The sequence below is a fragment of the Hyla sarda genome, chromosome 2 (assembly GCF_029499605.1).
Source record: "Hyla sarda isolate aHylSar1 chromosome 2, aHylSar1.hap1, whole genome shotgun sequence".
In the NCBI taxonomy this organism is placed as follows: Eukaryota; Metazoa; Chordata; class Amphibia; order Anura; family Hylidae; genus Hyla; species Hyla sarda.
This window is the reverse complement of record NC_079190.1, coordinates 200,169,948-200,314,126: the sequence shown is the minus strand read 5'-3', so window position 1 is coordinate 200,314,126 and position 144,179 is coordinate 200,169,948. Positions and strand designations below refer to the sequence as shown.

At 42.7% G+C, this 144,179-nt stretch overlaps 1 protein-coding gene across 2 annotated transcripts; it reads left to right on the top strand.

Moving 5' to 3' along the window:
- The first annotated feature begins 30,686 nt into the window (after positions 1 to 30,686).
- TAB3 (TGF-beta activated kinase 1 (MAP3K7) binding protein 3) lies at positions 30,687 to 142,286 on the top strand. Of its 2 annotated transcripts, none has more exons than XM_056556146.1 (8): positions 30,687 to 30,964; positions 81,724 to 81,841; positions 99,880 to 101,269; positions 126,188 to 126,348; positions 127,276 to 127,369; positions 135,984 to 136,073; positions 138,754 to 138,861; positions 139,507 to 142,286. In XM_056556146.1, the coding sequence occupies exons 2-8, from the start codon at positions 81,812 to 81,814 to the stop codon at positions 139,644 to 139,646; spliced, it is 2,013 nt and encodes a 670-aa protein (XP_056412121.1). In that variant the 5' UTR covers positions 30,687 to 30,964; positions 81,724 to 81,811; the 3' UTR covers positions 139,647 to 142,286. The 2 variants fall into 2 exon arrangements, with proteins under 2 accessions (XP_056412121.1, XP_056412120.1); XM_056556145.1 differs by having other exon boundaries at positions 81,724 to 81,910.
- The last annotated feature ends 1,893 nt before the right edge of the window (positions 142,287 to 144,179 follow it).

Here is a 144,179-nt window from a genome sequence, read left to right as displayed (position 1 = left end):
CAGCATGCCCGTACAGTCAGGGATGCTGGGCGTGTAGTTCTGCAATATCTTGTCCTTCAGATGTTGCCCAACTACAACTCCCAGCATGCCTGGACAGTCTGGGCATGCTAGGAGTTGTAGTTATGCAACAACTGGGGAAGGACAGTGGTCTCCAAACTGTAGCCCTCCAGATGTTGCAAAACTACAACTCCAAGCATGCCCAGACTGTCCAGGCATGCTGGGAATTGTAGTTCTGCAACATCTGAAGGGCCAGATATTGCAGAACTACACGCCCAGCATCCCTGACTGTCTGGGCATGCTGGGAGTTGTAGTTTTGCAACATCTGGAGGGCTACAGTTTGGAGACCACCATATAGTGGTCTCCAAACTTTGCCACTTCAGATGTTGCAAAACTACAACTCCCAGCATGCCCAGACAGTCAGTGCATGCTGGGAGTTGTAGTTTTACAACATCTGGAGGACCACAGTTTAGAGACCACTACACAGTGGTCTCCAAACTTTGACCCTCCAGATGTTGCAAAACTACAACTCCCAGCATGCCCAGACAGCCTTTGGCTGTGTGGGCATGCTGGGAGTTGTAGTTTTGCTGCTTTTAGAAGGCCACAGTGAAGATCACTTATCGCGATCTTCACTGCAGCCTTCTCCGCCGCACTTTCCGGCAGCCGCTCTTCCGCCTGCCGCCGCTGCTCCGGGATGCCGCCGCCTCCGCAGGTCCGGGTAAGCCGGGCCATGACCCCCCACTCGCCGCTCGTGTTCCCCCCGCTCTGTACCGACTTCGATTGGTGGGCAGAGAGGGGGGTAATTAACTCTAACCCCCCGCCCCCCTCCTGCCATTGGTGGTCAGCCTGACCGACCAATGGCAGGGAATAGGAGGGGGTGGCACCTCGCTCCTATGCTTTAGGCTGGTCGGAGCTGTCTCTGACAGCTCCGATCATGCTTATTTTCCAGGAGATCGGGTCACCAGTGACCCGATTTGCCCGGATCGTGGCAAATCGCAGGTCTGAATTGACCTGCGATCGCCGATATGGGGGGATCTCAGGACCCCCCTAGGCATTGCCACAGGATGCCTGCTGATAGATATCAGCAGGCATCCCGGTCCGATCACCGCCCGGCGAGCGGCAGTGATCGGAAATGCCGAGGGCGTATGGATACGCCCTCCTTCCTTAAGTGACGGGACGCGAGGGCGTATGCATACGCCCTTCGTCCTCAAGGAGTTAAGGGGTTAAACATTTTTTATAAAAAAGATACAGTAGTGATGGAAAAAATTGTATTTAATGAAATGTATCTTTTTTTATAACAAATGTTTTATTAATTTTTAAACAGGGATCAATTTATGTGGGTGGCCAGGGCAATAAAAATGTAGCTGACGATAATAAAAATGTAGTGTGTATATGTGTGTGTGTGTGTGTGTGTGTTTTTCACTTTTTTTCCAACATTTTTTAGGTAGGACTACTACTCTCAGCATGGAACACACTGTTCCATGATGGGAGTAGTAGTATATGTACTAATTGACAGATCAGGTCCTTACGATCCTTCTGTATAATTTATAGATGCGGCTGCTGCTCTTCTTTGTATATTAGGGATGCACCGATATATCGGCGGCCGATACATATCGGCTGAAAATAGCTATTTTGGGGAAATGCCGAAACAACAAAAAATTTGCCGATAATGACCCACCTCCCCTGCCCGCCCACAGCACAAGTTACAAACACTGCAAGTGCCAGAGGCGTAGCGTGGGGGGTGCAGGGGGGGCCGGCCGCACCGGGCGCAACATCTGGGGGGGGGGGGGGCAGAGCATATAAAAACTAATACTGTATACTAAAAACCAGGGGGCCTCCAGCTGTTGTGGAACTACAACTCCCAGCATGCCCGGACCGGCAAAGTCTGTCCGGGCATGCTGGAAGTTATAGTTTCACAACAGCTGGAGGCCCCCTGGTTTTTAGTATACAGTATTAGTTTTTATATGCTCTGGCCGGACCCCACCTGCAGCCACACACGGGAGCCGGCCCGGGCACAAAAAAAGAAGTATTCCTATCCCGGACATACCTGTGTCCCGAAAAATCTTTTCGGGACATAAGGATGTCCGCCGGTCATTCACCATTCCCCGGCGTCCTCCTGCGATCCTCCTTCGCTTCTCCGCCTCTATGGTTGTACGCATGGGACGTCACTGACGTCCTGTGCGTACAACCATAGAGACACAGGAGGACCGCAGGATCATCGCAGGAGAACACACGCTGGCCGGGGCCTGGTAAGTGACCGGCGGCGCATCATCTTCTTCAGTGTTCCGGTCACCGCTCCTCCGGTCCCGTCACCTACTGCTATGGTCCATAGGCCATAGCAGTAGATGTGACCCCGGGCCGGAGGAGCGGTGACCGGATCACTGTGAGGGCAGCAGAACAAACATACAGCCGGCAGCCATACACTATATATGGCTGGAATCTGTATGTCTGTGGGGTGGGGGGAAGCTGCCTACTATTGTGGGGGAACTGCTGACCTAATGTGGGGGGAGCTGCTTAATATTGTTGGGGGGGGAGCTGCCTACAAATGTGGGGGGAGCTGCCTAATATTGTAGGGGGGAGCTGCCTAATATTGTGGGGGAACTGCCTACTATTGTGGGGGGGAGCTGCCTACAAATGTGAAGGGAGCTACCTAATATTGTTGGGGGGAGCTGCCTAATATTGTGGGGGAACTGCCTACTATTGTGGGGGAACTGCTGACCTAATGTGGGGGGGTGCTGCCTACAAATGTGGGGGGAGCTGCCTAATATTGTGGGGAACCTGCCTACTATTTATTTATTCTTTCTCAATTTAGTTTTTATTGGTTTTGAACAATGACGATTACAGAGAATGATCACAACAATAAAGGTGTGATGATATAACAATGACTGCCTTAAGGCACGAACAGACAAACAATAACTAGAAAGAACTTTGGTTGTGTAGCCAAAGAAAACCACCCTATTAGGAGGGAATGTAGGGTAGTAATAGGGTGGGAGGGGGAAGGAGGGAAGAAAGAGAATAGGGGGAGAGGAGAAGAGAGAGGCAAGGTAGGAAAGAAAGAGTGATAGAGGGAAAGGGGGAAAGGAGGGGAAGGGGGAGGGGAATTGGATTTAGGGCCTACTGTCGGCCCTTTTCTGGGCCGGCCGAGGCACCGAGAGTCCAAGTCATCAAACATCACAGGAACGTATGCCAGCCAGGTAACAGCTTATAACAACAGGCACATATGATCATAAGTACAGGGAAAATAAGAGGAAATATCAAAGACGATGTAGTGAGACCTAGGGTCTAGCGGCCTAATATAATCAGGCGCCTCCAGACTTAGATACAAAGGACAGCCAAGGACCCCAGATCTCACAGAAGGAACCATAGGCTCTCTCAGATCTACTTGCTAACTCTTCAAAACGGCACACCTGGTGGACCTTGGACTCCCATTTAAAAACAGAGGGTGGGCTGGAGTTAAGCCACTTTAGCGGAATTAAGGATTTGGCGGCCAACAAGAGGTGCGCTAATAATTTGTGCTTATGAGGCTGGAAGGTTAATGTCGGCCTACCAAGAAGCACCATATCAGGCTGTAGTTTGAAGGAGATGGAAAGTAGACTACTGATTTTGGATTCTATCTCACTCCAATAGGGCGAAATAGCCGGGCAGGTCCACCAGATATGTGTATGGGTCCCCGTATGGGCATTGCACCTCCAACACATCTTGGAAGGAGCTAAGCCATGTGCATAGAGAAACTCTGGGGTTTTATACCATCTAGATAGGAGTTTAAAATGCATTTCTTTCAATCTGACGCATCTAGAGTACCCGTGGGAGTATTTAAATATGTAATTTTTCTCGTCCGTGGATAATACTAAATTCAGTTCTTTCTCCCAGGAGATCAAATAACCGGGAATAGAGGAGCTGTCCAGGGAGGAACAGAATTTTTTGGCATAGGAGAGTTTATGTAAACCTCTCGGGGGGGACATCAAGTCTACCTCAAAGCCCGTCAAGGGTCTCAGGGGCCCCACTTTACACCAAAATTCCTTGCAACAGATGTGAAGGTGGGACAGCTGGAGAAAGGACAGCTTTTGCATGGGGAACATGGAGGATAACTCTTCCGTGGTTGGGACCCTTCCGTCCGTGAAGACTTGTGCAATAGTGCAGTTCCTCAATTCGGCCCATAGAGAGCTATACGTGGGGGATATGCGGTCTAGAACAGCAGGGATGAGGACAGCAGGTAGTAAAGGAAAAACTGGAGGAGAGAGAGTAGGAGCGAGAGAAGACCACACGGAGAAGAGACCCAAGAAAAGGAGTGAGGGGTGAGAGTGAGAGAAATTACGTCTCCCTGGAATCCAAAGGGAACCTGCCTACTATTGTGGGGGAAATGCTGACCTAATGTGGGGGAACTGCCTACTATTGTGGGGGAACTGCTACTATTGTGGGGGAGCTGCCTACTATTGTTGGGGAGCTGCCTATTAATGTGGGTGAGCTGCCTACTATTGTGGGGGAGCTGCCTACTATTGTTGGGGAGTTGCCTATTAATGTGGGGGAGCTGCCTACTATTGTGAGGGAGCTGCCTACTATTGTGGGGGAGCTGCCTATTAATGTGGGGGAACTCCCGACCTAATGTGGGGGAGCTGGCAATCTAATGTGGGGGAATCTAATCTAATGAGCGGAGCGCTGCATTTTACCAGAAGACGGTGAGAAGTCATTTTCGGTTTCGGCCTGACATTTTTATTTTATTTCGGTTTCGTTTCGGTTCAGAAATTTCCATTTCGGTGCACCTCTAATATATATGTATACGGCAGTGCAGGGGACCATAGAAGAGCGGCTGGCCACATCTATACATTATACATTATACTGTCCTTAACTGCAAGTACTACTACTCATAACATGGAGCACACTCTGCTCCATGCTGGGAGCTGTAGTACCCGCATTAATAGACAGATCGCAACAGGTGTCAGAAGTTACACTTGCTGCAATCTGTGTATTAATGCAGATACTGCAGCTCCCAGCATGGAGCAGAGTGTGCTCCATGTTGTGAGTAGTAGTACTTGCAGTTAAGGACAGATCACAGCAAGTGTAACTCTTGACACCCGTTGCGATCGACCTTTCTATTGCAGAGATGCAGAGCGGCTTTCTCCTGCGCTCCACATCTCTGCACTATACTCCGGCCAGTGATGTGAATAGAACATCGCTGATTCATATTTCCCTCTGAAAGTGGTGATTGGCTGCAACCATCCGGTCAATCACCACTCTGGGCAGGAAATATGATGTGATGTTCTATTCACTTCACTGACCGGAGTATAGAGCAGAGATGCAAGCGCTGTATAGAGCCGCTCCACATCTCTGCTATATTATGGACGATCACAACGGGTGTCCGCAGTGACACCAGGGGCGATCTTTCTATAAGTACAGGTACTACTACTCCCATCATGGAACAGTCTGTTCCATGCTGGGAGTAGTAGTACTACCTAAAAAATGTAAAAAAAAAAAAAGTGAAAAACAAACACACACTATTAAAAATTAATAAAAATTTTGTTAAAAAAAATAAACATTTCGTAAAATACTTTTTTTTCCATCCCTACTGCATCCTTTTTTTTTTTTTTTTTTTTTTTGGTACCCAACAAATTTTGAAAAAAAAAAAAAAGCCAAAGGGGCCAAAAAAGGAACATTTCACACAAAGGTAAAAACGCCAGAAAAAACGGCAAAACACAGGGGAAAACAGTGGCAGTTTTCCTGGCGTTTTTAAGCCCCAAAAGTGGAATTCTAGCCTACCTCTGAAGCATTTCATAATTTCTATGGCTCAGTCTGTGCCTCCCCTAAAAGCATGTGATTTAATAATAAGTCCATGTCATGCTCAAAATCCAACAGAAAAACACCTTCACATGCTTTTGTATGAAATCAAAGTTGTACTAAGGTACAATGGAAACTACAGCGACCTCTATTGCAGTCCTATTACTGATTTGAACAAAACATCTGTATTACTACTGTGCGCATGATCTCTAATACCTAGATTTGTGATTTGTAGAGTTAGCTCTTGCATTCTTGTAACTCCACAGAACTCTGAATTCATGAAGGGAGAGCATCTCTGAATATTGTCCCAAAAGAAGATTTAGGTGGGGAACTTGACCAATGGTTCCAATGACAGACTTCTTTAACCCCTTAAGGACTGAGCCCTTTTTCACCTTAACCCCTTAAGGACCGGGGTTTTTCTGTTTTTGCATTTTCGTTTTTTGCTCCTTGCCTTTAAAAAATCAAACCTCTTTCAATTTTGCACCTAAAAATCCATATGATGGCTTATTTTTTGCGCCACCAATTCTACTTTGTAAAGACATCAGTCATTTTGCCCAAAAATCTATGGTGAAACGGGAAAAAAAATAATTGAAAAAAAACGCTGTTTTGTAACTTTTGGGGGCTTCGGTTTCTACGTAGTACATTTTTCTGTAAAAATGACACGTGATATTTATTCTGTAGGTCCATACGATTAAAATAATACCCTACTTATATAGGTTTGATTTTGTCGGACTTCTGGAAAAAATCATAACTACATGCAAGAAAATTAATATGTTTAAAATTGTCATCTTCTGACCCCTATAACTTTTTTATTTTTCCGTGTATGGGGCGGTATGAGGGCTCATTTTTTGCGCCGTGATCTGAAGTTTTTAACGGTACTATTTTTGCATTGATAGGACTTATTGATCGCTTTTTATTCATTTTTAAATGATATAAAAAGTGACCAAAAATGCACTATTTTGGACTTTGGAATATTTTTGCGCGCACGCCATTGACCGAGCGGTTTAATTAATGATATATTTTTATAATTCGGACATTTCCGCACGCGGTGATACCATATATATTTTTATTTACACTGTGTTTTTTTATTGGAAAAGGGGGGTGATTCAAACTTTTAATAGGGGAGGAGTTAAATGATCTTTATTCACTTTTTTTTGCAGTGTTATAGGTCCCATAGGGACCTATAACACTGCACACACTGATCTCCTATGCTGATCACTGGTTTCTCATAAGAAACCAGTGATCAACGATTCTGCCACATGACTGCTCATGCCTGGATCTCAGGCACTGAGCAGTCATTCGGCGATCGGACAGCGAGGAGGCAGGAAGGGGCCCTCCCGCTGTCCTGTCAGCTGTTCGGGATGCCGCGATTAGCCACGGCTATCCCGAACAGCCCGACTGAGCTAGCCGGGAACTTTCACTTTCACTTTTAGCCGCACGGCTCAGCTCTGAGCGCGCGGTTAAAGGGTTAATAGCGCGCACTTCACTATGACGCCGGGCCCGCCGTGATATGACGCGGGGTTACTGTGTAACCCCGCGTTATATCAGAAGAGCAGGACCAAGGACGTACCGGTACGTCCTTGGTCCTTAAGGGGTTAAGGACTCAGCCCTTTTTTTTGCCATTCTGACTACTGTCACTTTATACATTAATAACTCTGGAATGCTTTTACTATTTATTCTGATTCCAAGAAAGTTTTTTTTGTGACATATTCTACTTTAACATAGTGGTAAATTTTCGTCGTTGCCTGCATCCTTTCTTGGTGAAAAATCATAACATTTCATGAAAATCTTAACCTTGAAATTCTCTGCTTGTAGGGAAAATGGATATTCCAAATAAATTATGTATTGATTCACATATACAATATGTCTATTTTATGTTAACATCATAAAGTTCACATGTTTTTACTTTTGGAAGACATTAGAAGGCTTCAATGTTCAACAGCAATTTTCCAATTTTTCACGAAAATGTCAAAATCTGAACTTTTCAGGGACCAGTTCAGTCTGAAGTAGATTTGAGGGACTTTCATGTTAGAAATACCCCATAAATTACCCCATTATAAAAACTGCACCCCTCAAAGTGTTCAAAATGACATTCAGAAAGTTTGATAACCCTTTAGGTGTTTCACAGGAATAGCAGCAAAGTGAAGGAGAAAATTCAAAATCTAAATTTTTTACACTCTCATGTTCTTGTAGAGCCATTTTTTTTATTTTTACAAGGGGTAAAAGGAGAGAAATCCCCCCAAAATTTGTAACCACATTTCTCTCGAGTAAGGAAATACCTCATAGGTGGATCAAAAGTGCTCCATGGGTGCACTAGAGGGCTCAGAAGGGAAGGAGCCACAATAGGATTTTGGAGAGTGAATTTTGCTGAAATGGTTTTCGGGGGGCATGAAGCCCCTATGGTACCAGAATAGCAAAAAAAAAAATATGGCATACTATTTTGGAAACTACACCCCTCAAGGAACGGAAAAAGGGGTACAGTGAGCCTTAACACACCACAGGTGTTTGACGACTTTTCGTTAAAGTCGGATATGTACATTTTTTTTCACTAAAATGCAGTTTTTTCCTCAAATTTCAAATTTTACAAGGGGAAATAGGAGAAAATGCCCCCAAAATTTGTAAACCTATTTCTTCTGAGTATGGAAATACCCCATGTGTGGACGTCAAGTACAGTACGGGCGCACTACAATGCTCAGAAGAGAAGGAGCAACATTTGGCTTTTGGAAAGCAAATTTATCAGAAATGATTTTTTGAGGGCATGTTGCATTCAGGAAGCCCCTATTGTGCCAGAACAGAAAAAAAAACACATGGCACACTATTTTGGAAACTACACCCCTCGAGGAACGTAACATGGTGTTTGACGACTTTTCGTTAATTTTTTTTCAATAAAATGCATTTTTTTCCCCAAATTTTACATTTTTACAAGGGGTAATAGGAGAAAATGCCTCTCAAAATTTGCAATTCAATTTCTTCTGTGTATGGAAATACTCCATGTGTGGACATCAAGTGCTCTGCGGGCGCAATACAATGCTCAGAAGAGAAGGAGCACCATTGGGCTTTTGGAGAGGGAATTTGTTTGTGGGGCCATGAGCATTTACAAAGCCCCCCGTGGTACCAGAACAGTTGACCCCCCCCCCCCCACATGTGACCCCATTTTGGAAACTACACCCCTCACAGAATTTAATAAGGGGTGCAGTGAGCATTTACACCCCACTGGCATTTGACATATCTTTGGAACAGTGGGCTGTGCAAATGAAAAATTAAATTTTTCATTTTCATGGACCTCGTTCCAAAAATCTGTCAGACACCTGTGGGGTGTAAATGCTCACTACACCCCTCATGGAATGTAATAAGGGGTACAGTTTCCAAAACAAGGTCACATGTGGGGGGGGGGGGTCCATTGTTCTGGCACTATAGGGGCTTTGTGAACATACATGGCCTTCAATTCCGGACAAGTTCTCTCTCCAAAAGCTCAATAGCGCTCATTCTCTTCTGAGCATTGTAGTGCACCCGCAGAGCACTTTACATCCACATATGGGGTATGTTCTTACTCAGAATAAATGAGGTTACAAATTATGTCTGGCTTTTTTTCCTATCTTCCCTTGTGAAAATGAAAAATGTAGGGTAACACCAGCATTTTAGAAAAAAATTTTTTTTTCATTTTCACATCCAAATTTAACCAAAATGTGGCAAACATCTGTGGGGTGTTAAGGCTCACTATGCCCCTTGTTATGTTCCGTGAGGGGTGTAGTTTCCAAAGTTGGGTCACAGGTGGTTATTTATTTTTTTGCATTAATGTCAGAACCACTGTAAAATCAGCCACCCCTGTGCAAATCACCAATTTAGGCCTCAAATGTACATAGTGCGCTCTCACTCCTGAGCCTTGTGAGCCTGCAGAGCATTTTATGCCCCACATATGGGGTATTTCCGTACTTAGGAGAAATTGCGTCTTTCCTTTTACCTCTTGTGAAAATAAAAAGTATGGGGCAACACCAGCATGTTAGTGTAATTTTTTTACACTAACAGGCTGGTGTAGACCCCAACTTTTCCTTTTCATAAGGGGTAAAAGGAGAGAAAAAAAATTTGTAGAGCAATTTCTCCCGAGTATGGAAATACTCCATATGTGGCCCTAAACTGTTTCCTTGAAATACGACAGGGCTCCTAAGTGAGAGAGTGCCATGCGCATTTGAGGACTAAATTAGGGATTACATAGGGGTGGACATAGGGGTATTCTACGTCAGTTATTCCCAAACATGGTGCCTTCAGCTGTTGCTCAACTCCCAGCATGCCTGGACAGTCAGTGGCTGTCCGAAAATGCTAGTAGTTGTTGTTTTGCAACAGCTGGAGGCTCTGTTTTGGAAACACTGCCGTAAGATACATTTTTTATTTTTATTGGTGTGGACAGTGTAAGGGGCATATATGTAGTGTTTTACCCTTTATTTTGTGTTAGTGTAGTGTAGTGTTTTTAGGGTACATTCACACTGGGTTTACGGTGAGACTCCCGCTAGGAGTTTTAGCTGCGGCGGAAAATTTGCCGCAGCTCAAACTTGAAGCAGGAAACTCACTGTAAACCCGCCCATGTGAATGTATGGGGGGGGGGGGGGGACAAACCTCGAGCTGTTGCAAAACTACAACTCCCAGCATGCACTGACAGACTGTGCATGCTGGGAGTTGTAATTTTGCAACAGCTGGAGGTACACTGGTTGGAAAACCTTCAGCTAGGTTCTGTTACCTAACTCAGTATTTTCCAACTAGTGTGCCTCCAGCTGTTGCAAAACTACAACTCCCAGTATGTACTGATCACCGAAGGGCATACTGGGAGATGTAGTTATACAAAAGCTAGATGTATAAAACTACTACTCCCAGCATGGCGAGGCAGCCATTTGCTGTTCGTGCATGTTGGGAGTTGTAGTTTTGCAAGATTTAGAGGGCTATGGTTTAAAAACCACCGCACAGTGATCGCAAAACTGTGGCCCTCCAGATGTTGCAAAACTACAAATCCCAGCATGCCCAGACAGCAAAGATCTAGAGGGACACAGTTTAGAGATCACTGCACAGTGATCTCCAAACTGTAGCACTCCAGCTGTTGCAAAACTACAAATCCCAGCATGCCCCAACAGCAAACAGCTGTCTGGACATGCTGGGAGTTGTAGTTTTGCAACATCAGGGGGGCTACAGTTTAGAGACCACCGGCTTCCGTAGGATCGCCGCACCAGGGAGCCGCACGTCATCGCCGCCCGCAGCTGATAAGTCGGTCACCGCCGGTTCCCCCATTCTGCCCGGACTACAGTGGGTGGGCAGTGCGGGGGAACTGACCTTTTACCCCCCCCCCCCGAACTGCTTCTGACCGACCAATAGCAGGGATAGGAGGGGTGGCACCCCTGCCACCTCACTCCCTTTCAGGGGGCTCGCGGGTGTCTTGGACAGCCCCGATCCCCCTTATTTTCCGAGTCACCGGAGACCCGTATGACCCGGAATTGCCGCAGATTCAATTCAGACCGGTGATTTGCGGTGATCGCCGACATGGGGGGGTCTCAGGACCCCCCCCCTCCCTTGGTGATTTGCCAGGATGCCTGCTGAATGATTTCAGTAGGCATCCCAGTCCGGTCCCGACCGGCTAGTGGCGGGGACCGAAATTCCCATGGGCATACCTGTACGCCCTCAGTTAACCCCTTAAGGACATAAGGCGTATAGGTACGCCCTGACGTTCAGGTACTTAAGGACACAGGGCGTACTTGTACGGCTGTGGGAATTTCGGTCCAAGCCGTGCCCCGTGCATGTCCTGACAACCCCCATGTTGGCTATCGCCGCAAATCGCCAGTCAATTCAGACCAGCGATTTGCGGCGATTCCGGGTCAATCGGGTCTCAGGCGACCCAGAAAAAAGGGTGAATGGGGCTGTCTGAGACAGTTCCATTCACCCTTACCCAGCAGGAGTGAGGTGGCATGGGTGCCACCTCACCTGCTGGGCAGTGATCGGGGTGGCGATCAGGGTTGGAGGGGGGTCACTTACCTCTCCCTGGTTCGGCAGGGGTGACAGGAGCAACAGGAGCGGTGGCAGGAGCGGTGGCGGTCCCAGCAGCAGGATACAGCAGGAGGTGAGGCCTGTTCACCTCCTGCTGTTGCTTAGCATGCGAGTGTAAAAAACGAAGATTTAGAATTTTCTCCTTCACCTTGCTGCTATTCCTGTGAAACATCTAAAGGGTTAACACACTTTCTGTCATCTGTCATTTTGAATTCTTTGGGGGTGCAGTTTTTATAGTGGGGTCATTTATGGGGTATTTCTAATATGAAGACTCCCTCAAATTCACTTCAAAACTGAACTGGTCCCTGAAAAATTCAGATTTTGAAAATTTAGTGAAAAATTGCTGCTGAACTTTGAAGCCCATCAGAGGAGTCTTCCAAAAGTAAAAACATGTCAAGTTAGTCAGGTATTTCCAATTCTGGTGCAAATTCGGGCGCAGACGGAATTTCAGGCGCACAACCCAACAATACATGTCGGGTTTACAACAGTAAATCAGGGCCAATATGTTGCAAGTCAGCTGATCACAGGGGGCTTGGCTGCTTTTTGTCTTGTCTAACAATCCAGTAGTTTGATGACTTGTGTGGTGTATCTGTATGTCCTGCAGTGCCAGCGTTAAATGCGTTCCCTGCGGTCACATCATCTCAGCACAGTCTGCAGATAGAGGGGACTCATTCAACACTGGCATGGCAGGACAGACACACTATACATGACATCAGGGGACTGGCTTGTTAGGCTAGGCGAGAAACAGCTAGGCCCCTTGTGATTACCTGACTTGCCTCACATTGTCTTGAACCACACAGAAAGCCGGGAAAGGCACGGGATGATACTATTTTATAGTGCAAAAGAATGCTGAACTTCCCAGGGCATGAAAAATACAAAAAAATACCCGACAGGTAACAAAAGCAAATTTAAAACATACATAACTGTTACGCCGAGCGCTCCGGGTCCCCGCTCCTCCCCGGAGCGCTCGCTTCACTCCCTCCGCTGCAGCGCTCCGGTCACGTCCTCTGACCCGGGGCGCTGCGATCCTGCTGCCAGCCGGGATGCGATTCGCGATGCGGGTAGCGCCCGCTCGCGATGCGCACCCCGGCTCCCCTACCTGACTCGCTCCCCGTCTGTTCTGTCCCGGCGCGCGCGGCCCCGCTCCCTAGGGCGCGCGCGCGCCGGGTCTCTGCGATTTAAAGGGCCACTGCGCCGCTGATTGGCGCAGTGGTTCCAATTAGGGTTTTCACCTGTGCACTTCCCTATATTACCTCACTTCCCTTGCACTCCCTTGCCGGATCTTGTTGCCTTAGTGCCAGTGAAAGCGTTCCTTGTGTGTTCCTTGCCTGTGTTTCCAGACCTTCTGCCGTTGCCCCTGACTACGATCCTTGCTGCCTGCCCCGACCTTCTGCTACGTCCGACCTTGCTTCTGCCTACTCCCTTGTACCGCGCCTATCTTCAGCAGCCAGAGAGGTGAGCCGTTGCTAGTGGATACGACCTGGTCACTACCGCCGCAGCAAGACCATCCCGCTTTGCGGCGGGCTCTGGTGAAAACCAGTAGTGGCTTAGAACCGGTCCACTAGCACGGTCCACGCCAATCCCTCTCTGGCACAGAGGGTCCACTACCTGCCAGCCGGCATCGTGACAGTAGATCCGGCCATGGATCCCGCTGAAGTTCCTCTGCCAGTTGTCGCTGACCTCACCACGGTGGTCGCCCAGCAGTCACAACAGATAGCGCAACAAGGCCAACAGCTGTCTCAACTGACCGTTATGCTACAACAGTTGCTACCACAGCTTCAGCAGTCATCTCCTCCGCCAGCTCCTGCACCTCCTCCGCAGCGAGTGGCCGCTCCTGGGATACGCTTATCCTTGCCGGATAAATTTGATGGGGACTCTAAGTTTTGCCGTGGCTTTCTTTCCCAATGTTCCCTGCATCTGGAGATGATGTCGGACCTGTTTCCCACTGAAAGGTCTAAGGTGGCTTTCGTAGTCAGTCTCCTGTCCGGAAAAGCCCTGTCATGGGCCACACCGCTCTGGGACCGCAATGACCCCGTCACTGCCTCTGTACACTCCTTCTTCTCGGAAATCCGAAGTGTCTTTGAGGAACCTGCCCGAGCCTCTTCTGCTGAGACTGCCCTGTTGAACCTGGTCCAGGGTAATTCTTCCGTTGGCGAGTATGCCGTACAATTCCGTACACTTGCTTCAGAATTGTCCTGGAATAATGAGGCCCTCTGCGCGACCTTCAAAAAAGGCCTATCCAGCAACATTAAAGATGTTCTGGCCGCACGAGAAATTCCTGCTAATCTACATGAACTTATTCACCTAGCCACTCGCATTGACATGCGTTTTTCTGAAAGGCGTCAGGAACTCCGCCAAGATATGGACTCTGTTCGCACGAGGCGTTTCGTCTCCTCGGCTCCTCTCTCCTCTGGTCCCCTGCAATCTGTTCCTGTGCCTCCCGCCGTGGAGGCTATGCAGGTCGACCGGTCTCGCCTGACACCTCAAGAGAGGACACGACGCCGTATGGAGAACCTCTGCCTGTACTGTGCTAGTACCAAACACTTCCTGAGGGATTGTCCTATCCGTCCTCCCCGCCTGGAAAAACGTACGCTGACTCCGCACAAAGGTGAGACAGTCCTTGATGTCTACTCTGCTTCTCCACGTCTTACTGTGCCTGTGCGGATGTCTGCCTCTGCCTTCTCCTTCTCTACAGTGGCCTTCTTGGACTCTGGATCTGCAGGAAATTTTATTTTGGCCTCTCTCGTCAACAGGTTCAACATCCCAGTGACCAGTCTCGCCAGACCCCTCTACATCAATTGTGTAAATAATGAAAGATTGGACTGTACCATACGTTTCCGCACGGAGCCCCTTCTTATGAGCATCGGATCTCATCATGAGAGGATTGAACTTTTGGTCCTCCCCAATTGCACCTCGGAGATTCTCCTTGGACTTCCCTGGCTTCAACTTCATTCCCCAACCCTGGATTGGTCCACTGGGGAGATCAAGAGTTGGGGGTCCTCTTGTTCCAAGAACTGTCTAAAACCGGTTCCCAGTAACCCTTGCCGTAACTCTGTGGTTCCTCCAGTAACCGGTCTCCCTAAGGCCTATATGGACTTCGCGGATGTTTTCTGCAAAAAACAAGCTGAGACTCTACCTCCTCACAGGCCTTATGATTGCCCTATCGACCTCCTCCCGGGTACTACTCCACCCCGGGGCAGAATTTATCCTCTCTCTGCCCCAGAGACTCTTGCCATGTCCGAATACGTCCAGGAGAATCTAAAAAAGGGCTTTATCCGTAAATCCTCCTCTCCTGCCGGAGCCGGATTTTTCTTTGTGTCCAAAAAAGATGGCTCCCTACGTCCTTGCATTGACTACCGCGGTCTTAATAAAATCACGGTTAAGAACCGCTACCCCTTACCCCTCATCTCTGAACTCTTTGATCGCCTCCAAGGTGCCCACATCTTCACTAAATTGGACTTAAGAGGCGCCTATAACCTCATCCGCATCAGAGAGGGGGACGAGTGGAAAACGGCATTTAACACCAGAGATGGACACTTTGAGTATCTGGTCATGCCCTTTGGACTGTGCAATGCCCCTGCCGTCTTCCAAGACTTTGTCAATGAAATTTTTCGTGATCTGTTATACTCCTGTGTTGTGGTATATCTGGACGATATCCTAATTTTTTCTGCCAATCTAGAAGAACACCGCCAGCATGTCCGTATGGTTCTTCAGAGACTTCGTGACAACCAACTCTATGCCAAAATTGAGAAATGTCTGTTTGAATGCCTATCTCTTCCTTTTCTAGGATATTTGGTCTCTGGCCAGGGACTACAGATGGATCCAGACAAACTCTCTGCCGTCTTAAATTGGCCACGCCCCTCCGGACTCCGTGCTATCCAACGCTTTTTGGGGTTCGCCAATTATTACAGGCAATTTATTCCACATTTTTCTACCATTGTGGCTCCTATCGTGGCTTTAACCAAGAAAAATGCTGATCCCAAGTCCTGGCCTCCTCAAGCAGAAGACTCCTTTAAACGACTCAAGTCTGCCTTTTCTTCGGCTCCCGTGCTCTCCAGACCTGACCCTTCCAAACCCTTCCTATTGGAGGTTGATGCCTCCTCAGTAGGAGCTGGAGCTGTTCTTCTACAAAAAAATCCTTCCGGGCATGCTGTCACTTGTGGTTTTTTCTCTAGGACCTTCTCTCCAGCGGAGAGGAACTACTCCATCGGGGATCGAGAGCTTCTAGCCATTAAATTAGCACTTGAGGAATGGAGGCATCTGCTGGAGGGATCAAGATTTCCTGTTATTATCTACACCGACCACAAGAACCTCTCCTACCTCCAGTCGGCCCAACGGCTAAATCCTCGCCAGGCCCGGTGGTCTCTGTTCTTTGCCCGATTTAATTTTGAGATTCACTTTCGTCCTGCCGATAAGAACATTAGGGCCGATGCTCTCTCTCGTTCCTCGGATGCCTCAGAAGTTGATCTCCCTCCGCAACACATCATTCCACCTGACTGCCTGATCTCCACTTCTCCTGCCTCCATCAGGCAGACTCCTCCAGGAAAGACCTTTGTTTCTCCACGCCAACGCCTCGGAATCCTCAAATGGGGTCACTCCTCCCATCTCGCAGGTCATGCGGGCATCAAGAAATCTGTGCAACTCATCTCCCGCTTCTATTGGTGGCCGACTCTGGAGACGGATGTTGGGGACTTTGTGCGAGCCTGCACTATCTGTGCCCGGGATAAGACTCCTCGCCAGAAGCCCGCTGGTTTTCTTCATCCTCTGCCTGTCCCCGAACAGCCTTGGTCTCTGATTGGTATGGATTTTATTACTGATTTACCCCCTTCCCGTGGCAACACCGTTATTTGGGTGGTCGTTGATCGATTCTCCAAAATGGCACATTTCATCCCTCTTCCTGGTCTTCCTTCTGCGCCTCAGTTGGCTAAACAATTTTTTGTACACATTTTTCGTCTTCACGGGTTGCCTACGCAGATTGTCTCGGATAGAGGGGTCCAATTCGTGTCTAAATTCTGGAGGGCTCTCTGTAAACAACTCAAGATTAAATTAAATTTTTCCTCTGCATATCATCCCCAGTCCAATGGACAAGTAGAAAGAATTAACCAGATCCTGGGTGATTATTTGCGACATTTTGTTTCCTCCCGCCAGGATGACTGGGCAGATCTCCTTCCATGGGCCGAATTTTCGTATAACTTCAGGGTCTCTGAATCTTCCTCCAAATCCCCATTTTTCGTGGTGTACGGCCGTCACCCTCTTCCCCCCCTCCCTACCCCCTTGCCCTCTGGTCTGCCCGCTGTGGATGAAATTTCTCGTGACCTTTCCATTATATGGAGAGAGACCCAAAATTCTCTCTTACAGGCTTCTTCACGCATGAAGAGGTTCGCGGATAAGAAAAGAAGAGCTCCCCCCGTTTTTTCCCCTGGAGACAAGGTATGGCTCTCCGCTAAATATGTCCGCTTCCGTGTCCCTAGCTACAAGTTGGGACCACGCTATCTTGGTCCTTTCAAAATTTTGTGTCAAATTAATCCTGTCTCTTATAAACTTCTTCTTCCTCCTTCTCTTCGTATCCCTAATGCCTTTCACGTCTCTCTTCTCAAACCACTCATCCTCAACCGTTTTTCTCCCAAATCTGTTCCTCCCACTCCTGTTTCCGGCTCCTCGGACGTCTTCTCGGTCAAGGAAATTTTGGCTGCCAAAAAGGTCAGAGGGAAAAATTTTTTTTTAGTAGACTGGGAGGGTTGTGGTCCTGAAGAGAGATCCTGGGAACCTGAGGACAACATCCTTGACAAAAGTCTGCTCCTCAGGTTCTCAGGCTCCAAGAAGAGGGGGAGACCCAAGGGGGGGGGTACTGTTACGCCGAGCGCTCCGGGTCCCCGCTCCTCCCCGGAGCGCTCGCTTCACTCCCTCCGCTGCAGCGCTCCGGTCACGTCCTCTGACCCGGGGCGCTGCGATCCTGCTGCCAGCCGGGATGCGATTCGCGATGCGGGTAGCGCCCGCTCGCGATGCGCACCCCGGCTCCCCTACCTGACTCGCTCCCCGTCTGTTCTGTCCCGGCGCGCGCGGCCCCGCTCCCTAGGGCGCGCGCGCGCCGGGTCTCTGCGATTTAAAGGGCCACTGCGCCGCTGATTGGCGCAGTGGTTCCAATTAGGGTTTTCACCTGTGCACTTCCCTATATTACCTCACTTCCCTTGCACTCCCTTGCCGGATCTTGTTGCCTTAGTGCCAGTGAAAGCGTTCCTTGTGTGTTCCTTGCCTGTGTTTCCAGACCTTCTGCCGTTGCCCCTGACTACGATCCTTGCTGCCTGCCCCGACCTTCTGCTACGTCCGACCTTGCTTCTGCCTACTCCCTTGTACCGCGCCTATCTTCAGCAGCCAGAGAGGTGAGCCGTTGCTAGTGGATACGACCTGGTCACTACCGCCGCAGCAAGACCATCCCGCTTTGCGGCGGGCTCTGGTGAAAACCAGTAGTGGCTTAGAACCGGTCCACTAGCACGGTCCACGCCAATCCCTCTCTGGCACAGAGGGTCCACTACCTGCCAGCCGGCATCGTGACAATAACTTGGCATCACATCCCTTTAAAGGGGTACTCCGGAAGGAAACATTTTTTTTTAATTTTCGTGCGGTAATAACTCAATTATTAATTATGGTCATAAAAAGTATTAATTATGAAAAATTAAAAATTATGAAATTTATAAAAATTATGACCTGGTGAATTGTAGACACAGCTAATCAATACAATTCACATCTGAGTCCGACTATTTCCTCAGATATCAACAAGTTATTTTTATGACGGGATGACATTAACGCTTAAAGTGTACCTGTCAAGAAAAAAGCGATATGTTACTCAGGACCCAATCCTGATCATGTGCATATAATTTTTATGTGTCTCGGACCTATATATCCAGAGATATAAGCATTTATCTGCTGGTGAGTTACGTTTTCATTGTGCAGGCTGGAGGGGGCGTGTCAGTCTGTCTCCCTCACAGGAGCAAGCCTGTGCAGTCAGCCAATCAGTACTCTCTACTCTGTAACCCTTTCCTCTCTGGTTTTATGCTGTGTCATGTTACACAGAGAAAGATACTTGGAGCATGCCTGCAGTAATCAGAAGACATTATGGTGAATTCATAACAGGAAAACATTTATAAATATAAGAATAGATCTTTATAAAATTAGTGCAAGGATTTTATAGATAAAAGTACAGCATTTTTATGAATACATGTTCAATCCGTTTTATCTTCTCCTAGTAAAGCTGGATGCTAATCAGCATAGCATGTCACTATGTGTGTCATTCCTCTTTCACAGACTCCGTAATGTCTGATCAACTTCTTTGTCATTCAGGAGTCCGAGAAAGCTTTGACTATTTCAGCATGCTGGGAGTTGTAGTTAAGTAACAACTGAAGCTGCAATGTTTGTAAATAACTGTGTTAGAGCAGTGTTGCCTCCAGCTGTTGTAAAACTACAGCTCCCAGCATGTCCACACATCCTTTATCTGTAGTTTTGCATACACTCAATAGAAATCTCCTATACTGGATACCGGTATGCTTTACGGCCGGTATCCAGTATGCTGTAAAATCTAGACTAGTCTGTCTGGCTAAAAGACAGGCGACCCCTAGTGGCGGCTATTTTGAGCTTGAATTTCAGGTGAAAATAAAAAAAAATTTTAGCAGGTGTATATTGTGAAATGTCATATTATAATGAGTCCTGCAATATATGAAAAGTTTTTAACAATGACAGTGCCTCTTTAAGGATGTAGTATTTGCAATATACAATAATACACAGGTATTATAAAGAATGTAGATTTATTGGTTATAAGATTATAAACATAAATGAGTAATAAACACAATGATATATGCAAATTAATATCAATTAGATATTAGTAAACATTACAAGATTGTTAATTGACTACATATAGTAGAACAATACATGCGAGTAGTTAGTAACTTGTTACAATAAACAAAAGCTACCAGGTTAGAATATCATTTAAGAAAAAGGTTACATATCACTCTATTCAGAGGAACCTCATGATATTAAGGTGGGCAATATCTAATCATTAGACATCAATATGGAATGCTAAATTCCCTCCCGCCCCCTTCTAACCACTACAAATCACATGACTCCAAGAATGGGGAAATCCATCTAACATAAAAATATGGTAGAATTATGATATACTTCCCCCCCCCCCATTCTGGACTATATTCTATACATGACTTTGGTAAGACATTAAAGGGGTACTCCGGTGAAAACCTTTTTTCTTTTAAATCAACTGGTGCCAGAAAGTTAAACAGATTTGTAAATTACTTCTTTTAAAAAATCTTAATCCTTCCTCTACTTATTAGCTGCTGAATGATACAGAGGAAATTCTTTTCTTTTTGGAATTCTCTCTGATGACATCACGAACACAGTGCTCTTTGCTGACGTCAGTATACTAATAACTCTTTATTTATTGTTGTCCTTAGTGGGATTTGAACCCAAGGCCCCAGCACTGCAGGGCAGCAGTGCTAACCACTGAGCCATCATGCTGCCCTTAGCATACATCTGCTATGCAGCAGAGAGCACTGTGCTCGTGATGTCATCAGTGTTCCAAAAAGAAAGAAATTTCCTCTGTAGCATTCAGCAGCTAATAAGTACTGGAAGGATTAAGATTTTTAATAGAAGTAATTTACAAATATGTTTAACTTTCTGGCACCAGTTGATTTAAAAGAAAAAAGGTTTTCACCGGAGTACCCCTTTAAGACAATTAAATAGCAATGATATATGATATTGCTCTATATTTTAGGAGGAAGAACTTGAAACAAGTTTCCTGTGTGGGAAATATACTTATAACACTTAAATTGGCGAGTAGGAATTCTATCAATATGTATAAGAAATTATTTAATGTTTTGATAGATTATGAGTCTTGATTCTTCTGCAGGTAGAATGAAGTCCCACAATATCCTAAAACTATAATCTCAATATCGAGATAATTAATTAATTTTATTGAATTAATTTATTCGCCAATCTAAATGATATAATCCCATCCACATTTTCCCAATTAGTCTTAATTAAATGGAATACCATTTTTGTATCTCTTACCAAAGCTTTGTATGAACCTTACTTCTGCTCATCATCAGGGACAGCCATTGGGTCGGTACCGTGGCTTCCATCTTGTGGACCTCCTTCAGTGGAAGACCTCTTTGTCTTTGTCTGTCCTTTTAAGCCTACAGTCTACAGTTCAGATCAGTCTCCAGTTCCCAGTTAGAGCAGTTCAGACTTCAGTATCAGACTTCAGTATATACCTAAACTGGAATTCCCCAATGAATGTAGGTTGGGCGTGTACATATGGTAATGACTATGACATCACTATATTACCCAGAATGCTTTGAGCATATCACCCATAATGCCTTTCCTGTCAGTGTAATGTCAACTACCCATCCACTAGGGGTTGCTATTGCATAAGCAATTAGCATCATTACCATTAAGGGTTAACTTGTCAATAATCGGTCTTAAACCAACATTCCACACTTTGACGAATGGAACAATAATTAACAAACAGGGATTACTTTTGATATCTATAAATAATCAAACCCTGGATTCACATAGACATAGAGTCTCCAATTAGACATCCTAATTTATTGAAAGATAAAAATCATGGAGGTCTCCAACACAGATGTGTGCATGTCTAGAGAATATAACTAGACCCCTTATCAGTCTTTTGTCTAAACACCATAAATAAACTAAGAAGACATCTCTACTCCTCGACTGGCATTTATACAGAGAAGGACTTTAGAATTATTGTGGTCTTATTTAGAACATACACAAAATGGCCAACATCATTCTCTTATGCTATGAGACATATTAAACATAGTGATTCATTTTTGGGGTATCCAAAATGCATGACAAAATCAACTGGTGCCACAAAGTTAAAAAGATTTGTAAATTATTTCTATAAAAAAAAAAATCTTAATCCTTCCAGTACTTATCAGCTGCTTTTCTTTTCTGTCTGACCACAGTACTCTCTCCTGACACCTCTGTCCATGTCAGGAACTGTCCAGAGCAGGATAAGTTTTCTATGGGGATTTGCTTGTACTCCCTGTAGTTCCTGACATGGACAGAGGTGTCAGCAGAGAGCACTGTGGTCAGACCAAAAAGAAATTTAAAAAGAAAAGAACTTCCTCTGTAGTATACAGCAGCTGATAAGTACTGGAAGGATTAACATTTTTAAATAGAAGCAATTGAAAAATCTGTTTAACTTTCTAGCACTAGTTGATAAAAAATTTTTTTTCCACCAGACTACTACTTTAACCTCTTAAGGACCCAGGGCGTACGGGGACGTCCCCGCACCCTGGGCCTTAAGGACCCAGGACGTCCCCGTACGTCCTGGCGTTTTCCGGTCTCTGCCGCGCGCCGGGCAGAGATCGGAACTGGATGCCTGCTGAAATCCTTCAGCAGGCATCCAGGGCAAACGCCGAGGGGGGCCATGTAGGGAAATCGCCCTTGCGATCTGCGGCGATACCGGGCTGATTGGGTCTATGGGACCCGACCACCCGGTAATTTCGCATGATCCCGGCTGTCACAGACAGCCAGGACCATGCTAACGTATAGGAGCGAGGTGGCAAGCCTGCCACTTCCTCCTATACCCTGCGATCTGTCGGTTAGTTAACCGACCAATCGCAGGAGGGGGGGCGGTTACTTCCTCCCGTCCTGCCCGGCCCCTGAAAGTCCGGAGAGGACGGGAGGAAGACCGGAGGACGCGGCGGGGGACGGGGGAGTGCTGGGGACCGGCCCCGGTACTTACCTCGTCCCTGAAGACCCGGATCCCGGCGAGGAAGATGGCGGCGGCGGCGACAGGTGAGTAGATCTTCCGCCGCGGTCGGGCCCTTTACAGCAATGCACGTCGCCGTAAAGCGACATGCATTGCTGTAATAGGACCCTGTAAACTACAACTCCCAGCATGCCCAGACAGCCCTTGGCGTCTGGGCATGCTGGGAGTTGCAGTTTTGCAACATCTGGAGGTCCACAGTTTTTGGACCACTGTGCCCTTCCAGATGTTGCAAAACTACACATCCTCAGCATGCCCTTTCTGTCCAGGCATGCTGGGAGTTGTAGTGCTGTAACATCTGGCCCTTCAGATGTTGCAGAACTACAACTCCCAGCATGCCTGGACAGTTTTGGCATACTGGGGGTTGTAGTTTTGCAACATCTGGAAGGGCACAGATTGGGAACCACTGTATTAGTGGTCTGCAAACTGTAGTCCTCCAGATGTTGCAAAACTACAACTCCAAGCATGCTGGGAGTTGTAGTTCGGCAACATCTGGCTCTAAAGATATTGCCGAACTACTACTCCCAGCATGCATGAGAATGTTTGGGAGTTGTGGTTTTGCAACAGCTGGAGGCACACTGGTTGGGAAACATTGTTTCCTAACTCAGTGTTTCCCAACCCGTGTGCCTCCAGCTGTTGCAAAACCACAACTCCCAAACATTCTCAGGCATGCTGGGAGTAGTAGTTTTGCAACAGCTGGAGGTCCCCCCCCTGTGAATGTACAGGGTACATGCACATGGGCAGGGGGCTTACAGTGAGTATCGGGCTGCAAGTTTGCAATGCAGCAAATTTTGCACGGCAGCTCAAACTCGCTGTAATCCCCCGCCCGTGTGACTGTACCCTAAAAACACTACACTAACACAAAATAAAATAAAAAGTAAAAAAAACTACATATACACATACCCCTACACAGCACCCCTCCCTCCCCAATAAAAATGAAAAACGCCTGGTACGCCACTCTTTCCAAAATGGAGCCTCCAGCTGTTGCAAAACAACTCCCAGTATTGCCGGACAGCCGTTGACTGTCCAGGCATGCTGGGAGTTTTGCAACAGCTGGAGGCACCCTGTTTGGGAATCACTGGCGTAGAATATCCCTATGTCCACCCCTATGCAAATCCCTAATTCAGGCCTCAAATGCACATGGCGCTCTCACTTTGGAGCCCTGTCGTATTTCAAGGCAACAGTTTAGGGCCACATATGGGGTATCGCCGTACTCGGGAGAAATTGACTAACAAATCTTGGGGGTCTTTTTCTCCTTTCACCCCTTATGAAAAGGGGAAGTTGGGGTCTACACCAGCATGTTAGTGTAAAAAAAATAAACTTTTTACACTAACATGCTGGTGTTGCCCTATACTTTTCATTTTGACAAGAGGTAAAGGGGAAAAAAGCCCCCCAAAATTTGTAACGCAATTTCTCCCGAGTACGGAGATACCTCATATGTGGGCGCAAACTGCTCTGGGGGCGCACAACAAGGCCCAGAAGGGAGAGTGCACCATGTACATTTGAGGTGATTTGCACAGGGGTGGCTGATTGTTACAGCGGTTTTGACAAACGCAAAAAAAACAAAACCCCACATGTGACCCCATTACGGAAACTACACCCCTCACGGAATGTAATGAGGGGTGCAGTGAGAATTTACACCCCACAGGTGTCTGACAGATCTTTGGAAGAGTGGGCTGTGCAAATTAAAAATGTTGTACAGCCCACTGTTCCAAAGATATGACAGACACCAGTGGGGGGTAAATGCTCACTTTACGCCTTCTTACGTTCCTCAAGGGGTCTAGTTTCCAAAATGGTATGCCATGGGGGGGTTATTTTGCTGTCCTGGCACCATATGGGCTTCCTAAATGCGACATGCCCCCCGAGCAAAATTTGCTCTCAAAAAGCCAAATATGACTCCTCTTCTGAGCATTGTAGTTCGCCCGTAGTGCACTTCAGGTCAACTTATGGGGTACCTCCATAATCAGAAGAGATGGTGTTACAAATTTTGGGGGGTATTTTCTGCTATTAACCCTTGCAAAAATGTGAAATTTGGGGGGGAAACACACCTTTTAGTGAAATTTTATTTTTTTACATATGCAAAAGTTGTGAAACACCTGTCGGGTATTAAGGCTCACTTTATTCCTTGTTACGTACCTCAAGGGGTCTAGTTTCCAAAATGGTATGCCATGTGGGGGATTTTTGCTGTCCTGGCACCATAGGGGCTTCCTAAATGCGACATGCCCCCGAGCAAAATTTGCTCTCAAAAAGCCAAATATGACTCCTTCTCTTCTGAGCATTGTAGTTCACCCATAGTACACCTCAGGTCAACTTATGGGGTACCGTCATACTCAGAAGAGATGGGGTTACAATGTTTGGGGGGTATTTTCTGCTATTAACCCTTGCAAAAATGTGAAATTTGGGGGGGAAACACACATTTTAGTGAAATTTTATTTTTATTTTTTTACATATGCAAAAGTCGTGAAACACCTGTGGGGTATTAAGGCTCACTTTATTCCTTGTTATGTACCTCAAGGGGTCTAGTTTCCAAAATGGTATGCCATGTGGGGGATTTTTGCTGTTCTGGCACCATAGGGGCTTCCTAAATGCAACATGCCCCCCAAAAACCATTTAAAAAAAACGTACTCTCCAAAATCCCCTCGTCGCTCCTTCGCTTCTGAGCCCTCTACTGCGCCCGCCGAACACTTTACATAGACATATGAGGTATGTGCTTACTCGAGAGAAATTGGGCTACAAATATAAGTATACATTTTCTCCTTTAACCCCTTGTAAAAATTCAAAAATTGGGTCTACAAGAACATGCGAGTGTAAAAAATGGAGATTGTGAATTTTCTCCTTCACTTTGCTGCTATTCCTGTGAAACACCTAAAGGGTTAAAACGCGGACTGAATGTCATTTTGAATACTTTGGGGGTGCAGTTTTTATAATGGGGTCATTTGTGGGGTATTTCTAATATGAAGACCCTTCAAATCCACTTCAAGCCTGAACTGGTCCATGAAAAATTGTGAGTTTGGAAATTTTGTGAAAAATTGGAAAATTGCTGCTGAACTTTGAAGACCTCTGGTGTCTTCCAAAAGTAAAAACACGTCAATTTTATGATGCAAACATAAAATAGACATATTGTATATGTGAATAAAAAATTATTTGGAATATCCATTTTCCTTACAAGCAGAGAGCTTCAAAGTTAGAAAAATGCTAAATTTTCAAATTTTTCATAAAATTTTGGGATTTTTCACCAAGAAAGGATGCAGGATACCACAAAATTTCACCACTATGTTAAAGTAGAATATGTCACGAAAAAACAATCTCGGAATCAGAATGATAACTAAAAGCATCCCAGAGTTATTAATGTTTAAAGTGACAGTGGTCAGATGTGCAAAAAATGGCCGGGTCCTGAGGTGTAAAATGGCTGGATCCTTAAAGGGTTAAAGGACTATAACAGGTTTTTGGTACTTTTAGGAGCCTTAAAATATAACTAAGCATCATATGCCAAGCTAGAATCTCTCTCAAAAGGCAGAGTTACCTATCTTGTCAGCTTTTTCATGGTTCTTGCCCCTCTTCAGTACAAAGAAAGGTGCAGGCTGGCTAGGTGAGAGGCCATTGACGTGGGACTGAGGGGTAATGTGTCTCCTTGAGGAGACCACCAAATTGCATATGGAACCTTGAAATTCCCCATGGAAAAAAAAAGTATGCAAAAGTAGGTCTCCCCCAGTTCTGGTAAATCTGGAAATTGGTCATTAGGAATAGGTTTTGATAATCCCCTGAAACTTTAATGGTACTTGTTGCAATATCTCAAGTGGCAGGATATGTTTAACCCCTTCAGGACCTAGCCAATTTCCATTTTTGGGTTTTCGTTTTATCCTTCTCACCTTTTGGGTGAAAAAATGCTGTCTTGTCCCTAGAGCTCTGAGGCTCTATAACCCCCCCCCCCCCCCCGCTAACACCGCAGGATGATTGACAAACCAAAAGCCTGTACAAAAGCCCTGCCGGTCCTGCCCTCACTTCCTGTATTTTGTCCCTCCACAGAGACACACAGGCAATAGCTCCATAGACAGCATTTTTGTTCACCCAAAAATATACCCATTTTTTAACCAATGTATCTTACAAATTTACATATAATGGTATCATATAAAAAGTTTTGCAAATGACAGGCACACTTTAAAAATGATAAAAAGGAAGTGATTTAAACTTTTATTAGGAAAGGGGTTAATGCACATTTTTTTTTTTTTTTTATACAATTTAAAAAAAAAAATTTGGTCCCCAAACTTTAGATTGCACACACTGTTCAATGCACAGCATTGATCAGTGTTATCGGTGCTCCATTGATCCAGGCTGCTATGAATTCCGGAGCATCAGAGCACCAATCTGACGGCAAGTCACAATTACCACATTTAGATGCCGCCACCTTAGTCTTCTTCTTCCTGGCCATGGTCAGCGCTTCATGGAGCTGGTCAGCAAATCGCAGGCAGAAGCAATGTCCCGTCTCAGCTAGCTATAGGCTGAACAACAGTGTAATGCATTGAGTCAAAGCATTGGTCCGTGGGAATTAATGCATCACACTGCCACTCAGCTTATCGCTGGATAAGGCGGGACCTCACTGCGGCCAGCTGATCGGCTCCGTGACGCGCTGACCACGGCCGGACAAATAAGAAGATGGTGGAAGAGGAGCGAAGTGAGATACCGAGACACCATTTTGCGCAGCTCTGCTGTGGTGGGAAAAGCTCTACCACATACACTTTTTCTAGACGCTTGTGAGGGAGGGAAGTAGACCCTTTCCCGGGTCCTGAATTTGGCAGGTTAGGTGTTTTTACTTAAAGGGGTATTCAAGGAAAAAACTTTTTTTTATATATCAACTGCCTCCAGAAAGTTACACAGATTTGTAAATTACTTCCATAAAAAAACTTAATCCTTTCAGTACTTATGAGCTTCTGAAGTTAAGGTTGTTCTTTTCTGTCTAAATCCTCTCTGATGACACCTGTCTCGGGAAACGCCCAGTTTAGAAGCAAATCCCCATAGCAAACCTCTTCTAAACTGGGCGTTTCCCGAGACAGGTGTCATCAGAGAGGATTTAGACAGAAAAGAACAACCTTAACTTCAGAAGCTCATAAGTACTGAAAGGATTAAGATTTTTTAATAGAAGTAATTAACAAATCTGTTTAACTTTCTGGAGCCAGTTGATATATATAAAAAAAGTTTTTTCCTGGAATACCCTTTTAATTTCACAGAGCTGCTGGGACATTTTTACTTGCATTTTAGACGCAACAATTGAAAATGATTGCGGTGTCTAAGGGGTTAAAGCCAGGCATCCCATTGATCGGTGATGTCTGGCATTAGAGATGGGTCCACCAGGACCACCCAGCTGTGACCTCAGCTCCTGAGCACGTGTCATAGAAGGGGAGTGGGACGCTGTTGTCTACAAGGGGTTAAAGGTTTGAATTGTGAAAGGTAGAAATTATTCTCACGCCTACTGGTAGGTAGTGTAGCTTTGCGCCTAAAAAAGTAGCTTTGCGCACAAAATAGCGACTTTTGACAAAAGTCGCAAATGATAAATACGTGACTACTGCATGGTCAAAAAGAAAAGGTTCTACGGGTAGGCAAAAAGAGTGAAACTGTCTATATCAAAAGACGCATAAAAGTCACTAAATATGCTGCTTGCGCCTGAACTGCGCCAAAACATAGACAAAATAATGCTATAAAAGCAATGATAAATCTCCCCCGTGCATGACTGTAGTCAGATAACCCAAGAACTCCTGACCGTATAAGGGCCAATCACACCATGGAAATCCCACTCTGAATTATTCCGAGCAGTATTCCGCTTGCAGCAGCCTCCTATTGTTTTCAATGGGATTCTGCTGCCTGCTCTGAGCACACTACGGAAATTGTGCAGCGGAAATTCCAGATTCCACCAAAATAATGAATACTGCCCAGAAATGCATTTCCATCAATAAGGACGGCACTTAACCTCTTCAGGACGCAGAACGTTAATGTAAACCCTGCGCCCGGTGTTGGAAGCACGCTAAGGAGCTGAGTGCACTTCATAACTGGTGGATTCTGGCTGCACGACCCACAGGTAATACGTACATAACCGATCAGGCCAGTGTCCAGCATTAACCCTTTAGACGCCAAGTTCAAAGTTGATCGCAGCTCCTAAATGTGAGAAAAGGCATTGTCGGATCAGGGAGCAAATCAGGACCAACATGACAAAATAGCAGGGTCCCGATCAGCTACGAGGAAGGGCGTAAGGTCCCTAACCTGCCTCTGTCCCATCCGGTCTGATCGGTGATCCAATAGTGCAGGCAGCCTCAGCAGTGCCCATAACACTGATTAGTGCTGTGCTATAAAATAGCATTGTTCAGTGTATGCATTCAAAGGATTTCATGTAATAGTCCCCTATGAGGAATAAAAAAGTAAAAAAAAGTTTGCATAACCCGCTAGAGATGAGCGAATTTACAGTAAATTCGATTCGTCACGAACTTCTCAGCTCGGCAGTTGATGCCTTATCCTGCTAAAATTAGTTCAGCTTTCAGGTGCTCCCGTGGGCTGGAAAAGGTGGATACAGTCCTAGAAGACTCTTTCCTAGAAATGTATCCACCTTTTCCAGCTCACCGGAGCACCTGAAGGCTGAACTCATTTACGCAGGAAAAGTCATCAACTGCCGAGCCGAGAAGTTCGTGACGAATCGAATTTACTGTAAGTTCGCTCATCTCTATAACCCCCCCCAAAATAAATAAATAAATGTAAACAAATATAAACCAACATATGCGGTATTGATGCGTGTGCTATATCAATTGGGTATTGTTGTAATAGAATGGACCTACAGAATAAAGATTGTGTGTCATTTTTACTGAACAGAGCACAGCATACAAACGGAAGCCTCCAAAATGTTTTTTTTTTTTCTCAGTTTTTAACCCATAATTTTTCTTTTATTTCAGCATAGATTTGGTGGTAAAATGATTGACGTCATTACAAAGTACAACTGGTGGCACAAAATCACAAGCCCTCGTATGGGTCTGTAGGTGGAAAATTGAAGAGTTATGGCTATTAGGCCAGGAGGAAAAAAAATTAAGTGCAAAACTAAAAAATCCCTGCGAGATTAGCGCCAATTCCTGCTGTACATTGAATTTCTTTGGGCAGAAATCCATAGTGTGCACGGGCCTGTAGACCTTTACTAGGCACTGAGGGCCAAGGGGGAAGCAGTTGTCAGTTGGCTTGTTTTGCCCATTTGTTTACATACAGGAGAGGGACGCTTTGTGGGGGAGATTTATCAAAACCTGTGCAGAGGGAAAACTTGCCCACTTGCCCATTTCAACCAATCAGCTTGCTGTTTTCATGTTCATGAAGGCCTGTGAAAAATGAAAGAAGCGCTCTGATTGGTTGCTATGGGCAACTGGACTTTTCCTCTGCACAGGTTTTGATAAATCTCCCCCCGTGTCGCTATAAGGTCTTCTGAAGTTCATATTATCATTAGGACAGTGTTTCCCAAACAGGGTGCCTCCAGCTGTTGAAAAACTACAACTCCCAGCATGCCCTGACAGCCAACAGCAGGTGACACCCAGGTTAGGAAACCCTGTTTACACTTTATTACAAACCTACAAAAGGTATGTTATAGATCAGCGTTTCCCAACTAGGGTGCCTCCAGCTGTTGAAAAACTACAACTCCCAGCATGCCCGGACAGCCTTCGGCTGTCCGGGCATGCTGGGGGTTGAAGTTTTTCAACAGCTGGAGGCACCCTGGTTGGGAAACGCTGTTATAGTTTAATAGCTTCTTAGGGGTTCACCCCAGGACTTCTCAGGAGAGAGTCCAGAGTGCGAGTGTCCTGCTTAGAGAGTCCCAGGGCAAGTGTGTTGTGTAGAGTCCTATGCCCGTCCATTGCTGTGGCCCCCTGGTGCGGTATGGGTCCTCTCTGTCAGGGCGGTAATGCAGTAGGCCTCTCACCAGCTATAGAGTCTATAGGAATGGCATGGCGCTGAGCGAACCTCCCGAGGCTGCACATAGTAACACGTCCACCACGCCCTCCTCAACTAGGTGACACAACACCAGGGAGTTCCCGCGATAACTCACGTGATTGTCGCTCACATCCCTCCTTCCAGCCGCTCATCGTTACGTCACGACACCGGATCCAGGAAGTGAGCTGGACCCAGTGCAGCGGCTCGGCAGCTTGTCAGTGCGCTGGCTTCTGCTGTCACTGGCGGCCGCTGCTCCGGCCTGGTGACGTCACCGCCCGCTCAGCTGGGCCTAGAGCAGCCTTAGCCGGAGGATAAGCTAGAGGATAAGCCGGGGTGCAGCCACTCCCTGCCATGGAGCTGTGACAGGGGCACCCCCTACCACCTGGACGGGGCTATGGGATATGAATGAGCACAGCTGTTTTGCAGGTAGAGTCAGTGTTGTGTTTGTCAGCTGCTGTCCGGCCAGTGACGTGCGGGAGGGGTCATGGTGACAGGAGGCTGTTTGTACAGTGGTGTGTGCTACAGGGGGAGATGTCACATATGTACAACTGTATAGTACTATACCACTGTAAGAGCTGTCACATATGTACAACTGTATAGTACTATACCATTGTAAGAGCTGTCACATATGTACAACTGTATAGTACTATACCACTGTAAGAACTGTCACATATGTACAACTGTATAGTACTATACCATTGTAAGAGCTGTCACATATGTACAACTGTATAGTACTATACCACTGTAATAGCTGTCACATATGTACAACTGTATAGTACTGTACCACTGTAAGAGCTGTCACATATGTACAACTGTATAGTACTATATCATTGTAAGAGCTGTCACATATGTACAACTGTATAGTACTATACCATTGTAAGAGCTGTCACATATGTACAACTGTATAGTACTATACCACTGTAATAGCTGTCACATATGTACAACTGTATAGTACTGTACCACTGTAAGACCTGTCACATGTATACAACTATACAGCACTATACCACTGTAAGAGCTATCACATGTGTGTCACTTTATGGCACTATACCACTGTTAGAGCTGTTACATATGTACAGATATATATATATATATATAGCACTATACACTGTAAGAGCTGTCACGTGGACAACTGTATAGCACTATACCACGGTAAGAGCTGTCATGTGTGCGTACAACTGTATAGCACTTTACCACTGTAAAAGCTGTCACATATGTATGCAACTTAATAGCACTATACCACGGTAAGAGCTGCCACATATGTATGTAACTATATAGCAATATACCTCGGTAAGAGCTGTCATATGTACAACTGTATAGCACTATACCACTGTAAAAGCTGTCACATATATATGTGCAACTGTAAAGCATTATACCACTGTAAGAGCTGTCACGTGTGCAACTGTATACGGTATCTCACATAAGTGACTACAACCCTCACATTTTTGTACATTTTTGTAGCTCTTATAATGGTATAGGGCTATATAGCTGCAGACAGGTGACAGCACTTAATGTTGTGTACCCTCAAAATAACTCACACAGTCATTAAAGGGGTACTCCGATGGGGAAAAAAAATTTTCAAATCAAAAAGTTAAACAGATTTGTAAATGGCTTTTCTATTTAAAAATCTTTAGCCTTCCAGTACTTATCAGCTGCTGTATACTACAGAGAAAGTTGTGTAGTTCTTTCCAGTCTGACCACAGTGCTCTCTGCTGCCATCTTGGTCTGTGTCAGGAACTGTCCAGAGTAGAAGCATGGCCCATAGCAAACCTCTCCTGCTCTGGACAGTTACTGACACAGACAGAGATGTCATCAGAGAGCACTGTGGCCAAACTGGAAAGAACTACTTAACTTCCTCTGTAGTATACAGCAGCTGATAAGTGCTGGAGGGCTTAAGATTTTTAAGTAGAAGTAATTTACAAATCTGTTTATCTTTCTGGCACCAGTTTATTTGAAAACCGGAGTACCCCTTCAATGTCTAAACCTTGGCAACAAAAGTCAGTACATCTCTAAGTAAAAATGTCCAAAGCTAGCTCAATTAGTCATTTTCCATGATAGTGTAAATGGGGATCAGGTGTCTTAAATTTGGTGTTATCACTCTTACACTCTCTAATACTGGTCACTGGAATTTAAACATTGCGCCTTATGGCAAAGAACTCTCTGAGGATGTGAAAAAAAAATTAGTGTTGCTCTACATAAACTCTACATTAAGATGGCCTAGGCCAGGAATAGGCAACCTTCAGCACTGCAGATGTTTGGGACTACATCTCCCTTGATGCTTTGGCAGCATTCTGACTGTAAGAGCATCATGGGAGATATAGTCCAAAACATCTGCAGTGCCAAATGTTGCCTATGCCTGGCCTAGGCTATTAGAAGGTTGCCAAGACCCTGAAACTGACCTGCAGCACAGTGGGCAAGGCCATACGGCAGTTTCACAGAACAGGTTCCACTCTGAACAGGCCTCACTGTAGTAGACCAATGAAGTTGAGTGCACATGCCCAGTGTTAACATCCAGAGGTTGTCTGTGGAAAATAGACATATGTGTGCTGCAAAGGTTGAAGGTGGGGTGGATCAGCCTGTCAGTGCTGAGACCATATGCTGCACACTTTATCAAATTGATCTTCATGATCTGCAAGGTGGCCTCTTCTTAAAGGAAAACAGTCACCCTGATCACCCACACTAAACCCAATATACTGGGTTATAGTGTGGGTGATCAGGAATCCATAGAGTGGTCACTTACTATAAACGGTGCCGTGCTTCCCGAAATATTGGCTGGCTAATTCAGGGAGTCGTGTGCAGGAGGCGGGGCCCTGCCAGCTGGGTGCTCTGGCTCTGGAAATATTGGCTGGCGAAGTTGTGAATTTAGGGAGTATTGCGCACCACTGCTTCTTTCTGTCTGCTCAATCAATCGTCCTCTTAGTTAGCATATTCATATTCTGCGACTCCACGTCTTAGTGACGTGAGTCACATGTCACTTGAGCGCATGTGCCAGCGGTTTGCATACAGCTCTCATGTCCTGAGCTCTGACTGCTGAAAGCAGTCATGTGAGAGCTGTAGAGCTGCCGGCGCATGTGCTCTACTGACTCACGTGACATGTGACTCGCGTCACTAGGACTTGCAGTCGCACAATATGAATATGCTAACTAAGGGGATGGTTGATTGAGAAGACAGAAAGAAGCAGTGGTGTGCAATACTCCCTGAATTCAGAACTTCGCCAGCCAATATTTCGGGAACCACAGCACCGATTTATAGTAAGTGACCCTCTTTGGATTTCTGGTCACCCACACTATAACCCAGTTTATTGGCCTTAGTGTGGGTGATCAGGGTGACAGTTTTCCTTTAAAGGAAAGCTTTCAGCCTGATCAGCCAGTCCAAATCCAAAATACTGGGTATACAGTGGGTAACCAGGAGTCCAACAAGGGGTTACTTACTTAATTTCGTCCAGTAGGTCCTGAGTTATGGGCTGCCGAAATCCTGCTGCTCAATTTACTGAATAGCGCACAGGAGACGGGGCCTTGCTGGCTGGCTGCCCCTGCCTTCGTCCATCAACTCCTAATGCTGCCCACGTAATTAGCATATTCATTTCTGGCGACTCCACGTCCTAGTAATGTGAGTCGCCGGTCATGTGAGCGCTGCGCTCTGTCGGTAGAGCACATGCGCTATAGTAATACATACAGCTCTCACGTTCTGATGACTTGAGAACTGTGACTTCTGCAAGCAATCTGCAGAACAGCAGTGCGCATGCGCCACTTCCAGTGAATATGCTAATTACGAGGGCGGCATTTTGAGCTGATGGACGGAGGCAGGGGCAGGCAATCAGCAAGGCTTGAGCGAATTGAGCAGCAGGAATGCGGCGGCTCATAACGCAGGACTTACTTGACGAAATTAAGTGGCCCCTCGTTGGACTCCAGGTCACCCACTCTATAACCCAGTGTTTAGGGTTTATAGTAGGTGATCGGGCTGACAGTTTTCCTTTTAAGATGATGCACAAGAAAGCCTGCAACCAGCTTGCTTAAGACAAGCAGACTAAGGATATGGATTATTGGAACAGTGTCCTTTGGTCCGATGAAACCAAGAAGGGGTCAAGCATATGTATACCAACTACCAGGTGAAGAGTATAGAGAGAAGTGTGTCAAGCATGGTGGTGGGAGAGTCATGGTCTGGGCCTGCATGCGTGCTGAATGAATTACTGTGACATAGTGAAACACAGCATGATTCCCTCTCTTGCAGGGCAGTAGTCTAACATGATAATGACCCCAAACACACCTCCAAGGTGACCATGGCCTTAATAAAGAATCTGGGAGTAAAGGTGATTGACTGGCCAATTATGTCTCCAGACCTAAACCCTATTGAGCATCTGTGGGGCATCCTCAAATGGAAAGTGGGGGAGTGCAAGGTCTCTAACATCCACCAGCTCTGTGATGTCGTCATGGATCAGCGGAAGAGGACCCCAGTGACAACTTGTGAAGCTCTGGGGAACTCCATGCCCAAGAGGCTTAAAGCAGTGCAGGAAAATAAGTTTCCGCACACTTTGGGCTCATATTGGACATTTCCACTTAGGGGTATACTCACTCTTGTTGCCAAGGTTTAGACATTAATGGCTGTGTGTTTAGTTATGAGGCGACACAACAAACATTGTTATACAGTCTGTGCGCTCACTACCTCTCATTAACTCGATAAATGTTATAATCCTCCCAGTTCACTGCCCCCATCATGATAAATCACCCCCTGCCTTTATTTTTATTATTTTTTTTTAGTTTTCTACCTTGATATTGCTCTGAATTTTCTGCTCAGTCTCAGTTAAATTCAGACTGGGAAGGGGCGTTACCCAGCAGGCTGTGACATCATCTGAAGCCATACACCCCCCTCAGCACTCCAGACTGCATTTCCTGTTTTGGGACTTCTGCAAGTCCAAAGTCTGTGCAAAAGATGGAGGGAAATGTGCTCTGGACAAGTAGGGAGACACATAGTGGCACCTTTTTTAAACACAAAGTATATTAGAAAGATTTTTAATTTACCAAGGAGTACAATAGCAAAAATTAGTTTTAATGAGAGTGCCCATTTAAATTGCAGTGTCATTTCTATAGTGTTGTCACATGAAAATATATAATATATTTACAAAAATATGAGTTGGGAGATACTATAGCACTATTCCACTGTAATACAGCGCTATGGCAGAGCCGGAGATTGCCGAAGGCAGCGCTCCGGCTCTGCCATAGAGTTATATTTAGGGGTCGTGTCAGCCACCGCTTTGTGCGGTGGTCAAAGCGCTCTCTTCCCGCGGGCTGCTGGGGCCCTGTACAGGAGATCGCGGGGGGCCCCATCGGTCAGACCCCCTGTGATCTAAAACTTATCCCCTATCCTAAGGATATGTTTTTCAGCACTGGACTACTGCTTTAATTAATTCCGTTGGATGGATTTCATTGGAAGAAAGTAGAGATGAGCGAAGTTACAGTGATTTGATTTGTCACAAACTTCTTGGCTCGGCAGTTGCTGACTTTAGCCTGCATAAATGAGTTCAGCTTTCAGGTGCTCTGGTGGGCTGGAAAAGTTGGATACAGTCCTAGGAGAGAGTCTCCAGCCCACCGGAGCACCTGAAAGCTGAACTAATTCATGCTAAAGGCTAAAGGCAGCAACTGCCGAGCCGAGACGTTCGTGTCGAATCGAATCACTGTAACTTCGTTCATCTCTACTACTCACCTCTCTGGGTCTCTGTGCTCTCCCTGATCTACTGATGGTGGTCAGAACCTGCTGTACTGGCAGAGCAGGGAGAGCACGTCATCAGGTTTAGTTAACAGAGGCATTGGGGTGGCCATGAGCCAAGCTGGACTGGGGGAGGTTAATAGTTTCTCTTACACATGCAGCCCCTGTAGTTAGGTTTTTAATTAATTTGTAATACCTCTTTAAGTTGACTGAACAATAACAGGAGGACAGATTTAATGGGGGTATTATAATTTAAGCAACAAATTTTATTGTTTGAAATTAAAAAGTTATTTAATTTTCTAATATTTTGTATTGATTCCTCAAGTGTGTTAGGATCTCTGCTTACGGTGAATTCCGCTAGAAAATTGAACATGTTTAATCTTTGGGCTGACTCATGTTCAGAAGATCTGCTACGGAACTTCTGTAGTGTGAACTGAGCAGCACAATCCTCCCATTGAGATGAATGAGAGTCTGCTGCAAACAGAATCTGCGTGGTATTTCCTCATGGAAATTCTGTGCAGAAATAGTGTAGTGTAAACATGCCCTTACAGATATAGTACAGTTATCAGAGCCTTGCACCTGTGTGTCTATCACATGACCAGAATAATAAACAGTACCCATGTTCCTATTTAAAGGGGTACTCCGGTGGTCAATGTGTTTTTCCGTTTTTGACTTACCCTATTTGTTTTGTATCATTTCTATTCTTGTTGTTTAGGCTACTCCATTTCCGTTCTTTGTTGTCTTTTTATCCCCCACTTTGTTTTCCTATCTTTGCTTCCATTTCCTGTTTCTTGCTGTGCTGAAAACTACAAATCCCAGCATGCCACATGCCTTGCTGGTTTGGGGCAGTTCCTTTTTTTTGTTTTTGTTTGTTTGTTCTGCCCTTTACCCACCCTACTATTTTCCCGGGTCGGCCCCCTTATACACAGCACACTAATATAATCAGCCCTGGTTGTGATACACTGGCATACACACACAAAAGGGACTACAACTCCCAGCATGTGTCATTCAGGAGTCTTCAGTCTGTGGTATAACACCAGCATGCTGCCTCTGTAGTCTCCTGGGGGTTCTAGTTCACCACACCTCTATAGGGCATACACCAGTGTTTCCCAATCAGGGTACCTCCAGGTGTTGCAAAACTACTACTACCAGCATGCCCGGACAGCCAAAAGCTGTCTGGGCATGCTGGGAGTTGTAGTTTTGATACCAGCTGAAGACACTCTGGTTGGGAAACAATTCACTTTGTTTGTAATATACTGAATAGGCTAGGCCAGGGTTTCCCAATCGGTGTGGCTCCAGCTCTTGCAAAACTACAACTCCCAGCATGCCCAAAGGCTGTCAGGGAATGCTGGGAGTTGTAGTTTTACAACAGCTGGAGGCACACTGGTTTGGAAACACTGGTGTAACATGATGTGTATGCTGAATAGGCTAGGACAGTGTTTCCCAACCAGTGTGCCTCCAGCTGTTGCAAAACTACTACTCCCAGCATGCCCAAAGTCTGTCCAGGCATGCTGGGAGTTGTAGTTTTGATACAGCTGGAGGCAGACTGGTTTGTAAACACTAGCATACACACACATAACAGGGACTACAACTCCCAGCATGTGTCATTCAGGAGTCCCCCCCCCCCCACACATAGAAATCATCCCCAGTCTGAGATTTATTCCCCTGCAGTCTATACATCCCCAGCCCGTGCACCTTGTTATCCCTTCACATAACACTTCCTCCCCTTCACATACATCTTCTCTGTCTTCTTTCAGTGCAGACCTTCGTCCTCACAAGACAGAGCAGGGGGAGGGGGAGATGAGGAGCTGTGTAGGAGCTTCTTGCTCTCATGCACACCTGTGACCACCTGGAGGGGGCGATGAGGGGGCGTGGTCTATCTCTGTCACACAGTTCTGAAAGAACAGAGAAAAAAAACAAAAAACATGACATCTTGTCCACAGCCTAATCCTAACCTGTGGACAACAGTAAGATATCCAACACAGAACTACAGAACTTCCTGGCCCACAAACAAGTAAGAAAAAAAAAAAAACACATGCTACACAAACATATAATACATGTCAATTGCAAAAAACCTGAACATTAAAAGAAGATGCAATATAGCCAAAAATCTTAACCACCGGAGTACCCCTTTAAGGCAGAGATCTTAAAGGACATCTGCAGTGATATAACACTTCTCCCCTATCCACAGGATGGAGGATAAGTCTTTAATCGCGAGGGGTCTGACTGCTGGGGCCACGGCTCCGACGCGGCTGTTCCGTGCAGGAGGCATGCCAGCCGCAACATAACGCCGCTGCCGACACGCCTCTCCATACAGTTCTCCGGGAGAGGTGGGAATGCAACCTTCGTGCCTCTCCCATAGCGCTGTATGGGGAGGGGGCGTACACTACACTACTCGCATTAGCCGCTCTCACACAGCTGCAATGCCGGGGCCTGTTTGGGAGATTGTGGGGGGTCGCAGCGGTCAGACACCCCCCCCCCCCCCTGCGATCAAACGCTTATCTCCTATCTCCTGTGGATAGGGGATAAGTGATATATCACTGCAGATGTCCTTTAACAACAATAAGGATTTGTTATGTTCATAAAAAATATGATTGTACCTTTTTTACATTTCAGGTTTGAGTATTATTTTTATTTTAATCTAAACCACCTTATTGTCTTTGGTTAGGATTCCTGCTTCTGTGCAGTCTATGGCTGCTCCTGGATTAGCCCTACAATGTATCTAGGATTTTTCAGAGAGAAGACCTTGCTGCTCAGCTGTGTTTCTATGAAGAGTTAGCTGATACACTTAGACAGATCCTGCAGGCTTCTAAATGCTTGGAAGCAAGGGATCATTGCACATGGTGGTGACTTGTGACTTGCTTCCATTAGAGACAGACTGACAGGCCTTGATGAATTGCTGTTATTTTGAGGAGGCATAAATGTGTGCTTCTTGGTATTTTGGGTTCTTCAGTGTGTACTGTGGCTGCTGGATGGTATTCAGAGAGCGAGGTTGAATCCGGTAGGGGCCATTGTTATTTGCTGTTCTTGCATGATTTATTCTAGACATTTAGGATGCTGGGGTCAGTTTCACTCAACTGTGCAAATGTAGATTTATTAGTCTGACTCATTTCTAATTATATTGCTACCCTCCAAAACCAGGAGGAGTGCCACACAAATGGTTACTCCAGGTTTCATGTGCCTGGTACATAAGCCGTTACTGGTCACTTATAATACTGTGTATCTCTATCGGTACAAGTAGTTTTTGTCAGTAGCAAGAGGTTGTGTATGTCAGATGTAGTGTACATATGGGTTTTGTGAAAGCCTCATCTGTGCAGGAATGTAAGTTTTGCACCTTAACACTTCCCTTGCTTCACTTTAAAAATGGGTGGTGCAGGTGTTTGGGTTAGGGTGGGAAGGGTTACCATTTTGAGGGGATTTTACGGTTTGTGTCTTTTACTCTATTCTGTTGACATGTACCGATCTCTTTGTCGATTATGTGATGTTTTCACTGGTCTCGGGAAGTGTCGCTATTCACGGGTGCATATCCCTGTCTTTATTTCTTATTATGTTTGGAAAACACTTAAGAAAAAAACAATTAAATAAAATAATCAGAAATTAGCTTGTAGCTGGCATAGATTTCAATGTTGCATGCGGTGATGGCTATTTTTTGCAATTGGCCATTTGTAATATTTTACAGTCAATTTTTTTACATTTGCAGATTTTTTTTTTTTATTTCGGCCAAAAATTAAAAAACAAAAAAATAAATAAGAACATATACTTACCTACTTTGCTCTCTCAATGTTTCCCCTGTGAAGTCTTGAGGTCCCTTCTTATTGCTTTGGCTACTACTTCCAATACAGACTTATCTCTGCAGTTGCGGCCTGCTTATCCAATAACAGGCTGAAGCAGTGTCTTGGCTCAGTTGGTGATTGGCTGAGTGGGCCATCACTGCAGAGACGAGTCCGTATAGGATGTAGCAAAGGACTGGAAGACTACATAGGGGGATCCCCAAGGGATTGAGATGAGTATGTATGTATTCTTTTGAATTGTTGTAGAGCCTTCAGCAACATCTAAAAGGTCTCTGTGTAGCACAAGCTTAGAGCAATGCTTGCATAGGGTTTCCAGGCAGGAACCTTTGAACAACATTGCAAGATAACTAACTATACATTAAACATACTGCTATCAAATGAAGCTGTTTATTTAACCCTTTATTTCTGAATGAAGTAGGTTTTCAAAAGCTCCAAATTCCAGGCCAAAAAAGGATAGGTCCGAGCAACAATTCATAAAGACAAATGTTTTCGCTCACAAAGTGGATTTATTACCCTCGTGTTTAGGAATAGGTAACTAAAAATCTTTTACCTGTACACCAAAGATGTAAAAGAAATTTACCAGGGATCTCATTTTGATCCCTGGATTACGCCATCAAAATAAGATTGATGAGGGTCTGACACTATCTGGCGTGTATTAACATGCCTGTGATCAGTGTTATCGGCGCTTGACTGCTCCTGCCTGGATCTCGGGCACGGAGCAGTCATTCGTCGATCGGACACCGAGGAGGCAGGTAAGGGCCCTCCCGGTGTCCTGTAAGCTGTTCGGGACGCCGCAATTTCACCGCGGCGGTCCCGAACAGCCCGACTGACTAGCCGGTATAGTTTCACTTTAGAAGCGGCGGCCAGCTTTGACCGCCGCTTCTAAAGGGTTAATACCGCACATTGCTGCGATCGGCGATGTGTGATATTAGCCGCGGGTCCCGGCCGTTGATGAGCGCCGGGACCGACGCGATGTGATGCGGGGTCGCAGCTTGTCCCCGCTTCATATCTCGGGAGCCGGCACAGGATGTAAATATACGTCCTGCGTCGTTAAGGGGTTAACGTAGAGCTGGGCGGTATGACCAAAAATGTGTATCACGGTATTTTTGTAAATTATGGCGGTTCCATGGTACTTAATGGTATTTACCCCCCCCCCCCCCAGCCCCCCAATCATCATGTGACCCATGGGAGCTGCTTTTCTCCCCCTCGGTTTAACAGCCAAGTGCTGCGCTGTCACCCACATTGGGGGACTAATCAGATGTGACACACGAGCGCTGCTTCTCTCCCCCCCCCCCCCAAATAATTATCAGCCGCTGCGCTGTACTGTACTATCCTGAGCCCGGGCTGCAGAAATGAACAAAATAAACTTTAACAAACCTTCTTCCTACATTCCCTCGTTGCTCTGGAACTGGCCTCACGGTCCCTCCGCTTCTCTTTCTGCTTCCTGGGGATGGGAACTTCACAGAGCCATCAGCCTATCACCGGCCGGAGGATTAGTTGCCCGATGTGGGGACAGCGTGCTGCGGCTGATAATTCATTAATTCAAAGGGGGGGAGGGTATAAGAAAAATTCATATAGTGCAGGAAAAAAAATTTGGTATTCGGTATGAACCGGTATACCACCCAGCACTACCTTAACAATATAAAATGGGATAATGTCCTCAAAAACAAGAATACTGACACTAAATGGGAGACTTTTAAACATATCTTAAATTCTCACTGTAAGATGTACAGTCATGGCCGTAAATGTTGGCACCCCTGAAATTGAGAGTTTCTCACAGAAAAGGATTGCAGTAACACATGTTTTGCTGTACACATTTATTTCCTTTGTGTGTATTGGAACTAAACCAAAAAAGGAAGGGGAAAAAAAGCAAATTGGACATAATGTCACACCAAACTCCAAAAATGGGCTGGAAAAAATTATTGCCGCAAAAATAAATACAGAAAGACTCATTGCCAAAGAGAGTAAAACTAACCCCAAAATGTTCTTTAACTATATAAATAGCAAAAAGGTCGAAAATGAAAGTGTGGGCCCCTTAAAAAATTATGAGGAAGAAATTATAAACGTGGATCAGGAAAAAGCAAATATATTAAACAAATTCTTCTCCACTGTATTCACCGAGGAAAATGAAATGCCAGGTGAAATACAGTGTGATAAGGTAAAATCCCCAGTAGAGGTCACCTGTCTAACCCAGGAAGAAGTACAGTGCCACCTAAAAAAAAAAAAAAAAAAAAACAGACAAATCACCAGGTCTGGATGGCATTCACCCCCGTGTTCTAAAGGAATTAAGTAATGTTATTGACAGACCCCTAATTTTAATATTCCGGTACTCTATAGCAACAGGGACTGTTCCCCTGGACTGGCGCATAGCAAATGTGGTACCAATATTTAAAAAGGGGTCAAAAGGTGACCCCGGGAATTATAGACCTGTTAGTTTAACCTCTGTTGTATGTAAATTGTTTGAGGGTTTTCTAAGAAATGCTATTTTGGAATATCTTGATACAAATAAATGTATGACTCCATATCAGCATGGCTTTATGAGGGATCGGTCCTGTCAAACTAACCTGATCAGCTTCTATGAGGAGGTGAGCTCCAGACTGGACCAGGGGGAATCTCTGGATGTCATATATTTGGATTTTTCCAAAACATTTGATACAGTGCCACATAAAAGGTTGGTGCATAAAATGAGAAGGATCGGGCTGGGGCACAATGTGGGTAAGTAACTGGCTCAGTGATAGGAAACAGAGGGTGGTTATTAATGGTACTTATTCTTATTGGGTGACTGTTACTAGTGGGGTACCACAGGGGTCTGTCTTGGGTCCTATTCTGTTTAATATATTTATTAATGACCTTGTAGAGGGAGAGGGGTTGAATAGTAAAGTAACAATCTTTGCAGATGATACTAAACTCTGTAAAGCAGTAAACACAATAGAGGACAGTGCACTGTTACAACTGGATCTGGATAGGTTAGAGGTTTGGGCTGGGAAGTGGCAAATGAGGTTCAACACTGATAAATGTAAGGTAATGCACATGGGGAGGAAAAATCCGGACTTAGGAGTCTTAGTTAAAAGTAAATTTAGCTGTAGTGACCAGTGTCGGGCAGCTGCTGCCAAGGATAATAAAATCATGGGGTGCATCAATAGGGGCATAGATGCCCAATACAAGGAAATAATTCTGCTGCTGTACAAATCACTAGTCAGACCACACATAGAATACTGTGTACAGTACTGGGCACCAGTGTACAAGAAATATATAGTGGAGTTGGAGAGGGTTCAAAGACGGGCAACCAGGGTAATACAGGGAATGGGAGGACTACAGTACCCAGAAAGATTATCAGTATTAGGGTTATTTAGTTTAGAAAAAAGACGACTTAGGGGAGACTTAATAATTATGTATAAATATATTAGGGGACCGTACAGATAATCTCTCCCATGATCTACTTATACCCAGGACTGTATCAATAACAAGGTGGCATCCTCTACGTCTAGAGGAAAGAAGGTTTCTACACCAGCACAGGCGGGGGTTCTTTACTGTAAGAGCAGTGAGACTGGTATTCTCTCCCGGAGGAGGTGGTCATGGTGAACTCTGTAAAAGAGTTCAAAAAGGGGCTGGATGCATTTTTGGAGAATAATATCGCCGGTTATGTATACTAGAGTTAAAGGGACAGAACGTTGATCCAGGAATTTATTCTGACTGCCATATTTGCAGTCGGGAAGGAATTTTTAACTCTACTATGAGGGTTTTTTGCCTTCCTCTGGATCAACTCACTAGGGACTAGGGCTGCACGATATATCGCAAAATCAATCAAATCGCGATTTTTGCTTTTTGCGATATAGCGGGGGGCCAGCCAGAGCAGGTAAAAACTAATTTAAATACTAAAAGTTAGTGTTTCCCAACCAGGGGGCCTCCAGTTGTTGCAAAACTACAACTCTTAGCATGCTCGGACCGGCAAAGGCTGTCTGGGCATGCTGGGAGTAGTAGTTTCACAACAGCTGGAGGCACCCTGCTCGAAAACAATGAGCTAAGGGTGCAGGGAGAAAAATAAAAAAAAACTTCTGCTCACCTAGTCCCGGTCCCTGCAGATTCGTCCCCGTGTGCTCCGGAGTTTCCTTTCTTCTTAGTACAGGCAGTAGGACCTTTCCCTTTTCTGCCAATCACTGGCTGCAGTGGTGCCACTTGTCAACCCAGTGATTTGGCTGATGGGGAAAGGTTTGTACTGTATTTAAAAATAAAATAAAATAAATGTAATCAGCTGACTTCATTACCTATCAGATCTCTTCTGGCTGCTCACAAACCCCTCCCCATGCAGCTCCATCTGTATACTGCTGATCTCTCTATGGGAGCAGGATATATAGTAGTTGTACACCTACCCTTAGGCTGTGTTAACACATTGCTTTTCTACTGATATGTTACTAAAGGAAATGGCACTATTTTACTGCAACTGCACAAATCACTGTAAAATGCATAGTTTTTACATCAATTTAAAAAAATTATAATACAGCCAAAACGCGGTAAAAACACTACAAAAATGCACTAAAAGGGCAACATAGCCTGGAGAATTTTCATTAGACACATTAAGATTATTCTTTAATAATATATTAATGGAGTCATCATCAGTCTGTATCAATCTATCTTGCTTTATATCAACAATTCAGGCTGGTGGTCGTGGGGATGAAGGTGTAATGGTGTGGGGGACATTTTCTTAGAAAAACCTCCAAACCCCAGTCACCAAGGTGACGGGGTAAAAAACCCCTTATTGAAAATTCCCTCCCTAACTGTAAATATAAAACTTCACTTTTATTTCACTATTATTAAAAAAGTCCCCTGTAGTGAATAAAATTAGCAGGCTATTCCCTCAACTAGTGTAACTTCTCCTATCTGGAGTTCACAGTAATATGTACTTGACAGTGGCTGCAGACCACTGTCGATTGGGGAAAGTGCTGCAAATAAAATGTAATCAATCTGTTTCCCCTACATGTTTCGTGGTATGACCCACGTCCTCAGGGGTTAAGAGACAAATGGCCATTTGTCTCTTAAAATGCATAGTTTTTACATCAATTTAAAAAAATTATAATACAGCCAAAACGCGGTAAAAACACTACAAAAATGCACTAAAAGGGCAACATAGCCTGGAGAATTTTCATTAGACACATTAAGATTATTCTTTAATAATGGCCATTTGTCTCTTAACCCCTGAGGACGTGGGTCATACCACGAAACATGTAGGGGAAACAGATTGATTACATTTTATTTGCAGCACTTTCCCCAATCGACAGTGGTCTGCAGCCACTGTCAAGTACATATTACTGTGAACTCCAGATAGGAGAAGTTACACTAGTTGAGGGAATAGCCTGCTAATTTTATTCACTACAGGGGACTTTTTTAATAATAGTAAAATAAAAGTGAAGTTTTATATTTACAGTTAGGGAGGGAATTTTCAATAAGGGTTTTTTACCCCGTCACCTTGGTGACTGAGGTTTGGAGGTTTTTCTTGGTTTATTTAACCCCTTTTCCCGCCCTGGGCATTAAAGTTTTTGTTGGGGACATTTTCTTGACACACTTTGGGCCCCAATTGAGCATCTTTTATATGCGACAGCCTACTTTTAGTATTGTCCATCCCTTTGTGATCACAGTGTACCCATCTTCTGATGGCTACTTCCAGCAAAATAATGCCCCATGTCACAAAGATCACATCATCTCATACATGACATTAAAGGGGTTCTCTACCTCTAGACATCTAATCCCCTATCCAAAGGATAAGGAATAAGTTATGTCTGATCACAGGGGGTCCCGCCACTGGATACCCCGCAATCTCTCCTTCAGCACCCCCTGTCATCTGGTGCATGGAGCGAGCTTCATTCCGTGCCTGATGACTGGCGATGCAGGGGGCCCGGTGTGACGTCACGAAGGTCCGGGCCACCGCACCCCCCTCCATTAGACTTGCATTAAGGGGACGGGGCGTGAAGTCACAAGGGGGCGGGGTCGTGATGTCACGATTCTCCGGCCCCTGCATCGCCAGTCATCAGGCACGGAGCGAAGCTCGCTCCTTGCACCAGATGACAGGGGGTGCTGCAGGAGAGATCGCAGGGGGTTCCCAGCAGCAGGACCCCCGCGATCAGACATCTTATCCCCTTTCCTTTGGATAGGGGATAAGATATCTAGGGGCGGAGTACCCCTTTAAGCTCACTGTACTCCAATGGCTTCCACAGTTACCAGATCTCAATCCAATAGAGCACCTTTGGGATGTGGTGGATGAAGTCAGTGAGTGTTTTTGAATTTTGCGTAAAAATTTGTCACTATATATATTTGACCATCAGATCAAAATATAGGCCCTCATTTACTTAGAAAATCGGGTTGTAAGTCTATGTTGCTTTCTTACCTGACTGCTTTTTTCCCCCTGGTATTTATTATTATGTCGCATCCTGTTTGTCGCACGTGGGTTTTGTTGGTTTTGGAATCCACAACAATTCAACAAATTCGGGTTGGAAACCTTTATAAATACGTCGGAAAGCTCAGAGATGTTGGGTTACGCCCCTTTTTCGGGTTTGGGAGAATCCACATCGGGTCCGTCGGGAAAAAATGTTGCATCGTGTCGCAGACTGGCGCATGATGTCTGCGACATGTCGCAGACAAAGATGCGCAAAAAAAAACCGACAAAACAAGTCGGGTTTAGAATAGTAAATGAGGGCCATAATCTATAGTGAGAGGAGCTATGACAGTTGTAAAGAAAACATTATACGTAGGTGTCAACCCAGGTAACAGTGTGGGATGTATGGATCTCATCTCATCTTCTCCAAGGCATCTGTGCAACTGTTTTTTATGAAAAGTCTGGGATTGTACCAGCTTTAATTTTTAATAAATACATAAACTGACTAAAAGTCAGTATCACAGTGGTTATGGTACGTGGGAATGTACACGAAGGGTACGTTCACACGAGCAGATGTTTTGTGAGTGTTCTGATTACTAAATGCTGTGATCCTTCGTGTTCAAGACAGGTAAATGTCCAATATCAGAATGGTCTCCAAAGCCGATCATTGATGGTTGGTGTCAGCTGCAGATAGCAGCCAGAACCTGCAGTGTCAGTGGTCCCTCAACATACGGTGGTAATCCGTTCCAAACGGACCATTGTTTGTTGAAACCATCGTATGTTGAGGGATCCGTGCCATGTAAAGTATAGGACAGTGGTCTACAACCTGCGGACCTCCAGATGTTGCAAAATTACAACACACAGCATGCCCGGACAGCCAACGGCTGTCCGGGCATGCTGAGTGTTGTAGTTTTGCAACATCTGGAGGTCCGCAGGTTGTAGACCACTGTTAGAGGAAGTTGTACTCACCTGTCCCCGCCGCTCCGGACTATCACAGCTCTTCACCGCTGCACAGGATGTCGCCATCCATCGCTGTCGCCGCGTCCCCGAGGTGTCCCTGACGCTCCGGTAAGGCCTCTGCTTCCCCGGCATCCGCGCTCTCCGACGCTCCTATTGGATGACGGGACGGCGTGCGCAGCGACGTGATGACGTTGATGGAGAGCGCCCTGAAGCAGTCAGCGCTGCCGGATAGCCGTTTATGCGATGGCCCCGACATACAAAAGCATCGTATGTTGATGCTGCCTTCAATATGCTATGGCCTCCGAGAGGCCTTCGCATGTTGAAATTATTGTATGTCGGGGCCATCGTAGGTCGAGGGGTCACTGTATATTACTGGTTTAGCTTTAGTAGGCTTTGGGGAAACCTGATGTTTCTGGCTCAGAATTACAATGTCTTGATACATAATAAAGCAGATTTTGCCCTGTTTATGCTTGACCTGTGAGGAAATTAGACATTTATGGTCTGATTCTGCTGATTCTTTGCGGGATTGGACGACCACCTTATATGAATCACCCCTACTGGTGAGGAATGTCAGAGAAGAGAAGGATCGGGCATGTTCCGTTATAACTGCCCAATCCTTTTGTTTTCCGATAGATAGCCAGTTGTTTATTGGGGGGGGGGGGAATCAGTGGCATAGCTGTAAGCTCACAGCTATCTTCTGTGTATGGCTACTGTTTGTTGAGCATATAAGTGTGCATCCCTGCTCTGTATTATCTTTTTTTTTTTGTGCCAATTTCTTCAAGTCTGACAAGTGTCTCATGGGTCAGGGAGTACAGTAGGAGTTGAGTTTCAGATGTTCACATTTATGTTTTCTTGAAAATAGTACATATTTGTATGTAGCCTTCAGAGATTATTTTACATTCAGAACAGATTTTATGAAAGCACTTCCTGGATTTGCTGCTCGATAAAACAATGGCTGGAAGGGCGTGTATTGATACTGTTGCTTTAGTTTCACAGAAATAGCATATGGCTAAACGTGGTTGTAGGGGTTTTGTGTGGGAGGGCTTGTTTGTGTACAAACGGAGGGATGAACTTCATAGTTCAGCACTTTGATCTCCTATTGTGTCCCGTTGTAATGTGGATGATCATATCTTTAATATGATTTTAAGATGCAAGACTGGTTTTAAGTGTTAACTCTGATCTGGAAATACCTGGGCTTATATGTTAGGGAATTGTATTGTCAGTTGTATTGTAGTTTTCTAAAATGTTTTAGCAGAATTGAGAGCAGGAGCCTTCCGAATCTGCAGAAGGGTAGCTTTGTGAAAATATCATTCCCTGTGGTTTCCCTTAGAGTTTATCAGCAAACTAAAGCTTGTATAAACAGCTGTCTATAGAATCTCTGTGGATGCCAGGCTACTGAATGGTGATGGGCTTGAAGGTTTAATTTCCCCCAGGCTTCTCGTCTGTAACGTTGGATCACTCCTACTAGCAAAAGAATTGCAAGTGAATTTGTTAGGGGACTATATCCTAATATACAAAGCTTTGCAAATCCAAACTGGATGTTCTGTATTTTTCTATTACACACTAATTCTTGGTATACATAGCGATGCAAGTATTAGAAATGCTGAGGCATGGGAAATCATCTTTTATTATTACTTAGCACAATCAGGGCCGTAAATGTTGGCACCCCTGAAATTTTTCAAGAAAATTAAGTATTTCTCACAGAAAAGGATTGCAGTAACACACGTTTTACTATACTCCTGTTTATTCCCTTTGTGTGTATTGGAAATAAACTATAAAAAGGGGGGGGGGGGGGGGGGGAGCAAATTGGACATTATGTCACACCAAACTCCAAAAATGTGCTGGAAAGAATTATTGGCACCCTTAACTTAAAGGGGTTATCCAGAAAAACCTTTTTATTTTATTTTTTATATATCAACTGGCTTCAGAAAGTTAAACAGATTTGTAAATTACTTCTATTAAAAAATCTTAATCCTTTCAGCACTTTGTTGCCATCCATTTCTGGGTGATTTTTGACGTATGTTTGGGGTCATTGTCCTGCTGGAATACCCATGATCTCGGATGCAAACCCAGCTTTCTGACACTGGGCTGTACAGTATAACCCAAAGTCAGTTGGTAATCCTCAGATTTCATGATGCCTTGCGCACATTCAAGGCACCCAGTGCCAGAGGCAGCAAAACAACCCCAAAACATAATTGAACCCTCACCATATTTCACTGTAGGTACTGTGTTCTTTTCTTTGTAGGCCTCATTCCATTTTCTGTAAACAGTAGAATGATGTGCTTTACCAAAAACCTCTATCTTGGTCTCATCGGTCCACAAGACATTTTCCCAGAAGGATTTTGGCTTACTCAAGTTCATTTTGGCAAAATGTAGTCTTGCATTTTTATGTCTCTGTGTCAGCAGTGGGGTCCTCCTGGGTCTCCTGCCATAGCGTTTCATTTCATTGAAATGTTGACGGATAGTTTGCGCTGACACTGATGCTCCCTGAGCCTGCAGGACCGCTTGAATATCTTTGGAACTTGTTTGGGGCTGCTTATTCACCATCCGGATTATCCTACGTTGACACCTTACATCAATTTTTCTCTTCCGTCCATGCCCAGAGAGATTAGCTGCAGTGCCATGGGTTGCAAACTTCTTGATAATGCACTGTGGACAAAGGTAAATCTAGATCTCCAGAGATGGACTTGTAACCTTGAGATGGTTGATATTTTCCCACAATTTTGGTTCTCAAGTCCTCAGACAGTACTCTTCTCCTCTTTCTGTTGTCCATGCTTAGTGTAGCACACACAGACACACAATGCAAAGACTAAGTGAACTTCTCTCCTTTTTATCTGCTTTCAGGTGTGATTTTTATCTTGCCCACACCTGTTACTTGCCCCAGGGGAGTTTAAAGGAGCATCACATGCTTGAAACAATCTTATTTTTCCACAATTTTGAAAGTGTGCCAATCATTTTGTCCAGGCCATTTTTGGAGTTTGGTGACTTTATGTCCAATTAGCTTTTTCCCCTCCCTTTTTTTGGTTTAGTTCCAATACACAAAAAGGGAATAAACATGTGTATAGCAAAACATGTCTTACTGCAGTCCTTTTCTGTGAGAAATACTTCATTTTCTTGAAATGTTTCAGGGGTGCCAACATTTACGGCCATGACTGTATGCATAACCTATATGTTACACACATGCTTACTGAGGAAGAGCAAATGACCTAATACGCTGCATCTGACCTGCACATAGAATTGACAGTTATTTTGTTTTTTTTTGCTTGCAAACTTAAAAGGGTACTCTGGCTCTAATACATCTTATCCCCTTTCCAAAGGATAGGGGATAAGATGTCTGATCGTGGGGGTCCCGCCGCTGGGGACCTCTGCAATCTGTCATCCAGCACTCGCCTTTGCGAGCTCTCCGCAGCTCCGAGTGTGCAGCGTGACGACCACGGGGCCGGAGTATCGTGATGTCACTGAGTACCCCTTTAACTTTGCAGAGCAAGACCTGGAAAATAGCTTTGAATCCCCATTTTACCATCTTGCCCATTCATAAGGTAGTGATGTTTCCACAGCGGTGGCTGACAAAATACAATGTGAAAGGAACTGGAAGCAGGCAGCACCATACATTGTGTAGTGCCTCCATTTACCTTGTAATGGGGGTGCAGCAGCTCTGGCAAATGGCTGATTGGCATGGTATCAACACCCCACAGATTGATGACCTGTCCTAAAGATAGGCCATCAATAATAAAGTCCCAGGACACCCATGTAACACTACCAAGCAGTATAAATAGTAGTAAGGCTGGAATTCCACTGAGGATTTTTTAGCAGAAATGCTGTAAAAAAGCGCCCATTTTGCCGCACAGTGTTTTTTCTGCAAAAAAAATTCCGCATCCAGATGTTAGCTGCAAGTCAATGGTAAACTGCAAAATGCCAGATCCACTTGGTTTTTCAGTTTGGCGTTTTTTTTTAAATCCTTTTGGCATTTTTCAGCAACTTTGGGCTCAGAGGCTGGTTTTTCAAAACGCCCAACAAAAACCTAGTTGGCCGTTTTTTGTCCATACATTGTGGCATTTTCCAGAAGTGACACTTGCTTCGATCTGTCTATTAATGCAGGTACTACAGCTCCCAGCATGGAGCAGTGAAGGACAGATCACAGCGGGTATCACTCCTGACACCCGCTGTGATTGTCCTTTCTATTGCAGCGATGCTGAGCGGCTTTCTCCTGCGCACCGCATTTCTTCTCTGTACTCTGGCCAGCCAGTGATGTGAATAGAACATCGCTCAACATCGCTGCAACCATCCGGCCAATTACCACTCTGGGCAGAAAATATTAATGAATGATGTTCTATTCACATCACTGGCCGGCCAGAGTATAATGCAGAGGTGCAAGCGCTGTATAGAGCCGCTCCGCATCTCTGCTATATTATGGACGATCGCATCTGGTGTCAGGAGTAACACCCGGAACGATCTGTCCATTAGTACAGGTACTACTACTACTCCCATCATGAAACAGCGTGTTGCATGCTGGGAGTAGTAGTACTACCTAAAAAAAAGAGGGGGGAAAAGTGAAACACATACACACTTTGTTAAAAATTAAAATTTTGTTATAAATTTTTTTTTTTATTTCGTTAGATACATTTTTTTTTTCATCCCTACTGCATCCTTTTTGGTACCCAACAAATTTGGAAAAAAAAAAGCCAAAGGGGCCAAAAATGGCAAATTCCACACAAAGGTAAAAATGCCAGAAAAAACGCCAAAACGCAGGGAAAAACAGTGACATTTTTTCTGGCATTTTTAAGCCTAAAAAAATGCAGTGCAAATACCTCAGTTGAATCCTAACCTAATACTGCTGTTTTTCTCAACTGCATATGAGACAGGCACTGAGGTTTGTTCGGTACTGTAGGGATCCAGATGGATGTCCTGATGTAGATATGATCATTCTGCAGAAGTATATCCTCTTGTATACACAGAGATGAGCATCTGACCAACAAGCATTTTTCTACCCACATAAACTTTAGAATAAGCCATTATATGAGTATTTGCTTGAGGCAGTGATCGGCTGATCAAACACATCTTTCCGATCCTTTAGCATTTGTTTCCTATGAGTGAATGAGAACACTTTAGATTCATCCAGAGGCTGTTAGCCTATGCATAGCTTGTCCTGCTTTGAGCTGACCAGTGGATACAATTAGAGATGAGCGAATCTTTGAAAAATTTGATTCGGCCAAAATTTCCCAATTTTTTTTTCCAGTCAGAATTTATTTGCAGCGAATCGCTATTAAAAACATCTATTTCTGGCATACAAAGATCCTCAATAGGGGTGTACAACACTTTGCCTTTATGTAAAACGCATAGGGTGTGTGCTGGGTTAGTGAAATAATACTGTTATTCAGTATGACGTGCAGATTCTTTTAGAAATGTCCTTCATGTCATGAGAGTGTAGTGACAAGAGTTACCTTCCATTCTGAACTTCTTACCTGGCTTTTATGTTTAGCAATTATTTATTTAAATTATATTAAATATTATTTAAAAATTTACAAATCACTTTTCATAAATTATAAAATGTCTTTAAACAAAGTCTGCTAACTACAAGGCTCTTATAACAGCGATCTTATAAGTGGTAAACATTGTTACATGATGTGCATTACAGACAGAGCTGTAACTAGCTCTTTTTGCTCCTGAGGTGAGAACAGAAAATTGGGGGGTGACAGAGGTGTATAGGAGTGAAAGAAGGGTGAGGGTGCACTACCTGAAGCTGAGTAGGCCTCTGTCAGCGCTGCCCCTGCTCCTTCCCTCCATCCACATCATTCTGCAGAGGGACCAGGGAGAATCCAGAGTTGCTCCACAGGAGAGGGAGGATACACGAGGATTGGAGCTGCAGCATCACCCGTCCCGGCACTGCACACAGACTTCCCTCCCACCTTTAAAATCTAAAAATATTTCCCACCAGAGTGTCCTGGCACCCTGGTTGGGAATCAGTGCCTCAGTGTAATGTTTGCTGGACCCCCCTTGTGCCCCCTTGCAACAGCGCACCTGAGGCGATCGCCTCATCAGAGCTACAGCCCTGATTACAGAACATACAAGTGCAAAAAACACAAACTTCAAAAAAGTTACTAAAATCTGTGTGATAAAAGTGCTATAAAAAATGAGGTAGTATTATGTGACAAGGTCATCAAGGGTGGATTTAAAAGGGGGGCAGTTTAAGTTGTAGAAATTTCTACAACAGTCCGTTCCATAAACCTGAGTGAGGGGAACTCTGAAGACAATGCGCTCCAGTACGCTTAAAACAGTATTTGTCTACAACACCAGCCAGTGTGTACTTTTGGCTTGCCTTTCACAGTATGTAGGCCCTTAAAAGGTTACTCCAGTGGAAAACTTTTTTTGTTTTTTGTTTTTAAATCAACTGGTAGCAGAAAGTTAAAAACATTTGTAAATGACTAAAAAATCTTAACCCTTCCAGTACTTATTGGCTGCTGTATACTACAGAGGAAGTTCTTTTCTTCCTGAATTTCCTTTCTGTCTGACCACAGTGCTCTCTGCTGACACATCTGTCCATGTCAGGAACTGTCCAGAGTAGGAGCAAATCCCCATAGAAAACCTCTCCTGCTCTGGACAGTTCCTGAAATGAACAGAGGTGTCAGCAGAGAGCACTGTGGTCAGACAGAAAGGAAATTCAAAAAGAAAAGAACTTCATGTGGAGCATACAGCAGCTGATAAGTACTAGAAGGATTAAGATTTTTTAATAGAAGTAACTTTCTGGCACCAGAAATACCCCTTTTAAGACTTAAACAGGAACAAAATAATACACCATTTAGATGTACGTATGTAGTATGCACTTATTAGGGGAGGACAATGCGCTCCAGTACGCTTAAAAAAGTATTTGTGTACAACACCAGCAGTACACACCAGTGTGTACTACACTGCACTCAATCTCTCTCAATCTCACTCCCTTCCCTATTACTGCTTCTAGGCTGGATTTGGGCTTGAGGTGAATCGCTGCTGGAAAAATGCTTTTCTGTGCAACACACACTGCTGTCTGTCCCTCTCTCTCTCTCTGCAATAAAAGACTGAAGTGACTGGCCGCAATATGGCTGCCAATTATATAGGGCTGGCTGGCTGCTGATAGGCTGCATGTGATTCAGGGTTATTACACCTACCATTGTTCTCGCCTTCCCAGGCTTCTTTGCCCCATGTCCTCACATGTGGATCCGCCATTTTAGATTCCCTAGAGCCTGGACCGCACTAAATGGAGTTTAATGAAGCGATTCGCAGTGATATTCATTAGTTGTAAATCTTTTTTTTTTCCTGACATTCGAAACAAATTCAGATTCATCAGATTCTATTCGCTCATCCCTAGATACGGTTGTATCCAGTCTAGACAACAGTGACTATTCAGGACTGATGCATTGTGGCAAACAATAAGCCTTGTGCTTCTGCTGCCCATGTGTTTACCTCAGTAAGAGTATTGCCTAGACAGGATACAGTTGTTAAAATAAGTACATTGTTGAACTTTTTATTAAAAGTGCTTATGCTTTTTTAAGTTAAACTGTAAAAGCCTTTTAAAGTGTCCTTGTCATTTAACAAAACTTTTCAAATATCACAGACATGTCAAAAGTTACAATTGGTTGGGCTCAGACCCTCACCAATTGTTAGAACCCTAGTGTGCACTTTACTCCCCAAGGTCACTGCAGTCTTTATCCAGTTGAATTACCGTATTTTTGGCCGTATAAGACGCACTTTTTCTTCCCCAAAACTGAGGGGGAAAAGTTGGTGCGTCTTATTCGGCGAATACACACACCTATCGCTGCGGTCCCTGCGGTCATCAATGGCCGGGACCCGCGGCTAATACAGGACATCACCGATCGCAGTGAAGCCCTGTATTAACCCTTCAGATGCGGGGATCAAAGCTGACCGCCGCGTATGAAGGGAAAGTGACACTAACCCGGCTGCTCAGTCGGGCTGTTTGGGACCGCCGCGGTGAAATTGCAGCGTCCCGAACAGCTTACAGGACACCGGGAGGGACCTTACCTGCCTTCTCGGTGTCTGCTCCTTGCCGGGATCCCCTTCATGGCCGGCGCTCCCCTTCGACGTCATCTCGTCGTCGCGCACGCCGTCCCGTCATCCAATAGGAGCCGCGTGCGTAGCGACGTGATGACTGCGACGGAGAGCGTGGATCCCGGGGAAGAAGACGTCTGGAGCGTGGGGGACACCACGGGGACAGCGATGGAGCGACATCCAGGGCAGCGGTGACGGGTCCGAAGTGGCGGGGACACGTGAGTACTACCTCCTATCCAGTGGTCTTCAACCTGCGGACCTTCAGATGTTGCAAAACTACAACTCCCAGCATGCCCGGACAGCCAACGGCTGTCCAGGCATGCTGGGAGTTGTAGTTTTGCAACATCTGGAGGTCCGCAGGTTGAAGATCACTGTTGGGTTCAGAATCTTTTTTGTTTTTGTTTTAGATTTTGCACCTTTAAAATTGGGTGCGTCTTATATGCTGGTGCGTCCTATAGAGCGAAAAATACGGTAGATGAGCTCCATAGACATAAACTTTTGGTAAAGGACAGACACTTTCAAAATGATAAAATAATATCATTGTTATAGACCAGTAATTTCCGACAAGGGTCACTTTGAAACCTACCCAAGGATATCCTGAAAATAGCAGCAGAAAAAGCTCTCCTTTTACAGCTGTAGAGGGCTACCTTTGTTTAGGCCAAGCAGTCAACAAATCTTGGACAAGATATAAGATAGGTTGTTATTATTGTTATTATTATTATTATTATTATTAAAGCGAAAATAGAAGATAGTCAGCTACTCCTTTCCTTGCGCCCGGCAGTCTCCTCAGAAATATGTTACGTGACAATCGGGAACTGGTAGTTCGGTCAGCTGACAAAGGGGGTTCTGTGATATGCATGAATAGATCGCTTTATTGCCAGCTGAACCAAACCCTCTTAGATGACACCAGTACATATTGTCGTCTAAAGTCTGATCCTACAGTGATGTTCACTAAGAATCTGACTCAACTTCTAAATACAGGACTACAGATGGGGGTTATTACTCAAAAGCAATATGATTACATGCTAGTAGCTAATCCTATTACCCCGATCTTCCACTCACTCCCAAAGGTTCACAAGGGCCGATTCCCGCCACCTATGAGACCCATCGTGGCGGACATCGTCTCTTTAAATGAACACTTGTGTGAGTGGGTGGACTCTATTCTTCAGCCTCTAGTACCGTTGTGCCCTAGTTATATTAAGGACAGCCAACATTTACTATCCATTGTGGACCAAATAAAATGGAAGAATTCCTATTCCTGGCTCACAATGGATATTGAATCTTTATATTCATCATTGCCACATGCCTTGTCAGTACAAGCTGTTTCGGATGTCATGGATCTGTTTTCCATTTACAGTTCCGAATTAAAATCTTTCACATTGGAGGCATTACATTACATCTTATCACATAATTTTTTTATGTTTGAAGACCAATTTTTCCTACAAAAAACAGGAGCTTCAATGGGGGCAAAATCTTCCCCATCTGCAGCTAATCTTTATGTTTTTTGGTGGGAACTCCAATACATTTTTTGTGAGGAAAATCCCTTTTTTTCAGACATTGTGTGGTACGGCCGCTTTGTGGATGACGTGATCATCATATGGTCGTCCACACAGGACCGTGCACACAAGTTTATTGATTATGTCAACAACAATTTTCACAATTTGTTTTTCACTTTTTCCTGGCATGAAACAAAGGTTCCGTTTTTGGATATCTTTTTCTGCGGAAAACAATACTGTGCATACATGCACATACAGAAAACCCCTTGCCGGCAATACTTTGCTGCGGGCAGAATCATGCCACCCTCAACATACCATAAAATCTGTTCCCGTAGGTGAATTTACTAGAGCAAAACGTAACTGTTCTTCTACCCATTCATTCAACTTGGAATCCACTTTGGTTACTTCAAGATTAAAGGATAGAGGTTATCCATGGTGGACTATAGATCGGGCTCGATCTATAGTCAGTGGTAAAGAAAGGAATTCCTTGCTGGTACCCAAAACGCAACGTGTGAATGCACCTGTTAGTGCATCCAAAGTTTGCTTTGTTACCACTTATAGCAACGAATACCATCAAATTCTAAAAATCATAAAAAAATATCTTCCCATTTTAGACCAGGATCCAACTTTAGCTAAAATTCTTAAAAACGGATGCAATTTTTCTTCTAGGAAAGCACCCACACTGGGTGGCATGCTATCTCCTAGCATGTTACCCAGTGTGCGTCCACGAGCCGATAATTGGCTCAAAGTAAAGGTTTTTTTTCCTTGTGGCAACTCAAGATGTGTTGTTTGCAGATATGCCGAAAAGTGTAAATTCACACCTGGACTTTCTGCTCAACACAGTTTGCCCATAAAATCCTTTATAAACTGCCAAACTACTTTTGTGGTATATAGGATTTGTTGCAAAATCTGCAAACTTTCCTATATAGGAAGCACCAAACGTCCGCTTAAAATCAGGATTCAGGAGCACATTAGAGGCATTTTAAATCCCCATCATGTTAATCTATCCAGTGTTTCAAAACACTTTCGTGACGAACACAACCGTGACACATCCCACTTTTTATTCCATGGTATAGAACTGGTTCATAAGCAGAAACGAGGTGGTGATAGGGTTAAAACCCTTCGCAACAGAGAAATCTTTTGGATATACAATTTACGCAGTTACCAGCCGTATGGTCTAAATTTTAGATCTGATATTATTCTGCATTACGATTAATCCTACACCTCTTCTCTGCAATATTATACCAATTCTATATATTACCTCTAAATATGCATTATTTTATTATGTTAGCATATAGAACTTTTTGATGTAATATGCAACATAACATATTTGTACTTGTGCATTTGTGCATTTTTGTAACATTTTCTTGTTAAGCTTGTTTGATGTTTTCACAACGTTCGAGCTATTTAGGGTTAATGGACCTTTGTTCCGTTGGCCAGTCAAGCTGCACCTGTGAAACAGCATATAAAAAGGTGGTTGATCTCCACCCAACTATCTGTTTGACAAAGGGTCACGTGACCCGAAACGCGTCACATCCTATCCGGAGTGCCGGTATGTGTACTATCCTGTTACCTGTGTATACCTCATGAATAAATCTGAAGACCGTGCGCTGGCTCTTGCTTTCTTTCTTCATATTATTATTATTGACCATTTGAAATAAGTCACTGGCTGTAGACTTGTTTGTATTGAGCAGGGTAAAGTTCCTGTGTAGGGCGATCACCCTGCTGGAAAAGAAGGGAATGATAAGAACAACAGCAATGAGTGGTTACTACCAGTAATAAGCAACTTGTCTATCTACAGATAGATGAGTTATACATGCTTATTATAAGCTTACAAGTGTAACATCCTGGCTAAAAGTAGGTAATATAAATAGAGGCTTCGACCACAGCACTTTTAAGTCAGCGCCAATAGTTCTAATAAAAGGTAAGTATTAATTTAAGACGCATAGTTAGGAGATAAATTTATTTGCAGCATGCACAAAAAAAAAGCAAATTACCTCAAAGTACCTTAAGGCTACCATTATACAGTGAGCATAGTATGCCAATGTTTATGTATACAGTGCAAGTATTGACAGAATCTATGGAATGTACCACTAGGTGTGCTAATACTAGAAGATGGACCTAGAATATATATATAGCACATGCAAAAGGAACAGAAGGAACTCTAGCCCTAGAAATCAATAATTAACCCCTTAATGGGGTACTACACTGGAAAACTTTTTTTTTATGTTTTTTTTTTTAAATCAACTGGTGCCAGAAACGTCCTGAGTCCTCTCCCTCACTATAACGCAGGGGCCCCGCATCATAGTGGGTCGGGCCCGGCACCTAGCAATGGCCGGGACCCGTGGCTAATGGCGCACAGCACTGATCGCGGTGCCGTGCGCTATTGACCTTTTAGACACGTCGTTCAAAGTTGATCGCCACGTCTAAAGTGAAACTAAACTGCTGCCGGTTAGCTCAGGGGGCTTTTCGGGATCGCTGCGGCAAAATCACGGCATCCCGAACAGCTGTAGGACACGAGGAGGGTCCTCTTACCTGCCTCCTGGTGTCCAATTGCCAAATGACTGCTCAGTGCCTGAGATCCAGGCATGAGCAGTCAAGCGGAAGAATCTTTTAGCTATGTTATCCAATGGATAATAAAGATCAATTTAAAAGATCAGTGTGTGCAGTGTTATAGCCCCCTATGGGAGCTATAACACTGCAAAAAAAAAAATGAAGAAAAAAAGTTAATAAAGATCATTTAACCCCTTCCCTAATAAAAGTTTGAATCACCCCCCTTTTCCCATTTAAAAAAAAAAACTTTGTAAATAAAAATAAACATATGTGGTATCGCCGCTTGCGGAAATGTCCAAATTATAAAAATATATAGTTAATTAAACCGCACGGTCAATGGTGTGCGCACAAACAAAATCCAAAATAGTGTATTTTTGGTCATTTTATATATCATGAAATAATGAATAAAAAGCTATCAAAAAGTCTGATCAATACAAAAAATTTTACCGCTAAAAACTTCAGATTACAGCGCAAAAAATTAACCCTCATACCGCCCTGTACGCGGAAAAATTTTAAAGTTATAGGGGTCAGAAGATGACGATTTTAAACGTATAAATTTTCCTGCATGTAGTTATGATTTTTTCCAGAAGTACGACAAAATCAAAGCTAATATAAGTAGGGTATCTTTTTATTCATATGGACCTACAAAATAAAGATAAGGTATCATTTTTACCGAAAAATGTACTGCGTAGAAACGGAAGCTCTCAAGTGTTACAAAATGACGTTTTTTCTTCAATTTTGTTGCACAATTTTTATTTCCGTTTTGCCGTAGATTTTTGGGTATACTGAATGATGTCATTACAAAGTAGAATTGGTGGCGCAAAACAAAAGCCATCGTATGGATTTTTAGGTGCAAAATTGAAAGGGTTATGATTTTTAAAAGGTAGGGAGGAAAAAACGAAAGTGGAAAAACGCTTGGTCCTTAAGGAGTTAAAAACATTTTTTTCCAGTGGAGTACCCCTTTTAAGGACCAAGCCCATTTTCACCTTAAGGACCAGAGCATTTTTTTGCACATCTGACCACTGTCACTTTAAGCATTAATAACTCTGGGATGCTTGTACTTATGAATTTGATTCTGAGATTGTTTTTTCGTATTCTACTTTTATATAGTGGTACATTTTTGTTGATACTTGCATCATTTCTTGGTGAAAAATTCCAAAGTTCATGAAAAACTTGAAAATTTTCAATTTTTCTAACTTAGAAGCTCCCTACCAAATACAATGGGGGATATTTATCAAAACCTATTCAGAGGAAAAGAGCCCAGTTGTCCATAGCAGTTGTCCATGTTTCATTTTGCAGAGGCCTTGTTAAAAATGAAAGAAGCAATCTGATTGGTTGCTATGGGCAACTCAGCAATTTTTCCTTTGCACAGGTTTTGATAAATCTCCCCCAATATGTCTACTTTATGTTGACATCATAAAGTTGACATGTTTTTACTTTTGGAAGACATCAGAGGGCTTCAAAGTTCAGCAGAAATGTTTAAATTTTTCACAGAATTTTCTAAATCGAAATTTTTCAGGGATCAGTTCAGATTTGAAGTGGATTTGAGGGACCTTTATATTAGAAATACCCCATACATGACCCCATTATAAAAAAACTGCACCCCTCAAAGTATACAAAATGACATTCAGAAAGTTTGTTAACCCTTTAGGTGTTTCACAGGAATAAAGTGAAGGAGAAAATTAAAAATCTCCATTTTTTTACGCTAACATGTTCTTGTAGACCCAGTTTTTTAATTTTTACAAAGGGTAAAAGGAGAAAAAGCCCCCCAAAATGTATAACCCAATTTCTCTCGAGTAAGGAAATACCTCATATGTGAACATAAGGTGCTCTGTGGGTGCACTAGAGTGCTCAGAAGGGAAGGAGCGACAGTGGGATTTTGGAGAGTGAGTTTTTCTGTAATGGTTTTGGGGGGCATGTCACATTTAGGAAGCCCCCATGGTGCCAGAAAAGCACAAAAAAAAAAAAATCCCAACATGGCATACTATTTTGGAAACTACACCCAACAAGGAACGTAACAAGGGGTACAGTGAGCCTTAACACCCCACAGGTGTTTGACAACATTTCGTTAAAGTTGAATGTGTTTTTTGTTTAGTTTTTTCACTAAAATGCTGTTTTTTCCAAAATGTTATACTTTTACAAGGGGTAATAGAAAATGCCCCCCCAAAATTTGTAACCTCATTTCTTCTCAGTGTGGAAATACCCCATGTATGAACGTCAAGTGCACTGCGGGCGCACTACAATGCTCAGAAGAGAAGGAGTAACATTTGGCTTTTGGAAACAAAATTTTGCTGAAATGGTTTTTGGGGGGCATGTCACATTTAGGAAGCCCCTATGATGCCAGGACTCAAAAAAAAAAAAAAAAACACATGGCATGTTATTTTGGAAACTACACCCCTCAAGAACGTAACAAGGGGTATATTGAGCTTTAACACCCACCAGGTGTTTGACAAATTTCTGCTAAATTTAGATGTGAAAATGAAAAATTAGATTTTTTTCCACTAAAATGCTGGTGTTAACCCAAATTTTCATTTTCACAAGGGGTAATAGGAGAAAAAGCCTCCCAAAATTTGTAACCCCATTTTTTCTAGTATGGAAATACCCCATATGTGGTTATAAAGTGCTCTGCAGGCAAACTACAATGCTCAGAAGAGAAGGAACACCATTGAGCTTTTGGGGAGAGAATTTGGTTGGAATAGAAATTGGGGGCCATGTGCGTTCACAAAGACCCCGTGGTGGTAGAACGGTGGATTCCCCCCCCCCCCCCCCCACCATGTGGCCCCATTTTGGAAACTACACCCCTCACAGAATTTAATAAGATTTACACCCCACTGTTCCAAAAATCTTTCACACTTGTGGGGTGTAAATGCTCACTGCCCCCCTTATTACATTAAGTGAGGGGTGTAGTTTTCAAAATGGGGTCATATGTTGGGGCGGTCCACTATTCTGGCACTATGGTGGCTTTGTAAACACACATGGCCTTTAGTTTCGGACACATTCTCTTTTCAAAAGCCCAATGGCGCTCCTTCTCTTCATAGCATTGTAGTTCGCCCACAGAGCACTTTACATCCACATATGGGGTATTTCCATAAATAAATGTCGGGTAACACCATCATTTTAGTGAAAATTTTTTTTTTTTCATTTTCACATCCAACTATAATGCAAATTCGTCAAACACCTGTGGGATGTTAAGGCTCACTATAACCCTTGTTACGTTAAATGAGGGGTGTAGTTTCCAAAATGGGGTCACATGTGGGTATTTATTGTTTTGCATTTATGTCAGATCCACTGTAAAATCAGCCAGCCCTGTGAAAACCATTTAGACCTCAAATGTACATGGTGCACTCTCACTCCTGAGCCATGTTGTGCGCCCGTAGAGCACTTTGCGTCCACAAATGGGGTATTTCTGTACTCAGGAGAAATTGCGTTACAGATTTTGGGGGTCTTTTTTTCCTTTTACCGCTTGTGAAAATTAAAAGTATCGGGCAACACCAGCATGTTAGTGTAAAAAATAAAAAAAATTTACACTAACATGCTGGTGTAGACCCCAACTTTACCTTTTATAAGGGGTAAAAGTTACGCAATTTCTCTCGAGTACGGAAATACCCCATATGTGGCACTAAACTGTTGCCTTGAAATACGACAGGGCTCCAAAAGCGAGAGAGCGCCATGTGCATTTGAGGCCTATGTTAAGGATTTGCTTCCGTCACCAAATACCCTACGACAGTGTTTACCAAACAGGGTGTCTCCAGCTGTTGCAAAACTCCCCTCATTTTCAACAGCTGGAGGCTCCGTTTTGTAAACAGTGTTGGTACAAGACTTTTTTCTATCTTTTATTGGGGGGGGGGGGCTGTGTAAGGGGGTGTATATGTAGTGGTTTACTTTTTATTTTGTGTAAGTGTAGTGTTTTTAGAGTACATTCACATGGGTGGGGGTTTACAGTGAGTTTCTCACTGGGAGTTTTAGCTGCAGCGGAAAATTTGCAACATCTAGCAGCAGAACACTCGTAACCCCCCCCCCCCCCCCCCGCACTGTGAATGTACCCTTTACATTCACATGGGGGGGGGGGGGGGGCAAACCTTCAGCTGTTGTAAAACGACAACTCCCAGCCTGCACTGACAGACCATACATGCTGTGAGTTGTAGTTATGCAACAGCTGGAGGCACATTGGTTGCAAAACACTGAGTTTGTTACTTAACTCCGTGGTTCGCAACCAGTGTGCCTTCAGCTGTTCCAAAACTACAACTCTCAACATGCACTTACAGCCAAATTGCATGCTGGGACTTGTAGTTTTGTAACAGCTGGTGGCACACTATTGCAACTCTCAGCATGCCCTTTGGTAGTTTGTGCATGCTGGGGTTGTAGTTATGCAATTGCTGGAGGCACACTGAAGGCCTCCAGCTGTTGCATAACTACAGCCCTCAGCATGCACAAACTACCAAAGGGCATGCTGGGAGTTGTAATAATGCCTTTTGCTGTTGTATAATAACAGCTCCCAGCATGCCCTTTTGAGCATGCTAAGGGTTGTTGCTAAGCCTTACCTCCTGCTGCTGCTCTGCCGGATCCTGCCTGCCTGCCGTTGCCGCCGCTGTCTCCGCTCCGGGGGCCCCGATCCTGCCACCGATGCCAGGGATTGGGGGCCCCCACTGCCAGGTACTGACTCCTGGCACCCGCTCTCGCCCTCCGGTGTAGGGGCAGAGCGGGTGCCGTTAGGGACACCCCCACAGCAGTAGTCCTGATTTGTAGGCTGGTAACAGCCGACGAATCAGGACAATCGTGAGGTGGCACCAGTGCCACCTCACTCCTGCTTCTATAGGGTGATAGTTGCCGTGTCGGACGGCACCTTTCACCCTTTTTTTTCCTGGTCACCGGGGACCCGATTGGCCCGGAATCGCCGCAAATCGCTGGCATGGGGGGGTCTTGCACGGGGTGCCTACTGAATGATTGCAGCAGGCATCCTGGTCTGGTACCCGACCAGCGAGTGGCGGTGACCGGAATTCCCATGTGCGTACAGGTACACCCTATGTCCTTTAACGGGTTGAAAAAAAATGATGTCCTGCAAACAAAGTTAGACTATACTATGTGGTCAACAGATGCTACTGTATGCCTAAACATTGGCATCCACTCGAGCCATTTTATTTACTCCACCAGGCACAGTATTTTGAAGGAGGAGGCGTCATAACTGATTTCCTGGGACACATAATGAAGATTTTTTTTATATAGTTCTTAGTTTTGAATGCAATATGAGGAGAGAACATTTAAGAGTACCTCTCATGATCTTGTTACATTTAAGAGTACCTCTCATGATCCCACATCATGATAAACCACCCTGCCATAAATTTTTTTATTATTTTTTTGTTTTCTACCTTGATATTGCTCTGTATTTTCTGCTCAGTCTGTTCAGACTGGGAAGGGGCGTTACCCAGCAGGCGTGACATCATCTGAAGCCATACAGGGGTGAACTTCCTCCCTCAGCATGTACTGATTTTTGACTTCAGCCAGGCCAGCAGGAGTTCAAAGTCTCTGCAAGAAATAGGGGGAAAATGTACTCTGGACAAGTATGGAGACTCCTATTGGCAGAAAACTTATATTTTTTTTTTAAACAAAGTACATTAGTAAGATTTTTATTTACCATAAGGAGTGCAATAGCAAAACGTAGTTTTAATGAGAGTGCCCATTTAAATTTATTTTTTTCTTCAGTTTTGACATTGACTGTTCCCTTGAAATATACCTATGGTACATCTACTAAATAACATTTAGACAGTGCAAACTTGGACTAGACAGTCAAACAGGGCACCGTGTTCATCTCAGTGGCTCATATTGTTTGATGTACGTGGCATGTCTTTAGACTGTCTAGTCTACATTTGGACCACCTGTAAGTTCTGCCCCCATGTCCCATGACAGTGACATGACATTGAGCCACCCACACACACATGTTCTATCATACTTCTTTTTTTTATATAACTGTTTATTTTCATTTTTTAAGGACAAAAAATATATAATAAAATTAACATACATTATCAACAGTAGATAGGACATACAAAATTGTCAAAGAGATAAAGCTCTCATCAATCAAGGTCTGTAGAAAAATATGCAAGACAGTTCAATCCATGCTTTGGTGAAGTCAGAGATAGAAAAAGTATTCAATAAGATCACCTATCCAATCTATATATATATATATATATATATATATATAACTCAACGTGTGTGTGTATGTATATATGTATGTATGTATGTATGTACGTATGTTCCAGCATCACATCCAAAGCTAAAGATATTAACATGAAACTTGGCAAACATGTTACTTATATGTCAACAACAAACATAGGATAGGTGATTTAACCCTTACTTACCCCCATTTGCCAGGGGCGGGGTTTATGTTTAAAGTCCCATACAAGTCAATGGGAAATATATGTTACTGCATAACTTCCAAACTGCTGGAGATATTTCCATAATACTTGGTCACATGTTACTTATATATCCACTTAAAATATAGGATAGGGAATTTAACCCTTAACTACCCCCATTTGTGAGGGTCTGGGTTTTTGTTTAAAGTCCCATGCAAGTCAATGGGAAATATATGTTACTGCATAACTTCCAAACTGCTGGAGATATTTCCATAATACTTGGTCACATGTTACTTATATATCCACTTAAAATATAGGATAGGGAATTTAACCCTTAACTACCCCCATTTGTGAGGGTCTGGGTTTTTGTTTAAAGTCCCATGCAAATCAATGGGAAATGTATGTTCCCACATAACTTCCGTACGGCTGGAGATATTTCAATAACTGGTACACATATTACGGGTCGGGATAGGAGGTCGGGATAGGAGGACGGGAAAGGAGGTCGAGATAGGAGGTCGAGATAGGAGGATGGGAAAGGAGGTCGAGATAGGAGGACGGGAAAGGAGGTCGAGATAGGAGGACGGGGATAGGAGGTCTAGAAAGGAGGTCGAGATATGAGGACGGCATAGGAAGTCGGGATCCGATGACGGGATAGGAGGTTGGGATATGACAACAATATATGAGGACGGGATATGAAGTCAAAAGCTTCCTCCTTTGTTTGTTTTCCTCCCCAACAAGGATTAGGATGGAAAAACCGGGCAACGCCGGGTACTCAGCTAGTAATAAGATAGAACGTGTTCATTTTGATATGTAAATATTTTGTGGCAAAAGGTCATATTCAACTGAGCCACGATATGCTATCAAACTTAAAGACGGGCAACAAATAAAGATAAGAAGCTTACACAGCATTTACAACTATGACTGAAAAGCATGAAATTCAGTTAAAATATCTATCACACTTCTGAGTATGCCTAGCCTTTAATATGATTATTAAAAACTGGCTTGTGAATAGGTATTGCATAGCATACTGCCTTAGGTACTGGTGCCTTATGACTGCATGCAGTGTGTACATAAAATTTTAATCTAAATTTAGTTTTCACATTTCAAAGAGTAGTTATATATGTTAGTGCCTTGAGATTGCATTGTCCCTTTAAGCCCTCTATTTCCTTTACTCTGCTTCTTATGTTTCATTAGGCTTTTACAGTGTACTGGAATGTGCCTCCACTTACTAGGAAGCCTCGAACCAGTCACACCATTCCTTTATCTACAAATAGACAGTGACAGTGCTTCAGCAAATTTTATATAGAACCAAGTGAGAAGAATGTGATATTCACCAATAGTTATAGCCAGTATATATCCTAAATATGGAATGAAAAGGGTTGTTTTAATCTTGTAAACTAATAGAATATTGCTAGAATATGCCATCACTTTATGATCAGTTGGATTCTGACGTCAGGAACCCCGACTGATCATGAGAATAAGAGAAGCACAGGATTAGTTTAGCATTGCGTCCCCTTCACTGTTTTATAATTTTTGATCCCATTGAGGCAATCTCTAAAGGAGAACCGTATATTTTCTACAAATGAGGGGTTTACTTGATTCTCAACTGTAGAACTCATTTATACAGAAAATCCTCCAAAAGACCAGGGGAGTGTGGAATTTATGATTGAAATATGCTAGGTTTTTGACATAAAATATTTGCAAACCTTTGCACTAGGGATCTACCGATATTGATTTTTTTAGAGCCGATACGATAACTTGTGAACATGCCCAAACTAGCCGATAATTCTCTCCCAATATCGGTATAAGTTATCAAAATCTGTGCAGAGGAAATGTTGCCCAGTTGCTCATAGCAACCAATCAGGTCGCTTCTTTCATTTTTAACAAGGCCTCTTCAAAATGAAAGTAGTGATCTGATTGGTTGCTATGGGCAACTCAGCAACTTTGCCTCTGGACAGGTTTTGATAAATCTCCCCCCATTATGTGCATTTTAAGTTCCCCATCCCCCCCCCCCCCAAATATCCTTGGTAAAATGAGGGTGCGTGTGTATGTGCGGGTATACCCTGATAAACTGTTTCTGGACCCGCAGAAGCCACTGCAGATCAATGATTTAAAGCGGGCGCTTTAAATCAATGAACTGCAGCGGCTTTTGCGGGGCCAGAGACCACCGCCGCCACCCGCTTCTCTCCCCTTGCTTGTCCTGGGGTCCGGAGTCTAACCACAGCCGCTGCCAGAGACCGCCGCCACCACCCGCTTCTCTCCCCCTGCCTGTCCTGAGTCCAACCACCGCCGCTGCCAGAGACCGCCACCCGCTTCTCTCCCCCTGCCTGTCCTGGGGTCCTGAGTCCAACTACCGCCGCTGCCCCGTTGGCTCTCCCATCCCCGGTTTTATAATTACCTGTTCATGGGGTCCGCGCTACTTCTGGCTCCGGTGGCGTCCTGAGCTGTCACTGTGCGCCGGGCCACTGACGGGGACGCCGCATTGAGGACGTCATTTGTCATTGCGCAGCGCACAGCAACAGCGCAGGACACCGCAGGAGCCGGAAGTAGCACGGACCCTGGGAACAGGTAATTATAAAACCGGGGATGGGGGAGGCAATGGGGCACTGGCGGTGGCTGGACTCAGGACCCCAGGACAGGCAGGGGGAGAGAAGCGGGCGGCTGCGGCGGTCTCTGGCCCCGCAAATGCTGCTGCAGTTCATTAATTTAAAGCGCCCACATTATCGGCATTATCGGCAATATAATTACCGATAACTTAGAAAATCGTGAATATCGGCCAAACCAACAATCGGTCTATCCCTACTTTGCACAAAAGCTTACTTGCACAAGAGTGTGCTACTTTTTAGCATGTTTTACACCACGCTTGACACTTAGGAAAAAATGGGCAGGTCGTGGTGTAAAGGGGCCACGGCTGTGGCTTTCTGGCAAATTTATTATGATGTATGCCAGAAATCTCATATAAATCATAGCTGAAATCTACACCAGCTTGGAGCTGGCATAGATTTCAATGTAAAGTGCCGGGGCAACAGCAGAAATGTTGATTTTAGTAAGTTCATTTTCCAGTCTCTGTGGGAAAATCACATCTGAATTAGGCCAAATTTTTTCTTTGACTGATCTTAACCACTTAGGGACCACGGGCGTACAGGTATGCCCTCGCTCCCTGGTACTTAAGGACCAAGGGCGTACCTGTGGTAGGGCTGGGCGGTATACCAGTTCATACCGGATACCGGTTTTTTTTTCGTCGCACGATATCAATTTTTGCCCATGCCGGCATACCGGTCAGGCCCCTCCCCCCACCCCCGAATGAATTACTTGTGACGAAGCCGTGGGATGTGCAGGAGCGGGAGCCGCCGAGGTCGCGTGCGGTGCACATCCCTGTTCCCCCTGCAGCTGGCGCTTGTTCTCAGTGATCAGAGCCAGGGGAAAATGCAGAAACTTCATCCTCTGGCTCTGATGTTTCCCTCAGCCCCGAGCCTGCTCCCTGCTCAGCCCCCCTCTCCCCTTCCCACAGGCTATTTGTTTATCATACCAGTCCCCAGGCGCGGGCTCTGCAGGACCTCCTTCCCCCTGCAAGCACTAAATGTGACAGGCAGGCACAGGACATCTTATCTTCATCCCCACTCTGTTCTCTGATCCCCGAGCAGGGACGGGGATCAGAAGCTCTGCCGCGCCCGTATATTCAGCGCTTGCAGGAGGAGAAGGCTCTGCTGATTCTTACATTCCCATCCCTGCTCAGGGATCAGAGAACAGAGCGGGGATGAAGATAAGATGTCCTGTGCCTGCCTGTCACAGGGGGAGAAGGCTCTGCAGCGGCTGGGGACGGGGATTATAAACTGCAGCGGCGGACAATGTATGTAAATAGCTGACAGTGCGCCCGTGGGGGGAATCGCGATAGCGCTGCGGCTGACAGTTAACCCCTTCCCCGCTATAGGGTCCGTGCACACGGTCCCCATGGCGGGGAAGGGGTTAACTGTCAGCCGCTGCACTTCTACACTGTTTCCCACATGGTACCACGGTAATACCATGATACCGCCATAACCTGAAAAAATACAGTGATATAAGTTTTAGGTCATACCGCCCAGCACTAACCTGTGGTACCTTTTTGGCCCCCCTGGGCCGGGATGACTGCTGATATCTATCAGTACCAATGCCCAATGAAGCAACCGACCAATAGCAGATCGGGGGCGGGGGGGTTAAAGTTTGGTTCTGCCCACCCACAGAAGTTCGGGCAGAACGGGGGAACCGACGGTGACTGGTGCCGGAGGTCCACTTACCATGGGCGGCAGAGGACAGCGATGCGGCTCCCTTGTGCGGCAATCCTAAGTAAGCCGGTGGGTAGTTGCCTAGCAACATCTGGAGGGCTACAGTTTTGAGACCGCTATACAGTGGTCTCTAAACTGTAGCCATCCAGATGTTGCAAAACTACATCTCCCAGCATGCCCAAACAGCTGTCTCGGCATGCTGGGAGTTGTAGTTGCATACCTCCCAGCTGTTGCATAACTGCATCTCCCAGCATGCCCTTCGGCGATCAATACATGCTGGGAGTTGTTTTGCAACAGCTGGAGGCACACTGGTTGGAAAATACTAAGTTAGGTAGCAGAACCTAACTGAAGGTTTTCCAACCAGTGTGCCTCCAGCTGTTGCAAAAGTACCACTCCCAGCATGCACGGTCTGTCAGTACATGCTGGGAGTTGTAGTTTTGCAACAGCTGGAGGTTTGACCCCCCCATGTTTATAGTGAGTTTCCTGCTTCAAGTTTGAGCTGCGGCAAATTGTCCGCCGCAGCGCAAATTCCTGGCGGGAAACTCGCCATAAACCCGCCCATGTGAATGTACCCTAAAAACACTACACTACACTAACACATAATAAAGGGTAAAACACTACAGATACACCCGCTTACACTGCCCCCCCTCCCCCAATAAAAATGAAAAACGTATTGTACGGCATTGTTTCCAAAATGGAGCCTCCAGCTGTTGCAAAACAACAACTCACAGCATTTCCGGACAGCCACAGACTGTCCAGGCATGCTGGGAATTTAGCATCCTGTTAGGGGTATTCTACGCCAGTGATTCCCAATGTCCACCCCTATGCAATCCCTAATTTAATCCTCAAATGCACATGGCACTCGCTCACTTCGGAGCCCTGTCGTAGTTCAAGGAAACAGTTTAGGGCCACATATGGGGTATTTCCGTACTCGGGAGCAATTGCACTACACATTTTGGGGGACTTTTTCTCCTTATGAAAAGGAAAAGTTGGGGTCTACACCAGCATGTTTGTGTAAAAAAAAATAATAATAATAAATACATTTACACGAACATGTTGGTGTTTGCCCATACTTTTTATTTTCACAAGCGGTAAAAGGAAAAAAAGACCCCCAAAATTTGTAACGCAATTTCTCCTGAGTACGGAAATACCCCATATGTGGACGTAAAATGCTCTGCGGATGCACAACAAGACTCAGGAGTGAGAACGCACTATGTACATTTGAGGCCTAAATTGGTGATTTGCACAGGGGTGGCTGATCTCACAGCTGTTCTGACATAAACGCAAAAAAAAAAAATACCCCCGTGTGACCCCATTTTGGAAACTACACCCCTCACGGAACGTAACAAGGGGGTATAGTGAGCCTTAACACCCCACAGGTGTTTGACGAATTTTTTGGGAAAAAAAGAATTTCTTTTACACTAAAATGCTGGTATCACCCTAAATTTTTCATTTTCACAGGGGAAAATAGGAAAAAAGCCTCCCAAAATTTGTAACCCCATTTCTTTTGCATAGGAACATACCCCATCCATTTGCACCCTGATATTAAAAACCGGGTGCAAACGGAAGACATTATATGCTCATCTGTTTCCCATAGACTTCTATGTTAAATTTTTAATATCAGTTTCTATTCCGTTATTTTTGACAGGAGAAAAAATACTGCTTGCAACGTCTTTTCCCCGTCTTTAAAAAAAATAAAAAATTTACAGGAAGCAAGCGGGTGGTAAAGGATGTTAAAAAAAATCCCATTGACATCAATGGAATTATTTTACAGCCATTTGGAATCACTTTGAAAAATGATCAAACGGATTGCAGTACGGGCATGAATTTATGGGGACAGATGGCCGTGTGAACAAGCCCTTACCATTGGAGTTGATGTCTGTACTGCCTTATCACTAGATCTTTGTCTCGGCATCTTATAAAGTTTTTTGAAGGTACAAGTTAGATTGTAACTTTATATTATTATAGAAATGGGGATTTCTTAACATAAAACTGTTGATTTTTTGCAGTTATGTTGTGTATATATTAGGCTATTATACAGGGTGATTCAAAAAAATTATGCACAATTATAGCCTCAGTTTTTATAACCGTGAAGACACTTAACAAGTTTTATCTCTACACTACAAATATTCATTGCATATTCATAAAATTTAAAGGGATTTCCATTGGTGACATGGCAGATTTCTAGGCGGTAGTCTAGTTCACACACATGCCAGAATAGATATGGACTTATGATAATTGAGATCCTGTGATTGGGGGGGAATAGGCGATTTGATGCAATAATAAGATTAAACATTTTGGATTTATTTTTAACATAAAAATTGTAATGTTTGTCCTATTATAAATCTTTGAACTAGACAACATAGGAAGTGTTTGTGGGTAAGATCAGATTGTAGCTACAACAGTAGAATGAAATATCCTTTAGACAACTTAAAGGGGTATTCCGCTGAAAACATCTTATCCCCTATCAAAAGAATAGGGTATAAGATGTCTAATCTACGGGCCGGCCGCAGTGGCATCCAGAACACAGAAGCTTGGAGCTTCCGCGTTCGTGATGTCACACCACACCCCCACCATTCAGGTCTATGGGAGGGGGTGTGGCTGCTAGTACGTAGCCATCACGCCTTCTCCCATAAACCTGAATGGAGGGGGCGTGGCGGCCGTGTTTGGCAGTCATCGGGCATGGAGAAGATTTTGCTCTGTGTACCGAATGACAAGGGTGCCGCAGCGGAGATTGTGGGGGTCTCCAGCAGCAGGACCCCCCGCGATTTTACATCTTATTCTCTATCCTTTGGATAGGGGGATAAGATGTTTTCAGCGGAGTACCCTTTTAAAGCTGCTGGGACCCCCACAGTCATGAGAACAGAGATCAAATGCCACCTAAGTAAATAAAATGGCAGTGTGCATGCTCAGCCATTGCTTTATTTACTTATTTTAGGACTAATGAACATTGCTGAGCACTAAACTTGGCTGTTATGAAATCTTAATACACATAGAGTACTTGTATTGGTAGTATCTGTATTTTTGGGATTTGGAGAGGCTGCAGCACTCGCCCAAGTGTAGCGGCCCCTCAGACTAATGATTGGTAGGGGTTAGGCTTCCAGCACCCCTGCCACTCTAATATTTGTGGCCTATACTATAGAGAGGGGTTACATGTAGCGTATGCGCTGCATATTTCACGCTGTGCAAAATCGGCTGCATAGTGGAAAATATGCTGCGTATTCTCTTTTAAGCAGACACACAGGGTTCCCTGGTGGCAGCCCTGTGTGTGCAGTAAGGTTTGGAGGCGGGCCTGCGTGTCACAGTCACATCAGTGTGTTGGCCCTCTAGGCCTCAATAGGCACACAGGGCTGCCCCAGGTTGCAAGAATAAGAATAAGCAGCATATAACCCGCTGTGCAACATTTTGCACAGTGTGAAATACGATGATTATACGCTTATGCTATGTGCTACCCTACCCTAAGTCTACATTTGGGAACCCCTAGTGGTGCGAACAGTGGTAGGATTTCCAGGAACCTTATTCTTTATTAAATATTAGCTGAATACCCGGCGTTGCCCGGTTTTTCCTTCCTAATCCTTGTTGGGGAGGAAAATCAACAAAGGACAAAGCTTTTGCCTTCATATCCCGTCCTCATATATTGTTGTCATATCCCGCTCTTCATGCCCCGTCTCCTCAAGCCCCGTCTCCTCAAGCCCCGTCTCCTCAAGCCCCGTCTCCTCAAGCCCCGTCTCCTCAAGCCCCGTCTCCTCAAGCCCCGTCTCCTCAAGCCCCGTCTCCTCATCCTCATGCTCTGTCTCCTCATGCTCTGTCTCCTCATGCTCTGTCTCCTCATGCTCTGTCTCCTCATGCTCTGTCTCCTCATGCTCTGTCTCCTCATGCTCTGTCTCCTCATGCTCTGTCTCCTCATGCTCTGTCTCCTCATGCTCTGTCTCCTCATGCTCTGTCTCCTCATGCTCTGTCTCCTCATGCTCTGTCTCCTCATGCTCTGTCTCCTCATGCTCTGTCTCCTCATGCTCTGTCTCCTCATGCTCTGTCTCCTCATGCTCTGTCTCCTCATGCTCTGTCTCCTCATGCTCTGTCTCCTCATGCTCTGTCTCCTCATGCTCTGTCTCCTCATGCTCTGTCTCCTCATGCTCTGTCTCCTCATGCTCTGTCTCCTCATGCTCTGTCTCCTCATGCTCTGTCTCCTCATGCTCTGTCTCCTCATGCTCTGTCTCCTCATGCTCTGTCTCCTCATGCTCTGTCTCCTCATGCTCTGTCTCCTCATGCTCTGTCTCCTCATGCTCTGTCTCCTCATGCTCTGTCTCCTCATGCTCTGTCTCCTCATGCTCTGTCTCCTCATGCTCTGTCTCCTCATGCTCTGTCTCCTCATGCTCTGTCTCCTCATGCTCCGTCTCCTTTAACGAACATATATTTTTATTTGACATATAAGTAATATGTGTACCAGGTATTATTGAAATATCTCCAGCCGTACGAAAGTTATATGGGAACATACATTTCCCATAGACTTGCATGGGACTTTAACCAAATACCCCGACCCTGGAAAATGGGGGTAGGTAAGTGTTAAATTACCTATCCTATGTTTGTTGTTGACATATAAGAAACATGTGTGCCAAGTTTCATGTTAATATCTTTAGCCGTTTGGACGTGATGCTGGAACATACACACACACACACACACACACATTGAGTTTTATATGTATACTAGCTGAGTACCCGGCATTGCCCGGTTTTTCCTTCCTAATCCTTGTTGGGGAGGCAAATAAACAAAGGAGGAAGCTTTTGACTTCATATCCCATCCTCATATATTGTTGTCATATCCCGACCTCCTATCCCGTCGTCATATCCCGACCTCCTATCCCGGCCTCCTTTCCCGTCCTCCTATCTCGACCTCCTTTCCCGTCCTCCTATCTCGACCTCCTTTCCCGTCCTCCTTTCCCGTCCTCATATCTCGTCCTCCTATCCCGTCCTCCCATCCCGTCCTCCCATCCCGACCTCCCATCTCGACCTCCTGTGCCGTCCTCCTATCCCTACCTCCTATCCTGATCTCCTATCCCGTCCTCCTATCCCATCCTCCTATCCCGTCCTCCTATCCCCACCTCCTTTCCCGTCCTCCTATCCCGACCCGTAATATGTGTTCCAGTTATTGAAATATCTCCAGCCGTACGGAAGTTATGTGGGAACGTACATTTCCCATTGATTTGCATGGGACTTTAAACAAAAACCCCGACCCTCACAAATGGGGGTAGTTAAGGGTTAAATTAACTATCCTATATTTTAAGCTGACATATAAGTAACATGTGACCAAGTATTATGGAAATATCTCCAGCCGTTTGGAAGGAGGAAGCTTTTGACTTCATATCCCGTCCTCATATATTGTTGTCATATCCCAACCCCACATCCCGTCCTCCTATCCCGTCCTCCTATCCTGACCTCCTGTCCCATCCTCCTATCTCGACCTCCTATCTCGACCTCCTATCTCGACCTCCTATCTCGACCTCCTATCCAGTCCTCCTATCCAGTCCTCCTATCCCCACCTCCTATCCCCACCTCCTATCCTGTCTTCCAATCTCGAGCTCCTATCCCGACCTCCTATCCCATCCTACTTTCTCGACCTCCTATCCCGTCCTCCTTTCCTGTCCTCCTATCCCGTCCTCCTATCCCGTCCTCCTATCCCGTCCTCCTATCCCGTCCTCCTATCCCGTCCTCCTATCCCCACCTCCTATCCCCACCTCCTATCCCCACCTCCTATCCCCACCTCCTATCCCGTCCTCCTATCCCGACCTCCTATCCCGTCCTCCTATCCCGTCCTCCTATCCCGTCCTCCTATCCCGTCCTCCTATCCCGTCCTCCTATCCCGTCCTCCTATCCCGTCCTCCTATCCCGTCCTCCTATCCCGTCCTCCTATCCCGACCCGTAATATGTGTTCCAGTTATTGAAATATCTCCAGCCGTACGGAAGTTATGTGGGAACATACATTTCCCATTGATTTGCATGGGACTTTAAACAAAAACCCCGACCCTCACAAATGGGGGTAGTTAAGGGTTAAATTAACTATCCTATATTTTAAGTGGACATATAAGTAACATGTGACCAAGTATTATGGAAATATCTCCAGCCGTTTGGAAGTTTATTTCCCACTGACTTGTATGGGACTTTAAACATAAACTCCGCCCCTGGCAAATGGGGGTGGGTAAGGGTTAAATCACCTATCCTATGTTTGTTGTGGACATATAAGTAACATGTGTGCCAAGTTTCATGTTAATATCTTTAGCCGTTTGGACGTGATGCTGGAACATACACACACACATACATACACACACACACACGTTGAGTTCTATATAGATAGATATATACTAGCTGAGTACCCGGCATTGCCCGGTTTTTCCTTCCCAATCCTTGTTGGGGAGGAAAATCAACAAAGGAGGAAGATTTTGACTTCATATCCCATCATATCCCATCCTATATATTGTTGCCATATCCCAACCCAATATCCCGTCCTCATATCTCAACCTCCTATCCCGTCCTCCTATCCCGTCCTCCTTACCCGTGGTCATATCCCAAGGTCCTATCCTGTCCTCCTATCCCGTCCTCCTATCCCGTGGTCATATCCCGAGGTCCTATCCTGTCCGCCTATCCCGTCCTCCTATCCCGTCCTCAGGTGGGACTGATTTGTGATGAAGATATTGTAAGCTGAAAATAGAAGGGGATGTGGCTTTGTGGGACTGTGTGTGATTTGCAAGCCAGACCGATGCACAAAAAGGGTAGATATTAAAAGGGGTGGGGCTTAAAATGTGGGCGTGCCTTTGTGAGATGGGGTGTGGCTTACCAGCCGGATTGCACATTCACCAGGAGATGCAGAGCAGAGCTTGTGGAGTAAGGTACTGGAAGTACCTTATTCTTGCATGGGACTTTAAAACAAAAACCTATCATTTATATAAGGGTGTATGTAGGTAAGGGTTAATTTAACTATCATATCTTTTTATTTGACATATAAGTCATATGTGTACCAGGTATTATTGAAATATATCCAGCTTTTACGGAAGTTATGTGGGAACATACATTTCCCATTGATTTGCATGGGACTTGGGAACAAAAAAAAACCAACTCTAACAAATGGGTTAGTTAAGGGCTAAATGAACTATCCTATATTTTAAGTGGACTTATAAGTAACATGTGACCAAGTATTATCGAAATATCTCCAGCTGTTTGGAAGTTATGCGATAACCTATATTTCCCATAGACTTGTATGGGACTTTAAACAAAAACCCCTACTCAGGTAATTTAACCCTTACTCACCCCCATTTGCCAATCCTATGTTTGTTGTTGACATATAAGTAACATGTGTGCCAAGTTTCATGTTAATATCTTTAGCTGTTTGGACGTGATTGTTGAACAGACATACATAAACACCCACACACACATTGGGGGACACGTATCAAAGATTTTACCCCTGTTTTGTGTTTAAATTTATGTGCAAAATTTTGCGCAAGCTTTTTTTTTTTTTTTTTTTGCATTCATTCTGGTGGAGCATTTCCTCCAGATGTGTAGGTTTCGGTGTACCTTGGAGTGACCTATTGAGTATACATGAATTTATTAACTGCGTACATTTCATTTACCCTCAGAAATCTTGCGCAATGACCATATTTTTAATGCAAATATAAGCCAACTTGTACTGCACATAGCAAGATGCTCTAAATCATTGATCCAAAGAGTGGATTGCGGAGATTACTCTGCTTCTGCCACCAGTCAGATTAAATCTTTTCCATGTACCTTTAAAAAAAAAAAAAAAAAAGCTATGTTTATGGACCACTTGTGATCACCCGTTCACCCACAGTCTAACCCGATACTTGGGATAATACACCAGGTTATAGTGCGGGTGAAATACTTCCCTGCACAGTTCATACTTCACACTGTGTAAAATTCAAACTCCCTGCTGTTCTTGATGAGTGCAGGAGGATGCACCTGTGTAGAGTAACCATGGTGATCGTACAGCTAAGAATATACCACTGTAATGTGCAGGTAGGGAGAAGGAGGTACAGCTGTTAGGTCTATGTATATGTGTGATTGTGTGTATGTAGCAGAGCTGAGTGTGTGAATGTGTGTATGTAGCAGAGCTGAGTGTGTGAATGTGTGTATGTAGCAGTGCTGAGTGTGTTTATGTAGCAGAGCTGAGTGTGTGATCACGTGTATGTAGCAGAGTTTAGTGTGTGCGTGGTCATGCTTACACATATTTTACACATTCAGCTCTGTCACACAGTGCATACCCATGTCACACACTAATTTCTGCTACCAGGGTGCCTCCAGCTTTTTGCAAAACTGCAACTCCCAGTATTCCAAGTTTTGCAATTGCAACACTTGGAGGCATTCTGGTTGATAAACACTAATATAGAGGTAAGGGGACAGATTATAAAGCAAAATTACATATTTTTTAAACCCAGACAGTCTGGGGGAGATTCTCAAAAACTACTGTAATTTCTGTTCCAGCTATATCATTCTCACCTTTTTTTTCTCCTCACATTTTCAAAGGTCTCTTTTGCTGCTTTGAAAATGTGAAAATTCATTTTTGTGCCACTTTATTTATTAATTTTTTTTGCACCAAAATATTTTTTTTGTTGCAGCCATATTGGATTTTTTTTTCGCCAAAATTGCTGAGTTTGCTGCCAAAATCGGCAATTTTAGCACCAACTTTTACATCCAAGAAAATTCTGATGGAAACATCTCACGAAATATTCCATGGTTACTAGTTCCCAGACAAGCGATAACTGTATAAATAAAACACTTCTGAGCTTAAATGTGAGTGCAGGTGCAGTGACCAAGGAAAAAAAAAAAAATTAAATATACACAGTATAGGGATCGACCGATATCGTTTTTTTAGGACCGATACCGATAATCGGTGGAGGTTAGGGCCGATAGCCGATAACTTATACCGATATTCCGGTATAAGTTATCGGCTATTTATCCCCCCTTGACACCGCTGCAGATCATTGATTTAAAGCTGGCGCTTTAAATCAATGCACTGCAGTGGCTTTTGCGGTGCCATAGGCCGCAGCCACCACCACCAGCTTCTCTCCCCCTACCTGTCGGGGTGGTCCGGGCCATCCATCCTTCCTGTAGTGTCCGGCGGTGTTCCGGGTGGAGGGTGAACCGGCCCGGGCTGTCCTTCTTCTCCGGGGGTCATCTTCTCCACTCCAGTCAGGCTCCGGCCTAGTATGCTGCATAGACGCCACTGCGCAGTGATGCCCGTGCGCAGCGACGCACCTGATGTCACGGCGTAGCGGCGTCTATGCAGCGTACTAGGCCGGAGCCTGCCCGGAGTGGAGAAGATGAACCCCTGAGAAGGACAGCCCGGACTGGTTCACCCTCCACCCGGAATGCCGTCGGACACTACAGGAAGGAAGGATGGCCCGGACCACCCCCATTACGGGTAAGTTTAATTTTGTTTATTGACTCGGAGGGTGGGGGAGGGGCCCGACCGGTGTAGCGGTATGGGCAAAAATCCATACTGGTATACCGCCCAGCACTACGGTGGGGGGTGTGACGCGGTGCGGTGGGTCGGGGGGGGGGGGTCGCAGTGCGGCGGGTCGGGGGGGGGGGCGTTGGTGGTTCGGGGGGGGCGGGGCATTATCGGCAAGGTAATTGCCGATACCGATAATGCCCAAAATCGTGATTATCGGCCGATAATATCGACCATACCGATAATCGGTCGATCCCTAATACAGTATATATATATATATATATATATATATATATATATATATATATATATATATATATATATATATTTTTTTTTTTTTTTTATAACATTTTTCAATAATAGTTATCTTTTTTTTAAATAATTTCTTACATAACAACCCCCCCCCCCCCCCACCACCACCACCACCAAAAAAAAGAGGAAATAAACCCCAAAACAATAAAACTAAAACCATTTCTGTGATTTCTGCACTAACAAAAAGTTGGTGTGAAATTTTTGATGTAAACTGGACTCTCACCCCTTTGAAATTTTCATGTAATGCAGACAATATACGTGGACACGCCCCCTTATACAAAACTGACATGAACAGTGTAAACTGCGGCACAAAGCTCTTTGAATATATGGTCGATACTTTTCGCGCCAAAATTGTTTTTTCTTTTTGGTGCAAAATTCTTTGAGAATCTCCCCCTCTGTGTACTTTATAAAGATTTATGATTTTACTATTGTGCAGAGTTTTGTTCTAGCTATGTGAGCAGTGTACAGTGGTGAAATGCCACAGCTCTGTGAAGTGTCAGGTAGAGAAGGAGTGCACGGTAGAGGGAGGGGGGCGTTTCTATATTTGCACAAAATGTAACAAAGGACGTGCGCAACTTTAGTAAATCTTGAGCAAGAGTGTAAATTAGACAGCAATGTAAAGGGGTAGATCTGTGTCTACAATAGACACCTAATGATAAATCTCCCCCATTGAGTTTTATATAGACAGATAGATAGATAGACAGATAACAACATGTAGAAAGTTTTGGGATCTGACAGTGCCCGCTTAAGCCTCTCATTGTGAAATCACAGTTGCCGAGCAGGTATCTTCCACAACCCTTAGGGGGCTCTTACACTCTGTATTTATTATACATGTAAAACTGAGGTTCCTAAACAAACTTGTCTTTGGCCACAGGCCTACAAAATGTGTTCAGGGCATATAGGATCCAGCTGTAATCTGATCTACTTAAAAAAACATCCTTGTGCCGGCTTTAAGTGGGCATAATTGTGGTCACATTTTTGTATTCATATTACAGCTGCAAGACCCAGGCTGACCACGGGTCTGATAACTCGTAATGACAGCCGTTACTCCAAGTCATCAGGTCAGACCAGGTTTGTGACTGTAAGACAGGTGCAAAAATGTGGCTGTAATACAGTCATATAAATCCGGCCTTGGACAGATGGGTGCAGTGCACTAATAAACTGGAAACAGACACTTCCTCATACATACATTGCAAAAAACTAAATTGGTCATCACCTTAAAAAAAAAAAAAAACAACGAGGTGAGGAATCCCATATTATATGAAATTGCCTTTATGTGGCAGATGGGCTTACGCAATCTGATCAAAATGGGCGCTAAGTCCACCAGTTTTATACTCTGTTGAAAACATATATATATATAATTTTTATTTTATTTTTTTCAAATCAACTGGTGCTAGAAAGTTATACAGATTTGTAAATGACTTCTATTAAAAAATCTTAATCCTTCCAGTACTTATCAGCTGCTTTATGCTCCAGAGGAAGTTGTAAAGTTATTTTTTTGTCTGACCACAGTGCTCTCCGCTGACACCTCTGTCCGTGTCAGGAACTGTCCAGAGTAGGAGCAAATCCCCATAGCAAACCTCTCCTGCTCTGGACAATTCCTGACACGGACAGAGATGTCAGTAGAGAGCACTGTGGTCAGACAGAAAAGAACTCGACTTCCTCTGTAGTATACAGCAGCTGATAAGTACTGGAAGGATTAAGATGTTTTAATAGAATTAAAAAAACTGTTTAACTTTCTAGCACCAGTTGACATGAAAAAAAAAATGTTTCCACTGGAGTACCCCTTTAAGCATTGACAATGTGCTGATTTGCTTTATTTTACTGTTTTTTGAAGGTGTAATTTGTTTTTTTTTCCATATTGTCAGTATTGTTACAATGTTTTTTATTATTTGTGCCAGAAAATGCCGGAAGGCTCGGAAGACCACAACCACTGGTGGGCGTAATAAGTCTCCTCCTATCCCATCCTAATACTGCTCACGTGTGGAGATGGCACAGAGTCATCAGCTTGACATCCAGGTATTAAATGATCTTCAGCAACGCTTCCCTGAGATCCCACTTGAAGTGGTATCTCAATGCATGATGCAGGTATGTGCTAGTGTGATGAAAAGTCATTTTAGGGGGGAAATCAGCAGAAATGTACCGACTCCAGCTTGAAAATAAAAATCTTGTTAAAGAATTATTAATTAATATATAGTTTAAGATTAACCCCTTAAGGACACATCATGAATGTACAGCATTACAGCAAGTAACTTTGAGCACATCTTCGTACATTTACGGTGCGTCTATGAAGTGAGCACAGGAGCTGCGATCACTATATAGCAGCCAGGGCCTCCCCGATAATGGCGGACATCAGCGATTATGCTAATGTCTGCTGTTAATCCTATAAATGCTGTGATCAATGGCGATCACTGCATCTATAGCGAAACTGGAGGTTCCGGGGGTCTTGCTGACCAAAAATATAGAATCACCATCTTTTCCCATAAAAACAAAAAAAACAAATAAACACTGCATATCTGGTATCACCACGTGCGTAAATGTCCCAGCTATTAAAATATGTTTATCATCCTGCACAGTGAATGGCGTAAATGTAAAGAAATACCAAACAGAAGTGCTTATTTTTGGTCCCCTCACATGGCAATAAAAAATTATTAAAAAGTGATCAAAAAGTTCCATCAAGACAGATTTGGAACCATTAAAAAACTACAAATCATGGCACAAAAAATGAGCCATCATACAGCCCCATATACATAAAAATAAGAAAGTTATAGGGGAACAGAATAGGGCAATTTTAAACATACGTTTTTTTTGATTTTTTTATTTTGAAGCAGGACCATACAAGTAAAGCATGTGTGTTGCTATCATTTTAATCAAATTGACCCACAGAATGAACACATGGCAGTTTGACTGTAGAGTGAACAGCATAAAGACAAAACTCCCCAAAAGTTGCCAAATTTTGGTTTTCTTTTTATTTTCCCCCACACATATAGTATTTTTTTGGTTGCACCGTACATTTTAAGTACAATTGGTCATCCAAAAAAAACGATCCCTCATATGGGTCTGTAGATGAGGGGAAAAAATGTCCTAAAAGTCAGAATGGGCTGTGCCCTTCAGCAGTTAATGCTCTTTTTTTTGTGTGTGTGTGTGTGTGTGTGTGTGTGTGTCTCTCTCTCTCTCTTTCTCTCTCTTTCTCTCTCTTTCTCTCTCTTTCTCTCTCTTTCTCTCTCTTTCTCTCTCTCTCTCTCTCATATATATATATATATATATATATATATATATATATATATATATATATATATATAATAGAGAGAGAGAGAGAGAGAGAGGATGCCGCAGCACACAAAAGTAGTTTGAGTGTAAAAAACAGTGGTTTATTCCATGGAAATACAAGCAAGCGACGTTTCAGCTGCCAGTGCAGCCTTTTTCAAGCAACACAATAGTGACCATACAAAGTATTTATATGTAAATGAACAAACACATCAATCAAATAGGTGGTACATCAATAAGTGAAAGAAAGTTACAAAAGGTGCATTTAAGATATAGGGTCACTTCGACCACTATAATGACAATATTGCACTAGTGCCCAGTGATATATTAAAATTAAATTACATATGAAAAAGCTACACATATTGTAGAAAATGACATTTTAACAATAATTACAACAGGTGAATCGGATAATTAATAAACAAGCAAGGCGGGGGCAAGGTGGTCGCACCCATCGTACCTGTCTCTGTGTAGAGCCATCGTTGCTATGGGTAACAGTAGAGTCCGATTGTGTAGTGCATATCTCCGCGCGCTCAGAACGCCAGGAGCGGCCCAGTGACTACCCCACGTCACAGGACCTGGGCGTCACGTGACCGCTCCCTAGTCTGCGAGTGCGCACAAGAAGAGTGTCGGTGCTGCCATGATGTATAAGGGAAGACCGGGCAGTCGAGCGGCGTGATCCGAGGCGCGCCCAACCAAGGGCACGAATCAGAGCACAGTCGTGGCCGCACGGTCTGAATATGTATTGAGAAAAATCGAATGATCATAAGTGCGGCACAGAAAAAGGCATACACCTGATCACAGGCAGTGTATATATGATCAAGGTGCATGGATACAATAAATAAAGAGAGTGAAGAAACAAATGTGTGAGTGTGAATAGAGTGTGTGAGTGAAACATAGAAAGTGATAGAGTAAAAAAGTGTGGTGTGAATAGAACAAAGAAAAAATAAAATAAAAATAAAAAAATAAAAATAAAATTAATAAATACTAAATAATAATAAATATTAAATAATAAATAATGAATAATAGATAAAAATAAAATAATGAAAAAGTAAAGTAAAATGATGGATATAAGACTTGGTGCAGTCAAGGCAGTAATCCCGGCTCCACACATAAATGTCACACACATCGGGCTATTATTCGCCCAAACCCCTCGACTGCCCCTGCTCGTCCCAAATAAATGGGGGAGTCACCACGAGGTCCCCGTCTGCAGCATATGTCAGCTCGGGTCCATGGTGGTAGGCTTCTGGAGGTGGGTGTTTTACCCAGGGCAGCCCCGCGATCATCTATCACTCACTGAGCACGGGTACCAGAAAGTATTTGATGCCATCTATATAAATATTGTAAATTAATGCTCACTAGAATAAATCCAAGTTGGAGTAAAGTCAAAATAAAATAAATTAAAATTATAAAGATAAATAAAAATAAAATAAATGAATAAAATAAATAAAATAAATAAATAAAATAATATACGAAAAAAAGCAAAAACAAGAATTAATAACAAAAAATAAAGATTAATAGTGGCAAATAATTGATAAATAAATAATAAGTAAATAAAGTCAAATAAAAAATATATAAAATATATAAAAAATGAAAATAAAAATAAAAGAAAGACTATAATGTGAAGAAAAGAGCATGTGTTCATATATTAGAAAGAAAGGTGTAGGTGAATCAAAATGTGTGAAAAATGCACTAATAGTGAAGCAACGTAACGTTTATTTTTACCATGACAGCAAAGACAAAATGTCTAGTAATTTTCTATACATATCACATTTAAGAGATTGTAGGTAGGAGTATCTACGGCCACCTTGTTCCCAAAATTATCTGAAGAGGAAAGAAAAAAGCATTTTATTAAAAAAGCATAATGATATTAAATTATATTTAGGATAGTATGTGTAAACGGTCACTACCCTACTCAAAGAGTACATCAATTCATTCTGACACCAATGTTATGCATTGTAAATTTGAGGCGTAATGGTAAAATCTACATTTAGCCCCCTAGGTTTGAGGGCTTGTGTCTCGAAGATCCATTTAAGTTCCAATTTCTTAAGTTTACTGGTGCGATCGCCCCCTCTCTTTAATGGGGGGAAATGATCCACCAGAACAAACTTCAGATCCCATTCCGAGTGGCCTTTTTCTGTACAATGTTTTGCCACCGGCAAGTCAAGTCGTTTTTTGCGAACCGTGTATCTATGGTGGTTAATGCGAGTTTTGAAATCCCACGTGGTCTCACCCACATAGATGAGACCACATGGGCATACCAGAATATAGATGACAAATATCGTAGTACATGTTAAGTAGTGTTTCAATTTATGAATCTTGCCGGTGACAGGATGTGTAAACTGGGGTCCCTTCAACATCTGTGGGCAATTGATACACTGGCAACAGGGATATGAACCCTTATTTTGTACGGTTAGATACCGTTGTGTCGAAATACATCTTGATATGTCTGTCTTCACAAGTCTATCCCTGAGGTTGCTTGACCTCCTATAGGACATTAAAGGAGGCCTCCCAAGCTCAGGGATATTCGTGAAGCTTTCTTGTAGAATTTTCCAATGACGATTAATTATTCTAGCTAATTGGCTGGAGTGTGAACTAAATGTGGTAACACAAGCGATTCTAGAGCTAGATGAACGGTTTCTGGACTCATGTATAAGATTATGTCTGCTCATTTCCATCACTTTTTTCTTACTATCTTTTAGTAATCGTGGCGGATAACCGCGTTGGAGAAAATTGTTCACCATCTTATCCAATGCTAATTCAGCTTCCTCATCCCGCTCAATGATGCGGCGTGCCCGCAGCATTTGACTTGCCGGCAACGAACGCACCATTGGGCGAGGGTGATTGCTCCTGAAATGTAGCATGGAGTTGGTGTCGGTGGGTTTAACGTATAAATTGGTTACAAGTTTTCTGTCCTGAATGGAAACTAATGTGTCTAAAAAGTTAACGGAATTTCGTGAGTGAGTTAACGTAAATTTAATATGCACATCTATAGAATTCAAAAAGTGATGGAAAGCAAATAAAGAGTCTTCCGTGCCCTTCCAGACCAGGAAGACGTCGTCTATGTATCTCCACCACCCCAATAAATTATCGGAGTGGTGGTACACATAGACAAGGTCTTCCTCCAGCACCGCCATGTACACGTTGGCGTACGTGGGCGCCACATTCGTGCCCATGGCGGTGCCGGTGGTCTGGAGGTAAAAGGTGTCGTTAAACAGAAAATAATTGTTACGTAAGATAGTATATAGTAACTCAATAATGAATTCGACCTGTGAAGGCGAATAATCTGGTTCTATCATGGATCTGACAGCCTGTACACCCCCATCATGGGGGATGGAGGTGTACAGGCTGACCACGTCGAGGGTTGCAACAAAGGCCCCTTCAGGAATTTGCATGTCAGAAATCTTTTTGAGAAAATCAGAGGTATCTCGCAGATAAGATCTTGTGCGCATGGCATATGGGCGCAAGACCTGATCGGCAAAGATAGATAGATTACTTGTGATTGAACCCCGCCCGGAGACAATTGGTCTTCCGGGGGGGGTTTCCAAAGACTTATGAATCTTTGGTAGAAGGTACAAAATTGGTGTAATAGGATATTCAATATACAAAAAATCATGTAGTGTTTTGTCAATCAGGCATTGTTCTAAAGGGTGATCCAGCATCGTCTTGACTACTGCGGAGATACGTTTGGTTGGGTCATTCTTAAGGACTTGATAAGTGGTAGTATCGTTAAGTTGGCGATTGGCCTCCTCAATGTATTTACTTCGGTCCATAACCACAATGGCTCCGCCCTTGTCAGCGGGCTTCATCACCAAATTGTGGTTATGGACGAGGTCATTGAGGGCCTGTACTTCAGCATGTGTCAAATTCATGTTTGAAAAATCTGTCTGTGAGTTTTTGAGTAATTCAATGTCACGTTTAACAAATTGACAGTATGTATCATAACCGCAGGAGTCAATGGACGGCTGGAACCGGCTAGGAATACATAAATCAAAATCAGAAAAGTTAAAGCAATCAGATTGTGGAACATTAGATGGCACAAATGGGTTATCTCTCACTGGATGTTGGGAAAACCAAACTTTCAGCCTGATCTTCCTAAAAATTTGCAATAAATCAAGCTCCAATTGGAACCAATCTGTCTGATTAAATGGACAGTAGTTTAAACCCTTAGCTAAGAGTGTTAATTGATCAGGTGTCAATACAATAGAAGATATATTTACCGTTGATGGAGTTTCTATTTCTTTTTGAATGACAGCTTGGTTTGAGTTGGCTTGGGGTTCCTCTGTGCACGAGTTTTGACGGAGCCGTCTGTGTCTGCGGCCTCCCCGCCTGGTGGATTTCTTTCTGTGTGTTGACCTGTACCTAAAAAATTAGGGTTAGTATTGTCCAAAGCATTGGTGTTAGAGGTAACATTGTCAGAGTCCACTTTAGAGTCCTTGTTTTTGCGGAATCTCTTTTGAGAGGAGTTGTCGCCCCATATGTAGATGCGTCCTGTCGTGTAATCGGTATTGTCTCTATGCCACTTGTGGCATTTAGTTGTTTCTTGTTCAGATTTAAACTTCTGAAGAAATGTCGCTTGTTTATCTACAGTCTTAGAAAGGTCTTCCTCGGTGCAAATAGAGCGTAAGGTGTCGGTAACGGTGGCAATCCTGGCCTGTGTATCCTTGGCGTCTTTTTGAAGGAACTCCATGTTTAACAACATTAGATCAAAGGAATATTTGTTAGAAATAAGTTCAAATTTAGACCTGTATTCCAGATCCTGGGAGTAAGCGTTGTCTCTAGGTTGATAGCGGAGTCCACGTGGAATGCGTTGGGATCTGAAGTATTCGCATAAGGTAGTCAAATGTAGATTCAATGCAGTCAGTCGCTTTGTCTCATTGGTGTATTGTCGCTGTAAGTCCACCAGGGAAGGTGTACGTAGAAATCCAGCATCTCCATTGATGTGGCCCAGAATTCTATCGATGTCGCCCGTGGAGTAGGAAAAGGTATTAGCAGGAATCACTGTAGCAGTATCAGGTGATGAGGAATCCATAATGGCGGGTGCACGCTCCAGCGACCAACTCAATATAACAAAAACCAGATTGGAGCAGCACGTCCTATTGTACCATAGTGCTGGTGCAAGCGGCGGAAAGAGCCTGGTCAAGGCAAGTCAGACATCTAGGGAGGATGCCGCAGCACACAAAAGTAGTTTGAGTGTAAAAAACAGTGGTTTATTCCATGGAAATACAAGCAAGCGACGTTTCAGCTGCCAGTGCAGCCTTTTTCAAGCAACACAATAGTGACCATACAAAGTATTTCGACACAACGGTATCTAACCGTACAAAATAAGGGTTCATATCCCTGTTGCCAGTGTATCAATTGCCCACAGATGTTGAAGGGACCCCAGTTTACACATCCTGTCACCGGCAAGATTCATAAATTGAAACACTACTTAACATGTACTTCGACATTTGTCATCTATATTCTGGTATGCCCATGTGGTCTCATCTATGTGGGTGAGACCACGTGGGATTTCAAAACTTGCATTAACCACCATAGATACACGGTTCGCAAAAAACGACTTGACTTGCCGGTGGCAAAACATTGTACAGAAAAAGGCCACTCGGAATGGGATCTGAAGTTTGTTCTGGTGGATCATGTCCCCCCATTAAAGAGGGGGGGCGATCGCACCAGTAAACTTAAGAAATTGGAACTTAAATGGATCTTCGAGACACAAGCCCTCAAACCTAGGGGGCTAAATGTAGATTTTACCATTACGCCTCAAATTTACAATGCATAACATTGGTGTCAGAATGAATTGGCGTACTCTTTGAGTAGGGTAGTGACCGTTTACACATACTATCCTAAATATAATTTAATATCATTATCCTTTTTTAATAAAATGCTTTTTTCTTTGTTCTTTTCTCTTCAGATAATTTTGGGAACAAGGTGGCCGTAGATACTCCTACCTACAATCTCTTAAATGTGATATGTATAGAAAATTACTAGACATTTTGTCTTTGCTGCCATGGTAAAAATAAACGTTACATTGCTTCACTATTAGTGCATTTTTCACACATTTTGATTCACCTACACCTTTCTTTCTAATATATGAACACATGCTCTTTTCTTCACATTATATTCTTTCTTTTATTTTTATTTTCATTTTTTTATATATTTTATATATTTTTTATTTGACTTTATTTACTTATTATTTATTTATCAATTATTTGCCACTATTAATCTTTATTTTTTGTTATTCTTGTTTTTGCTTTTTTTCGTGTATTATTTTATTTATTTATTTTATTTATTTTATTCATTTATTTTATTTTTATTTATCTTTATAATTTTAATTTATTTTATTTTGACTTTACTCCAACTTGGATTTATTCTAGTGAGCATTAATTTACAATATTTATATAGATGGCATCAAATACTTTCTGGTACCCGTGCTCAGTGAGTGATAGATGATCGCGGGGCTGCCCTGGGTAAAACACCCACCTCCAGAAGCCTACCACCATGGACCCGAGCTGACATATGCTGCAGACGGGGACCTCGTGGTGACTCCCCCATTTATTTGGGACGAGCAGGGGCAGTCGAGGGGTTTGGGCGAATAATAGCCCGATGTGTGTGACATTTATGTGTGGAGCCGGGATTACTGCCTTGACTGCACCAAGTCTTATATCCATCATTTTACTTTACTTTTTCATTATTTTATTTTTATCTATTCATTATTTATTATTTATTATTATTTAGTATTTATTAATTTAATTTTAATTTTTTTATTTTATTTTTTCTTTGTTCTATTCACACCACACTTTTTTACTCTATCACTTTCTATGTTTCACTCACACACTCTATTCACACTCACACATTTGTTTCTTCACTCTCTTTATTTATTGTATCCATGCACCTTGATCATATATACACTGCCTGTGATCAGGTGTATGCCTTTTTCTGTGCCGCACTTATGATCATTCGATTTATCTCAATACATATTCAGACCGTGTGGCCACGACTGTGCTCTGATTCGTGCCCTTGGTTGGGCGCGCCTCGGATCACGCCGCTCGACTGCCCGGTCTTCCCTTATACATCATGGCAGCACCGACACTCTTCTCCTTGTGCGCACTCGCAGGCTAGGGAGCGGTCACGTGACGCCCAGGTCATGTGACGTGGGGTAGTCACTGGGCCGCTCCTGGCGTTCTGAGCGCGCGGAGATATGCACTACACAATCGGACTCTACTGTTACCCATAGCAACGATGGCTCTACACAGAGACAGGTACGATGGGTGCGACCACCTTGCCCCCGCCTTGCTTGTTTATTAATTATCCGATTCACCTGTTGTAATTATTGTTAAAATGTCATTTTCTACAATATGTGTAGCTTTTTCATATGTAATTTAATTTTAATATATCACTGGGCACTTCTGCAATATTGTCATTATAGTGGTCGAAGTGACCCTATATCTTAAATGCACCTTTTGTAACTTTCTTTCACTTATTGATGTACCACCTATTTGATTGATGTGTTTGTTCATTTACATATTAATACTTTGTATGGTCACTATTGTGTTGCTTGAAAAAGGCTGCACTGGCAGCTGAAACATCGCTTGCTTGTATTTCCATGGAATAAACCACTGTTTTTTACACTCAAACTACTTTTGTGTGCTGCGGCATCCTCCCTAGATGTCTGACTTGCCTTGACCAGGCTCTTTCCGCCGCTTGCACCAGCACTATGGTACAATAGGACGTGCTGCTCCAATCTGGTTTTTGTGTATATATATATATATATATATATATATATATATATATATATATATAATTTATAATATATATTATATAATATATATTATATATATATATATATATATATATATATGTCCACCAACAAAAAAAAAAGGACCAATTGTGTAAAAATATAGCTTTATTCAACATATATAAAAAAAAAGTACATACATTTAAAAGTAGAAAAAATATTAAGATCAAGGCACATACAGGAACAGATGACTGGAGATGGTAAAGGAGGTACAACATCACATGGAATACGGAAAAGGACAGATCAATTAGTTAACTCTCTGAACAAGTATTACAGTATCTATATACAGGGAAAGAAAATAAACTATATCCGAGATTATTATAGACAGAAAATAGGTCCTACAGAAAACACAGGCTGTAAATTTAAGAATGAAAAACAGCAATAGTAGAGAACTATCCGCGCATGCTACCACCTACCAACTCCAACCCCAACGTACATTTCGTGTTGTGCTTCGCCCCCTTTTTTTGTATGTTGAATAAAGCTATATATGTTTACACAATTGGTCCTTTTTTGTTGGTGGACATTTGGTTTTGTGGACCAACTGTGGTAACTCTGAGACGAGTATCATTTGCTGGAGTAATATATATATATATATATATATGTATGTGTGTATGAATGTATATATATATAGATATATATTACATACATGCACATACAGTCATGGGCGTACATGTTGGCAACCCTGAAATTTTTCAAGAACATGAAGTATTTCTCACAGAAAAGGATTGCAGTAACACATGTTTATTCCCTTTGTGTGTATTACAACTAAGCCAAAAAAGGGAGGGAAAAAAACAAATTGGACATAATGTCACACCAAACTCCAAAAAGGGTTTGGACAAAATTATTGGCACCCTTTCAAAATTGTGGAAAAATAAGATAGTTTCAAGCATGTGATGCTCCTTTAAACTCACCTGGGGCAAGTAACAGGTGTGGGCAATATAAAACGAACACCTGAAGGCAGATAAAAAGGAGAGATGTTCACTTAGTATTTGCATTGTGTGTCTGTGTGTGCGCCAAACTAAGCATTGACAACAGAAAGGAGAAGAAAACTGAGGACTTGAGAACCAAAATTGTGGAAAAATATTAACAATCTCAAGGTTACAAGTCCATCTCCAGAGATTTAGATTTGCCTTTGTCCAGAGTGTGCAACATTATCAAGAAGTTTGCAACCCATGGCACTGTAGCTAATCTCCCTGGGCATGGGCGGAAGAGAAAAATTGATGAAAGGTGTCAATGCCGGATAGTCCGGATGGTGGATAAGCAGCCCCAAACAAGTTTCAAAGATAGTTTGCGCTGACACTGATGCTCCCTGAGCCTGTAAGACAGCTTGAATATCGACATTTAAATTAGATGAAGCGCTATGGCAGGAGACCCAGGAGCACTGCTGACACAGAGACATAAAAAAGCAAGACTACATTTTTCCAAAATGAATTTGAGTAAGCCAAAATCCTTCTGGGAAAACGTCTTGTGGACAGATGAGACCAAGATAGAGCTTTTTGGTAAAGCACATCATTCTACTGTTTACTGAAAATGGAATGAGGCCTACAAAGAAAAGAACATAGTACCTACAGTGAAATATGGTGGAGGTTCAATGATGTTTTGGGGTTGTTTTTCTGCCTCTGGCACTGGGTGCCTTGAATGTGTTCAAGGCATCATGAAATCTGAGGATTACCAACGGATTTTGGGTCGCACTGTAAAGCCCAGCGTCAGAAAGTGGGGGTTTGCGTCCGAGATCTTGGGTCTTCCAGCAGGACAATGACCCCAAACATATGTAAAAAAGCTCACAGAAATGGATGGCAACAAAGCACTGGAGAGTTCTGAAGTGACCAGCAATGAGTCCAGATCTAAATCCCATTGAACACCTGTGGAGAGATCTTAAAATTGCTGTTGGGAAAAGGCGCCTTCCAATAAGAGAGAACCGGAGCAGTTTGCAAAGGAAGAGTGGTCCAACATTCCTGCTGAGAGGTGTAAGAAGCTTATTGATGGTTATAGGAAGTGACTGATTTCAGTTATTGTTTCCAAAGGGCGTGCAGCCAAATATTAAGTTAAAGGGGTTATCCACCATAAGGTGATTATAGTACGTACCTCCCAGACAGTAATGGACATGCTTAGGAAGGATCTGCACTTGTCTTGGGGCTAAATGGCTATGTTGTGAGATTACCATAACACTGTGGCTAGCTTTTTGTGAACTGCTATTTCCTGTATGTTTTTGCCTACAAATCCCATAATTCCATTTTCCTCCCTCCCACACATCAGCCACCCCACCCATTGAAACATAAATGAGCTGCATCCATTCAAAAGACCTGTGGTTTTCAATCAGGAGGCTTACAGCTGTTGCATTAGTTGCAGATTGATCTCTCTTCTACCAAGCGATCCCTCCACCCATTGAAGCCGACAGGCTCCCTGTCATCAGCTGACTAGTGAGGTCAGGTCTCGACCGCATTGCAACCTGGGAAAAATCTGAGACAACAGTCATTTTGTATGCTGGTAAAAATAAATATTGGGGTGAAAATCACATAAGAATTGTGAGAAAACCGTTAAACGCAGGTACAGACACTATATTATGAACTACACTAACTTTACAGCCCCTGTAACATAGTCGAATAAAAAAAATCTTGGAATACCCCATTAAGGATGCGAATAATTTTTTGCAGACCATTTTTGAAGTTTGGTGTGACATTATGTCCAATTTGCATTTTTTTCCTCCCTTTTTTGGTTTAGTTCCAATACACACAAAAGGAATAAACGTGTATAGCAAAACATGTTACTGCAATCCTTTTTCAAGAAAATGAAAAATGTCAGGGGTGCCAACATTTATGGCCATGCCTGTGTGTGTGTGTGTGTAGGTGTGTGAAAATATTACATGAGTCTTATTAAATTCTCTTTTGATTTCTTAACATCTTTTTCTGTACATCTTTAGTACTTCACTGTATTTATTGTAATGTGGAAAACGCATCAGTCAGGGTAATATCACACTTGTTCCACTATGCTGCATGTCATTCCTTTTAACAGGCTAATTCAGGGTGATGCTGCATAGTGTAACATCTATGTCATGGTTCTATTCTAATCTTGTATAAAAAGAATCTTGTGTACCTAATTACAGATCATAAATCTAATTATTTCTTGGCACCTTAGAGAACAATAGCTAGCAGTTAATCTATGCTTCTTCATTAGTCTTATGGCAAGGAATGTTATTAATATTTATGATACACGTACAGCCCACAAATAAAAAGGGTTTGTCATGAGTACTTGAAAAATAGTAATAGTGCCAATAAAAAAATTAAAAAGTGTTTCTATAAAAGTTGAATAGTAACTTAAAGAGTACCTATCACCATCTAAACTTTCCCTAATCCCCCACCCCATCTGTCCCTGACCCTGACTAACTCTATCCCTGCATTTATTTTGCTTTAAAACCCCTAAAAATACCTATTTTCTATGCTCTCCAGTAGCTCAATTCAAGGCACAATGCATAGGAGGTTGTCATAGCAACGGCAAGTGTGGAGAGAGCAGATAAGCAGTGCATATATAATTAGCCATGTGGAAAGAGGATAGAGGGGAGAGGAACTGAGAAAAAGAGAAGAGGGAATGTATCCTCTCTGTTTGCTCCCTGCTTGTGTATGAGCTGAGTGCTCCCCCTCCCTCCTGCCTGTCTGACTGACAGGCTGGGAGCTGCACAGAGCTGATTTCAGACTCACTCACTGAGTCCGAAATGCTTGCTGACAGGATTGCTAGGGAGACCCCTAGTGGAGAAGTTTTTAAAGTTAAAAAAAAATGAAAGGAGGAAACATTTTTAAAGGGTACCTCTCATCAAAAAAAACTTTTGAAATATTATAGATTAATATATGCAGAATAACTTCACAATTGCAAGCTATTAAAAAATATGCTTCTTTCTATTTAATTTTCCACTTTGAAGAAATGACCACTGGGGGTCTCCCTACCAGTCCTGGCAGCAAGCATTTCAGACTCATGCTGGAGTCCTAAACACTACGAGCTGCCAGCCTGCTTTGTTCACAAAGGAGAACACTCAGAGCTGCCAGCCTGCTTTGTTCACATCCTGTTTGGCTGTGAACAAAGCAGGCTGGCAGCTCTGAGTGTTTAGGACTCCAGCATGAGTCAGAAATGCTTGCTGACAGGACTGATCGGGAAAAATACAATAGAAAGAAGCATATTTTTCATTAACATGCTATTGGAAAGTTATTCAATATTCATTAATCTAAAATATATCAAAAGTTTATTTGATGAGAGGTAGCCTTTAAATAAAAGCGATAATTAGTTGTTCATTAAGGTTTTTAACCCCTTATACGTCCTGCGCCGGCTCCCGCGATTTGAAGCGGGATCGCGCCGCGATCCCGCATCATATCGCGTCGGTCCCGGCGCTCATCAACGGCCGGGACCCGCGGCTAATACCACACATCGCCGATCGTAAAAGTGAAAGTGACCCGGCTGCTCAGTTGGGCTGTTCGGGACCGCCGCGGTGAAATCGCGGCGTCCCGAACAGCTGACAGGACTTCGGGAGGGCCCCTACCTGCCTCCTCGGTGTCCGATCGGCGAATGACTGCTCCGTGCCTGAGATCCAGGCAGGAGCAGTCAAGCGCCGATAACACTGATCACAGGCGTGTTAATACACGCCTGTGATCTATGTAAAAGATCAGTGTGTGCAGTGTTATAGGTCCCTATGGGACCTATAACACTGCAAAAAAAATGTGTTAATAAAGGTCATTTAACCCCTTCCCTAATAAAAGTTTGAATCGCCCCCCTTTTCCCATAAAAAAATAAAACAGTGTAAAAAAATAAAATAAATAAACATATGTGCTATCGCCACGTGCGTAAATGTCCGAACTATAAAAATATATCATTAATTAAACCACACGGTCAATGGCGTACGCGCAAAAAAATTGCAAAGTCAAAAAAAGCGCATTTTTGGTCACTTTTTATACCATTAAAAAATTAATAAAAAGTCCCATCAAAACAAAAATCATACCGATAAAAACTTCAGATCACTGCGCAAAAAATGAGTCCTCATACCGCCCTTTACGTGGAAAAATAAAAAAGTTATAGGGGTCAGAAGATGACATTTTTAAACGTATAAATTTTCCTGCATGTAGTTATGATTTTTTCCAGAAGTGCGACAAACTCAAACCTATATAAGTAGGGTATGATTTTAACCGTATGGACCTACAGAATAATAAGGTGTAATTTTTACCGAAATATGCACTGCGTAGAAACGGAAGCCCCCAAAAGTTACAAAATGGCGTTTTTTCTTCGATTTTGTCGTACAATGATTTTTTTTTTTCCGTTTTGCCGTGCATTTTTGGGTAAAATGACTGTCACTGCAAAGTAGAATTGGCGACGCAAAAAATAAGCCATAATATGGATTTTTAGGTGGAAAATTTAAAGGGTTATGATTTTTAAAAGAAAAGGAGGAAAAAACGAAAGTGCAAAAACGGAAAAACCCTGAGTCCTTAAGGGGTTAAGGTTTATCTTTAATATATAAAAAGTTTGTTTCATGAGAGGTACACTTTAAAGGTGTAAGTAGGCGTATTTTACACTTTGATTAGAGTACTAAAAGCTTAAATGGGCACTGTCAGATACAAAAACTTTTGATATGCTGTAAAGCATGCAAAACAAATAGGTTTTGCAATTGCTTTCATTAGAAAAATTTTCAGTATTTCATACTGAAAAAGCCATACTGAAAAAAAATAAAGGTGCTAGACACATAAAAATTAAGTATAATATATTAAAATAAAGTAATATATTAAAATAATTTTTTTATTATTTTATTTGACAGGTACGCTTTAACCCCTACAGGACCCATGACGTAACGTTACGTCACAACACCCTGGGTCTTAAGGACCCATGACGTACATTTACGTCATAGGCAGTTCCGGCCCCCACCGGGCGGGGATCGGACCGGGATGCCTGCGGAAATCATTCAACAGGCATCCCGTTCAAAAGCCCAGGGGGGTCATCAGACCCCCCCCCATGTCGGCGATCGTGGCAAATCACAAGTGTATTCACACTTGCGATTTGCGCGTTTACGGGTCTATGGTGACCTGGAATATAAGGGGGATCGCGGTTGTCTAAGACACCTACGATCCCCCTGAAGGGATAGGAGTGAGGTGACAGGGGTGCCACCCCTCCTATCCCTGCTATTTTTTTTTTTTATCACGGGGGAGAGGGGTCATCCCTTTCCAATCAGTGCTGTTAGTTTTGCCGCCTAAAATGCTAGTTAGGGCATAGACTGTCAATGGTGTGGTCAAAGCTGCACATTTATCAACAAGGAGAAAACTTGGGTTCTCCCACTGTTGGTAACTGAGCAATAGTAACCACACCCTTGTGTGGTTAAAGGGGTTATCCGGGAAAAAAAAACTTCATATATATCAACTGGCTCCTGAAAGTTAAACAGATTTGTAAATTACTTCTGTTAAAAAATCTTAATCCTTTCAGTACTTATGAGTTTCTGAAGTTAAGGTTGTTCTTTTCTGTCTGAGTGCTCTCTGATGACACGTGTCTCGGGAACCGCCCAGTTTAGAAGCAAATCCCCATAGCAAACCTCTTCGAAACTGGGCGGTTCCCGAGACACGTGTCATCAGAGAGCACTTAGGCAGAAAAGAACACCGTTAACTTCACAAGCTCATAAGTACTGAAAGGATTAAGATTTTTTAATAGAAGTAATTTACAAATCTGTTTAACTTTCTGGAGCCAGTTGATATATAAAAAATAAAAAAATAAAAACATTTTTTCCTGGTTAACCCCTTTTAATATTGAAGTATCAGTAGCGGTTAGACATAGATTGGTATAGTTGCAGGTTGTCTTGGAAAACTAGTATAAATTCTTAATATCAGAAACTTAATTTTTAAAGGAGTCATCCAATTTAGGAAAATGTTTCCCCTATCCAAAGGATAGGGGATAAGTATCTGATCTCCTGCATGGCAGCGGGGTAAGCTCCATGCATGGGGAGAGTCAGAGCATCAGCAGGAGATCGTGGGGGGTCCAACCAGACACTTATCCTCTTTACTTTGAATAGGGAATACATTTTCCTTAACTGAATTACCCCTTTTAAAGGGGTACTCCGGTGAAGACCTTTTTTCTTTTAAATCAACTGGTGCCAGAAAGTTAAACATATTTTTAAATCACTTCTATTAAAAAAATCTTAATCCTTCCAGTACTTATTAGCTGCTGAATACTACAGAGGAAATTCCTTTCTTTTTGGAACACTGATGACATCACAAGCACAGTGCTCTCTGCTGACATCTCTGTCCATTTTAGCAACCGTGCATAGCAGATGTATGCTAAGGGCAGCATGGTGGCTTAGTGGTTAGCACTGCTGCCTTGCAGTGCTGGGGCCTTGGGTTCAAATCCCACGAAGGCCAACAATAAATAAAGACTTATTATTATTATTATTATAATAACGTCAGCAGGGAGCACTGTGCTCGTGATGTCATCAGAGAGCATTCCAAAAAGAAAAGAATTTCCTCTGTAGTATTCAGCAGCTAATAAGTACAGGAAGGATTAAGATTTTTTAATAGAAGTAATTTACAAATCTGTTTAACTTTCCGGAGCCAGTTCATTTAAAAGAAAAAAAGGTTTTCACCGGAGTATCCCTTTTAAGAAGCACTCCAAGAAAAGAATGTTATTCTGGGGCCTTTTAGACATTTCTGTGGGATACAGTGCTCTGTAGTTAATTTCCCAGTGTCTTTGTAAGACAGTTATCGGCTCGGTTCAAGTCTTGGACCATGTAAGCGGTGCTTCTGCATGCTAAAACTTGCAGCAGGATGTGTGTGCATTCTCTCTATTCATTTCAGTGAGAGCACGAGTTTGCTTCTCATTGAAGTAAATAAAGAAAGTTTTAGTGTCTTATAGCCGATCACATGGTCTAGGGCAGACCTGGAACAGTGCTTATAAGTGTTATGAAGGCTCCAGTATATAAACTAGCTACATATCATCGTGCACTGTGGAAGTGGCTAGTGGCCACAGAATAACGTTGTTTTGCAGGGAGTGTTGGGTCAATCTCCCCAAAATATGATTGCCTCAATTAACCACAGTACCTGGATAATCAACTCGTTAATATAAATTATAGTTAGAGAGCATTTGCACATTGCTCTACAGCCCCTTCATTTTGTTAGTGAAAATCTTAAAATTATGACCATTGTATGGGCATATAAAGAAACTAAACCTCTACTTACCTCCAACACTCGCACTGCGCTGCGGGGGACCTGAGTAGGGCAACGGAAGCAATCATATTCCTAAAGCTGTAGCGTGACCGTCTCTACGGAAGCACCCGTGCCCAGTCTGTCATACTGCAGTTCAGCAAATCACCAGCTGAGGCTGGACATCACTGAGCCGGAGTGTGACACACTCGATTGGGTGTGGTTTTGCAGCTTCCATTGAAGTGGATGGTGCCAAGTTGTAATACCACACACAACCTGAGGAAGTGTGGAGCTGTTTTGGAAGACATGTGCTCTGTTTTTCTGTTCCTGCATAACCCCTTTATAAAAAATTTTAAAAAATAATGGTTATTTTTCTACATGTCCGTGCTCTAGCTTATGCACCAGGTATGACAATGTTGGTCTTATATAGTATAAAGCTTTTCATTCTCTCAGACTTCTGTAATCTGCATATTGTTGTCAATCCAGTGACCCAAGGCTTTATCAGTAATGCATTTTTTTTTGCTTAATTAATCCTGTTTTGAGCCTTAGGTTTTGATCATATCTGCTATTTTGTGCATGTTTTTCTCTCCATTTTTGTTCTAAGGGAACTTCCTATAATAGCATATGGATGGATAGATGGATGAATGGATAGGTAGATATTGGTTTTGTTTTTTGAACGAGGTCTCATTGTCTAACAGGAATCCCTGGCCTATCCACCTTGCTTGCAGTTTGTACTACTAATTATATGTTCCTATCTGCATTCAGATAAAATAGATAGAGGTCAAGTAATGGTAATGCATGTGTATTGATGAAGCCTTTTGGTTTTCTTTTTTATGCTCTAATAAAAGAACAATGGCAACATTGAAGCTTGCTGCAGAGCTCTGAGCCAAGAAAGCTGCAAATATCTTTATATGGAGGGTCACAACCCAGAGGACAGCAGAACAAATGGCAATCTTTTGCACATCAATCTTGGCATCCATTCAGGCACCAATTACCAGGGAGGTGATGGAGCACAGGTGAATGGACGTCCCCTGGTTCATAGTTCAAGTGATGGGCACATTGACCCACAGCGCACCTCTGGCAAGTTTATCTGTTTGGTTGAGCCTCATTCGGCACCGGCAATTGTGGCACAAAATTTTAATCCATTTTTCTTGAATGACCACAGTCGAAACTCACCGACTCCGCCCCCACAGCCTCTTCATCAGCAAGGTGTAAACGCATCAGCTATGCAAGCTCCTCTGCCAACATATATGCACTTACCTCGCTATAGTCCAAATCCTATTACCGTAACAGTGTCACAAAATATACCTTCTGCTCACAATGTGCCAAGAGCTTTACAAATTGTTCCCCAAGTTCAGGGGAACCTTTATGGAACTCCAAATTCTATTTACATAAGGCAGTCATCACAAAATTCTCCTGGTAGGCATAGCTCACAGAACTCGCCATGGACACCGTCTTCTCCAGTTCCTCTGCCTAACTATAGTCCTTGTCCTCTTCCATTGTACTCTCAAGGTTATCAACCTACACAGTATTCTCCAAAACAGTCTCAGATTCCACAGTCTGCTTTCTGTTCCCCTCCCGCATCTCAATGCACGTCTCCTTACAGCTCTCCCCAGCATCAAGTGCAGCCCAGTCAGTTAAGCCATCAGACTTCACATGTGTTTTTGCCACCTAGTCCATCAACAGCTTCACCTCACACTTTTCAGCAAACTCCACCTCCATATCCAAAGCAAAGTAGCTTATCCTATCTGCCCTATGGATCTGGCATAAATAAGATGAACAAGATAGAAATTACAGTGGAGTCACCACAAAGACCAGTGACTGCAATGAATAGAAGTCCTTCACCAATAAACCAGTCTTCCCAGAGGAGTCATCAGTCTGCATATGCCTCAAATGCACGGTCAGGGTCTCCATCAAGAGCTATGCCTGGCCAGCCAAAGACTCCTTATGGTGTTAACCCATTGTACATTACATACTCACAACCTCCAGCCACCTCTGGCTCTCCAACCCCCTCTCCACGTGGACTGATGTCCCCATCTAACCCAGCTTTTTTAAAAATTACTGTTGCACGGGCTCCTACCGAAAACCTATTAAATATTGTGGACCAAGAGCAGCACCCAGGAGCTCCAGAACCCATACAACCAATTACATTGATGCCAATATCGGGTGTCGAGAAAGGTGTTCACAAGTACCACAGAAGTTCAAGTTCTGGCTCAGATGATTACGCATATACACAAGGTATTATTTATTCTTTTTAGCATACATGAACATCTGAATTAATAAAGGAGAAATTATAATAATTAAGTGAAAAACTTTATAATTGTGTTTATTATGCATTGGCACCACTTTCATGCTTTCTGAACCGTGAGTCTTAGGGGCTGTCTCTGACATGTTTTTCCTGTGCCCTACCAGCCCTGATTGATAGATCATTTCCTGTTTGTGTATAGGTAGAGCTCTGTCAATCAAGGATGGTGGGGCAGGGAGAAGCCACTGGCGACCACACCTGATGACTCTTAGTCCAGGCAGCATTAAAGTGATGACAGCTTAAGGGAGAACTAGACAATAATTAAAAAAGTAATTTTAATATATATTAAATTGTAAAAAAAATATATATCTTCTATTTATAGATGTGAATGCTTGAGGTTAAAGGTAATTTGTAATCAGAAAATTACCTATTTTTAAATTTAAGTTTTTATTTTATTTATTTTGTAAGAATTTTTAGTGTTTTTTATTCTAATTTTACATCTTACTATCTATATTTTTAAATGATTTAGAAATCGTTTTCAGTCCGGCCACTAGGTCAAATTTTAAGCTGTGGAAAGCCAGAAAATGAGCAAACGGTATGCACCGAGTGATGCCCCTAATGATTATAGAAATGTGAAGGGTGAGCGTAAAAAATGGCCGCTTACCAGATGATATTGCACTAAGGGTGCAACCATTTCTAGCAAAGTTGAAAATATCAAAAGAGATGGACAGCTCACAACAAAACTTGTACGAGGTTAACTGGGTACACTTGGACCGTCAGGTGAAATGACAATGGAATGTAAAATAATAGAGTTCCCAGTCCTCAAATACCTCAGCCAAAAAGGTTGTACAATGGATGTTTGGAAAGAAGCATACATTTTATTATAAATAACATTTACACATAACATTTCTCACAGGGCCCGTATACTATAACATAAAATAACATAAAAATATACTTGATAATAAATGGACAATCCATAAAAAGGGAAACCTGTAAGTTACAAGAAAAATGTCCAGTGTGTATGGAAGGACACGTCTGAATATATATATATATATATATATAACTGCAATAGTGATTGACAGCAATTCACATTCAATAGCAGTTTGTATTCAAAAATGCGGTATCTGAATAACTGATGGTACCATGTACCGCTTACCACTCCTTAAATAATCGCTGTCCACCACTCTGTTAAGGCTCCGTCGATGTATGTAAAATTTGCCGGTATACAGTCAATAATGCGACTCTGCCGGAACAGTATACAGCCAAGGTGCTCCAGACCGGGCATGTGTAGATGGTAAGTCAAAGCGGCATCTGACGTCACTCGATCAGCTGTTTCTGCTGTGTCCGGCAGCCGCAGAGCTCTGGTGGTTTTTAAGCGCTGGAGACATACTGTGGTATGCAAAGTAGTACCTGGCAGGGTACACAGATGGAGGCACACAGTGGTATGCGGTGGTATATGAAATAGTACCTGGCAGGGTACACAGATGGAGGTAGCTGGAATAGTACCTGACAGGGTACACAGATGGAGGTAGTTGGAACAGTGTGGCGGCAGAATTTTCAATCTAATAGCGGTGAGAAAGTAATCCAGGTAAAGTTCCTAAATAAAAACTTCTTCCTTCACACCTTGTTCAGACAGAGTAGGTAGGCCAAACGCGTTTTAAGGCATGGACAAGTGTGAACTAGCCCCTTCCTCAGTGGCTTTATAATTAAATTGGTGCATCTTTCCAAACATCCATTGTACAACTTTTTTGGCTGAGGTATTTGAGGACTGGGAACTCTTACTATTTTACATCTCATGTAGCAAAGATGGTCAGCAGTCTCGTCTCACCAGTATCTGCAGCAACCAGACTGGTCCTCAGGTGCATAGAAGAAGTGTGATGGATCCACACCGAAAACTGGAACCTTCCTCGGGTGCTTCTCCAAATGACGTGATCGAGTCCAGTGAATTATTAAAACAAGGACTGTTTATTAAATGAATTCTCTTACAACATGACATGTTTCCTGTCTAAACCGGGCACTTCCTTAGGAAGCATCTGGTTCAAGCAGGAAACCTGTTGCATTGTATGGAATCCATTTAATGGGGTACTCTGGGGAAGTAAAGAGATCATTCATTAGCTATATAGAGCAGTTTCCTCTCTTTCAGTTGTCACTTACATGCAGGGAGTGAGAAAAATATGTCATCCAGCCATCCACTATGTCTTTGTCCAAGACCCTCTCTTAAAGCAGCCCCCACCCTCCTGAAAGATGCAGACCATGTGGTTTCTACTCTGCACACCTCCTATAGTGCTGAGAGCTGGGAGGTGTGTATCAGCCAATCTGACACTATATTTCTCTGCTCACAGAGCAGGATGGTGGGGGCTTCTCTGAACAAAGCTTCAATGGCTGCCAGAAATTAAGATAGTATTCATGCGGAAGGGGAGGAAAGGAGAATACTAAGCAGCCAAAGAAGACAACAGGGGCCACAGGAGCTATGCATATCGGACAGGATCATTTGCAGGGAACATAACCAGGTAGTGTGGTGGATTTGAAGCTTTTTATATGTATATATCTACTTCCCTGGAGCACCCCTTTAATAAATTGTCCTTGTTTTAATAAACTGTGGACTTGATCACTTTATTTAGGGAAGTGCCCAAGTAAGGTTCTAGTAATAAGCTGAGACTTCTTGTTTGGTCAGAGATAAGGAGAGGGCTGCTGGAAAGTGATCTATATAACATTACAGTCAAAGATTGCACTTGTGACAAGAGAAGTTAGTTGATAATTTGATAATGATCACAGGCAGCCTCCTCCTCCCTTTGGAATGACCTTTGCAAAGGTCATAGAGCATGCTCAGTAACTTTTCCCATTAATGTCAATAGGACAGCATCTATCTATTGTTGCTTATGTCCATGGGGCTTGCTGTAAAGTGTATATCGAAATGCTGTTAAAAGAGCTCAGGCAAGATGGCTGCTCCCATAATGTACAGCATGTTAAATAAATTTAAAAAATGGCAATCCGATAATAGAAACTAGTTATGAAAAGAGCATGTATCAGTATCTGGCTCTTGAGTTAAAAAAAATTATAATCTGAGATACGTTACCTTTGAAGTTCCAAAGCCTGAGCGGCATTACTAGGATATTCTGATGACCTTATGACCCCACCTAAAATCTGTCAGGCTCAGTGTTGTCAGGGAGACCTTTTTTCACTTCTGATTATTATTTCTGTAATCATTGTCACCCGCTCTAACCTGTTGGTACAGGCTGGTAGTATGGATGGCACTGATGATAACGATACTTACCTATCCGTGGTCCAGTTAGTCTGTTATTATCTTTATTCTGGAGGAAAGCTTGGTGCATGGTGGATGCTCCAGGAGCACGCTGACATCACTGCTGCTAAGGACGTACAGATATATGCACAACAGTATATGTCCTAAAATATAGGAAAAATGTGCCCATCAATTTGCAGTTTTTTTTACAGTTACCTTTCAATACATTGCCATTTTAATTCCTGTTTTTTTATTGAACTTGAGTTTTATTATAGTTTACAAAAATAGAATAAAAATTATTGTTATGCATTCTCATGGCTAGTTACACTGATTTACACAGCAGCAAATATGCAGAAGATTAGGGCTGGCATTAGTGGGAATGGAGCCATTGCATGGGCCCCCTGTCTACCATACCCTCAACAGAACAAGCATAGAGTATTTTTGTTTGGATACCTAGTGGCCCTTACATCTGCCCAGCACATTCTCAATGTCCTGTCTTAGTAAATACTTCAGGATCATCTTTTCTTATAGTTCTGTGTGATGATTAAATAGCCAAATGGGTTTTATTAGTTGTAGGCATGTCCTTTTACTCTGACACTATCCAATCAAAGCTGACAGTGCCATACGGAACGATACAAGACAGAACTATAAGGAAAGATGTTCCAGAAATATATAGTGGGGGCAAAAAAGTATTTAGTAAGCCACCAATTGTGCAAGTTCTCCCACTTAAAAAGATGAGAGGCCTGTAATTTTCATCATAGGTATACCTCAACTATGAGAGACATAATGAGAAAAAAAAATCCATAAAATCACAGTCTGATTTTTAAAGAATTTATTTGCAAATTATGGTGGAAAATAAGTATTTGGTCACCAACAAACAAGCAAGATTTCTGTCTCTTACAGACCTGTAACTTCTTCTTTTAAGAGTCTCCTCTGTCCTTCACTCGTTACCTGTAATAATGGCACCTGTTTGAACTTATCAGTACAGTATAAAAGACACCTGTCCACAACCTCAGACTGTCGCACTCAAAACTCCACTATGGCCAAGACCAAATTGCTGTCGAAGAACACCAGAAACAAAATTGTAGACCTGTACCAGGCTGAGAACACTGTATCTGCAATAGGCAAGCAGCTTGGTGTGAAGAAATCAACTTGTAGGAGCAATTATTAGAAAATGGTAGACCTGCAAGACCACTGATAATCTCCCTCGATGTGGGGCTCCACGCAAGATCTCACCCAGTGGTGTCAAAATGATCACAAGAACAGTGAGCAAAAATCCCAGAACGACACTGGGGGACCTAGTGAATGACCTGCAGAGAGCTGGGACCAAAGTAACAAAGGCTACCATCAGTAACACACTACGCCATCAGGGACTCAAATCATGCAGTGCCAGATGTGTCCACCTGCTTAAGCCAGTACATGTCCAGGCCCATCTGAAGTTTGCTAGAGAGCATTTGGATGATCCAGAAGAGGATTGGGAGTATGTCATATGGTCAGATGAAACCAAGATAGAACTTTGTGGTAAAAACTCAACTCGTCGTGTTTGGAGGAAAAAGAATGCTGGGTTGCATCCAAAGAACACCATACCTACTTTGAAGCATAGGGGGGGGGGGGAGACATAATTTCTTGGGGCTGTTTTTCTGCTAAGGGACCAGGCCGACTTATCCGTGTAAAGGAAAGAGTGAATGGGGCCAAGTATCGTGATATTTTGAGTGAAAACCTCCTTCCATCAGCAAGGGCATTGAAGATGAAACGTGGTTGGGTCTTTCAGCATGACAATGATCCCAAACACACTGCCTGGGCACGGAAAGAGTGGCTTTATAAGAAGCATTTCAAGGTCCTGGAGTGGCCTAGCCAGTCTCCATATTTCAACCCCATAGAAAACCTTTGGAGGGAGTTGAAAGTCAGTGTTGCCCAGCGACAGCCCCAAAACAGAGGAGATCTGCATGGAGGAATGGGCCAAAATACCAGCAACAGTGTGTGAAATCCTTTTGAAGACTTACAGAAAACGTTTGACCTCTGTCATTGCCAACGATGGGTATATAACAAAGTATTGAGATGAACTTTTGTTATAACCAAATACTTATTTTCCACCGTAATTTGCAAATAAATTCTTTAAAAACAAACAATGTGATTTTATGGATTTTTTTTCTCATTATGTCTCTCATAGTTGAGCTATACCTATGATGAAAATTACAGGTCTCTCTCATCCTTTTAAGTGGGAGAACTTGCACAATTGGTGGCTGACTAAACACTTTTTGCCCCACTGTAATATCATGGGAATAAAAGTATTTACTAATACAGACAGGTTAGGGTAAGGAAAAGATCCTCAATAAAGGATGCATTTATTTATCCTGCCGGTATCTCTCTATCTGATGACTGGCATGTAGTGTTTGCCTTCTTTGGATAGTAATTATTGCCACTATAATTGTACTTTTAAGTAGGGATCGACCGATATCGTTTTTTTAGGGCCGATACCGATAATCAGTGGAGGTTAGGGCCGATAGCCTATAACTTATACCGATATTCCGGTATAAGTTATCGGCTATTTATCCCCCCGCGACACCGCTGCAGTAGATTGATTTAAAGCGGGTGCTTTAAATCAATGCACTGCAGTGACTTTTGCGGTGCCATAGGCCGCCGCCGCCACCACCAGCTTCTCTCCCCCTACCTGTCAGGGTGGTCCGGGCCATCCATCCTTCCTGTAGTGTCCGGCGGCATTCAATGCATTGCAGTGACTTTTGTGGTGCCATAGGCCGCCGCCACCACCCGCTTCTCTCCCCCTACCTGTCAGGGTGGTCCGGGCCATCCATCCTTCCTGTAGTGTCCAGCGGCATTCCGGGTGGAGGGTGAACCAGTCCGGGCTGTCCTTCTCCGGGGGTCATCTTCTCCACTCTGGGCAGGCTCCGGCCTAGTACGCTGCATAGATGCCGCTGTGCAGTGACGCCCGTGCGCGGCGACGCACCTGACGTCACGGTGTATCGGCGTCTATGCAGCGTACTAGGCCGGAGCCTGCCCGGAGTGGCAAGAGGACCCTCGGAGAAGGACAGCCTGGACCGGTTCACCCTCCACCCGGAATGCCGCCGGACACTACAGGAAGGATGGATAGCCCGGACCATTCCCATTACGGGTAAGTTAAATTTTTTTATTGACTCGGAGGGTGGGGGAGGGGCCCGACCGGTATAGCGGTATGGGCAAAAATCCATACCGGTATACCGCCCAGCACTACGGTGGGGGGTGCGACGCGGTGCGGTGGGTCGGGGTTGCGGTGGGTCGGGGTGGGGGGGGGGGGGCGGGTGCCGTGCGGTGGGGGCAGGGCATTATCGGCTTATCGGCAAGTAAATTACCGATACCGATAATGCCCAAAATCGTGATTATTGGACGATAATGTCGGCCATACCGATAATCGGTCGATCCCTACTTTTAAGTGAATGTCTCCTCATACTTTGCCACCAGTGGTATGAGGACAGGTCCGCTGCCTAGTAACTTAGGCTCCTTTCACACTATAAAATGCATCCGTTTTAAAGATCTGTTTAATGTTCCATTATGAAAACCTTTCAAATCGGCCATTACAAAATCCCATACGTCCTTTACAAAATTACTAAATTACTTTCGCCCGTCACAAAATAACATCCGTTATTAATAACGGGCTATGACAGGATAATGTAAAAATCCCATAGACTATAATGGGATTTTGTAACGGTCATGTGGGATTTTGTAACGGTCACTTAATGGCCAATTTTTAAGGGTTTTCATAAGGGAACATTAAACGGATCTTTAAAACGGATAATTTTATAGTTTGAAAGGAGCCTTACAAGGAATAGAGGGAATTCCTACTTATTTGTTAGCTGTTTCCCTGCCTACTTCTGGGCTCCCCTTATCAGTCACTGTGGTGTATATATGCAGATAGAAGGGAGTCCTCATTTACTGTTGGAGGATAAGGGAAGGCTTCCCTTTTTAATAACTGTGTCAGTGTCTATTTCAATCTCCATGTGATACAATATTTATATTTATTTAGGTATTTTTGTTGTTTGTGGTTATAGAGCAGCAAATATGTTTACTGGAGCAGCAAAGCTTTTCCTAGAACTCAGTCGCCAACACTTTGCTGGCTACAGATTTATCATAATTCATATTTCATAGAGGAAGATTTACATACTATATCTCCATTTACCGGACATGTCAATACCTCATGCTGCTCTCAATTTCTGCATGCTGTCCTACCTGAGTGATCCTCAAAGTTTCCAATTAACAACACGCGGCTTTGATTGTATTGTTTCTATGGTGTCTGTAGTGTGTCTTTATTGTGTAATGTTTCCTATGAGTCAGAAGTATGCACTGTGCTTAATCCATAATCCATGTGGGATTATGCTACTAATGCCTAATATGCACAAACTGAAAATTAACATGAATTTCATATGCATTAAAGAGTTACTTTCACTGGATTTAGAAGGTATGTATAATATAAAATGTCTTCTTTGCTGCTCATAGAAATAAGGCTTGTTAGAAATTATTTTCTATACCTGGATATATATATACTGTAATCTTAATTCCAAGCTTCACGAAGATGCAGAACACAAGTAGCTTATCTACCCAGTGTACTTGTCACTTTAATATGAAGTCATGCATTTATTCTTACATTTGTCCACTTCTAACTAAACAAACGTATCGAAGTGTATTCACAAAAAATGCATTGTTCATTGTGAATGTGGGTGTTAAGCTACCTTGTGAACCTTGATGAAAAGCAGTAGCAGCATGTACAGGCTCTAAGACTAGTTACTTATTGCTGTAGCAGGACCACATAACATAGATCCAGTTACTATAAACCTAAGTCTTCTCTTATAATACATGAATGAATGACTTAGAGCCAAGCTGTAATTTGTGATATTGCTGTCTATAGCTATACTGACAGTAAAGATTGATGTGTAACTGTATTACAGGGAAAGGTTTTATTTTTAGTTTTGGAAAGGGAAGTTAACAAAAATGGAGAAGTCTTTCTTTAAGTTGAGAGGTCAGTAATATTTAGCTGGAAAAAGCATGAAGTGGCATGAAATGCAAATGTTGATTTATGAAGTTTTTTTATATCACCTTTTTATCTATATTGTTAAATGCGCTTCTTTTTATATTTTTATAATACAAAAGAGGATCTGTAGCCAACCCCAAAAAATGAGATATCATGAAATAGCATGGGATACCCTAAGCTATTTAACCTGTTGGGGACCACGGGCGTATGGATTTGCCCTTGCGTCCTGGTAGTTAAGGACCATGGGTGTACCTGCACGCCCGTGGGAATTTCGATCCCTGCCGCTAGCCGGACGGGGATCGGAACGGGATGCCTGCTGACCCCATCTCCCCATACAATTCAGATCGGCGATTCGCGGCGATTCCGGGCTGATCGGATCCCGCTCTTCCCACCACTGGATGTCGGGGCAGAGCGGGGGAAGATGGCGGTGATGTGCGGGGGGCCCGTGGATGAGTCACACGGGGATCAGGGATCATGGACCTGCGGCAGACAGGAGGCGCAGGCAAGTGGAGGCAGTGACGGCGGTTTCCCAGATGCAGAAGTGAAGATTGCCGTAAAGTGATCTTCACTGCTGTATCTAGGAGTTTCAAAACTACAACTCCCAGCATGCCAAAACAGCCTTTTGCTGTCTGGGAATGCTGGGAGTTGTAGTTTTGCAACATCTGGGGGGCCACAGTTTGGAGACCACTGTCCTTCCAGATGTTGCAAAACTACAACTCTCAGCATGCCCAGACAGTCCAGGCATGCTGGGAGTTGTAGTTCTGTAACATCTGGCAATTCAGATGTTGCAGAACTACAACTCCCAGCATGCTTGGACAGTCTCAGCAAGCTGGGAGTTGTAGTTTTTGCAACATCTGGAAGGGCACTGTTTGGAGACCACTATACAGTGGTGTCAAAAAACTGTAGTGCTCCAAATGTCAATTCAAAGCATGCCGAGACTGTCCAGGCATGCTGGGAGTTGTAGTTCGGCAACATCTGGCCCTTCAGATGTTGCCAAACTACAACTCCCAGCATGCCTGGGCAGTCTGGGCATGCTTGGAGTTGAATTCTTGCAACATCTGGAGGGCTACAGTTTGTAGACCACTACACAGTGGTTTCCAAATTGTTCTCCACCAGTTGTTGCATAACTACAACTGTAGTATTGCAACAACTGGAGGCGCACTAGTTGGGAAACATTGTTTCCTAACTCAGTGTTTCCTGACCCGTGTGCCTCCAGCTGTTACAAAACTATAACTCCCCCCCCCCCCATTCACCTGGGCGGGGGTTTACAGCAAGTTTCCTGCTTCAAGTTTGAAATGCGGCAAATTTTCCGCTGCAGCCGGAAACTCACTGTGAACTCCAAAAAAAACGTCTTGTAAGTCAGTTTTTCCAAAACCGAGCCTCCAGCTGTTGCAAAATAACATCTCCCAGTATTGCTGTACAGCCATTGACTGTCCAGGCATGTGGTGAGTTTTGCAACAGCTGGAGGCACTCTGTTTGGGGAAAACTGACGTACAATATTTTTGGTGGAGGAGGCAAGTGAAACGCTTGCATCCGGGTACACCCTCAATAAAAATCCCTAGTGTAGGCCTCAAATGCGCATTGCGCTCTCTCACTTCAGAGCCCTCTCTTATTTCAAGGCAATAGTTTAGGGCCACAAATGGGGTATCTCCGTACTTGGAAGAAATTGCGCTACAAATTTTGGGGGGCTTTTTCTCCTTTTACCCCTTATGAAAAGGTAAAGTTGGGGTCTACACCAGCCTGTTAGTGTAAAAATTTTTTTATTTTTTACACTAACATGCTGGTGATGCCTCATACTTTTCATTTTCATAAGAGGTAAAAGGAAATAAAGACCCACAAAATTCGTAACACAATTTCTCCCAAGTACGGAGAAACCACATAGGCCCAGGAGTGAGAGCGCACTATGTACATTTGAGGCCTAAATTGGTGATTTGCACACGGGGGGCTGCTGGTTTCAGCGGTTCTGACATAAACGCAAAATAAATGCCCACATGTGACCCCATATAGTGAGCCTTAACACCCCACAGGTGACTGACAGATTTTTGAAACAGTGGTCCGTGAAAATGAAAAATGTAATTTTTCATTTGCACAGCCCACTGTTACAAAGATCTGTCAAACGCCAGTGGGGTGTAAATGCTCACTGCACCCCTTGTTACGTTCCGTGAGGAGTGTAGTTTCCCAAATAGTATGCCATGTGTTTTTATTTTTTTTTATTTTTTGCTGTTCTGGCACCATGGGGGCTTCCTTAATGTGACATGCCCCCAAGAACCATTTCAGCAAAATTCGCTTTCCAAAAGCCCAATGTCGCTCCCTCCATTTTGAGCCCTCTAGTGCACCCGCAGGTCACTTTACATCCACATATGATGTATTTCCTTACTCAAGAGAAATGGAGTTTACAATTTTGGGGGACATTTTCACCTATTACCCCTTGTGAAAGTGAAAAATGTGGGGCAACATCAGCATTTTAGTAAAATTTTATTTTTACGTCCAACTTCAATGCAAAGTCGTCAAACACCTGTGTTACGTTCCTTGAGGGGTGTAGTTTCCCTAAATGCGACATGCCCCTTAAAAACCATTTCAGAAAAATTTGCTCTCCAAAATCCCATTGTCGCTCCTTCTCTTCTGAGCCCTCTAGTGTGCCCACAAAGCACTTTCCATCCACATATGGGTTATTTCCTTACTTGAGAGAAATTGGGTTACATGTTTTGGGGGGCTTTTCTCTTTTTACCCCTTGTAAAAATAAAAAATATGGTTCTACAAGAACATGTTAGTGTCAAAAATGAAGATTTAGAATTTTTGCCTCCACTTTACTGCTATTCCTGTGAAACATCTAAAGGGTTAACAAACTTTCTGAATGCCATTTTGAATATGTTGAGGGGTGCAGTTTACATTATGGGGTATTTCTAACATAAAGACCCTCAAATTCACTGGTCCCTGAAAAATTCAGATTTTGAAATTTACTTGAAAAATTGGAAAATTGATACTTTGAAGCCCTCTGATGTGTTCAAAATGTAAAAACATGTCAACTTTATGATGTCAACATAAAGTAGACATATTGTTTATGTGAATCAATATATAATTTATTTGGTATGTCTATTTTCCTTACAAGCAGAGAACTTCAAAGTTATAAAAATGCAAAGTTTTGGATTTTTTTTCACCAAGAAATGATGCAAGTATCGACAAAAATTACCAAAGTAGAATATGTCACGAAAAAACAATCTCGGAATCAAATTCATAAGTACAAGTATTCCAGAGTTATTAATGCTTAAAGTGACAGTGGTCAGAATTGCAAAAAATGCTCTGGTCCTTAGGGTCAAAATGGGCTCGGGCCCCAAGGGGTTAATGATCTCATTTTGGGGGTTTGGCTACAGGTCTTCTTTAAAGAGGCTCTCTTAGGCTGCTTTCACACTATAAAGTAGCTCCGTTAAAAGACACGTTATAAACTTCCGTTAGTAAAGCATTAAAAACTGATGTTAAACGGCCGTTACAAAATCCCATTAAAGTCTATGGGATTTTTTGATTATCTGTTATGACTCGTTATAGCCATTCATGATTAAGGGACTTTATTTGTGACGGAAGAAAAAACTGCACCTGCACTAATTTTTCTTCCATCACAAGAAATGGGTAAATTAATGGCCGTTATTGGCTATGGCAAATGGATGAGCCTTTATGTCATCCGTTTGCACCTGGTTTATAACATCCGTTATTACTTCTGAGAATGCCCAGAAGAGGTGACATCAGCAGACTTCTTCAGCGCTGAGGGACTACTACTACTCCTCCCATCATGGAACATACTTGTTTCCATTATGGAAGTAGTAATTTCCTGCTGTGGGAGTCTGCTGGTGGCTGGGGAGGCTACATTAGTGTTTGTAGTACAACCCCCATCATGGAACAGACTATTCCATGATGGGGCTTGTAGTACAGGGGCTGAGAGATTGATCACACTGGGTTTCACTTCATGCTCCACTCCCCTGCGATGTACGGTGTATTTTTCCTTCATTTTTAAATTCCCTGCCGGGAGCCTTGAATGGCCGTTCGGGTACGGAGATGAGCAGTGGGGAATAGACTGACATGTCCCCGCTGTGCTCTCTGATTGTATGTTGAGACCATAACTCTATGGAAACCTGGTAATTGGTTCTGAAGCCCCAAAATGTCATCCAAAAATAAGAAAATGTGAGGATTAAAGAAAAATAAGTAGATAACTAATACAGATAAAGCAAATCCATATAAAAGTAAGAAAGATCTTCTGGGAGCTGTAAATCAATGTCTATGTAGAGGACAGGAGCTTCTTCAGGGTCCTGTACAGTGCACACAGTGTCCCAAAAAATATCAAATGGAGCGGCCCCCACCTGAAACATCTATCCCTGGCACAGGTAAAGAGTAGTACAGAACATGTAATACCTTCCTGTACTTTAGGGGGCGCTACCAGACAGCCAATCAGTGCATACACTTAAGTAATACAGGGGTTTTTCCAGTGAATGCCCATTCTGATTGGTTAGTTCTTCCAGCCATTGACACATTTGGCAGATCTGGACTGTCTGTAGCATTGTATGTGGAGTCTGGTTTCAAGTTACAATGGTCCAGAAAAGACCATTGTATGTTGAAACTATTGCAAGTTGAGGGATCACTGCATGCCCATTATTTTGATGGACATTATTCAGCTGTTAGCACCCGTTATTTCATGTTATTATACATCCGTTTTTACACAGAAAAGGGATGTTTAATAACGGATGAATACTCATAGTGTGAAAGTAGCCTTATTATTGTATTATAGTGTGATCATCAACTGTATGCTGGGGATGCATTGTGCCAGTCCCAGTTAAAGTAATAGAGCTGATTGGTAGTTATACCTGGTAACTAGTTGTCTCAAACACTTACAGTATTTTGAATCTGTACCTGTAAGTCAAATCTAGGAGTGAGTTCAAAACACATGAGGTGTTTTCATTATAGTTTTTCTCTGAAGGTTTCACTGCAGGTTTTGGCTTTGAAATACTGAAGCAAAATACTGACACAAATATTGTAGTGTGAAACTAAGCTTTAGGTGTTTTTACCTCACCAATTTAGGGTTTATTAAAGGGGTTATCCAGGAAAAAAAACTTTTTTTATATATCAACTGGCTCCAGAAAGTTAAACAGATTTGTAAATTACTTCTATTTAAAAATCTTAATCCTTTCAGTACTTATGAGCTTCTGAAGTTAAGGTTGTTCTTTTCTGTCTAAGTCCTCTCTGAATACACCTGTCTCGGGAAATGCCCAGTTTAGAAGCAAATCCCCATAGCAAACCTCTTCTAAACTGGGGGTTTCCCGAGACAGGTGTCATCAGAGAGCACTTAGACAGAAAAGAACAATCTTAATCCTTTCAGTACTTATGAACTTCTGAAGTTAAGATTTTTTAATAGAAGTAATTTACAAATCTGTTTAACTTTCTGGAGCCAGTTGATATATAAAAAATTTTTTTTTCCTGGAATACCCCTTTAAGTTCTGATAGGTAGGAGTCCTATGTCTGGGACTCTTGTCTGGTTGGAAAAGAGGTGGTCACAGGTAAATGCAGACTGAATGGAGAGATGGATGCACATGTGCATGTTTTTCCCTTTAAGCCTATGGTGCAGATGTGCTAAAACAGTTTAATACTAGGAAGTCTAATAGTACACCAAACTTATTACAATGGCTCCAGCTGTTTTGTACATGTGATTTATCTTTACACATTTATGTCCCACTCTACACCACCTATTCGTTGGCTTAAGAGGGCACATAAAAAATTTTGATCAGTCAGAATCAGTGTTCAGACCCCTACCCATTTCTAGATATAGCCAGGTGAAGTATGTAGTAGCGTGGTTCACTCCTGGGTTGTCCTCAAGTTACATCCAGTTGCAGGAGACTGCTCCAATAAAAGCTGATCAAGGCCTGCAGATGAGTAAAGCGCCATATCATGCACTTCACCCAGCTATATCTAGAGATTGGGTAGGGGTCTGAACACTCATTAAATGTTTTGATTAGACAAGGTTTATGCCCCTACATCATGTTAAAAGTTTTATACAATGACACTTTCAATAGATTTTCCATTAGTTTTTTTTAAACATTTTCAAACGGGCTTGTACCAGAGTACAAAATGAAACTTGTATGCACACTTTGCATATACTGTGTGTGTGTGATGCTGCAGCCAATTACTAGCCTTTGCTGTGTTTTTCTGCATATATTTAATCAGAAACTGGCAGAGGTTATCAGATCACCAGTAAACTCACAGATGTGTAATGGAAATTAATTCAAGATTTTCCTAGTCTTTGTGAAGAAAAATATAGATTTTATAACGACAGGAGGTGAATAATATGCTTTTCCAAATTCTTTACTACTCAATAGCAGCTGAAATAATAGAATACAGGTACAGGAGAGAAAACTTTAACAGTGCAACTAAACATGCTGAATAGGTATAGGTGTGTAATGGCCAATCAGGTATCATGAGAGGTAATATAAGTCCTGGTGACCTAATAACGTCTCCTTTCTTTGATGAGAGAAAAGAACAGTCAATATCTACACAGGAACTAGGTAAAAAAAAGTCCAAATTCTTCATCTGTACAGGAAGAGGACTTAATTCCATGGAGACATAACTCGGAGATCAGGCTGAAGAGAAGATGTATCGACTGAAGAAGAAGTTGAAGAAGGCTGGTCCTCTCGTTGAAACTAGTAAGCTAAAATATAAATAAAATAGCATTAGGGTTGGGTATGGGTGGGATATTATTCGCCTCCTGTCATTAAAAAAGCTATATTCCTTCACAAAGACTCGGAAAATCTTGAATTTTATTGCCGACTAGGAGGCTCGTAATATGCTAGTTTAAAACTAAAACATTAATCTTTATTAAAAAAAATTCAGAACAGCATAGATCATAAATACAATTAAAAGACACACATGGAAACATGAGGTTCAGGGCGGAAATAAAAGGTTTTAAAAGTTGTTTCAGAGGACCAATCTGCGGCCTTCAAGATATCTGATAGAGAACCACCTGAGAGTGCTGTTTTAGTAGACATGGCGCTACGAACTGAATGGGCACCAAATAGAGATGTGTCAATGCCAGCTAGAGCCATAGTATTTCTGACCCATCTAGCTAGAGTTGAAGTAGAAACGGGTAAGTGAGGCTTGTAAAAAGATATAAGAAGTTGAGGAGAAGAAGAACGGAGAGAAGATGTTCTTTGTTCATAAGCTTGAAGACAAGAGACAACACAGAGGTCAGGACGATTGGGGAAGAAAGGCTAGAAAATGGATTGAATAGAAGTTTTGGTGCGTCTGCATACTTCAAAACGAAAACCGTGAGGAGAAAAGGTTCTCCTAGATAAGTCTAATGCATGTACGTCCAAAATCCATTTGATAGAAATTAAACATAATAACATGGTCGGTTTGAAAGAAAGACATTTTAAGGATATGGAGTCATTATCCGACCAGGAAGAAAGTAATAAAATAACTAGTGAAATGTCCCAAGTGGCTTGGTATTTAGGTCGAGGAGGTCTTTTAAGCTGGATACCTTTAAGTAGTTTACAGATAAGTGGATGTTTGCCAACAGGAATGTCTAAAAATAGAGAATGATGAGCGGTAATGGCTGAACGATATAAATTAATCGTACGATAAGCCTTACCAGAGTCGAATAATTCAGACAGAAAGTTTACAATGTGGGAGATAGGTGCTTGAAAGGGATCCAGATGTCTTCTAAAGCATCAATTATCCCAAACTTTCCAAGCTGATCTGTTAGATTTTCTGGTGCCTGGAGCCCAGACTTCGGCCAGAATGTTCTTAGATGACTGTGAAAGTCCGATATCATCTGAAGGTTGCCCAAAATGAACCAAGCTACTAGGGGCATGGAATTAGATTGAATTAGAGGATGAGGATTGAAGTATGGATCCAGAAGAATGTGAGGAAAAGAGGGGAGGATCCTCGGGTAATCCATGGTCATGTTCAAGAGTTGGGGAAACCAGGCTTGAGCTGGCCACCAAGGTGTGATGAGAATCAGAGTAGATTGAAGAAACCTTGTTTGAACAAGAACTCTGGGGATCATTGCAAAAGGAGGAAAGGCATATAGAATGCCTGAGGGCCAGAGCTGAAGAAATGCATCCTGAGCTATGGCTTCCGGGTCTGGGCGCCAACTGTAAAATGTCGAAACCTGATGGTTGAGACGGGACGCAAAAAGATCTAATGTTATAGGACCCCAAAGATTGTTGATCGACTGGAAAATTGACCGGTCTAACATAGCTGGAGTCTATTGAATAGCGGGAGTTCCAGTCCGCGATTGAGTTGTACAGGCCTGGAAGGTATTCTGACTTCAGAGTTATGTCTCTGGCTAAGCAAAAATTCCATAATTGGGTCGCTATGTCCGAGAGGGTTTTGGAACCCGTGCCACCTAAGCGATTGATATATTGAACCGCTGAGATGTTGCCCATGCGGATCAATACACAACAATGCGATCTGAATTTCGCAAAGCTCTTTAGGGCGAAAAAACCTGCCAATAATTCCAGGCAATTGATTTGAAGCCTTGATTCTGTCTCTGACCTATTGCCTCCTGTTGAAGCCGAGCCACATCGAGCTCCCCATCCTTGGAGGCTGGCGTCGGATTCTATAACCAGGTCTGGTCTGCAATTGAATATTGCTTTCCCATTCCAAAGATGGATTTGATTGAGCCACCATTGTAATTCTTCCTCTGCATCTGGAGATAGGGAGATCTCGTCTGAATAAGATAGACCTTTCTGGAGATAATCCTTTTTTAATCTCTGCAGAGCTCTGTAGTGCAGAGGTGCTGGGAAAATCGCTTGGATAGAGGCCGAAAGAAGGCCCACAATCCTCGCAATTGTTCTCAGGGAGACTGATTGTTTGCAAAGTATAGAAAGAATTTCTTTCTTGATATTGAAAAGTTTCTTGTTGGGAAGGCTGAGTGTATATGATAGAGTATCTATCGAGAAGCCAAGAAATTCTATCGTTCTGGAAGGAGAGAACGGATTTCTTCATGTTGATCGAGAATCCCAGACTGGAAAAGAGGGAAATTGTCCAATTTAAGTGACGAATTACAATATTAGGAGATTGAGCCATGATAAGAATGTCGTCTAGATATATTATAAGATGAACACCACGACTTCTTAATAAGGCGACCACGGGTTTCATTAGCTTGGTAAAACACCAAGGAGCTGAAGAGAGGCCGAATGGAAGGCAAGTGAATTGCCAAAGGGTATCCTCCCAAAATAATTGGAGGTAGTGTTGATGGGAGGGGTGAATAGGGACTGTTAAGTAGGCGTCTTTTAAGTCTACTTTCACTAACCAGTCTTGTTCTAAGAGAAGTCCCCTTAATAGATGGATGCCTTCCATCTTGAAGTGTTGATAGAGGACGAAGTCATTCAAGTGACGAAGGTTTATAACCGGACGGTGACCTCCGTCCTTTTTCTTCACTAGGAAGATATTGCTTATGAAACCCTGAATATTTGGGTTGGATTTTTTGATAGCTCTCTTTAAAATTAGTTCTTTGATTTCTTGGGAGATTAAATGATAATCTTGGGTGGAAAATTGGATTTGATGAGGAAGGTAAGATTGTGTCGGAGGTGATAGGAATTCTATCAGGTATCCTGAGACCGTCTGAAGAACCCAGGTATCTGATGTGATGGAAGCCCAAGTGGGGAAAAAATGTTGGAGTCTACCACCTAGAGGAAGAAGGGAAGAAATTTCTAGAGGGAGACTTACCTGATGTCGGTCTTGACTTTGAGAATCCATGTTGTCCTCGGGATCTCCATGGGCGTCCTCTTGATGGAAAAAATTGAGTTAAGTTCGGTTGGAAGGAAGGTCCGGGGTAAGAGTACTGTTGAGGTTGGAAGGAGCCTCTATTGGATTGTCTAGCAGGGAAAGGGCGGCCAGGAAAACGGCCCCTTCTACTCCCAGCCTTCCCAAAAACTCTTTGGGAGAACCCTTTTTTCAAGAGATGTGAATATGTTGACATATTTGCCTGTTTCTTTTATAGCATTATCACCAAAAAGAAAACCCTCATTAGAAGATTCGGTTTCCGAGTTAGCCAGATTAGCCAACTGCGGATCTAGTCTCATTAAAAGTGTTCTCTTTCTTTCAGAGCATAGTGCTGCATTCGCATTACCAAAATGACAAATAGATCTCTGGAGCCATCCTCTCATGACTTCCGTGTCTAAAGTAGTGCCTGAGGCATAAGCATGTTCAACAATGTCCATTATCTGGGCTAGAGGACCAATTAAATCTAGTAATTTGTCCTGGCAAATACGAAGGGATCTATGAAGGCCTTTTTTGGGGTGTTTGCCAGTTTTTAACATATGTTTTACTAGCACGGGGTCAATATCTAGAGTAGCGGCTGCTTTGCCAGGTAAGGTGGGTCTGGGGCATTCAGCCCTAAGTTTATTTCTGGCCGATTTGTCTAATGGTTTTTTAATCCATTTAGATAAATATTTAGTTACAAGAGGAAACCATTCGCCGGATCTAGGATGGGATATGAGATCCGGATCAAATAAAGGGTTTCCTTTGTCATCATACACAATGGATTGAGACTTTGAAGAATCATTAGAAACTTGATATTCAGAGACCTTTCCCTCCTCTATAACAGACTCCTGAGAAAAATCTACATAATCATCATCATTGTCATCCTCCTCATCCGAGGAATTAGAAGTTTGAATATTATGAGTCCGGTTTTGCTCTGGACTGAGCTTTCCGTGCCCTTATTATCTTATCCACCTCCAGGGCTGAGGGTCTATGGTGAGATACAGAGTCACCTATCACATTCTCACTGGGATTAGCAGTTGGATCAATATTCTCAGGAGTGGACCCCATTTTAATAGGGTTAGAATTTTTGGGGTTTGTAGCGCAAAAGCGTCTTTTATGAATTATTTTGCCAGAGTTTTTATGACCTCTGGCTTGCTTAGACACTGAGTCATCCGCTGACCAGAAAACGTCAGAGGGAGTATTAGGAGGAAGGGTAGAGGTATTGGGATTATTAATGGCCAAGGATTTAACAATAGTATCCTTAATTGTGCCTATAGCTGACTTGAGGGCATTCTGGACTGACTGGTCCACTAATTTTTGAATGTGGTTAGGGTCAGAATTGTCTTGTTCAGAAGCATGTATAGTGGACATGTTGTCAAAATGATAAAGAAAAGAACTAAATAGTAAAATTATAGAGAAAAATCAAAAGTATCGGTGAGGAGAATAGCAAACAGTAGTGTCCGTGCTTCTGTAGGACCGCGGCGACTGAGGAGAATAGACAGAGCGCGAAATATAGAAGGAATTATCTCAGACGCGAGGTCTCACGAGAGTACGCGCGTGCAGGGACAGCGCGCTTAGAGAAGATAATGGCGCCGGCTGTGAGACCAGAGACTGCAGTAAGGGCGAGACCGGAATGCAGTAAAAGATCTTTCACCTGAATGGGTAGAAGCGGAATCACAGAGAAGGTAAGATAAGAGCTAAAAATAATTCAATAAACAGAATAAGCGATAAAGAAAGAGGGGGGAAAATGGGGGGGGGAGTGGTGGGGAAAGGAAGAAGGCTAAGGGTAAAAAACGGGGTGAACGAAATTAAAATTACAGTATAAGGATAAATATATATATATATATATATATATATATATATATATATATATATATATATATATATTATATATAAGTAAACACAAAGTATGTATAAATTTGAGGAAGATAATTAAATAAAGGGTTATAATCCTGAGGAGAAAAAACCACAGTATAAGGGTTACTTATCTCTCCTGACGAGCAGCAAAGAAAGGTCACCAGGACTTATGTTCCCTCTCATGATACCTGGTTGGCCATTACACACCTAAACCTGTTCAGCATGTTTAGTTGCACTGTTAGTTTTTTCTCCTGTACCTGTATTCTATTATTTCAGCTGCTATTGAGTAGTAAAGAATTTGGAAAAGCATATTCTGAGCCTCCTAGTCGGCAATAAAATTGTATTTTGGTCAACAATATTGCTAAGCTAGGCACAAAATGGACAAGGCACAAAATGTGTCATTATATCATATTTGGTGCAGGACACGTAAGTGTTTTTGTTTGTTTTTTCAGCAATTTTCTCATAAGTAAAGATAAACCAGCATGCAAAAAAACAAAAAGAAAACATAGTTTGCAAAAATACAAAGATTTATTATCCTGGCAATGTTTATACATAGTATTTTGCTCATGATTTTTTTGCAAACAAAATTTGGGTTTGGTCCAGGGTATATTGATTTGATAAAATTGTTGTACTCTCACCCTTCTGCTAAATTGCTATTGGGGAGGTACCCGGCAGGAATGTCCTATTTCCCCCCTTGTCTTTTCCCTCTAAATTGAACCCCTTGCTCAATTTAGAGCCCCTTGCTCAATTTGCGTATATTTACGTCCTGCGCCGGCTCCCGCGATATGAAGCGGGATCGCGCCGTGATCCCGCATCATATCGCGTCGGTCCCTGCGCTCATCAACGGCCGGGACCCGCGGCTAATACCACACATCGCCAATTGCGGCGATGTGCGGTATTAACCCTTTAGAAGTGGCGGTCAAAGCTGACCGCCGCTTCTAAAGTGAAAGTGACCCGGCTGCTCAGTCGGGCTGTCCCACACAGCTGACAGGACACCGGGAGGGCCCTTACCTGCCTCCTCGGTGTCCGATCGGCGAATGACTGCTTCGTGCCTGAAATCCAGGCAGGAGCAGTCAAGCGCCGATAACACTGATCACAGGCGTGTTAATACACGCCTGTGATCAGGATGAGAGATCAGTGTGTGCAGTGTTATAGGTCCCTATGGGACCTATAGCACTGCAAAAAATTTTTTTTTTTAAAGTGTTAATAAAGGTCATTTAACCCCTTCCCTAATAAAAGTTTGAATCACCCCCCTTTTCCCATAAAAAAAATAACAGTGTAAAAAAAAAAAAAAAACATATGTGGCATCGCCGCGTGCGTAAATGTCCGAACTATAAAAATATATCATTAATTAAACCGCACGGTCAATGGCGTACGCTCAAAAAAATTCCAAAGTCCAAAAAAGCGTATTTTGGTCACTTTTTATACCATTAAAAAATAAATAAAAAGTGATCAAAAAGTCCGATCAAAACAAAAATCATACCGATAAAAACTTCAGATCACGGCGCAAAATATTAGTCCTCATACCGCCCTGTACGTGGAAAAATAAAAAAGTTATAGGGGTCAGAAGATGACATTTTTAAACGTATAAATTTTCCTGCATGTAGTTATGATTTTTTCCAGAAGTGCGACAAAATCAAACCTATATAAGTAGGGTATCTTTTTAACCATATGGACCTACAGAATAATGATTAAGGTGTAATTTTTACCGAAATATGCACTGCGTAGAAACGGAAGCCCCCAAAAGTTACAAAATGGCGTTTTTTCTTCGATTTTGTCACACAATGATTTTTTTTTTCCTTTTACCGTGCATTTTTGGGTAAAATGACTAATGTCACTGCAAAGTAGAATTGGCGATGCAAAAAATAAGCCATAATATGGATTTATAGGTGGAAAATTGAAAGGGTTATGATTTTTAAAAGGTAAGGAGGAAAAAAGGAAAGTGCAAAAACGGAAAAACCCCGAGTCCTTAAGGGGTTAAAAAAAAAAAAAAAGTTTTCCACGGGAGTACCTCTTTTAAGGGATATGGTTGAACTAAGGGCGTTTGGAAGCAGGGGGGAGGAGGACAAGATTGCATTATATGCTGATGAGTTGACTCTATGTGCAGGATCCAGTGAGATCTGTTCCAAGGTTGAAACAAATTTTTCAAGAGTTCGGTGGGAGGTCAGGGCTGGAAATAAACTGGTCGAAATCATATGCGCTTCCCATAGACCATAGTTTAGATCAACTAGAGTTAAGAATGCAAGTGGTGGGAGAAGAGGGTTCCCTGGAGTATTTGGAAATTAGGGTAACTGTTAACCCTTTAGATTATTTATAGGAGAATTTTAAACCTTTGTTAAATAAGCTAGGGAAAATTTTTAAAATTTGGAATAGACTACCATTAAATATGGCCGATAGGATAGCGGTGTTGAAGATGGGTGTTCTGCCCCAAGTCCTGTTTTTCTTAAATGCATCCCCTATCTGGATAGTCATTAACTGGTTTACCATAATCGAAAGATGAATGAATACATTTTTGTCTGGAAGGAAAAGAGCAAGACTAAAATATTTGGAATTGGTAGCCCCCAACGAGGAAGGGGGATGTTCCCTGCCATCCTTTTGGCTATATTTCATTGCCCGAGTATTGACTGCTATAAAATAGAAAAAGTGGGCGGGGAAACCGAATGTAATCAATAGAGATATAGAGGGGGATTTAGGAGTATTATTAGAATCTGATGCTCTGTTACCCTCATTTACCTATGCTAATATGATGACGAAGGGGTGGAAACATCTGAAAAAAAATTGAGAGATAAAAGGGGTTATGGAATTTACTCCTATTTGGCATAACCCAAGGTTGAATTAATTTTTGATGGTTCCCGATCCGGTGTTTTGGTGAATCCAGGGGAAATGGGGCACATTATTGGGGAGAATGGTTTGAAATCCTTTAAAGAATTACAGGAGGATTTTGGTCTAAGAGAAATAGATAGATTTAGATTTCAGATACAAAGTGCACATAGATCTACTAAAGCCTTTTTTTTTCACAATTAAACACCATACCATATTTGATGATTTAAGAACATTTGAAGGTTCGGGTAATAAAAGTATGGTTAGATTATATAAAATACTTCGGTTTGAAGTAACAAAAAATTTAAAATTTAGGTTTAAAAAGAAATTGGAAGATTCACTGGCGTCATTCACGGAGGCACAATGGAAAGCAGCGTTAAGGAATGCTAAAACTATTTCAATAAATAATTCTTACAGGCTATTTCAGTTAAAAAAAATTAGCATGGTGTATATTTCACTCCTGTAAGCTTAAAGAAAATAGACCACTGGAAAGAGGATAAGTGTCCCAGATGTTGGGCAGAGGGAGCTGATTTTGTTCACATTATGTGGTCATGCTTGGAGATTAATATATTTTGGCAGGAAATATTGGGTGAAATTAAAATAAGATTGCAGGTGGAGAATGATTTTTCCTCCCTTCAGGTGCTATTGGGTATTCAAGTAAGGAGTCTGGAACAAGGAGCCCTCTTAAGAAAACTCTTTTTTTTTTTTTTTTTTTTTTTTAAATAAATACAATTTTGTGCCAAGTTATTGATTATGAGGGTCTGGATGTCCTCAAGGGTCCCAAGCCTTAGGCATTGGCATAATTTGGTGGATAAAATAATGAAATTTAAAATATTATCTTGTAAGGGTAACAAGAAACAAGAATCAAGGTTAAATAAGATCTGGGATAGGTGGAAGAGAGAGTAAAGAGAGAAATAAACAAATATGAATCCTGAAATGTTAAAATAAATCCCCCCCCCCCCCCCCCCCTCGCGTGTAGGACGTTTCTAAGGGGAGGGTGGGGTGGGAAAGTAGGATGATCACTTTAATTTATAATACGGTAATTTTTTTAGACATATTTATATATGTATGAACAATGGAAAATAATACAGATTTATATTTAATATGAAAAAAAAATTAAAATAAGAACATTTTACCTAAACCAGAAGCACTTCCACTCCTGGTTTTGGTTAAAAGTACTTACAAAATTCTGGCAAAAATTCTTTGTGTGGATATAGCATTTGCCTTGTTTCACACACAGCATTACAGGGGAAAAGCTACGGCAGTTTTTGAGCCCAGATCAGAGATGAATCCAGCAGACAGGAGAAGTGTTTTTCTTATATTTTATTTTCGATTTCTTTTTAAATCCTTTTCTGGCTTTGGCTCAAACATATGAATGAAACTGTCACAAAAACTGCAGTGTGTGTAAATCATCCCCCCCCCCCCCCCAGCCCCCCCCCTTAGTCAGAAGTACAGTTAGGTAGAAAACTAATATCAAGTTAGAATTAGGGCTCCAAGATTTGGAGAAAATGTCATCTTGCAAATATGGAGATAAATATTGTGATTTTGATTTTGTGATTGCAGCATAATAAACAAATGGTAAACCCCCCTCCCCAATGTCTTGTCTATCTCCCCCCCCCCCCCCATGTTACGTCCAATCCTCCCCCATGTCTTGTCTATTCTCCCCTGTCATGTCCCCACAATTTTATGGTTTATCCCCCTTAGTATGATGCCGAGGCGTGGGGAGTTTTCCCCGTGTCTTCTGTGCTTCCTTCTTTAGAGGCAAGCAGCTGGTTGCAGGATCTTCCTGCTCAGCCAATCACTGTTGTACACAGGACACTGCTGTGTGGGAAGGTCCTGCAGCATGCTACTTTACTCTGAAGAAGGAAGCACAGAAGACACCAGGACTGCTCGGAGAATGGGATCTACGGCAGACCTATAAAAGTGGGGGCTAAGTTTTTTGTTTGTTTTTCTTTTTAGATGTTTTCCCATAAAAAACATATTACACACACTCACACAGAGGTCAGGTCTGGGGCAAGGCCACCGCCGAAATTCAAATGCAAGGTGTTAATTGCAGGATTTTGCGAGCAAATAATAGCAATTTGATTGTTTTTTGTGTTTAAATTGTGCAGCACTAGTTAGAATCATAAAGTGACAACAAAAGATGAAATTTACATTTGGTCTGGCAATGTAAAATATTGACTACATGGAAAAACCTAAAATAATACTGTCTGGTTTTCTTATACATAGCCTTATTGTTGCACCAGCGTGCTAGAATGGAAAGACTTGCAAAGGAACTGAAACTTGAAAAAGAGGGCCTTGAAATGTTGAAGACAGAAGTGAATGGAATGGAACATGACCTGATGCAAAGACGTCTGAGGAGAGTGAGCTGTACCACATCAATACCAACTGTAAGCTGTCTATTGTGTCTAATCCACCTCTTTCTTTTAGTTAAAATAAACATTTCAGATTGTAAGACTCATTTCACACCATGGCTTCCATTTTTAAATCATCTATGATGGCTCAGATTTGATCGGGTTTGTAACGGGTCTGACTGATTTAAAATGGGTTTATTTGTTGTTGTTTTTTTTCTGCCCATCAAAATGAGAACATACGTGTTAACAGAGCCTTTAAAGTCCCCTTAAAAGTTCTAACATTATCATTTAAGGGGAATCTGTCGACTCTAGGTCATGCTCAGGGCTACACACATGGGCTTATAATTAAAAAAAAAAGTAAACATTACCAGTTACTTAGTTGATGGCTGTTTTGCAAAGTTATAAAATCGTGTTTTCCTTCTAGGCTAGGCCAGGCTGAGTAGCAGCATGCACAACTCCTTCCTTCTTTACCTCTGTACATCAGTTATGCATAGCAGGGAGGGTTGAAACAGCTCATCACTTGCCCCTATGACACTTGAGCTTAGAAGGATAACTTGATTTCATAGCTTTGCAAACAGCTGTCAAGTAAGAGAAAAGTATAATTTGTTTTATCTCCCTATCATTTATCAGCAAATGTGTCCTGCTCTGAGCATGATATAGAGCTGACAGATTCTTACAAAGTCAAATTTTTACATCAATTGAAGTTTTTCAGTAACCTATTATTTTATTGATTGTTCTTTTTTGTCTTAAATTTCTTTTTTTTCCCTTCTGTTAAGGAAATACTTAGTATTTATGTAGCTAAGCTTACTGTCCACATGTTTCCTGTTGCTTGCACAGTATTGAACATATCATCCATGTTTACTGATGGTGTATTAGATATAGCAGGGTTAGTTACAGTACTACGTATGGTGCATTTATTATGGTCTTGCTTACTATACCTCTCATATTTTTCAATATTCTCAGCCAGAAGAGATGACCAGACTGAGAAGCCTGAATAGGCAGCTCCAAATAAATATAGATTGTACACTGAAAGAAGTAGACCTGCTTCAGTCAAGAGGTAGCCCTTAAAGGTTTAATATAGAATTTACCATAATGATGTCTTAATCTAGATATTGACCTGACAATGACGATATATCTTGTGCTGTAATATTTGATATAGTGATTGTGTGCTTTGTACAACTTCTTGCAACTTAAGGAGTCGAACACCAGTCACTTATTCCAAAATTGCAAAGAGCTTTATTAATCACAATAATATAAAATTATACATATTCATAACAACTGAGAGATTAGCACTGAGAATATATTCTCAGTGCTAATCTCTCAGTTTTTATGCATATGTGTAATTTTATATTGTGATTACTAAAGCTCTTTGCAATTTTGGAATAATTGACTGGTGTTCTATCTGTTGGTGTTAATGTTTATATGACCCAGTGACGGCTTAAACCTTGACCATATTTTGTTTTTTGTTGATGTAACTTAAGGGGTCAACCTAAAATTAACTGAATTAGTGTGTTATAGCCAATTAAAACCAATGGATACAAAGCTTTGCTGTTTAAAAATGCTATCATATTGTAGGAGTACATGTGATATACATATACAATAAAATTACAATAACATGTATACAGCCTACACAGTATACACTGTTCCGAGGCCCCCAAAATGTCAACCTGAAATTAGGGATCAACTGATGATTTTTTATGAAGCCGATACCAATAACCTGTGAACTTTCAGGCCGATAGCCCATAACTTACCGATATTCCGTGCATTTACATTTTTGGGCATTTTTAAGCAGGACTATGTATATCAAGGACAAGCAGGGCTCTGTACACTGAGGACAAGCAGGACTTTGTACACTGAGGACAAGCAGGACTCTGTACACTGAGGACAAGCAGGACTCTGTACACTGAGGACAAGCAGGACTCTGTACACTGAGGACAAGCAGGGCTCTGTACACTGAGGACAAGCAGGGCTCTGTACACTGAGGACAAGCCGGGCTCTGTACACTGAGGACAAGCAGGGCTCTGTACACTGAGGACAAGCAGGGCTCTGTACGAGATGGAGAGAGAGCAGGGCGGCGGGTGCACTGATCGGTGGCACAGTGAACTCTGATGTGTCGCTGCTGCGCTTAGACATGAGGTCTCGTCACCCCCACAGTGACGTGACCTCACATCTAAACGCAGCAGCGCCACGCTGGAGTTCAAAGCGCCTCTCCTAGGCAGCCACTGCGGTTCTCTTACAGGGCTGCCGTGGCTGTGTGGGAGATACAAAAAAGCATCCAGCAGCACTGTTCTCCGGGCCCAGGTGTCGCGGGCAAGACACATTATCGGCAAGGTTAGATGCTGATACCGATAACTAACAAAATCGTGAATATCGACCGATAATATTGGCCAATCCGATAATCGGTCGATCCCTACCTGTAATTAAATAATACTTAAAACATTAAGGAAAATAAGCACACAAATAGTATATATAAACATTGTGCTCATTTATTATAGACAAAAGGTAAAACTTAAAACTGGTAAATCACGTTTTAGAAGTATGGAAGCACAGTGCTTGAGTAACGCTTTAGTGCCAGCGGTGCTGAATGGGGCTGTGGTCATGCAGGTGTACTATTACTCCATTTACAAGGGGCACTCTTAGACCTCTTTTCTCGGGCCTCCTGTGAATGCAGCAGTGGTATTCCTGCGTCATCACCCCGCTTCATTCATCCCCCCCCCCCCCCCCCCACATGGCACGGAAAACGATAGTGGTACCCAATCGTTATGCTCAGTTATCAGTCCCATAGACAGGGAATGGAGTTGTAGTTATGCAGGGGTACTACAACCTCCCTTTTTTACACGCATGTAAGCCATAGTTAGACTCTGGGAAGTGTCCCCTCTAAACTAGGGGAACGCTGCTGTATACAGTCAGAGATTACCCTACAAGTGTCATGGAAGAAAGAGAGGTACCCGAGCTTTTTGAAGCCATTGACAGGTGCCATCCAGTCGTGGTAGCCTAGGAAGACAGCACATGGTTTAACACTCACTTCATGTTCTTAGTCATTGGGAACTGCTCAGCAGCTGAACTCAGGGACTGGCCTGCAGGACTCCTCCTTGGTAGCGGCACCAGCTGCTGAAGTTGGTGGCATCTCTAGAGCAACTGGTGTCACTGCAGCGGACTACAAGAAACAGGGGTCCTTTCCTTATTCTCCGTGATCCAAGCTGGTCCGGGGCTGTGGTGTGTAACTGGTGCTCCCTGAAAGGAGTAGCAGATCTAAGTATGTTTTATATTGAGGTCATATAAAAATTAACACCGATTTAGCTCTGCTGCATCTGCATATAGTTCTGTGTTGCCAGTCACAATGAACAGGATCCTGCCGACACTGATGGCAGCATATTGATTAAGCACCCTGGTGGTATATCTAAGAAGCAGCTCTGCTGAGTGACTGCTTAATTCCAGGTGGCAGTTTACAATGTTAATGGGGTACTCCAGTGGAATTTTATTTTTTTGTAAATTACTTCTATTTAAAAATCTTAATCCTTCCAGTACTTATCAGCCACTGTATACTACAGAGGAAGTTCTTTTCTTTTCTGTCTGACCACAGTGCTCTCTGCTGACACCTCTGTCCATGTCAGGACCTGTCCAGAGCAGGAGCAAATCCCCATAGCAAACCTATCCTTCTCTGGACAGTTCCCAACATGGACAGAGGTGTCAGCAGAGAGCACTGTGGTCAGACAGAAAATAAATTCTAAAAGAACTTCCGCTGGTGCATACAGCAGCTTATAAGTACTGGAAGGATTAAGATTTATAAATAGACATCATTTACAAATCTGTGTAACTTTCTGGCACCAGTTAATAAAAAAAAAAAATTACTTTTCCCACCAGAGTAACCCTTTAAGCAGCCAGGGGGCTGCTTCAGTCCGATAGCATCTGACCCATTGTGGCAGAAGTCAGCAGTGCTGACTTCTGGCCTCAGGGAAACATCATAATTTGATGCTGTATTCAACTTAGGATAGCCTTTGAGAGGCTACTTTAGGTAGGATCCATAGTTTGTTGAGGGACCACTTTACAATAAAATTACAAAAGGAAATGAATGTGCGAATAAACTGCAGAGTTCTTGTTGTAGGTATCTATTAATATTTACTGGCTTCACATTAAATCTCCTAACAGCCTATGTCACACACACAGGTTCTGTTAGGAGTGTACCTTGTGCTGAATTGGTCTCTAAAGCCCTTCAGTGAAAGTTTGCATTATATTGTATAATAAATCTCTTTCTCACTAACATTTTCAGGCCAGTTACTGCCCTGGATTTTTTATTTGATTTTGAAAAGTTAGTGTATGACCAGGATGTACAAAACATGTTCACTGTTAAGGAGGATTTCCCTCTAAAACTTAAAACTGGCTATATGTTAGTAAATCAGAAGTCAAATGGATTGTTTGGTAAATAAGGTTTACATTATAATTTATGTAGGAAATATATACCGTATCTATTGGTTGTCACTTTTTGTATTTGCTGCTTTGCTAATCTTTTATTCACAGAACATACTGACATTATGATAGTCATACTTTATGTAAAGGTCTTTGTCATAGTATAAAATAAAAGGGGGCGTGGCCTGGATTCCGAAGTCGAGATATCCTGGCCCGAGTTTACTTCTTTACCATGAAAGAGAGACTCATAGAATACTCCAGGTGAAACGGAGGTCTCCCTGCTCCTCTCCACGGAATATCCATTTATGCGGACCTATCAGCTGCCACTCTCCAAGCCCGAAGAGATCTTCAGCCAATAATCCAGGCACTACGATCAGCAAAGCTTGCCTACAGATGGGGCTTCCCTGTTCGTTTATCCTCTGCCTCTTTAGCACCGTGGGCTTGGGAGAATGAACTTTATGATATATGGAGACTCCAGCACCCGGGAGAGCGTGACTATACTCATCTCTCTGCGGCCCATCTCTCCTACACGAGACTAGATGTGATATTAACTGATAATTCATTAACGTCCCACGTACTGGCCTCTGACATAGGCGTATTGTCATGGTCAGACCATGCTTCGGTCTCGGTTAAGATAGATGATTCAGTGTCTTCCCCAAAGTCACATACATGGCGTCTCAACCCATTCCTCCTCTCACATAAAGTTTTTTCTAAACACTTAATTAATTACATTAAAGGGGTATTCCAGGCCAAAACTTTTTTTTATATCACGTCCCGGGAGCTGTGCAGTTCCTAAGGGGATATTCTCCCATCATGCACAGCCCCCGGAACGTGACATCATCATTGAGCAGTTAGACAGAAAACTTCAGAAGCTAATAACTATTGGAAGGATTAAGATTTTTTAATAGAAGTAATTTACAAATCTGTTTAACTTTCCGGAGCCAGTTGATATATATAAAAAATTTTTTTTGCCTGGAATACCCCTTTAATGAATATTTTCAGCTCAACAGACCCTCTGTCTTGTGCCCCATTTTGAGGTGGAATTGCCACAAAGCATATATTAGAGGGTTACGTATTAAATACGGATCCATACTCAAATGACAGAGAGAGAACCAAATCAACTCCCTATTTACTACAATACATCACCTGGAATCCCTCAATAAAAATAACCCCTCCCGTCTCTACACATCCCAACTTCTCTCGCTCAGGCATGACCTTAGGTGTCATATGCTCACCTCTTTCAAGAAGGCGTTCAGAAAGACCAAGTCCATGTATTACTCACAAGATAATAAAGCGGGCAAACTATTGGCGGCCCGTCTTAAGTCCCAACAACTAAAATCCTGTATCCCTTCCCTGATCCATCCCATCTCTAAACGTAAGCTATATACCCCAAAAGACAAAGCCGATGGTTTCAGGACCTTTGACGCCTCTCTTTACAATCTAGAAAATACACTACCTTCCCTCCCTAATTCTTCAGAGGCAATTCACTCTTTTTTAAGCAAATTAGGTCTGCCCTCGCTTTCACCTACCCAATTGGAGTCTCTAAATGGCCCAATCACTGTTTCTGAGGTCCAAAAAGTGATACGTGCTCTTCCTTTCAACAAAGCCCCAGATTCATTAGCTCTTATTACAAGGCATTCAGTGATAGCCTCTCACCCTTTCTAATGGAGTTCTAGAATGCAGCTATCTCCTTGGGTTCCCTCCCTAAAGAGAACTTACAAGCATTAATGACCACTATTCTAAAGCCCGGTAAAGCACCTGAAGCTCCACAAAACTATAGACCACTTTTCCTGCTGAACCAGGACTTAAAAATATTTGCCAAGCTACTTGCCACACGACTTGCTTCTACGCTCCCTAGTCTTATCTAAAATGACCAATCAGGGTTTATACCAGGACGCCAAACATCGAATAATACTAGAAGGTTATTACATATCTTTCACCATATTGAGAGATTTGAGACTCCAGCCTTGGTTCTAGCTCTAGACCAGTGATTTCCAACCGCGGTGCCGCGGCACATGTGTGTGCCGTTCGGCACTGCCCGTCGTGCCGCGGGTTTTGCCGTGATTTTATTTATTTATTTTTAAATGTCCCGCCCAGGCCTGTGCGCTTATGACTGACGGCGCAGGGGGAAGGGAAGCCTGCATGCGCACTGCGCACACAGCGTCCCCCTGTGCCCCCTTCTCCCTTGCGGCGCAGTGAGACGAAAATGGTGCCCTGGGGCGGAACAAGCTGCTTCTGCACCGGACTCCGTGCCTGCTGTGGAACTGCAAGCTGCACGGGCCAGCTTGCTTAAGGTACTGTACCCTTTCCACCCCTCTGTTACCCCTTCTCAACCCTGTCCAAACCCCCCACCACCACCACCACAGTCACCCAGGTCCACCCTCTACCCCCCCCCCCCGTCACTCATGTCCACCCCCCCTGTCATCCATGTCCGCCTTGTCCACTCCTCTGACCCAGTCTCCCATGTCCACCCTCCTGTCATCCATGTACACCCCCACATCCAACCCTCTGTCACCCCTGTCCATCCTTGTCACCCATGTCCACCCCTCTGGCCACATCCTTGTCACCCATGTCCACCCCCTGTTCACCCCTATGCCCCCATCACCCATGTTCACTCTTCCACACCCATCTGTCACCCTTGTACAATCCTCTATACCCCTCTGTCACCCATGTACATCCATCTGTCACCCATGTACACTTCTCTACACTCCCCTGTCACCCATGTACACTTCTCTACACCCCTCTGTCACCCATGTACACTCCTCTACAGCCCTCTGTCACCCATGTACACTCCTCTACAGCTTTCTGTCACCCATGTACACTCCTCTACAGCCCTCTGTCACCCATGTACACTGCTTTACAACTGTCACCCATGTACACCCACTCTGTCACCCATGTACACCCATCTGTCACTCATGTAAAAAAAAAGTGCGGAACCTAATAGGTTTGCTGACATCCAGAAAGACGCCAATACATTCTCGCAATCTGTTATTTCCTGGATGGGCAGAATCGCCGCTTTTAAAATGTTCATGCTCCCAAAGCTACTATATGCATTCAGTACGCTCCCAATTTCACTCCCTACTAACTTTTTCACAACAGCTCAACGTACACTAACTAATTTTATCTGGGCCAATAAAAGACCCAGGCTAGCTGCTAATATCTTGTTACGTTCTTAAACCGCGGGAGGACTCGGCACCCCAGATATAAAAAGTAATTGTATCTCCACATTAGTATCACTTCTAAAGCAGTGGTGGGCACCCAAGCACTTCCCTCCGTGGCTACCCATAGAATCCCTCCCTGTCTCTCCTTTTGCTTTCCTGTTGCTACCTGCATGGAACATCCCCTTACCTTCCCTGTCCAACCCCATAGTGAAGGCCTCTCATATAGCATAGACTAATTACTTATCCACTTTATGCAAATTGCACATCTCAGATAAATATACTATTCCATTATCCCTGTTACAGTTCTCCTCACCAGACTTGGATATCCGAAATTGGTTAGCTAAGGGGATCCTCACAGTAGGCCATCTCTATCAACATGACACAATGCACACCTTTGAATTCCTTCAACATTAATATGCCATCCACAAATCAGACTTTTACAAGTACTTAAGAATACACCATCTTTTATCTACTCTGAATGAGACCTCATTGAGCGTTGACAATTCCACTGTTAAGCTTCTCTCCTCTCCCCTTAAAGGTCTCAAGCCATTTTATTCTACTATGCTACAAAGGAATTTTTGCAAATAAACTTATCCTTTGAGAATCTGGGAAAGAGAATTGGCAATAACCAAAGAGACTGCTGAGTGGAATCGTGCTTTTAAATGTCTTAACCGCGCTCTGCTGTGTTCCTCCCATATAGAATCTGCCTAAAAGACTATATTACAGTGGTACTTCACACCTGACAAAATTGCCAAAGCTTATCCGGGTTCCTTCCAATGCTGTTGGAGGGGGTGCGGGCATGTAGGCTCTCTATATCATATCCTGTGGTCTTGCCCACTTTCTTACCTCATTCTGGAATGACTGTAGGCTCCTAGTGGATGAATTACTGCAGTCTCCCATGGGTTGGTCTCCTGCCTTGGCTTTACTATTTGTGGGAGTTGCTCACATTCCTATTGTGTGTTTAGAGACCTTTTCTGTATCAATTGTACTATAGGCAAGACATCTCTGACCAGTCACTGGAAAACCCCTAATGTCCCAGCTAGAGACACTATCATACAAAAACTGAACACCACATACTCATTTGAGAAGACTTTAGCCTGGGGATCGAATAACATGAAAAAGTTCACATCACGATGGACTTTATGGATATCCTCCCCCCTTTGTAACGATATTTAGCATTTAACATTGTACTTAGTCCTCTAACATCCAGACATGGCTACTATTCTATTTTATTTTTTCAGCTCAGTTAAATTGCTGCGGTACAAGGCTTCACGTATATTTGGTCACCTTGTGACACAACTTTACATACCCTACCTTGAATGACACGCATGGGTTGTACACATGTTACTCGCCTTTGTATACATGCATCGTATTGCTCTCTTCTCGTCTAGTTCTAACCACTGCATTCCTATGCGAATTGCCGTTTATTGATTCACTTCCCCTTGGTTGTCTGAATTTTTATGTCTTAGTCAAATTCTGGACTTGTTATTTTATTTTATTTGTTGACAACTGCGTCTGTCTCTGTTTCTTGGTTTAATTTTCTTCAAAAAATCCTCAATAAAAATCTATTGAACGTAAAAATAAAAAAATCCCAAGATAAGATTCTCTATTCATGATGCTGTTGTTCTGGTCCTACACCACACCTGTTTATATTCTTGACATAGAACATGAATAGACTTTGTCAGTTTCCTCTAAAGTAATGTCAGCATATAATGACATCATTACAACCGAATGTGACTTGCACATTATTGTACAGGGATAATAAAGTGAAGGGGGTATACAAAGGCTACCTAAAGCCATATGTTTTAATTTAGAAAATATCTAAAATAGATTTTTTTTTCCTGGTGCTTTCTGTTGTTGATGTTTGGTTTGTAATGAGAAAAGTCAAGAAAAAGATAAGAGGCCTTAGGAACAAGAAGCTAATTTTATTGTATTTTGCATCTTGTGAATATAGAGAATGTCAATCATTTCTTTTTTCTTTTGGTTTCATTTATTCACTTGTACAGTTTTACTCTTTTTCACACCAATCTTCTGTATAGTGTTTTAGTTTTTAAAACTAATATGATTTACTATTTTTATTTTTTTAATTAATTTTTTTAATAGGAGTGGGCAAACTTGATGCAAAGGCAATGAGCAACTTCTATGATAACATAGCTCCTGGTCCTGCTGTACCTCCCAACTCATGTAAAAAAGGTATTTTTTACAATATTACACGTTAGAAAAGATGTATTTGGGGGCAAAAGTAGGTTTGGAACCCAGTGTCTTTCTCTACATAAACTTTTGTAGTTTTCCATAGACCTTAGCATTTTAGACTGTCAGACTATCCTGTCTATGAGCCTTGCAGACTCTGGACCAGATGCAGCACTCTGGAGAAACATGGGCCTGTATGTTTACTCTTTCCTGCTTGGTTTCAGTTTATTTACTGCAGGATAAGTGGCACCTGACCTATTGGGCAATCTTTCATGTTTACAGTTCTGTTGAAAAAGCATGCATTTACTGTACATGCTTATTAGCTATAGCCATGCATAACAATGTAATAAGCCTCCTTAATATTATTTGCTGCCTTTCAGGCATTTGCAATTCATTTTGCTACAATGGGAACCAATATTTAGTGTGAGACTTCTGTTGCAAAACACTATTCATGTGTATATAAGTTCTCTAACACTGCCCTTAAGTATGCTTTAAGTAACCCCTTTAACCCCTTAATGACGCAGGACGTATATTTACGTCCTGCGCCGGCTCCCGCGATATGAAGCGGGGTCGCGCTGCGCCCCGCATCACATCGCGTCTGTCCCGGCGCTCATCAATGGCCGGGACCCGCGGCTAATACCACACATTGCCGATCGCGGCAATGTGCGGTATTAACCCTTTAGAAGCGGCGGTCAAAGCTGACGCCGCTTCTGAAGTGAAAGTGAAACTCTCCCGGCTAGTCAGTCGGGCTGTTCGGGACCTCCGCGGTGAAATCACGGTGTCCCGAACAGCTTACAGGACACCGGGAGGGCCCTTACCTGCCTCCTCGTTGTCCGATCGAAGAATGACTGCTCCGTGCCTGAGATCCAGGCAGGAGCAGTCAAGCGCCGATAACTCTGATCACAGGCGTGTTAATACACGCCAGTGATCAGCATGAGAGATCAGTGTGTGCAGTGTTATAGGTCCATATGGGACCTATAACACTGCAAAAAAAAGTGTTAATAAAGGTAATTTAACCCCTTCCCTAACAAAAATTTGAATCACCCCCCTTTTCCCATAAAAAAAAAAGTGTTAATAAAATAAAAATAAACATATGGGGTATCGCCGCGTGCGTAAATGTCCGTACTATAAAAATACATGATTAATTAAACCGCACGGTCAATGGCGTACGCGCAAAAAAATTCCAAAGTCCAAAAAAGCTTATTTTTGGTCACTTTTTATACCATTAAAAAATGAATAAAAAGTGATCAAAAAGTCAGATCAAAACAAAAATTGTACCGATAAAAACTTCAGATCACGGCGCAAAAAATGAGTCCTGATACCGCCCTGTACGTGGAAAAATAAAAAAGTTTTATAGGGGTCAGAAGATTACATTTTTAAACGTATAAATTTTCCAGCATGTAGTTATGATTTTTTCCAGAAGTACGACAAAATCAAACCTATATAAGTAGGGTATCATTTTAACCGTATGGACCTACAGAATAATGATAAGGTGTCATTTTTTACCGAAATATGCACTGCGTAGAAACGGAAGCCCCCAAAAGTTACAAAATGGCGTTTTTTCTTCGATTTTGTCGCACAATTATATTTTTTTTCCCGTTTCGCCGTGAATTTTTGGGTGAAATGACTGATGTCACTGCAAAGTAGAATTGGTGACGCAAAAAATAAGCCATAATATGGATTTTTAGGTGGAAAATTGAAAGGGTTATGATTTTTAAAAGGTAAGGAGGAAAAAACGAAAGTGCAAAAACTGAAAAACCCTGAGTCCTTAAGGGGTTAAATTGTGTTCTCAATTTTTAGAGCATAGAGACCACCTAATTGTGTTCTTGTTTTTCAACAGTCAATAATCATCTCGACACCTTTTAATATTTAAAAAGTAAAGTGTATAATTTTTTCATTTACATTGAATTCTGCAGCTTCAAATATGCAGCATCAAATCATCAAATATGCACAGGATAATGTTAATGTACATGTGAATACACCATGAAAAAAGTTATCTTTGTACTGTGTAAGCCAGTAGGAATTAAAAAAAAAAAAAAATGTGAGAACTTAGCAGTTGATTGGTTTCAATAGCTAACTGAAAATAATCACAAACTGCAACAATTTAAGGCTACCTAGGTCTTCTTTTCAGGCCAGTTTTTACACAGTATCTGAAGAATTACTCCCCTCTTTTCCCCTGTAGAAATAAATAAATATTTGGGTATTCTAAGCACTGCTGTAGGTGTATACACTTATCCCCACAGGTTCACTTTGTCACACTTAGGACACAAGAAATTGTTTTAATTGTTGACCTGTCGAAGGAACAAGGGAGTATTGAAATGTATTATCCAATGTAACTGTTTTACCAAATTATTAGACTTACTATATGCATCATCAGTGGTACATAACTGTGTACACCTACAGCCAAACTTAAAAGACCCACATTTTTTCCTTCCCCCTCCCCTACTCCCCTCTTATTAATGATTCTGTTTTATTCACCTTACTGTTCTAATTTGTTAATCCATTTTAATATTGTGTCCATCCATCCATGATGAAGAGATCTAGGTAGCAAAGTTTTGTTATCTTTTTTTTTTTTCCCCATGTTCGTCATTTAAAAGTTCCATCTACTGAGAACTCTCAATCAGTATTTTTAGGATTCCAAATTTGAGAGAAATTCATTAAATTTTTTTTCTTTCTAATAAAGAATCTTCTGAGTCTTCATCGGGGGAACGAAAAGCCAGAAGAATAAGTGTGACCTCAAAATTAAAAATTGAGCCACCTGATATTCCCAATCCAAGTGCTGTGGACATTGGTATGTCGGTTAGAATTTTGATTGGAATACTGTTCTCTTAATCAGTTTTTAACTTCTATACATTTTTATATCAGTTGTATAAAATCTGTTGTGCAGCCTTGTTTTGTTGTTAAGCTGGGACAGGGTCATTGTATAAGAGGTTGGGTTTAGAGTGTCACAGTGTTATGTTGGAGGCCTATGTAATGTAGGATTGCACCACTACTAAACTAAAACTCTCTAATCCTTAGACAGTGTGAATTTAGACTAGACAGTCAAAGTGACTCAGGCTCTGTTGTAGTCTTAATAAATAAGAGTCTTAATAAATAATAAAGAGTTTTGCCAGAGTTTTGGTGCATGTGTGGCACGCAGCTATTTTAAACCGCTCTTGTTTTCCAAAAGCAGAGCCCACATATAACAAGACCACACCCCTTTTTAGGGACCCAGTAGAGAGTTTCTAAAATATATAATTAATGTGGCGTAGATCATGTGGCACGGTGTTTTTGCACAGATTGTGCCAGAATTATGGTGTACTTGCAATAGTTTTATTTTGTTTATTATCAAATTTATTTTTCTAGAGTTACTTCTATAAGGGCATAAGTTTTTTTTTTTTTTTTTTTTCTTTTTGTATATAGTCTTATTTATGATATGACATTGTCTGTCTTCCAGCTAATAGAAACAGACCCAATCAGAGACCAGCAAGAGATGAAGATTTTGAAGGGTCTCCATGGAACTGCAATAGCTGTACTTTTCTCAATCATCCGGCACTAAATCGATGTGAGCAGTGTGAGATGCCTCGGTTCACCTGAGCTCGCCGCCTACTGCTTCACTTTGCTTGAAGTTTTTATGAAGATACTACTATCTAGCATGCACGAGAAAGTAAGGGACCTTACTCTTAAGTTAATCCGCAAGCTGAGCCCAACTCCAGAGCTGCAGTTGGAGATACATTGGTCACAAGTTATATTAATGAGTGGCAGGACAGTTTTGTTGGTGATCCACCAAAACCCTCTCTGCAATTTTGTGCGTAAAATGATGGAGGTTTCAAAATGCTGGTCATTTGGTTTCTTCTCCAGAAGACGAGATGTTGTGGAGGGGCGCTTGAGGATGCAGTTTTTGTAGACCAATTAATTGATTCATGAAGTGGAAGACAGAATGAGCAAAATATTCTTTCTGCTTCCCAGAAGTATCCTACTGAATGAAGACTTTGGCAGGGAGCAGGTGTTGTAGTATAAAATATCTTATAAAGCATATTCACAGAGACATAATTGCTGCTTTTTTCAGGGTAATTAAGTCCATCCAAAATGATAAAATGCTGTTCTAAAATGTTGCTGGTGATAAGAAATCAAGGTTTTAGCCTTACCTTTTTAGAGCACATTATCTGATGTGATAATGCAGATCTTTTTTTTTTTTTTTTCTTTTTTTTTCCTTTTTAGTTTGTGTTGTGTCCTGCAAGCTGTATCATCAAACTACTGGTTATGTTCACAATTTTAATATATACCAAGCTGAAGATGAAAATATTACTGCATGTATTAAGTCTGTATTCCTATTGAAGTGATTCCCCAAAGCTGTTAGGCTGTTGTATGATTAATCATGGCACCTCTGCCAAGCGCTGATTTACGTTCTTCGAAATGTATACACTAATATATATCTATATATTGTATATTTATCAGCAGTTGTCCACCTAATCGTATTATATACTACAGCATTATTTTAACTATTCACTGGATTGTGAGGTCTCACAAAAAAGTGGATGTTTCCAGACCTGTGGTGTATGTATGTGTGTGTGTGTGTGTGTATGGATACACACATTTTCTGTTTCCTTCATTGTCCTTGTCATTTTTTTTTTTTACCCCAACCTGCTGTTGAGCTTCCCATTTTGTGAAACTGCTTGATGTTTACAGCAAAGAAGGTACTTTGTGCCCTCAATGGACCCACTTGACTTTAATTCAAATAAACCGCCAGAGTCAAACTAGCTGTGTTATTTGCACATTGTGAAAGAGCATACTTATAAAAGTGAAGGCAGATCTAGAAATGTTGTGCACTGCATACTTTTTTTATTAAGGTAATATTTTTAATGTTTTCTCTTTTTTTGTTAGAACAAAATACATGATAAATTAAAAAATATATGGTTGAAAAATTCATACTGGTACTTTTAATGCATCTAAATTCTTGTATTGTCAAGGTGATTGGTTTGCATCATGCAAGTGGCTGAAAAAAAAAAAATAAAGCACCTAATTCTTTTGTGAAATCAAAGTATTTGAGTTGACTTGTAAGTCTTGAATTTTTTTCTAAGAACAATAGTTTTGGGGTTTTAGATTTTTTTTTAAATCTTTTTGAAATCTTAAATTGTATGTGTAACTACCGTAATAGCCTGAATGAGCCTGTTGCCATTATTATCTAGTCTAAACTGAAATGCTTCACACATATCGAAATAAACTGCATGTGTATATGTAGTCACAACATTTATTAAAATATGCCTATACTGTAAGTTATCAGTATCCGTCAAAGGTTTAAACACAGCTACTTAAAGGGGTAATTTGGTAAACTAAACCTATAGACCATCCTTTCGCTCTTACCTACCTATTTGTCTACATATTATTCATACACTTACATGCAAGGAGTGAGGAAAATATGTCATCCAGCCTTCCACTGTGTCTCTGTCCAAGTCCCTCTTTGAAAGCAGCCCCCGCCCGCCTGAGAGAAACAGGCCACTGGTTTCTGCCCTGCACTAAGTAATGCTTCCTTTAGCTGGGAGGTATGTGCAGCCTTAGCCAGTCAGACACTATCTCTCTGCTCACAGTCAAGAGGGGTGGCAGCTGCTCTCAGAGAGGGAGCTGTGAGGAGCTGAACGACAGGGAGAACAGAGCTGCCATAGCTTCAGGGAAATTTAGTATTCATGCTGAAGAAGAGGTGAAGGATTGCAAAGAATATCAGGCAACCAGAAAAGACAACAGGGGCCACAGGAGTTATGCATAGCAGGCAGAATCCTTTAAGGGAACATATCCAGGTAGTGTGGTGGCTTTTATTTTTATTTTTTTTTATCTGTACTTCCCTGGAGCATCCTGTTTAATTTTCATTCTAAAATTTGCAAAGCTTTAAAAGCAAAGCTATCAAATGCATCAAAACGAAAGAATTAGACAGTTCCAAAAAATGGTAACAAATTATGACGAAGCACTCCACCTCTCTCTTTGTTGAATGATTTTTATTATCATGTGGTGTGTTTTGGGGTCATGTCAGATAAATATCCCAAACTAGATAGGGGGGGTTGTATTGCTGCAGAATTATGTGTACCTGCTGCTTTAAATAAAGACACAGTATCACCAACAAAGGAATATCACAATACTTCCCCATTTGACTCTTCTTGATTGGTTAACCACAACCAAAAAGTACCCACTTTCCTTCTTTGTGCCTTAGGCTAAGTTTCTACTTGGTTTTTTGTCCTGAGTTTTTTGGTTTGAAAAAACGCCTGAAAAAACAGCAGTGCAATTTCCTGCGTTTTTTCTGGCTTTTTTTTTTTTTCTGTGTTTTTTTTTCATTTTTGTTGAAATTGCACCTTGGTAGTTTTTTTTTTTGGTACCCAAAATTTGTTGAGTACCAAAAAAAAAAAAAGGATGCGATCATCCATAATATAGCAGAGATGTGGAGCGGCTCTATACAGCGCTCGCATCTCTGCTCTGTACTCTTGCCAGTGATGTGAATAGAACATCACTCATTCATATTTCCGCCCAGAGTGGGGATTGGCCAGATGGTTGCAGCCAATCACAGCTCTCAGCGGGAAATATGAATGAGTGAGTGGCCGGAGTATAGTGCAGAGATGCAAGCGCTGTATAGAGACACTCCATCTCTGGAATAGACAAGGCGATCGCAGCTGGTGTCAGTAGTGATACCTGCTGTGATCTGTTCTTACCTGCAGGTACTACTACTCCCAACAGGGAGCACACACTGCTCCATGATGGGAGCTGTAGTACCTGCATTAATAGACAGATCGCCGCGAGTGTAATTTCTGACACAGGTAATACACCTCCCAGCATGGAGCAGAGTGTGCTCCATGTTGGGAGTAGTAGTACCTGCAGTTAAGGAAAGATCACAGTGGATGTAGCTCAATCTATATATATGTATTAAAAAAGAGACAGAGATCAGAATTATAGTTCTCCCGGATCCTAAATTGCTGTCGGGATGATTTCCGGAATGATTCCGAGGCTTGGATACATGAATACTATATGTTTGTATTTTGAGAAATCCGCTATTTCATTCATTGTTAAGATCAGCCAATCAGAGGGCTTCTGGTGGACGTCACTGTATGCTCATGTTGAGAGCCAATAGGAGGTGAGCCGGCTTTTTTGGTTTAGCGAATAAGAAAAACGCCTACTTTTGACTTAATTGAAGGAGAGAATGTGAATAGTTTATATACACGGCGGCACTTTCGTACTGATTTTGAGTTACAAATTCGGGTATATTGATCAATAGTGACGCTGTAATCCATGAGTTGTGATTGGTGGACATGCCGTCGTAGGCTGACCAATCGGGACAGCGCCTAATTTACTTTATTTGTGGAAATCTTCAGTGGTTGTGCAGTTTCAATGAATACGCTTATACTGTCCATATGGGATGTTTTTTGTCCATTTTTCTGAGTGACAGCTGGCAAAATCCAAATAGCTGTTTCCATCAACTGATTTGAAATATGTCTTAGTTTTGGAAACAGCTATTTGAATTTTGCCAGCTGCCACTCAGAAAAATTTACAAAAAACATCCCATATGGACATAAGTGTATTTGTCGAAATTGCACAACCACTGAAGATTTCCACACACAAAGCAAATTACTTGACCACAGATTCAGATGTAAAGGATACCCCAAATCTATCCTTCAGAACAGTAAATTAAAAGCGAGCTATTTAACCCAGAAAGTATGCTTGGAACCCACAACCAAAACATCCTCCAATGAGAAAGAACAAACCTTTTCCTACAATTTCCTGACTACCTACTCTACAGAAACTATACGATAAAAACTATGATGTCATCTTATGTCATCTATCTGTTAGAATGCACTTATGGCATTCAATATGTCGGGCGCACTACGCAAAATCTGAGCGCCCGACTAAACAAACACAGGTTCAGTGTCAAGACGGGCTATGCACTGCATAGTGTATCCCGACACGCTGCAGCTCTACATAATTGTGACTTCAGTGAATTCACAGTACTACCAATTGAATATATCCCTAAAACTTGCCATCGACGCTATACACAACTCTGTCGGAGAGAAAACTTTTGGATCTTCTAATTAAAAACTTTGGGTCTTAATGAGTATATTGAACATACTATATGAGTATATACTCCTTCAAGAA

Excerpts from the sequence above, each read along its gene's own strand:
- TAB3 (XM_056556145.1), top strand. The coding sequence starts at position 81,812 with ATGGCACAGAGTCATCAGCTTGACATCCAGGTATTAAATGATCTTCAG. Across the intron at positions 101,270-126,187 it reads TGATTACGCATATACACAAG|CCTTATTGTTGCACCAGCGT; the intron begins GTATTATTTATT and ends TCTTATACATAG. Across the intron at positions 136,074-138,753 it reads TCCCAACTCATGTAAAAAAG|AATCTTCTGAGTCTTCATCG; the intron begins GTATTTTTTACA and ends TTTCTAATAAAG.